General features: G+C 33.3%; 2 protein-coding genes and 1 long non-coding RNA gene across 4 annotated transcripts; 1 reads left to right on the top strand and 2 right to left on the bottom strand.

Annotated features, from left to right (window-relative positions):
• Positions 1-15,297: 15,297 nt before the first annotated feature.
• LOC126890254 (uncharacterized) lies at positions 15,298-25,313 on the bottom strand. Its single transcript, XM_050659111.1, has 2 exons — positions 25,241-25,313; positions 15,298-16,193 (listed from the first exon to the last, which is right to left on the bottom strand). Exons 1-2 carry the CDS (start codon positions 25,311-25,313, stop codon positions 15,298-15,300), a joined length of 969 nt encoding a protein of 322 aa, XP_050515068.1.
• LOC126889831 (inactive hydroxysteroid dehydrogenase-like protein 1) lies at positions 18,851-99,281 on the top strand. Of its 2 annotated transcripts, none has more exons than XM_050658519.1 (6): positions 18,851-18,939; positions 29,696-29,855; positions 37,996-38,118; positions 69,633-69,853; positions 80,325-80,552; positions 93,382-99,281. In XM_050658519.1, exons 2-6 carry the CDS (start codon positions 29,708-29,710, stop codon positions 93,436-93,438), a joined length of 777 nt encoding a protein of 258 aa, XP_050514476.1. In that variant the 5' UTR covers positions 18,851-18,939; positions 29,696-29,707; the 3' UTR covers positions 93,439-99,281. The 2 variants fall into 2 exon arrangements, with proteins under 2 accessions (XP_050514476.1, XP_050514475.1); XM_050658518.1 differs by having other exon boundaries at positions 93,311-99,281.
• A 10,331-nt stretch (positions 99,282-109,612) lies between these two features.
• LOC126889836 (uncharacterized) lies at positions 109,613-112,135 on the bottom strand. Its single transcript, XR_007700186.1, has 3 exons — positions 111,921-112,135; positions 111,038-111,195; positions 109,613-109,794 (listed from the first exon to the last, which is right to left on the bottom strand). It is a non-coding gene; the product is annotated as an uncharacterized LOC126889836 (long non-coding RNA).
• Positions 112,136-121,896: the final 9,761 nt, after the last annotated feature.

Below are 121,896 nucleotides of genomic sequence, written 5' to 3'. Positions count from 1 at the left end.
CTGTTATTGTTCATTTGTTTTTGACTGTCAAATGCTTTCGTTAGGTCTACGAAACAAATATATGCGGGTTTGTTATATTTTATCTACTTCTCTTTCACTTGTTTCATGACAAATATTGCATCTGTCGTCGACCTGTGTTTTATGTATCCTTCCTGTTCTTCTCTGATCTTTGTCTGTGAATCCAATTTATCCTTGAATATGCCTGTGAATAACTTCATTGTCGTATTTAAGAGAGTTATTCCTCTGTAGTTGTCCGGCTATGATCTTAACGACACAGTTAATTAAATTGTATAACAAATTCACACACTTAACGAAGAAAAATTGGGAAGCGCTATCGGAGAAACAAAGAGAAGCGTGCAACAAATATTTTGGAAGAATCAGAGACAAAGTTATACGGTCATTTCAAGCTGTAAACTTAAGAACAGTAGTTCCAAGTTCAATACATCAGCCGATCGACAAGGAAAACGAAGAACAAAGCGACGAAGAAGTAGAAGAGGAAAAAAGTGACGAAGAAATAGAGGAAAAAACTAACGAGGAAATAGAAGAGGAAAAAGGCGACGTAAAACAAGATATAAAAATATTAAACATGGTTCTGACAATTAACGAATTTTTGAATATTGCAAGCAAGGTATTGCCCAACGAGTTTGATGGAAGCGCAGGTAAACTACAACCATTTTTAGACGCATTAGAGCTACTTGGAAAAATAGCCGAAGGACATGAAGAAACAGCGATAACATTAATAAAGACAAGATTGACCAATAAGGCTAGAAACCTGATAACCACAGAGGATACGATACCACTTATAGCTGCGGCACTGAAGAAAGAATTAAGAGGCGACAATCCGAAAACGATAATAGACAAGTTAGCAAAGAAAAGGCAAGGAAACAAAGATGCAGCAGTGTACGCATCTGAAGTAGAGGAACTAGCGGAACAGTTGAAGGTAGCATACATAGCGGAAGGAATGCCATTGGAATTAGCGAAAAAATACACAACGGAAACAGTTGTAGCAACAATGAAACGAAATGTTAAACGGATAGAGCTAAGTTAATACTGGAGGCAGGTAATTTCACAACACCGCAGGAAGTAGTATCTAAATTTTTATCGATTGATACGACAGAGGAGAACACACAGGGAATGGTATTCAATTATAGGACGAATTATGAACATAGGAGAGGACAGCAGCAATACCGAAGAGGATACCATAACAAATACGATAGAGGAAGAAGAAATAACTTCGGACAACGGAACGAAGGAGAAGCAACAGAAAACCAACGGAATTATTCGAGCAGAGGATATAGACAATTTAACAACCAAACGTACAGAGGGAACCAGAGAGGAGGACGTAACAGAAACGTAAGGCTACTGGAGTTAGAGGACAGCCAAGAGGAACCAGAAAACCAGCAGTTGGGGTTTTGAATGAAAGAAACAAGGAAAGTACACAGGCAGAAGTGGAATATAATATTTACAACTTCGACTTAAACCTAACGAATTTTGTACGAATGAAAACAGGAATCCTAGAACATACAAATACATTTATCATAGACACAGGAGCTGATATTTCAATACTGAAATGTTCACAAGATTTTATGAAGGAACATGTGAATTCAAACACAAAGGCGAAAATAAAAGGAGTAACTAAAGGAGAATTACAAACAATGGGAGAAGTTGAAACAACACTAGAAGTAAAAGGATCTCGATTTGAGCATATCTTTCAATTAGTTGAACCTAGCTTTCCTATTCCAACCGACGGAATCATTTCGAGAGACTTTATTTCAAACTTTCAATGCATACTAGACTACGCTAACCTTAAAATGCACATTAAAGAGGACAACGATTGTTACATTAGTACAAACATTTTGGATAATATAGATAATGACACGATAATAATACCGCCTAGATGTGAAATTTACAGAGTCGTAAAAATTTTTCAAACGCTGAAGAACGACAGGATAGTGGAACAACAGGAAATACAACCAGGAATATTCATAGCGAGAGCAATTATTTCAAGTAATAATCCGTACATCAAAATTTTGACCACAACCTACGAAACAGTAAAAGTAGAAACAAACGCAATCAAAACATTAGACATTAAATTATTCAACATATATAGACTAATCAACGACAGCAAGGACAGGAAAAGGGAATTACGGGAATCATTGAAGTTAGACATTCCAGAATACATACGCGATAAGTTAGTATCTTTATGCGAAGATTATTCAGATATATTCGCCCTAAGGCATGACATGCTAACATGTAACAACTTCTACGAGCAGAAACTGAGAGTTAAAGACCAAACTTCGGTATATATATTAAAAACTATAGGACACCTCATGCACAAACAGAGGAATTAAACCGACAAGTACAAAAACTGAGAGACCAAGGAATAATAGAACCGTCCACATCAGAATACAACAGCCCAGTAGTGCTGATACCGAAAAAAGCGATAGATGGAAATAAAGCATGGAGATTATGCATAGATTTTAGACAACTGAACAAGAAAATAGTCACAGACAAATTTCCTTTACCAAGAATAGACTCGATATTAGATCAACTAGGAAGAGCAAAATGGTTTTCAGTTATAGACTTAATGTCAGGTTTTCACCAGATACCATTAGAAAAATCATCAAGAAAATACACATCGTTTAGCACGGAAAATGGAGCATTTCAATTTACCAGATTACCTTTTGGATTAAATGTAAGCCCAAATAGCTTTTCAAGGATGATGTCAATAGCATTTTCAGGATTAACACCGGACAAAGCATTTCTTTACATGGACGATATAGTAGTAATAGGAATATCTGAAAAACATCACCTAGACAACCTGAAAAAGACATTCGAGACATGTCGAAAATTCAATCTGAAACTTAACCCAGGAAAATGTCAATTTTTTAGAAGAGAAGTAACATATTTAGGTCATGATCTTTCTCAGGAAGGAGTATCACCAGAAAAAGCGAAATATGCAACGATTGAACAACACCCGACACCTAAGACAGCGGAAGAAACAAAAAGATTCGTAGCATTTTGTAACTATTATAGACGTTTTATTCAAAATTTTGCTGAAATATGCAGACCACTCAACAGATTATCAAGAAAAGGAGTAGAATTTTTTTGGTCAGAAGAATGTGAAAAAGCATTCAATAAGCTTAAATCATCTCTGATGAAGCCACCGATCCTAAAATATCCAGATTTCAATAAACAATTCATCCTAACAACAGACGCATCCAACGAGAGTTGTTCAGCAATTTTAAGTCAAGATTATAACGGAACATATCTACCAATAGTATACGCATCAAGAAGTTTCAATAAAGGAGAATGTAATAAACCTATAATCGTTAAGGAATTACTAGCGATTCATTGGGGAATTAATAATTTCAAATGTTATTTATATGGAGCACCAACATTTTTAGTCAAAACGGATCATAAACCCCTAACACATTTATTTGCAATGAAAGAACCAACTTCGAAACTTACAAGGATTAGATTAGATTTAGAGGAATACGATTTCAAAATAGAGTATATAACAGGGAAAAATAACTACGCAGACAGCCTTTCAAGAATAACATACATCAACTAAAGAACCTATACATAGATAATACCCATATATTAGCTATAACACGAGCTCAAGCAAGAGAAAAGAAGAAGGAAGCAAGGCAAACGAAGGCAGAAAGTGAACTCGCACTACAGCCAGAAGCCCCCAGACAGACAGTAAGAAAGGTACTAAATAATTTAGAGGCGCATAGACTACCAATTTTGTCTTTTGGAGCAGAACTAATCTCACCAAGGCTGAGCATTAGGGTCAAAAACAAAATAAAATGCAGCAAGAGCAGAGCTACAGGATTCAATCATTTCGATTTAAACCAAATCTTGGCACAGCTTGATAAGCTGGCGGTAGAGAATGCAATACGTAAAGTAAAGATATACGTAAACGATATTATTTTTAAATTGTGCACAATAGATGAATTTATTAAACAAGGAAACAAAATATTGAAGAATGTAGAAATATACATATGTGAAGTACTAGAAACAATAGAAGATGACAAGGAAAAACACAGGTTAATAGAAGAATATCATAATCACCCGATGTTTGGAGGACACTTAAAGAAAAATAGACTAATAAAGAAGCTAAAAGCAAGATTCAGATGGAAAAATTTAGAAAAAGACGTAAGAAAATACGTTAAACAATGCCATGAATGTCAAATTAACAAACCGAAAAGAACACATGTCAAAGAAGTCGTGATATCGGACACTTCTTCGAAACCAGAGGACACAGCGTACATAGATACGATAGGTCAATTCACTAGAAGTAATAAAAACAATGAAGACAAAAAAGAGCGGCAAGAAGAAAATAAGCCCAAAACAACATCACAACACTTTAAAATAGGAGACATAGTCCTGGTAAAAAGGGAAGAGAATGGTAAGTTTGATAGTCTTTATGTAGGCCCCTTTCGCAATAACTGAGGTAAACAACGTTAATTGTAAGATCAAAACAGAAAACAATAAAATCAAGGAAATACATAATAGATTATATGCTTAGAATCCGAGAACACAGTGAGTGACAAGTGAAACGGGAACAATGTTGATAACGAACATTTTTATTTTTTTTTGTATTTAATTATTAGTTATAGGAAATAAAAACTTAACTTGTATTTATTAAAACGCAGTAGGCAGTTGGTGGTATTATCAGAAAATTTTCTTCATTTTCCGTAGTCAGAAAATTTTTGGAGGGAAAGGGAAGATGTATTGGGATACACTGCATCTCAGTAATCATCTTATTAAAACTAATTCTTTTAATAATTAAATGTCTTTGGTAAAACAAATACGTTTGTTTATAATAAATACGATTGACCTATATTACCACATCAATGTGTCGATTTTCGATACAAGGTCAGTTTGAAATAACAATTAGTATTCGTTATTTATAATCTAGTCGATTCAGCACTTTTACTAAACACTCTCACTTTTATTTATACCAAATAGTAAACAGGGGAATCCACTTTGAGTTCTACTTTCATGGCGAAAAGATTAGTCATTGTTATTTGAGATCCCAACGAGTAAACATCACAGTTACTAGATAATATACCACCAGCTCTTTACCGTAGTTACTTCAACGTACCAATAAATGAATCTACAGTGAGTATTGTTACTTCATCAACCCTTATGGTAGGGGGTAACCACCCCTCAATTATCTGAGATGGTTCAGATAAACAGGAACCATCATACCCCCAACATATACTGGACCAATCACAAGATCCAAGAGACGCGCAGGTCAAGCAAATACATCAGGATCAACTATATAAGTTACGGTATCGTGAAAAAAATTCAGTCTACTTCAAGCAACAGCGAGAAGCCGAACTACCTGACTTGACAATGGCAAGTCAGATCTTGACAATGGCAAGCCGAAACGTCGTCAAAATAATGGTTTTTCTCAAAACCAAAATTATTCAACGCGGAGTCAAACCCGGAAAACAACAGAAAGCATATATATATATATATATATATATATATATATATATATATATATATATACAGACAAATGCTAAGAATTCCATGGGTACAAAAAGTTTCTAACAATGAGGTACTTCGGCGCATGAACATACATAAAGAACTACTAAGAATAATCAAAGAAAGAAAAATTCAATACTTTAGTCAGGTATTGAGAGGGGAAAGATATGAGCTACTTCAAATGATATGCAAAGATAATGTACAGGACAAGAAATTAGTAGGAAGACGCCAGAACTCGTGTCTGAAAGACGTGAGAAGATGGTTTGACCGTTCATCTGCAGAAATCTTTCGTGAAACAGTTTCCAAAGCTACAATTATAAAACCAGTCGATAAATCTGAACTGATTCAAACAATCAATAGTATCAAAAGCAAATCTTCCTGTAGTACTGATGGTCTATCGATAAAAAATTTTTCTAATCTTCCAGAAAATGTGTTAGAAGTCGTCATCTCACTAATTAATGATTTTTTTGAGAAAGATAAATTTCCAGAGTGCCTGAAGACAGCCATCATTATTCCTCTTCATAAGGGTGGTGAAATATCTAATACCTGCAATTATAGACCTATTGCACTACTACCGGTACTCTCCAAAATTATTGAGAGACTCATAAAAGCCCGACTTATGTCCTTTCTAGTTGAAAACAACATTTTATCACAAAATCAGTTCGGCTTTTTAAATAATAAATGCACCACTGATGCCATGTTTTCTGTACTACATGAGGTTTATCAAGCACTGAACAATAATCTTCACACTGCCACCGTTTTTTGTGACTACGCCAAAGCTTTTGATTGTGTAAATCACATTTTGATAAAAAAACTAAATTTCTACGGAATTCGAGGCATTTCTTTAGATTGGTTCCAATCTTACTTGGATGATAGGAAACAACTGGTTAGAGCAAATGCTACAGACTCTAGTCTCAAAAACATTGTATGTGGGGTACCTCAAGGTTCAGTATTGGGTTCTCTACTTTTCCTTATCTTTATTAATGACATCACTAATTTAAAAATCGATGGAAAAATCTTTCTTTTTGCTGATGATACCAGTATCACTTGGAGCAACTCAAATATTGCAACTTTTCATGCTACTATAACTTCCGATCTACTTACAATAAAAACCTGGTCTGACTCAAATTTATTCTCGTTTAACGTAGATAAAACAGTAGCATTGTCTTATAAAGGAGCTCTTCAACCCTTACCTCTTAATAACAGCCAGATCAGTACCGTTGATTCTGTAAAATTTCTTGGTATTTTTTTAGACAGCAACCTTAAATGGTCCCTCCATATCGATTTGTTACGGAAGAAACTCTCTTCAGCTTGCTATGCTATAAGATCTGTTTCGAATGAACTCAATTTAGCATCTCCCAAAATAACATATTTTTCTTTGTTCGAGTCACATCTTCGTTATGGTCTTCCTTTTTGGGGTTCTGGTACAGCTGCCCAATTCGATGTTATTTTCAAATTACAAAAAAGAGCAATAAGATATCTGTTTGGCCTCAGAAGAACAACACATTGCAGAAGTTACTTCAATGATCACGGAATGTTAACCCTTTCATCTTTGTATATTTTAGAAACTGTTTGCTTAATTCGTAAACATCTACATGTCTTTCCACCAAGACCTAATCATGACTACTTCACGAGAAATTCTACATTTGACGTCTATTTGCCGACCCCGTCCTTGGAGTTAGTAAAGAAATCGATATTATATTCCACAAAAAAAATGTACAATTATCTCCCCCTGCAACTAAAATCTGCACCATCTTTCCCCAAATTCCGTAAAGTGACAAAAGCCTACCTATCTGAAAGACCATATTATTCAGTAGAAGATTTTTTTAGTCAATAACTAAGAAATTACAGTACCCTTTGCACAAGTAGTATTATTATTATTTTTTTATCTATATTTGCAGATTTAGCCATACGGCTCACACTCCCTGTAAGGGGAAAATTGACTCATCCCAGATACCTACGGTATCAAAAGGATTGAGCTCTGGTGGGACTCTTTCCGTGTTATCGAGCCCTAGGTGACTTGGTATGCTGGAGTATCTCCCAGAAATTTTCGTACACATCTGGCCGTCGCGAGTAGTACAGCTTTCTGCATGGTCTTATAAAGGTGTTCATTTAGACCCAGCTTTTTTATGTTTTCGAGGAGGTTCTTCGGAATGACTCCAGTAGTAGACATAATAATAGGTATCGTCTGGGTAATTTGCATTCTCCATTGTCTTCGTATTTGAATTTCCAGATCTCTGTACTTGGCGATCTTTTCAGTAAATTTACTACGTAGATTATTGTTGTTAGGTATCGCCACATCAATCAATGTTGTTTGCCTTGTTAATTTATTAACTAGTACGAGATCTGGTCTATTATGTGCCACTGTTTGGTCTGTGAGCACAGTACGGTCCCAGTATAGCTTGTAGTTGCCATCCTCAAGCATACTCTCAGGGACGTATTGATAATATGGGACATGGTCCGTTTGGAGAAGTCCCAGCTTGATAGATATCTCTTGATGAAGGATTTTTCCCACTGCGTCATGCCGTTCCTTGTATTCAGTTGCAGCAAATGCCTGCAGCCCCCTGTAAGATGTTGGATGGTTTCTTGGGTTCGGCATCCTTATCGACATTTATCGTTCTGGATCTGAGGGTCTTTGACGATGTGTTTCAGGTAATTTTTAGTTGGTATAACCTGATCCTGAATGGCTAGTATTGAACCTTCTGTTTCAGGGAACATCTTACCCGATGTCAACCAATAGTTCGACGCTGTATTGTCGACATAGTCTTGGCTGACCTCATTGGGATGTCGCCCGTGCAGAGGTTTGCCCATCCAGGTGCGCAGTTTTTCGTCCTTAGTAAGGTGGTTTATGCGCATTTCTGGTTCCCTCAGCTTGATCGGTGTTGTGTCATCTACTGCGCAAATGGCGCGGTGTAGATTAGATGTCTCAGCCTGCATCTGAAAATAAGTTCTTAAATTAACAATCTGTTTATCTAATTGCTCACCTATATCCATAAGTCCTCTTCCTCCTAAATACCGGGGTAATGTCGTTCGTTCTACTGCACTTTTAGGGTGGTGTTTTTGTGCCTTTGTGAGGTGTGTTCGTACTTTTCGCTGAAGATGTTCTATATCCGTTTTTGTCCACTTACAATACCAAATGAATAGCTAAGCGCGGAACAAGCGTAGGTGTTTAGTGCCTTAAACAAATTTTTACTGTTAAGCTGTGAACGAAGCAGCTGTTTTACCCTTCGTATAAACTCAGTAGTTATCTCAGTTTTCATTTGCTTATGGTCAATTTTCCGCGCCTGCTTTACACCAAGATATTTGTACATATCGTTTTCGCCCATGGCCTCGATGTTCTGGCCATTTTGCATGTCGAATCCACCGGGCTGTACCTTTCCTCTGACTATATTCAAAACACGGCACTTGTCTAGTCCGAAGTGCATGCTAATATCATTAGAGAATGTTTCTACAGTTTTTAGCATCTGTTCTAGGTGTTCTCGAGTGGAAGCCATTAATTTCAAATCATCCATATACAACAGATGATTGAGCTTCGCTACTACAGTATTATTGTTTCTAATACTAAAACCTGAGTCAGTGGAGTTTAATAGCTGGGAAAGGGGGTTCAAAGCTAAGCAGAACCACAATGGACTCAACGAGTCTCCTTGAAACAGGCCCCGGTTGATTGCGATATTTTCGGTTTCGATATTGTTTTCACCGGGTATTTGGAGGTGAATTTTAGTCTTCCAATCTCTCATTATATGCCTTAAAAAGGTCACTATATTATCATCGACTTTGTATATTCTTAATATATCTATTAGCCATTCATGCGGTACTGAATCAAAGGCCTTCTTATAGTCAATAAAAGCAGTAAAAAGGTTCCTTTTTTTTTGTGAATGCCTGGTTAGAAATGACTGAGTCGATGACAAGTTGTTCTTTGCAACCCATGGAACCCTTAGCGCATCCTTTCTGTTGAGGTTCTATGATATTGTTTAGAGCACAGTGTTGGTAGATACGCCGGGTTACACAGGATGTGACCAATTTATACAAAGTTGGAAGACAAGTAATTGGGCGGTACTTGGATGGATCTTGGGTGTTATTTTGATCCTTTGCTATTAAATAAGTAGTTCCCTGAGTTAGAAATGATGGTATTTCCTGCGGATTAGAGATAACATGATTAATTAATGTTGATAAACAATCATGAATACACCAAAACTTTTTAAGCCAGAAGTTCTGAACTCCGTCTGGTCCAGGGGATTTCCAGTTATGAAGCTCTTTGATGACATTTGAGACCTCTTCAGTCGTGAATGGTTCGTAGTTAGCAGTAACGTAGTGGTGAAAGTTGTGCGTCGTATCTTCTATCCATCTAGCATTGTTGTTAAAAGCAGCTGGTGTGGAAAGTTGATTTCCCCAAAACTCATGATTTTCTTCTTGGCTTGGGTAAGACTTGTCGGCACTTTCTACGGTGGAATTGAGTTTTCGGTAGAACGCCTTCTCGGAATTTTCAAAAAGTGCATTGTCGCTTTTTCGGTTGTTACTAACTTTGTACCTCCTTAGTCGCCCTGAATAGACGGAGAGTTTTTGTTTTAATGTATCCAGACACTGTTGAGCTGTGTTATTGTCTGGATCGTATCTCGAGTGTCTTGCAGTGTTCCGCATTATTTCTTCAGCTCTCCTAATGACTTTTCTACTTGGTACTCCTCGTAAATATTCTGTGACTTGGCCAATATCCCTACGCAGTAATTCAATCTTCCCTTGCAGTCTTTTTTCCCAGGGTGCAATTCTGTTACCAGTTCTTCCGTTATTAGTACCCCGTCGTGTTCTGATCTTAATGCCCATTACATTAGCAATTGCTGTTGCTGCACAGTAGATGAGCATATGCAAATATTCTAATGTGTGAGCTTCTACGACGTAATTGGGTAGGACTTCAGTGTTCACAATTTGTAATAGCGCACCCAGTTTCTTACAAGAGTTAATTCTTGGTAGCGGTGGTCTGCTAAGTGGGTTTGTTCCATTAAACTCTTGTACGACGCGAGCCATTTCGTTTACTAGGCTATCACGTAACTCGTTGTTTTCCTGCGGTGTATTATCAGGTTGAGTTTCTGGTATGGGAAGCTCAGGAATCTGCTGATCAGAGATTTCATTAGGGACTTGATCTAAAATTAGCCCTTGATTGTTAATCTCCCGTTCGACTTCGCTTTTGATGGTATCGCGTCTAGCCTCTGGGATAAGATTATTTCTGATGATTACCCGGTATTGATCTGATACTCTTTGCTCCGATACTTGAATATCTGGGTACTCTCTGCAAAATTCGGCATACAGCTGTTGTCGGTAGCCGATCGTTTCTTGACCGAGGTTTGTCACCTTGTAGTAGAAGCGCAAAATGTTTTCATTAATGGACGCAGTCCATTTCATGCGCTGCCTCGGTCGTCCCGCTTGAGTGAGCGCCGGCTGAGGTTCCAGCGCAGCACCTTCGGCGGGTGGAGCTCTTGCTGTTGTTTGGCTCACTTGTGGTTGTTGTTGTTGTTGGGCTGTAGCTGTTTGTATGACAGGGGCCCGCCTCCTCAACACCCTGCCACCGACGTCCCGCATGCTGTCACGTCTAGCGCCGGCTTCAGACGTGCCCTGGCGATCCCCAGGCAGCGATCCTAAACATAAATCATAATTCTCCATATTAATGGGTTTGCATTTTATACCTACTGCCAGGTGTCAGTTTTTGTTCCACGGCAAGTATTCCTGCTACTCTCTGGGTACTGGCGCTACGAATACCCAGAAAGCATCCCCCATTCGCAGGGGGCCGCGCCTGATAGAAGAACTGACAAAAAACTCCCACAGGTCATTATTATTATTATTTAAATATATTGACGATTTATGCAATTTTAGTAAATTGGATTGTTACTGTTTTGTTTTTTTGACTATTCATAAGCTTTGTCGATAAAGTTGTAAAATTTTTCATGGCAATAAAGTATATTTATATTCTATTCTATAATTACCATTTGGATAGCCAACCTTTGAAAGGAGACGGCGCAATAAATACTCGTAGATACTTGGGCCGAACTAGTTCACAATTATTATCTAGCGATTTTAACAGTTTTACCGATAAGAACATTTTACGTTTGCTTAGTAGTTTAGTCGCAACATAGGGGGTCCCGTGGGAAGTTCTAGCTCGCCGTGATTTGATGGTGGTATTATAGGTTTTTTGAGTCGCTGAATCCAATAGAAGTGGTCTGGAAGTCCAAATATGGTGCGTTTAATTGTTATTAACAAATTATGGTAAAATTAGGTATTTTTTAGGTATTATTAGAAGCCCTGTAAAAAAAAATGGGGTCGCGGACGTTTCCCCAACTGTCATCAATACGACTAACTTCGCGCGTAACTTTGATACGAGAATTATAAAAAAAAATATGCATTGAAATCCAGATCCCGTTATTCGTTAAGCGTGATAAAGTGAGTACAAAGACATACCTATTTGTTTCTTTGTAATTACAGCTTCAATTTACCATACCCTTCTCGTAGACTCTGCCGATAAGGTAGAGTCGTGTTGGGGAAAAGTCGCGCGGCCAAGAAAATGATAGTATTAGAGGTTTTCTCTGGTGTGTTTTTAGTAGCTGAATCGAATGCAACTAGTCGCGATTACTCAAAATATGTTCTTATTTTGCTTAGTAACAAAATAATTGTTTATTCGCCGAAAAGCTCGAAATAATGCGCTATCTACAGCAAGTTTGTAGTCTTTTTCATTGTATTTTTATACGCTAAATCGATTGCCACTAGTCGTGATAGCTTACACCACGTTCTGACTTTGTTATTAATAAATTATTGCAAAAATACCGGTTTATAGCACGTTTACTCACAATTTTTAAACTCTAAACTCTAAATTTTCAAAAACCACTTGGATCGACATGACATTTGGCATACACGTCGCTAACATGTCAAACAAAACAAGTGATATTGTGCTGATGTGTGCTTTACCCTGGGGGTGAGTTTCACCCCTTCTCGGGAGTGAAAAAAGAAACCTTTATAATAAGTCCGGCAATGGAAAAACTGATTAATTCTAAGCAACTTTTGTACTATACAGTTTTTTCAATTAAGTCAATACTGTTCGCGTTGCGAATGAATATTTTCATTTTTTAACAAAAAACCACGTTTTTGGTGGTTGTATAAACACTTTCGAACTGACAAAAATACAACATAAGTAAACATAAAGCAACAATTAAAGCTTTCGATAAATACAACATAAGTAAAGCAACTTGTGAAGCGGTAATGATTAATTTCATTTGAGATGCTAATTAAGGGGTGATTTTCACGTTTTTTTTTTACCAAAAAAAGGAACCAATTTTATTTTTAGCGTAACCTGCTTATCCTTAATACTAGATATTTTTCAAAAAAAAAATAAAGTTTTTTTTAAAGCTTAAAAAAGTTGTAATGAGTTTTCCTCAAAAAGTGCTTCATGTTTTGGTTATATTGTGTTGAAATATTCGATTTGGAATTTGACGAATATGAACCATTAGCTACAATTCCGCTTCTACTGGGTCTACGGACCTCACACATACACCATTTTTTACACTCTTTTATAGTGTATTATATTTTTGTTAAGAAATTTTTTTTTTAAAAAATACTTACTTTTTGAATTATTTTCGAAAGAAAAAAAGTCGCTTAGAATTCATCAGTTTATCCACTTCCGGACTTATTTTAAAGGATTCTTTTTTCACCCACGAAAAGGGGTGAAATTCACCCCCAGCGTAAAAGCACACATCGGCACAATATCATTTGTTTTGTTTGACATGTTAATTTCATGTCAATTTCATGTCATCAATTTCATTTCAAATTTCATGTCAATCCAAGTGGTTTTTTAAAATTTATTGCAAAAACCGTGAGTAAACTTACAAGAAACCGTTATTTTTGCAATAATTTATTAATTCGGAACGTGGTTTAAGCTATCACGACTAGTGGCAATCGATTCAGCGTATAAAAATACTATGAAAAAGACTACAAACTTGCTGTAGATAACTCATTATTTCGAGCTTTTCGGCGAATAAACAATTATTTTGTTATTAACAAAATAAGAACATATTTTGAGCAATATCGACTAGTTGCATTCGATTCAGCGACCAAAAATATACCAGAGAAGACCTTACCACTATCAATTTATTTACAGGGCTTCTAATAATTCCTGAAAAATACCTAATTTTACCATAATTTGTTAATAACAATTAAAAGCACCATATTTGGGCTTCAAGACCACTTCCATTGGATTCAGCGACCCAAAAAACCTATTACTACCTATACTATAATACTACCATCAAATCACGGCGAGCTAGAATTTCCCACGCAACCCCCTATGTTGAGACTAGACTATCGACATTTAAAAAAAAAAACTCTGTCCGCAATTTCTTAAGAGCTCAGTACAGGCACGTACAAGTTTAACCCTCATTAGTGGGCTTAAATACAGAGAGGGTAGGCAAAATGATTTATAATAACGGAATCCAACCTAAACTGGCAGTTTAAGATGTTTTCGACTAACCCACCTTGTATCTGAAGGAATACAATAGACCTGTAAAAGTTAAATCGGATTATGTAGGTATATTTTGGGTGCAGATGATTGACCAGGGCCGTAGAGTATATAATTAAAACATTTTTTATTTAAACTAAATAAATATATTTTTTAAACGGTAACTACGTATATATATAGTAGGTAAATTGTATTTTTGTTTTAATAAAATTTCTATATTTTATTCAAAAATAAACAATTCAAAAATAAAAAGTTACTTGCAATTTGTAAAACATATGTACATTTATTTAATTAATACCTATTTTTAAATTATACAAATTAGTCCAATCATTTGGTAGTTTTACCTGGAAAGTTTTCCGGGAGTTTTGAAAATTGGTAATTTAATGGATTTCGGTACCTTATATGCTACCTTGTATCCTTGCTACCTTGTATCTCCGCCGCCATGTTTAAAAAATGGCGCCTAATAACAGTGTTTTGGGAATATCTTCTTTTTGACGCATTTTACGAAAAAACATTTATGTAAAAAATTAAACTAGAAAAAATTTCCCACAATTTACATAATTTTAATTTTTTCATAAAATTAATCGTATTTGGCGTACGAGCGCTGCAAAATATATTTCAATAGACGTTTTGAAAAAAAAACTCATTGGTAGAGTAAGCGGCGCGTTTTTTTTATTGTGGTTTCCCCTGTAGGCCTAATCCACATATGATGTATTTATTAATTTACAAATTTAGAGCAATCTCCTTCGTTTTGCAGTTCCTGATATACCAGGAACGACTTCGTCCTAAGCATCGATCGAGATATCGCAGACCGAAATTTAGTAGGACATTTTTTCTAGTTTCATTTTGTGCATATATGATTTTTTCGTAAAATGCGTCGGAAAGGATGTCTGTTATTTGGCGCCACATTTTCAATATGGCGACGCGAGCGGCGGAGATACGACGTAGCAAAGTTGAAATTCAAAAAGAGCATAAAATCCACAAAATAACCAATTTTTAAAACTCCCGGAAAACTTTCCAGGTAACTCACTTTTTTTTTCGACTATATGACTAAACTAAATTAGGATTACAAAACTATTCAAATTCAAAATAAACAGGATCATCTTCGGAATCCGAGTCGTCTTGCAGGTTAATAATTATCGGTTGTATCTCTACAGTCGCATCAATTATGTTGTCAAGATCCCACATTTTTTGTTCTTCTTCCATTACATGTCTTACTGCATCTCGCCAGTTTTGTTCTGTAATATGTCCTAAAGACTCATATAACAATTCACGCACAGCTTGTATTTTATATGATGTATTTTTTTCTAGCCACATAACCTTTCATTTTGGGCCCAAATGAGTTTAATTGGATTTATTTCACAGTGGTAGGGTGGAAGTCTAAGGACGGTGATGTTTCGCCTTTCCGCCATTTTGTCAACTACATATTTCTTGTACTTAGATTTGTGTTGCCGGGCAATTTTTAAAAGTTCCGCTTTAACCATTCCATCTTCGTAAGTCAGAGACTTATTCCTCAGGCAGTCAAGGACATCTTGTTTCTTCCACGCAGTCGTTGGAAGTCTTTCTACTAGTCTTGAATGATAAGGTGCATTGTCTAATACTATAATTGAATTTGGTGGTATATGTTCAATCATCTGCTCAAAATACTCTTCGAAAACATCAGCTGTCATCTCCTCGTGATAATCTTTTGTGCTTTTGGATTGAAATTCCAACAAATCGTCCCTAAGAAATCCTTTTTCACTGCCAAGGTGAGAAATTATTAATCTACTATCTTTACCAGAGGGTGGGGGAATACTAGTAGACCAACCTTCTATAAACGCTTGCCTGGAGCTTAATATATTTTTATCTGACCAAATTTTTGTTAGAGTATGACCTGCATTTACCCAAGTTTCGTCCTGATAGTAGATTGGCCTTCCTTCAGCCCGGAATTTTCGTATGGATCTTAGATAATGTCTTCTCCAACATATTATCTCTTCGCGGTCAATCAAAACTGATTTTCGGTCTGATTTCTCCCACCGGAAATTTAATTCTTTTAAAACTTCCCACAGTTTGGTTCGTCCGATATTAGACAAATCAGGATCGTCTTTAACTTCTTGTAAAATTTTGTTAAGGTTGGGTATTTCCTTTTTGAAAAAAAATGCGTGAATTTTCCTTCGAATAATATTTTTGGCAAATTCATTAATTTCAACAGGCTTTTTCCCCTCTTCAAGTGTTCATTTGTGTTTAGGTTAGTTATACCTTGTTTTTTTCTTTCTGATAGGAACCTATATATTGTTAACGCTGCTACGAGCGTCGTGTTGGCACAACTCTCGATTATGTTCCGAACAGTGTTTGTGGGATTCTGAAAAACCAGAGCATCGTGAACGTTCAGAACAATAGTCTTCTCTCTTGGTGAATAGACAGACTTACTGACTGTACGCAATAGCACCGGTGTAAAACTTGATGACGTTGATGATGATGAAGCCATCGCAAGCAATAACAAAAACAAGCACGAACGAAAGGTAAGTATATGTTTGTAGGAATATGGAAAAAAGAATGTGTGTGTACTTTGTACGTACGTATTATATAATTTCAACGAAATAAATAATATACTTAACAGGTTAGTTGTATTTTATTTAAGTATTAAACTAACTTTCTTACCTACCACTTTCAAAAATTTTTTATTAAAACAACCAAAAATTAAAAAAAAATATGAATCATCCGGGACCTCTCGATCTCTGGTTCAATGCTCTACTAACCAAGCTATCGAGCCCCTTGTAAGTAACCAGTAACGTCTCGGATATAATTACACAACACGGTGACAAATAGATCAAGTGAAGTATAAAAATGTTATACCTAGATATTTTATTATCTTACTACCGACGAAGACAAATCCAAAGACACAAAAATTATAATAAATAATACATTTACTAAAAACACTAATATATTCTTTTAATGACTTATAGTCCTGTCGCCAGGGGGGGTACAACGGCCTCGTTAATTCAGATGGACTTACCCAAGTTTTTTTTATGTATTTTGACCCGTAGAACACGAATTTTTTGGGTAACAGTTGATCCGGATGTCGATAAGATTGTTATAGACCAAGAACTTGAGGAATCAAATAACAGCGATTTTTGGCAAAACAAAACAATATTTTGTATTTTTTGGGTCATTTTAAGCAAAAAATATTTCTACAAGTTTTTTAGTAGGATGCACAGTTTTCGAGATAAACGCGGTTGAACTTTCAAAAAATCGAAAAACTGCAATTTTTAAACCCGAATAACTTTTGATTAAAAAATAAAATAGCAATTCTGCTTAGCGCCTTTGAAAGTTCAAGTCAAATTATGTCGGTTTTGATTATTTGCATTGCTAAAAATTTATTGTGTTATTGTTAAACAAAGCTACAAACAACTAGTGCGTGAGTGATGTTTCTATGATTTCTCATTTAAAATCGAACGAGTAGGTAGAATAGGTACTAGTGCAATCAAGACTATTTCTACGTTACATGCGGTAAAACGCATGTAAAAGCACGGGAAACCCTACGTGTTTATAGCTTTGTTAAACAATAAAAAAATAAATTTTTACCAATGCAAATAATCAAAACCGATATAATTTGACTTAAACTTTCAAATGCGGTAAGCAGACTTGCTATTTTATTTTTTAATCAAAAGTTATTCGGGTTCAGAAATTGCAATTTTTCGATTTTTTTAAAGTTCAACCGCGTTTATCTCGAAAACTGTGCATCCTACGAAAAAACTTGTAGAAATATTTTTTACTTAAAATGGCCCAAAAAATACAAAATATTGTTTTGTTTTGCCAAAAATCGCTGTTATTTGATTCCTCAAGTTCTTGGTCTATAACAATCTTATCGACATCCGGATCAACTGTTACCCAAAAAATTCGTGTTCTACGGGTCAAAATACATAAAAAAAACTTGAGTAAGTCCATCTGAATTAACGAGGCCGTTGTACCCCCCCTGGCGACAGGACTATTATTTGCGCTGATATATACATACCTATCTTGAAAGATTAGCAACGAACTACATACTGTCTGTATGCGCCTGCGCCAGGGAATTAAAAAATTTCACTCACGATCGTAAAGAAGTATAACTTCAAAAACACTACTCACGCACTGCACAAAATTCGCAAAAGAAATTAATATTCGATTAAATGCGGTCAAAAACGTACTAAACAAAAAAATTGTTTTCGTTCCTAATAACACCCTTTCAATTCAAGTTTCGAATATAAACTAAGAGGCGAGGCCAAAGCGCCAAAGACGGTATCTCTATACCTTTCTTCAGCTTCAGGTATGAATTCCAAAGGTATTGCATATTATTGTACTTGTACAGAAGTCAAAATTTTAAGTTTCTTCATAAGTCACGTCTTAATATTAAATAATGTACATTGAAGGTTTAGTATTGAAATATGCAAAGAGATCTCTAAAGATAATCTTATTTACAAAATTTGTAACGGTTAAATTATCAAACATTAGCGTTGAACGTTTTAATTTTTTTTTTGCTAAGTAAATAATTATTAAAAACGTTATTTTATTCAAAATAGAATATTGATAAACATTTTGATTTTAAACACATTAATAAATACCTCAGGAACCTCCGCCTATGATTTTACGACACTTACGGCCGTTTTATGGCATTGACCCTCATTTCGTGCTCTTAACAAATTGCGAACGGAATATAGGTAGGTACGTATTTACTTTAAACTCATTTTTTTACATTATTTGTTTTTTACTGTATTGTATAATTGTATATTTTTACTGATTTTATTCATTGTATTTTTTGTGCACCTGTTTTTATGATTCATTAATATTTATTATTATTATTTAATTCAACGTTAATTAATTGTTTTTGTACCGCTCTAACGTATATCATATTTATTTATGCCTTCATTTGACGAGTTCTTTTGGCGTGCATTGTCTTGTAATATCTATATTTCAGTACGATTCATCCGCAGGTAAGGTTTCTCGTACAGTACAGAAGTTAGGTTTGTGAAGCGGTAAAGATTAATTTTATATGGGATGTTAATTTATTAGGGGGTGGTCTTTACGATTTTTTTACCAAAAAAAAGACACCAACTTTATTTTGACCGTAACTTGCTTATTTTTGACTCGAGAAACATTTTTCTTCTTCTTGTCTTTTTTCCTTATGCCTATTACGGCGTAGGATTATGGTCCGTTGTTTCTTTCACCCATTTTTTCACGCTTTTCGGTTTTTGGATAGGCGTTTCATTTCTTCTTCCGTTTTCCCTCGTACATTTCCTATTTCCTCTATATGATCCCTCCAATTCTTTCGGAGACGCCCTCTCTTCTCCTTTTTGTCATGATTCCCATTTCCAGAATTTTCCATTCTAGTTGTTTATTCTCCTTATTTCTTTATTTCTTATTCTATCCCATTTTGATTTTCCTGCGATCTTTCTTGTTTGATCTCCATGGCTTCTATTTTTGACTCATGCTTCTTTCGTATTGTCCAATTTTCACTTGCATAAGTAATTACTGGTCTTGTTATTGTACTTATTATGAATCTTCCTTTTCACTTCCACTTGTATGTTTTTATGTCCTAGTATGGGTTTATTTTAATGCATAAAATATTCGTGTCGATTCGTTTCCTATGTTTGCTATTTCAGCGTCTATTTTCCCGTCGTCAGAAATACTTATTATACTCCCTAGGTATTCACAGGTTGATACTTTTTCTAATGTTATCTGGTTGTACTTTATCTCGTTGTTGTTTAGGTCCTCTTTGTTATTTATTATCACTGTTTTGGTTTTATCTATGTTTATTTTCATTCTCATCATTTAAATTTCTCCAGTCCATATATATAATCATTCAGTCCAGTTTTTCTGCATTTTATTTTTATTATTGGCTATAAGCACTTCATCATCTGCGTATAGTAAACTATTTATTTTTACTGGTTCCAAATTTCTGTAACCGATTATGGTGTAGATCCAATTTGTACTTTAGATTTCACTACGTCGCGTCGTATGTAATTTTGATAATCTTGATTAATTCTTCTTCTTCTTCTTCTTTTTGTATAGACATGACTCTGCCTGTTTTTTCAATGTGAGTCTAGTAAGTTGTCGTTCCATCGTTTTCGTGGTCTTCCCACTGATCGTCTTCCTATTGGGGAACCGTCTCTCGCTGTCCTGACTACCCTATTTGTTGTCATTCGGCTTATGTGGTCATTCCATTCTATTCTTCTGTTTCTTACCCAGTTGTTAATGTTATCCACCTTGCATCTCTGTCGTATATCTGTACTTCTAGCTCTGTCCCATAGAGTCTTACCATCGATTTTTCGAAGGGTTTTCATCTCCGCTGTTTCGAGCAATCTTTTTGTCCTCTCTGTGTCGGGTCGTGTTTCTGCCGCGTATGTCATTATTGTTCTGATGACTGTTTTGCAAATTCTGCCTTTCATTTCTTTTCCGATATTTTTATTTCTCCATATTGTGTCATTCAGGCAACCTGTTTGCTCTATTCACTTGATCTTCCACTTCTGTTTCAAGTCTTCCGTAGCTAGATAGTGTGATGCCTAGGTATTTAAACTCCATCACTTGTTCTATTATCTGACCTTCCAGCTCCAATTTACATCTTATTGGATCTGCTGTTATAACGATGCATTTTGTCTTTTTTGAGGAAATTAACATGTTAAATTTTCTGGCGATTATGTTGAATTGGTGCAGCATACGTTGTAAATCATCTTCACTTTGAGAGATTAGTATTGCATCGTCCGCATAGCAGATTATTTTAAGTTGTTTTTCTCCCATTCGGTATCCTTTTTTAGTTCTTACTTTTTTGATTATTTCGTCCATGATCAGGTTGAACTATAAAGGACTCAAGGAATCCCCCGGTCTTATCCCATTGCCGGCTTCAATTGGGTCAGTTAGTTCATCTTCCACTTTTAATTTCATTGTGTTTTTCTGGTAGATGTTTTCTATTGTTTTAATTGTTCCCAGAGGTACCTCTCTCGAGTATAACAAGTGGATAACGTCCTTTAATGTGACCCTGTCAAATGCTTTCTTAAGGTCCACTAAACATAAATATGCAGGTTTGTTGTATTCCAACGATTTCTCTTGAACTTGCCTCATTATAAATATTGCGTCAGTGCATGACCTTCCCGAACTAAAACCTTGTTGTTCTTCTGCTAATGTTAGAATTTCATTCAATTTGTTTGTTATCACTTTTGTTGTTAATTTTAATGTTGTGTTTAACAAGTTAATCCCTCTGTAATTCTCCGGCTCTGATTTGTCTCCTTTTTTGAAGAGACGTATTAGGATGCTTGATCTCCATTCTTGTGGTATTCTGTTTTGTTCTATTATTTTTTGTATTAGTTTTAATAGTTGTTTAGTTAGATCCTGTCCTCCGTACTTTAGGAGTTCCCTCGATATTCTGTCCTCTCCTGGAGATTTTCTATTTTTTAATTTTCTTAATGCTTCCCCTTCCTCCCCCTCCTCGATGTTTATTTCTTCGATTGTCGTAACTTCAGGTGTTGGTGGTTCATTATCGTCGCCTTTAGCAAATAGAGATCGGAAGTAGTCTGCCCATGTTTCCTTCTGAATGTGTTTCGCTTTTATTAATTCGTTCATCTCCTTTCTTTGCCCTCTGATCATTCTCCATACTTCTTTTTGTGTTCCGTAGAAGTCGTGTTCCATCTGTTTTGAGAAACTCTGCCAGTGCTCCCTTTTTATTTGTCTCACTAAAGTATTCGTTTCGTTTCTGATTCGTTTGTAATGGTTGTATGCCTGTTGTATTTGTTTCGTTGTGTACTGTAAAAAGGCTTTCTTCTTTTCTTCACATTTTATCTTAACTTCCTCTCTAAACCACGGGGTTTTCTTCTTTAATATCTGAGTATTCGTTACTTTTCTCTCTCCAAGTGATTCTGTTGCAGCGTTGATTATGTTATCTTTGAGTTTTTGCCAGCTTTCATCGACGTTATCGTTTTCTAATATTCCATTTTCAGCAATCTTCTCTGATATTCTTTTCCTGTATAAATATTCCGTGGATTCCGTATATAGTCCTTCGACTTTAATTTATGTTTGTGTTGGTGCTGCCCTCTTAGGTGTGAAATATTTCATAGTGATTCCTATTTTACATAATACTAGGCTATGATCGGTACCTACATCTGCTGAGTTGAGGCATCTTACGTCGATTATTTTTGATGGATGTATATCTCTGTTGGTTATAACATAATCTATCATAGATCTTTGTCCACGGGTGTTATTGAATGTATATTTGTGTTGGTCTTTGTGATCAAAAAATGTGTTGTTTATTCTAAGTTCGTTATTTGTGCAGAAGTTTATTATCAGTTCTCCATTTTCGTTTTTAACATTTTCATTGTGTTTTTGCTTAATTCCGGGTATTACTTGGTTACCTATTCGAGCGTTAAAATCCCCCAGTATTATTATCTTCCCTCTAACTTGATCTACTACTTGTTGTAATTCGTCATAAAAGATTTCCCTTGTTGTTTGAGGCTTGTTATTTTCTGGGCCGTATACTCCGATGATGTTCAGGTCTTCCTTTTCCATTCTAATTTTTGCTGTGACAATTCTTTTCCGATATATATTAACACTCTTTGATGTGATTTTGGTATTTTTGATGTATTAGTAATGCTACACCTTTTTTGGCCCTGTTTTCTTTTGCTACTCCACTGTAGATTAGTATATATTCGCCTAATCTTGATTGTCCTTTTCCTTTCTTTTTTGTTTCCTCTAGAGCGCATATATCCATTTGTTTCTCTTTTAATACTTGGGTGATTTCTTGAGCCCTAGTGTTGAGTGATCTGATGTTCCATGTGGTAATTCTCATCAATGTTTTTCTTTTGTCCTTATTTCTCGCCATGGTCGTCTTCATATGATCAGTCCGGTTCCAAGGCTTCACATTGTTTCTTTGAGCAGTATTCGTTTTTCCGATTGGTAGGTTGCTAACCTTGCCAATCAACCCTCCACATTTTATCCGGGCTTGGGACCGGCTGTGGTAACCGCAGAGCTACTCGATCCACCCTGCAATTACCCCAGGCAGTGTTATCTTGATTAATTGTGTAGGTAATTTCAAGTCCTTTAAGCACCTCCAGCTCTTCTCTCTATCTATTAAATCGAAGGCACCTTTCAAGTCTATGAATATTAAAAACAACTCTTCTCCATCTTCTATTTTTGTCTCTATCAGTCTTCTTAAATTGAATATGTTGTCATTAGTCTGTATTCCAGGTCTGAATGCTCCTTGTTCTTCTTCCAGATTTAGTTCTACATATTCTCTAAGTCTAAGTCTTTTTTGCAATATTTTTGTGTACTTATATTTTATAAGTTACTTGAGCTAGGCAAATTGCGCTATAGTTGTCACAAAGAGTTTCCTCGCCCTTCTTATATATTGGTAGTATTAAATTGTTTTCCCAATCTTTTGAGATCCTTTTCTCCTTCCATGTATCTCTGCATATTGTCCACAGCTAGTCTTCCCTTTCTCTCCTAAGTATTTGATAATTTCTGGTGCAATTTCATCCTCCCCTGGAGCTTTAACTATCTTCAATTTTCGTATAGCTTCTACCAGTTCTTCTCTTGAAATCTCTCTTAATTGTTTTTCCAGCCTTTCGTGCGGTGTACTTCCAAATTTTTCTTCATAGTGTTCCCTCCATGTCTCCAAAATTTCCAACGTATCTGTCCTTAATTTATTTCCTTTATCTTGTATTGCTCTGATTTATTTTTTCTTACTTGTTTTTAATTTTCCTAGTCCAAAACGATTTATTACGTGTTTTTAACGATTTATAACGTGTTTATTATTAACGATATTACGATTTATATCGTATATAGTTACTACGTGTTTTTCGTTTATATCTTCTACAAATTTTCTTCAACTTTCTTTTTCCGCTTCTTTCACCGCTGCTTTCGCTATATTTCTCTTTGCTATACAATTTTCTCTGTCGGATTGTATTTTTGTTTTATGATATTTTTTCCATGCTGTTTTCTTTTCTTTGACCTTTTCTTTTACATTAGAGTTTCACCATTCTGTCGTTCTGCCCTTTTCCCATGTTTATTTATTACTATTTTTGCACATGCCTCTTCCGCTGTCTTCAGAATAACAGTATAATTTCTTTGAAAGCGTTCCATTTTTCTTCCATTGTCATCCTCTGTTTTCCTCCGTTATTTTATCAAATTATGTATCTGTGTCTTTTCCATATTTTTCTTTGATTTCTTTTTTTTTTCATTTCGTGTATTGCTATTTTCTTATACTCTTATATTTCTTCTTCACTTATTATACTAACTATACAATCGGCTACTACCACCTTGTAGTTAGATCCTATTTCAGTTTTAGTTTTAGTTTCAATTTTTTGTATTGTTTTTATTAAATCTTGGGAGTTGGGAGTTGACTATATAATCTATCAGGCTTTTAGTATTTCATTCCTCTGCCACGAATGTATATTTGTTCTCCATTTTTTGGTTCCAGCATGTATTTCCCTATTTTAAAATTTTTCTATTTACAGAATTCAATCATTTTCTTTCCATTTCTGATTAATACTTCTTCTCCAGAGAAATATTTTTCTTCCCTTCTTCTTATACTAGATATAGATCTGTCGATCTGATAATTCCGACTTTGAAGTATCTCTTGAGAGGTAGACTGCCAGCTATCTCTTTATCTTTTTGGTGGTCTCCCCGGTGGACGCTTGCCAGCTGGTTTTCCCTCTAGCTCAATTCTTTTTACATGACTGAACCATTCTCTTTGTCTTTTCTACCCCATCTTACTACATCTTGCACGCCACATTGTTCCCTGATGATGTTGTTTCTTAGTTTATCCCTTCTTGTCTTCCCTGCAATTGCTCTTAGTATCTTCATTTCGGCTGTTCGTAGCATGATATTGGTTTTATTGGTGTCTTCTCTTGATTCCATACCATACGTCATAACAGGTCTGATGCAAGTTTTATAAATTCTAACTTTGATGTCCAGTCTCATATATATGGGTTATTCCAGACCACATCTCTCAAACATCCGGACACGACTGCGGCCTTGTTAATTTGTCCTCTTAGGTCTCTGGCTGGGTCATAATAACTTGATAAATCTACACCTAGATATTTAATCTGTTTTGCTGTTCTATGGGTTTCCCCTCTACCACGAGCTTGCATCTAATTGGATCTTTCGCAATGGTAATGCATTTTGTTTTCTGCGTGGATATGTTCATGTTGAGTCGTCGACATGCTTGGTAGAATCGATAAAGTTGTCTTTGTGGGTCATCTTCGTCCTCTACAATCAGGGCTGCATCATCCGCATAGCACACTATACTGATTCTACTGTGACCGAGTTTGTATCCTAATTGTAGCAATTCCACATCTTCTATTATTTCATCCATTAGCATGTTGAACAGAAATGGGCTGAGACTGTGTTCCTGCCTGATTTCCCCTGGTGTTGGTATGTCGGCTGTAGTGGTGTCGTTTGTTTTAATTTTTGTCGTGTTGTTATTTTTCATTTGTTTTGTGACTTCCACAATGTTTGCCGGTATCCTTTTTTGCTTCATTTTCTGTAATATATCGCTAAGTCTTACTCTGTCAAATGCTTTCGTTAGGTCTACGAAGCAAATATATGCGGGTTTGTTAGATTCTTTCGACTTCTTTTTCACTTATTTCATGACAAATATTGCTTCCGTCGTCGACCTGTCTTTTCTGAATCCTTGCTGTTCTTCTCTGTTCTTTATCTGTGATTGCAATTTATCCTTTAGTATGCCTGTGAACAACTTCATTGTCGTATTTAAGAGGGTTATTTCTCTATATTTGTCGGGACATGATCTTTGTCCTTTCTTAAAAATCGGTATTGTGATACTAGTGTGAAAATATTGTGATATCTCTGCTTTGTCTAAGATTTTGTTAAACAATGTTGTGGGACAATTAGTGAGTTTCTGACCGCCGTATTGCAGCAGTTCGTTCGGTGTTCCATCAGTACCTGGCGATCGTCTATTCTTTAAGATCTTCATTCTCGTTTTTACTTCAGTTTTTTTTAGTGATATACCTGTCTTATGTTTTGTTTTCTTGTTCGTCATTGGCTTCTTCACCTTTTATAGAGTTCTCTGAAATGTTTTTCCCATGTCTCAGTCGGTATCCCCTTTGTCTGTACAAATTCATTTACTTTTTTTTTCTGTTTTTCAAACTTTTTACCTTTTCCAAACTTATTACATTTTTTTTAAATAACAAAAATAAAGCGTTTTTTAAACATTTTAAAAAGTTGTGAACGATTTTTCCCAAAAGTGCTTCATTTTTTGATTATTTCCCGTTGAAATATTCGATTTAGAATTTGACGAATAATAACCTACTTTTCATTAGCTATAACTCTGCCTCTACTAGATACTGACGGGGAGTGCATATAGATTTTCACTTCGGAAAAAATCAAACAAGATAAAACTTTTTGTAATTTCATTAAGAAATGTTTAATAAACAACATATCAAAAAGTTCTACTCAAGATGTGGGTGTTTCATTTTTTATTAAATAAACGAACTACGAAATTACATGTTTTTTTTTTAAATAACTCCGAAAATATAAATTTTAGGAAAAAACTGACTTGACCATTAAAAAATTCAGAAAACTTTACAAAAAAAATCTTATATAAAGAATTTTCTAAAATTAAATCTGTATCTTCTATAATTTTTTATTTATAACGCTAAAGTCACCCTTCTCACAAACATTGGCGCACTGTAAACTAACATACGGCGAAGTGCACGGTTTAGTTATTTTAATGTAGTTCTTTAACTAATGGATCAAATGAAATTTTACAAATTGAACATGAAAGAAGAATAATTAAGCTATCTTATGGTTATAATAGAAAGAAATAAAATGTATGGGCATAAGTACGGTGTGGGCGGAAAATGAGCCTTACATGAATTTTGTTTAAAAACGATTTAAAAATGTGTAACTAATACAATTTTTTTATAAAACTCTCATTTTTGCACAACTTACCTCTCAAGCAACTTAGTAAATGATTTTTCATTAAAAAAATCTCAAAAATTTAATTCAAATGATATGTCGTCTCAAAAAATGTAATTTTTGAAATCTTAGTAGTTTTATAGAATTACCACCACTTTAAGACGGTATGACTTAAGTTTGAACAGATCTATTACAGTTTTATATAAGTGCTTTTTTAAAGCTTAGGCTATAATCTTTAAAATTCACTAAATTATTTTACTTTAGAAATGAAATAAACTAGTTCTTTTTTTTAAGAAAATTAAGAAAGATAACAAAAATGTAATACAAAAACCGAAAATTACCAGCCCTAAAAAAATGTTTATACAAAGTGATCAAAACTTTTTTCTGTAAAACTTACCTAAAATACATTTAATAATAAGCTTCAAGAATAATAAATGTCCAGCAATTTTTTTTATCTCTTATACAGTAGGTCTGCGTAACTTGAAACCTATTGAGAACTTTTTTATTATCAGTTTTACGAAAAAAAGTTATTCGTTATAAAATACTCTGCATCGTATATAATCTAAGATGCAATCATCAAATATCAAATTTAATTAATGTTATACGAGGTATGTCAAAAAATATGAATTTCACTCAAGAGTAAAATACCTTTACATTTCACAATATCGAAAATTGTTATTAAGAAAGTTATTTGGAAGTAAAAAATTTGTTTTAGTGTTCAATTACATCCTTCTAATTAAAATATTGTGAATAATAAAGGCACTTAACTTTTAAGAAAAATTCATATTTTTTACACACCTCGTATAAAATTAAAAATGTTTGATATCTGATGGTTGTATCTTAGATTTTAGACTAGGGAGAGCATTTTATAAAGAATAACTTTTTTTCGTAAAAGTGATAATAAAATAGTTATCATAATTATTATTGTAATAAAATGATGATGATTATCCGTAATTTGAGAAAAAATTGACTTTTTTCGATTAGAATGATGTAATTGTATATTTAGACATAGTTTCTAATTTCAAACAACTTTTCATAATAGCATTTTTTGATATTCCGGAATATAAAGGTACTATACTCTTTAACGAAATTCATATTTTTGACATAACTCGTATAAAATGAAAAAAATTTGATATCTGATGGTTGAGTTTTAGATTTTTGACTATCCAGAGCATTTTGTTAATAATAACTTTTTTTCGTAAAATTGATAATAAAAAAGTTTTCCATGTGGGTCCTAGCTACGCAGATACACTGTATAAGAGCTTCTGTATAAGAATTTTCAAATTGCAATTCCATATTCGGATTCAGCATAATCAAAAACAAAATAGAAACATATTTGATTAAAGTAAAATGATGAATATAACGATATTTTTAAAATTATTTATTCAAAACAATTGTTATTGTTTAAACAATTATTAAACAATTAGCAGCCAAATCTGCGAGTAGAACTTTTTACTTTAACATGTATACAGGGTGTCCCGGAAAATAGTGCGTTCCTTAAAGGTGTGGGTAGAATGCACCATTTAAAAGAAAACTTTCTTATAAATTTTTTTTTCTAAAGTCATCTGTTGCCCCAAAAAATTAAAATAATGTATTTTACTAAAATTTACATTTGGCAACACGGCAGTTTTATTTATTTTGACACAGCTTAGATAAAAATATACAAATTGTAAACACAAACAGTCATATCATAATCACCTGTAACCCCAGAATAGGTACATCCTATTGTTGTGATATTGTCATGATTTCGATAGCGAGTATCATGATATTATGTTAATTACGTTTAGTGCAAGATTTACAGCAAGGCTATTTACCTCCAAGTAAAATAAGATCTTCAGAGAACCCGAATTTCTGTGTAAAGTGTTATGTGCAGATAAAGTTTATTTTTACGAATGGTGTGTTTAACTTTCGTGGTTGACAAAAGTATGAATTTGTGGGCTGGGAATATTTTTTATAATCATCTAATTGAACCATTCGAACTTCCCAGAAGTTTGAATGGAGAAATGCAGGTACTCAAATGTTTGCAACATGTTCTATCGATGCTTCTTGAAGACGTAGCTTTATTGTAATAAAAAATTTTTATGTAAGTTAAAACACTATACAAATCTTATTTATTAGATATTTAATAAACACAAATATTATGCTGTTTTTCTATTACTCTTATCAGTATTTTATCAATGTATATTATGCCTATGATCGATGATTCATGATAGTTGAGTTACAGTAAAATTATTTTAGCACAGAAGGAACGCAGCGCTGCCGGCTGTATTTGCTTTTCTGTGGACATTAATCAAATGCATTAAAATTAATAAATTATTTTTTTGAAAACGGTTGACTTAACAAAAAAAATTTATTAGACTTTTTTGCTCTAAATGGTGCACTTAGCCCATACCTTGAAGGAACGCACTATTTTCCGGGACACCCTGTATAAACTAACAAAAAAAGTTTTAGAAAGATATAAGCTTGTTTGAATTTTTCCGAAACAATGCATGTTTTCGTTCTAATTGCACTCCCCGTGGTTTTGCTGTTGAAACCTGCACATATTTACTCGGAAATAACTCGAAAAGTAGTGACTTAATCCAAAATATTTCTACAACAAAAGTTGCTTGGAATTAGTCAGTTGATTCATTTCCGGACTTATATTAACGTATATTTTTTCACCCCCGAGAAGTGGTGACTCACCTCCAGGGCAAAAGCACACATCGGAACAATATCGCTTTTTTTCTTTGACATGTAAGTCTTTTAGCTACGTGTATGTCGAATTTCATGCCAACCCATGCGGTATGGACTATTTCTAACAACTAACGAACAGCTTTTTCATTTCAGTTTCAGGAAAATATGTGTTACTCCTTTGGATTAATAGTGCTCATATTTGTTATGCCAGACTCAATAAGGAATATTGTACAAATGTGTAGGGCTTTGTTAGCTGCGTCATTTATATCAAATGAAAAAACATCACTTGCAAAAAAGTTTGGACCATGGGCATGTATGTATATACTATAATATACTTATAATTTCCTTATCACAATAAACTATTTTTTATATTGTAAAGCACATGAAAAAATTTTAAGTGTTAAAAGCGTATGCGCAAATATTGTACGGCTATCCCTACTTTTTTTTTACACGGCAAATTACAATGACATTGCAATCATTAACTTAGAGATAGATGGCTTTTAAATGTTCTTGGATAACCGTTACTTGTATAATCGATCAAATTATTTAATTCAGTTAATTAATATGATTATTTTTTCACTTTACTATATACACTGAGGTGCAAAACAATCGATCCACTTAAAATTTGGTAATTTTTGATGTTTCGAATTTCCTAAACCTGTTGTCCGATTTAAGTGATTTTTTACCACGTTATAGCTTTATTCATTGTCAATATCGATGTAATAATATTGTTACTAGACAGTTAAACTGTCATTGTATACCGAGTGTACGAATCAAACTGTGTTTTTTTCTCAAAGTTTGCATTACCCTGTGGACAATTTTAGCATTTATAAAATAGTGAAATTAAAACACTACTATAGCCTCAGGTTTTCTTAACATTCTGTCTTTTGATTCATTCGCTTGTGTTGGATAATAAAAAAGTTAGGTACTTTAACAACTGTCCATGTTCGTCATCAGTACAGGGTGTTTCTAAATAAGTGCGACAAACTTTAATGGGTAATTTAACGTGAGAAAATAATGACAGTTTGCTTTATAGTCATATGTCTGCTATCGCGTCGTTCGGGTCAACAGCAGTCTCGTGCGTGAAAGTATCACATTCCGCACTAGTTAGGAAAATAACTATTTCGGAGGAATAAAGGAGATTTTTGAAAATGTGTGTGCGCCGCACCGCCAAAAAAACCGGATGGACACGCATAATTAACAATTAAAAAACTACGGTCTAAATTTAAGTTAGACCCGATCACTCTTCGGAATCTTGAAAAGGAATGTTTAAACTTTAAAACAAGTTATTGGCACTGGCACCCTTAAAAATGTCGGTCTTGACGGTCCAGTTAGCTGGGGCTCAGTCGATCGACAAGTTTAGTGGATTTGCGATTTGCGGTCGCTGGTTCGAGCCTCAGCTAGGTCATGAAATTTATAAAAGGCCAACGCCGTAGTATAAAACTCAATAGAGTCTACGGCTTGGTCTGGAATAAACTGGCGTCTGATCGACCTATGGAGGAGCGGTACGGGAAGGGATAAGGGCTTCCGGCTTGGTGATACTCCTCCATAGATCCCTACCGAAGGGCGTTGACGCCTAAGAACGGTGTATACATACATACCCTTAAAAATACTAATTTAAATATGAGTTTTTAAGCTTCGGAACTGCGTATTTTCGCATTTCTTAGATTTTATATCGCCTATAACTCGAAAACTGTCCATTTTTGAGAAAAATTACAAGATACCTTTCTTGTTTAGAATGATTCAAAAAAACCTAAAAATATATTTTTTGGGGCAATAAAAGGTGATTTATGCATTTCTTTAAAAAAAATTGTTTAAACAATTTCTGCCCAAAGATTCCGTCCGGCACCCTTCAGATTTGTTTAAAGGGGACATTTTTGAATATGAATCCGCAGAGAAACCGAATTAGAAATGTTTTTTTAGACGGGAGCGGTCTCACCACATCAACTATATTGAATGTAGTTTAAAGTACATAGTCTTATGGAATCCATTATCATTAAACGCAAATAACTTGGAAACTACTTACTTTATAGCAATGAGACAAATGGATGATATTTATGTAAAAACTAACAATGAATCAAAAAAACATGCTGAAATGATTATTACGACAGTGGCGAAGACTGTTAGGGGTTAAAAGGGGCGAAAATGAAGTATATATCCCTACGGCACGCCGCTGGTAACAGCGGAAAACTATCTTTTAACACTAATTAAAAGTATCCTCACATGTCTAAACTGTGTGTTAAGTTTGAACAAAAAATATTAAAAGGTGCTTGAACTATGGGCTAAAATCATTTTAGAATATTTGTAATAAAACACTCTGTACCTCGGTAATGAGGAATATTTAATTTAAATGTTTTGGGTTAAATCTTCGTACTTTGTGCTAAGGTTTGTCCAGTTACGATATGGACAATTGTTAATGAAACACCCTGTATAAAATTTTACTCGCGCTTATTATAATAGAGTAGATCATCCAGCAATTTTATAATAAATTAATAACAAAGGAACACTAAATAAAAACAAAAATGCATATAATTTAAATAAATTGACGAGACTAATTTAATACCTATTATTTAATAATTGAATTGACAAAAACTTGGTACTGGTTTTTCCTTCCCATCCACAGAGATTGTATACCATTCATTTACTTTAATTATAGTTTTATGCGTCAAATATTTCAATAAAATTTTAATATACAGAGTGTACAAAAAATCTGGAAACGCCTACTTATTTCTTAAATAAATGGTCCGAATTATACCGAAATAGGGATACACAGGGCCGGATTTCAGGGAGGGCAGGCTGGGCAGCTGCCCGGGACCCCCACGTTCCGGGGCCCCCACAAAATCCCAAACATAAAAAAGTCAGCACATTATTCACATAAAATAATTTTGGTTTTATGCAAACATAATTATTATGTATATCAAAAATAATTTCTTATTTATCGTTATCTTGACTTGGCACTACGCCACTGAGTATAATAACATTGATCAAAACATTGCTTACTCCACATTTACAAAGTTTGAACTTAAAGTCTTTTTTGTTGAATCATAATTTGATTACTAGTTTGACCTTAAATTATCCCATTGACAAAAATTGTGGCATAAGCAAATCTGAAAATCTGGCACTAAACGACTCATTTGTTTTGTGACTTTGTTGCTACTTGCAGAAAGAATAATAATTGTCAGCTGTAATACAATTTACGATAATCTAAATAGTAAAAGAGCAGCCCATCCAGTGCAGACGTCTGATCTTTGTGGATGTTATGACGTCGGGTTCGTTGTATGGTGCGTATAGTTCAAAATTAGATCTTCTGCGTCATTTGTCATTTTCTTTCACCCCCTTATATATAAGGTTTGTTCGTAGTACGATCCAATCGATCAGCAACCGTTGCCAACCATCAGACGCATGCGCAGTGAACAGTTAGCGTTGCGCAGTTAACAGTTAGCGTTCGTAGACTACGAACGCGCATGCGTCTGATGGTTGGCAACGGTTGCTGATCGTTCTACGAACAAACCTATTATGAGTCTAAGTCTAAGGATTTTTCGTTCAAACGTACCTAATAGGTTCTCATCGCTTTTCGGCAGTGTCCATGTCTCTGATCCATATAATATAAGGACCGGTTTCATCAGGGTTTTGTATATTTTGCATTTGGTTTTTCTTGTGATATTGTTAGACCTTAGATGTTTAATTAGTCCATTATATGTTTTATTAGTAATATGTTTTCTTCTCTTAACTTCTTCACTGACATTGTTATATGCGGTAACTAGCGAACCTAGATATGTAAAATTTTTAACGCTTTCGATATTATTGTCTCCTATTGTCAGATTCTGTAGGTTTCTTTGGCCTATCGATTTGCTGGCCTTTATGTATTTGGTTTTTATTTCATTAATGTTTCTGTTTTGTGCCGCTCTGTCTATCGCATTAAATGCTTCTATCATCCCTGTTTCGCTTCTAGCTAAGATATCAGCATCACTTGCAAATGCCAATATTTGTACACTTTTTGTTACTATTGTTCCTCTGGTGTTAACTTTTGACTCTCTAATTATTTTCTCTAATGTGATGTTGAATAGAATACAGGATATGGCCTATCGTAGGCCCGTTCTAACATGGATTGTATCTGTTAGTGCGTTTTGAATTCGAATTTGGATTTGTACTTTAAGTGTTTTTTTTACTATATCAATGAAGAGATGATGTGTGTCTATATTAAATTCACCATCCTTTTCCAAGATTTGCCTCAAGGCTCAATACGAAGATCTGATCTATTATGGACTTCTGCCTGCAGAAACCACATTGATATCTCTCAACTCTCAACTATTTGTTCCGCATATGGTGTCAATCGCTCATATACAATATTTGACAGTATTTTGACAGTATTTTTATTGTTCATATTGCGACAGTCAGTAGCGTTATTGCCCGGTAGTTTTACATTGAAGCTGATCTCCCTTTTTATGTAGTGGAATAGTTATTCCGGTATTCCAGTCTTGTGTCAGTGGTTTATTATTCCATATTTATGTTAACTATTAGTTTGTGTATCGCTTTCAATAGGGAGTATCCGCCTTCTTTTATTAATTCTGCGCTAATATTGTCTAATCCAGGTGATTTGTAGTTTTTCACTCTGGTAACTGCTTCTTGCATTTCAGCTTCAGCTATTGAAGGGGGTTGTTTCTCTGGTATCCGTTTGATGCAGTATAATTCCATCATATAGTGGATCTCCGTCTCCGTTTTTTTAAACTTTTCTTTGAAGAAGTCTGTTATTATTTCAGTTATTTCCAGTTAATTTGTGAGTAAATATGTTCATTTTTCAACAAAAAAAAACACGTTTTTAGACGGTTTTTTTCAAATGACTAAAACAGTAAGTATTTTATCGAAAAAACATTCTTATCAAAAATGTAAGTGTAGCTTATGAGTAAGTGAAAAAAATGGTGTATGTATGAATTCTAGAGAGCAAGTCCAGCCTTGCTGTCTCTAACTACAGTGGAAAGTGATCATTCTCAAAACTAAAGTTAATTAAAAATCGCCTTTGGTCTATGATGGGCCAAGGCCAAGAGCGTTTCATCTCTCTATAATGAGCATTAAACACGATGTCTTAAAGGAACTAAATAGATATGTCAGACATAATTAAGGAATCTTCAATTCAAAAATCTAAAAAATACCCAGACTTTAACCATACATTTTACAATATTTATTTTTAATATTTTACGGTAACAAGTTACACCTCTTGTATTTTTTATTATTTAAAAATATATTAAAATTTATAAATGTAGATCAACATTTTTTTTATTTTTTAAAAGGGAAAACTCTATACTTGGCTGTATACCATAGTTATAACAACAATTTTTAATGGTAGGAGGTACAGTTCACCAAATATAGCTGAAAGTGTGAAATTCCCATTGCCTGCGCTAACAATGAAGTGAGAACGCACATACAAACGGTATGGACCGTCAGTGCGAGTGCGAGGTCCGTCGTTTGACGAATGCGCATCATGATCGTCACGCGTTTTCAGACTTTCAGCTATATTTGGTGAACTGTAGGGTCCCACACCAATTCTGCCTAGGGGCCCCCACACCAATTCTGCCCAGGGGCCCCCACTGTCTTAAATTCGGCTCTGGGGATACACTTATTTTGTAATATGAGGGTTTGAAATTGGATATTTGTAACGTTGCCACACTTACTATGTTTCTGGTATCATTAGTCATTTTGGTTTTTTAAATCAAACACACTGAATATTGTAACTTTTATTAAAATATTCACTTCAATACCAGTTCAATACTTTAGATTTTTTTTATGTAGTCACTAACATCTTAAAAAGGTAAAACTAAAGCCTCGAAACGCCTAATCGTCTCAATAATTTTTGAAGTGATACTTCTTTAGGCACGAGGGTGAATTTTTATTTTCCCGGGCGCATGCGCACACCGACAGTATGGTATTGTTCGCGGGTGCCTGTCGGTGACTAGTCGGCGACAAATTAGCAGCAAAACGCATGCGCACTTTAAAATGATATAAATATTATCGTTAATAGATAAATATACGAGGTATATTTACCTCGTATAATTTAATAATTAGTTATTATTATTAATTAAAGGTAAATATACCTTGTATATTTATCTATTAACGGTATTATTTATATTCAGTGAGGTTAGAAATTGTCGCCGACAATTTGTCCACTGTGCCCGTGAACGCAACTATTAGTCGCTCAAACGTTATACGGGGTCTGATTGGGTGTTAAAATATTCTGTCAGTAATTTTTCAATATGGAGATTATGGATAAACAAATGTTAATTTTTATTGTTGTGATGGCAGAGAAAAAAGCAAGTTTATAATTGTAGTGACTTTTTAAATAGATTTTAAAAGCGACAGGTAGGTAATAATTGCAAATGTTTCAGTATCCTAATAAAAAATTACATAGGTACCTACCTATTTGGAAAATTTAAAATGAACCTACCAAAATAGTATGTAATGCTTTGATTTACATAATTTGATTACCATCAAAATTTCTACCAAAGTCACCTACTATATTGTTACTCCACAAAATATTTCTTTAATTTCACAAAAATCAAACTAATTTGATTAAATTCATATAAGTAATAAACAACTGTCAAAAGTTTATGGTGTAAACGTTCAGTTGGTGTATATTTTCACATGACAAATACGCGAAGGTGGCACAATGGGAAAGCACTTTGATTTTTGTTCGGCGGGATCGACGGGAAGCGCGTTCGATCCCCAATGCAAGTTACTATTTTTTTATACATTTTGTGATTGTAAGTATATTATTATATAATTTTTTTTAGAAAATACGTATTTAGATAAAATTTTTGGCAACAATTAATATTCAGAAATCATTTCTTTGTGGAATTTTTCAATGTGTTTGTGTGTGTTTTATTCTTTTATTTTTTTTTAATTTTTGGTATTGTTTTAATAAAAATTTTTGGAAAGTAGTAAGTACATATTAAAATAGTGTATATTTTAATTTAGTTAGGATTATTAGATGTTGTTCTGGATGTTCAAGAACTAATAGATGTAAGATTGGTTGTGCAATTTTCCTAAACCAGAATTGGTCAGTTATGTATTAGTTGTGGTGTGATTGTGAAAATGTTTTAATTTGATTTGTTGGAGATATTGAAATTAAATTGAACAATAGTAATTAGGTAAAAATTTGCTAAAATTTTTTAATATTAAAAGTGTCAAACAATAAAATCATTAAAAAATAATTCAGAATTAAAGTCAAGTGTAAAGGTACATGAAATTAAATTTATAGTAATATAAAGTTATGGTTATTTGTGCAGCAATGAGATTTTATGAGATATTACTAAAAAAGTTAGAAAAAGGTAGAAAAAGGCAAATATGAAAAAATTATAATAATAGATGAAAAAATCATTCATTTATGTTAATATCTGTTGAATGTAATAAATAGTTGAGTAGATTGAAAATTAATTTCAAAAGATCTTTGAAAAAGTTACCTGGTTGAGCTGAATTATATGGTTTCTTTGTAAAGTTTAAAAAAGTTTTTGAAATATTTTTTTTTTGTTTTAAAGTCGATAAATAACACATAACAGATTCTCGAACGCACACAAAGGAGATGGACATAACAGGAGTTTGGGAATTTTTGATGAGGAAAGCAATCTGTGTACTACTACATCTTATTTCTTTTCGATTTTTAAGAATTGTAAAAATTCACTGAGAGTGAGAGGTTAAGTCAAAGTCAAATTCTTCTTCTGGTATGATGTAGTAATAGTTGCAGGCCTTGTCAGTTTGCGATAAAATATATATATTTTTTTGACAATATTGTTAATGAATAATATTGGCTAGATATAATACAATTTTGTGCAATACTATGGTAGAAATCAATTTAAATTAACATATTTGGAAATTACTTGTGGTTACAAAAGATGAATTACAGATAATTAACAATACTGGGGGGGGGGGGGTTTGTATTCAAATGAGGAGCAAAGCCAGGGTGTAATGTTTTGGTTTTAATACTCATTAAAATCAGATGGATTTATTTGAAAAATAATTAAAAGTCTACTTCATTGCTAAATTGATGTGTACCTAATCAAGCGTCCAAAATGTCTGTCCTCCGTTCTTAATTTGACAGTGTTCTAAACGATGGTAAAATGCATCAATTACATTTCTCCATGTTCCCCTAGAAATTAATAATATTGATTTATCAATAATTATTATCTACCATAGCTCTACAACACTTGTTGGTTGGTTTAAGTACCTATCCCCAATAAAAATATTCTTTAGGATTCACATCGGATGAACGGGGAGGCCATTCAATACTATTTAAGCTACAAACCCATCATCCGGGAAATGTCTGATCTGATCTACTCCTTCTTGTTGAAACTATATCTCATTAAAATTGGCTCCAAACCTATTGTTCAGGGCTGGTAAAATTGTACCTATTGCTATTTTGCATAGTGTGTATCCAACATTTTGAACATTATATAATTTTTTAGTGATTACTGGTTGTACTGACGGCATTGGTAAAGCTTATGCATTTGAGTTGGCAAAAAGGGGTATTAATATCGTATTGGTCAGCAGAAATGAGGAAAAACTGAAGAAAACTGCTCAGGATATAGGTAAGAAAAATATGTTTTTTAAAACTAAATGATCATTTAAGAAAATAAGTACATATATTATTATTTTAATATTAGACCTGGATCCCGCGTGCCAAAAAAAGTTGATTAATAGCAAGCTGAAAATTTGTTAGAAGCTTTACGGTGTCTAGTCGGACAAACTTTGATGTATGGGAATACTGGAACAGGGGAAGTCTTAATTGTGGAACAGTTTAAAAATTTGGAACGTCAGATTAGGAAAACGTTCCATGTATTTTGTCGGACAGAACTTCCAATTGATTTGTTACCAATTTATTAAATTCTCATGCAAAAATCAGTCTGGTGTTTATAACTAACTGGGCATATTAATGAGTGGAACACGAAGAACATGTCAAATGAGAGGAATCATGTTGGTTAGTAATAGCAATCTGATTTTTGGATGAGAGTTTAATGAAAGGGTAACAAATCAATTGGATGTTCTGTCCGACAAAATACATGGGACGTTTTCGTAATCTGATGTTCCAAATCTTTAAACTGTTCCACAATTAAAACTGGGACGATTAGCTAAAAATTACTAATTTGTTTACAAGAATGATAAAAAAAGTAATTAGTTTTACAATTTAAGTTATCAATCGAAGCAGCGCAGAAAACGACAATAAATATCGCCTCCGTACCACCAGATTGACAACAGGTGGAATACTTTCTTTGGTTACACCTCCTGAGACTTTTACAATTTATAAGTCATACAGGTGCCGAGAAAATTAATATGAGGGAATTTTAAATAATTCACAACTCATCTACTCAGCATGGTAAAGCTCCAACAAGAAAGATTCCTTAATACTCAAAAGAGTAAATGAATTAAAAATGTATAAACATTCTCAATTTCTTTGCAAAACGAAAATGCAGCAGCTGCATAATACTCTGGTTAAATTATGTGAATTATTGTGAATTATTTAAAATTCTCTCATCTTAATTTTCTCGGCACCTGTATGACTTATAAATTGTAAAAGTCTCAGGAGGTGTAACCAAAGAAAGTATTCCACCTGTTGTCAATCTGGTGGTACGGAGGCGATATTTATTGTCGTTTTCTGCGCTGCTTCGATTGATAACTTAGTTTGTTTTCCGGTAGATGGCCCTAGTTCATCCGTGACATTTCTTTCTTTGCAATTCGGGAAGGCCCTAAGCTGTGGTAAATGGTTAAAGCGGAGAGAAGAGGATATGGGTTTACTGATGAGGGGAAAAAGATCTCCGAAACCGGTATAGACTCTTCCTGCACTCTAGGCTTTAACCAGAGTATTATGCAGCTGCTGCATTTTCGTTTTGCAAAGAAATTGAGAATGTTTATACATTTTTAATTCATTTACTCTTTTGAGTATTAAGGAATCTTTCTTGTTGGAGCTTTACCATGCTGAGTAGATGAGTTGTGAATTATTTAAAATTCTCTCGTCTTAATTTTCTCGGCACCTGTATGACTTATAAATTGTAAAAGTCTCAGGAGGTGTAACCAAAGAAAGTATTCCACCTGTTGTCAATCTGGTGGTACGGAGGCGATATTTATTGTCGTTTTCTGCGCTGCTTCGATGGATAACTTAGTTTGTTTTCCGGTAGATGGCCCTAGTTCATCCGTGACCTTTCTTTCTTTGCAATTCGGGAAGGCCCTAAGCTGTGGTAAATGGTTAAAGCGGAGAGAAGAGGATATGGGTTTACTGATGAGGGGAAAAAGATCTCCGAAACCGGTATAGACTCTTCCTGCACTCTCCGCTTTAACCAGAGTATTATGCAGCTGCTGCATTTTCGTTTTGCAAAGAAATTGAGAATGTTTATACATTTTTAATTAGTTTTATTTTAAGGGTAAAGAAATAAAATTTTATCATACATCAGGCAGACGATTAATTAAAATTGAATCAAAAATTAGAATTTTTTGGGAAAAATATTTGTCTAACAGTTTAAACAAATTACATAGTTTATTAATGAATAATATTATTAAAACATTGCATATTTGTAATGTACCTAGACAAAAAGTACATATCGCACCTCCGCTCAAAGAGTGTCGTAACTCAAAAACTTTTAAAATCGGTTTTACCGCAACAGTTTAATAAAACTATAAACTTCTATCTCACAAAGTGTCACGTCTATGGGTCAAGTATTTATCGTTAGATGACACCAGCGTCATTATACGATTATCCAAAATCAACGACGCACCCAACACAAACAGTGTCACATATCGACTTATGCAAAGCATTTGTTCATCTAAAATGTATATAAAGCGACGTTTATCGAGTTAAGACAGTATATGTGATTACTTTATTCAAAACAATCTGCGTATGTGATCAAGAAAAGTGACACATTTATCACTTATTTATCATTATTTTTGCAGTATTTTGTGTTTAATTAACCAGATAATAATGATGATATTATATTCTGTACTGCAAGTGTCACTTTTGATAGATAATATTTCGTATTTTATCTGTATAGTGTCACAACTAAATTTTTTTTAATATTTTTAATATACTTAATACTCTATTTTATAGAGCTTCAAAAACCATTGTAATTGACTAAAATAATATTTATTCTAATTTTAATAGTTTTTGAATTAAACCCGAAAATAGTGTAGGACTTTTTAGGAAATTTTAAACGTCGTTTTCTCGAAACTTTTTGACTTATGACACTCTTTGAGCGGAGGTGCAATATGAATCAAAAAAGATCAATATGACGGACGAAATAAGAATAATTTAACTGCAAAAATCCAAATTTCTCAGGAGAGCAAAAAAACTATTTTATCAAAAATATTTAAAATAAGAATTAAATAAAAAGTAATCATCCAGGAGCATGGGTATGGCGTTTATTCTTACAATGGCGGCTTTTCTTTTTATCCCTATTGGTTCGAACTTCATTATCTTAATTTAATCCCCCATTGACAACCCTTTTTAAAGTTGCGTCATTCTTCATCTAAAGTATTTAAATATTTAAAATAGTAATTAAATAAAAAGTAACCGCCCGGAGCATCGGTATGGCATTTATCCTTACAATGATAGCTTTTAGTTTCATCCCTATTGGTTCGAATTTAATCATCTTAATTTAATCCCCCCATTTTTAACCCTATCTACAGTTGCGTCATTCTTGATCTTAAAATTTTTCTGTAAAAAAACTATTTTTAAATATTTAGTATGCCGTTTATTCTTATAGCGATGGCTTTTATTTTCATTTCTATTGGTCCGAATTTCATTAGCTTAATTTAGTCCCCCCCATTTTCAACAATATTTACAGTTGCGTCATTATTCATCTGAAAGAAGATAAAATGGTGAGTATTTCAGTAACGACGCTACTACCCTGTAATGGCTTAGCACATAGTTACGAGTCTGTCTCTTTTGTATCATCTGTACACAGTATTTTAGAAGTTAAATACGTAATAAACAGGTATAGTCGGTTCGCTAAACAGTGATTTTAGTCTGAAATTTTTTTGTTTTTTGCCAATTTGGCCAATAACTTCAACTGTTTCTTTTGTTCTGTAGCAACTACTTCTTCAAAATCAGAATTGCTTGAACTGTTTGAGCTAGTGATACTTTGTTTATTATGATGAACATCACTTATTGTAAAATCAGGATCAATAATACTACCGTCACTAAATTTCGTTACGCTAACGGAATTTTCAGTCATCTCATCATCATTGCCCACTACATCTTCAGCGCTAGAAAAAAAGTTGTGTAAAAACTACAACCCTATTACTACTAAAAACACTTCAAATTTTATCTCTTTACTACAGACTCCCACTGTGGCTTTCTATAAAAAATGTTTAGTTTTGAATTAGCAAGTGTAAGGAACTACCTACATAACGGAGTGATAGCCACAGCCAAAAAATTGTCACAGGAGTAAACGAGGTTATTACTAAGAACACTTCTTCTTAATTTATTCAGTGCAAGAAAATATACTTAGGTTTTGTCTATACACATAGCCACTAATGCTTTTCCACTAGATGTGATACTAAATAGCGCAACATAAACAATAAACTTTCAAAAACACACCAAACGTATCTAGTTGCAAGCTACGAGATACTGAAAACTGAAATGAAACTCGTAGTCCTACCCCCACATTGTTGACACTATCATCGTGTGACTTCACTGCGCAGCTGCTGCTTTTGTAGATACTGTGTATTTGCATAAACCTAATGATTAACATTGCAGATGCCAAAACACAGCAACTGGTATTTACTGGGTTTTGAAACGAAATAAACCACTTACTGTGTTTTGACATGGGAAAATGGAACTAGCAGTGTAGATACTGTGTTTTGAGTAAGCCATATTTTCAAAACCAGTCAAGATAATACTGCATATGTCGACTCTAAAAATGCGCAATAACACAGTATGTACACACATGCAAAAAACGCAGTTTGGAATTTTATGTCAGTTACTGTGGTTTGGCATGAAGCAGCCGCGTTGTTTTTTAATTGGTAATAAATTAATGTTAATAATAATATACACATGAATTTTCAAGCTTCGAAAATGCTTATTTCTGCATTTTTCAGATTTTAAGTCGCTTAAAACTCGAAATTTATCAACTTTTGGGAAAATTGACAAAGGATCTTTTTTGTTAAAGATGGCTCCAAAAATGTTTAAAACATATTTTCGGGGACAAAAAAGGTGATGTGATGAATTTGTTAAAAAAAAATTGTTAAACATTTCTATCCAAAAATTTCGCCCGGTATAGACGGAGAGGCAGCGCTGAAAAATCTATTTGAATTTACTAAAGCTAGATTTTTCATAGTTGATTACTGTGAGTGTGTAGCATGATACAATGAGAACGAAGATATGGTCAACAGCGTGACCAAGTCTCGCCCGTTCTGCGCAGTGACGTCAGTGGAGAGTGGCGTTCTTAAAATACAAGGAAGGACTGCTTTAATTACGTCAGTTTAAATGTTTTTATTATTTTTTTACGATGAATGTGATATTAAACGCCGGATTAAGTATTTTTTGGGGCCGGGAACTAAATAGCAAGGGAGCCCATCGTTCATTCAGAACTGGTGATATTAAATCAAGGCTTTGGTATTTAAAACTAATTAATGTAAAAGTCTGCTGAGATTACTAAAAACTTCTTTTATTAGCGGATACAGCATGATTTTATTTCGATTATAATACAAATAAATAAAAGTAGTTTTATGTATCATGTACATATATTTACATTTTATTGACATTTAAAATTAGAAATTAAACATCGTAATATTTTTAAATGGTACCTACATACGTTATTAAAATAAGTCCATAAAATTCACAAAAATATGAGGGGTAAAAACACAGATTATAAAGATACATATAATCAGCCTATGTAACAAAAACCTTGTCACATAACAACATTTTTTTTAAGTCTTTGCAATAATTATATGGTCACTTGTTATAATAATATATGTTTTCGTGCTTCAAAACAAATGAGGTATTTAGTACTTTTGGCTGTTTTTTAAATGCAAAATTATTAATTGGAAAAATTGAATTTTCAAGAATATTTAAGCGAAGAAAACAAATGGGTCAAAAATCAAAATTCGCCGTTGAATATAAACTGCATCTGCATAAATCTATGATACAACTAATTTGGACCTATGGTGTTCTCTGGGGTTGTTCAAAGCCATCAAATATCAAGATAAAATAAAGAGTAAAGAGAGATAAATCTATGGAGCACTTGATTTTCATTTTTAAGACGTTCAATTTCTTGTTTTAGCTGAAATATGGTTTCATCCCTGATGTCAGGCTCTGTCATAATACTGAAAATAAAATAAAATCAATTACTATAGGACTTTTCATCGATTGTCATTTGTTTAGAATTTCTGTCATGTGTCACATAATATTAATATATTTATGTTATACGTCTTTGGTTTGTATCATTGGTATATACCAATAACATATGACGTAGATATATTAATATTATGTGACACATGACAGGAGCTCAAAACAAATGACTGTGAATGAAAAGCCCTAGGGCTTTTCATAAGCTACATCTTTGGTTTGTATCATTGGTATATACCAATAACATATGACGTAGCTATATTAATATTATGTGACACATGACTGAAGCTCCAAACAAATGACAATCGATGAAAAGCCCTATTAAAACAACACACAGACACTACACTAGGTATCTGATTGCAAAATCAACTATACCATGCCAATGGCCATTTGTTGTCGAGGCATTAAGCTAAATAAAAAAAGTTATGTCACAACTTTTGTAGCTATTTTTTGAGCTTCCTGTACATATTAAAAAATTAGTTTTTTCTCCATTTGTTTGAAACTGGAGTAGACACACTGGTACACTTAAATAATTTAAAATTTCTTACCTAACATCTTTTCGTTGAACTGATACCAAAGATAATTCTTGAGATAAGTTGTTTTCAGGGTCTTTTTCTACGATATCTCTTGATTCTCTCGAATGAATTTCGGATGCAATATCTACAAGAGTCCCTTTACCATGGCATTCACTACAATAAGTAAAACTTGTCAAATAAAACCTACCTATAAACTAAATCTGAATATGATATTTGTGAGAATCAACCAAAGTTAAGCTAAACATTTTCTTGGTTTTCTATCTAGTACTCACCTAGCTGTCAGATGCTGTAGCTAAATCAAGAAGATCCTGAACACATTTCTTCGATTCCCTTTTTCTCATACGTTCTTCTCTTTTTTTGTTGTTTTTCGCTGGTTTTGCAAAAGGTAAATGTAATGTAGGTCCTGCATCTTCTTTTAAAGAACGGCGATTTTTAGAAGACACTCCCATAAGTTCATATTACAAATCCCTCGTGAAACTATCTGCAGTAAAATGTTTTGAACAAATCCTTCCATTTTTAGTAAGAAACTGGTCCTTTCGTTTACATGCATCTACCCAAATTTTTGCCATCTTCGGATCGTTTGGAAACCGAAAAAACATAATGTTTTTGTGAACCATTTTACTTTGGTTGTCACTATTGCATAGAGCTATTGAACACCTCATCTTTAAATAACGAAAAGAGTATCTTTCGCTTACAAAAATTCAATGGTAAACCTACACTTCACTAATAAATACTAGTTCGATAATCGAAAGATTTATGAAAACTGAAAACACACAACTACACTATTTAAACCTCTTAAAACACAAGAAAACATTCAAAATAAAAGCAAATGACACCTTATATTACGGCAATAAGCGTGCTAAATTAAAGCCAGATTATGTGTTCACTCTCCACTTACGTCAAAACCTCACACCATATAAACACGCCCACTTCACCGTCATGCGCATGATTATATCTTCTGTATTCTTTGTATCATGAGTGTGTAGAGAAACATATCTACTGCGGTCGGTCAAGCGAAACGTAGAACAGGGGTTACTGAGAGGGTATCAAAGTTGCTTTCCTACGAAGGTAATTATTTCCATTTACTAAGGCTGAAAATCAGTACACACATTCTAAATTAAATATAAATAAAAGTTATTATAGTCGGTCAGCTGTATGACGGGACAGAGCCGGTCGGTCGGCCCCAATAGTCGATTGAGGAAATGAAGCATTTTGGCTCGCAATTTTTTCGTCCAGCATGGATTTACTTGAAATTTTCACAGAAGGTAGGGAATAGTCCAAGGATCATTTTCTATGTCATGCCGCTGTCATACGCTAAAACCTTGGGGGTGGTTGCCACCCCATCTCGGGGGTGGGAATTTTTATTACATTTTAACCATGCAGTTTGATTCAAAAAGTGATTCTAAGAAAAAATGTTTTTTACATTTTCTTCATAAACTAATATTTTTCGAGTTATTCGCGCTTGAAAATAACAGTTTTTCGACGAAAAAATCGACCTTTTTAGAGGGTTTTTTGAGGATACCTCGAAAAATATGCATCTAATCAAAAAAACTGTAGATATCAAAATTGTATCTTTAAGTAAGACAAACCAAATTCTTTTCCCATAATATCTTTAAGACCAATACAAACCGAGATACGGCATGTTAAAGCTTAGCTTTTTTCGTCAAATGCATAATTTGAAATATTCAAAGCTAAATAATGGGAAAATTTGCATTTTTCGAGAAAAACTTAAATAATATTTTTTCAAGTATACAATTAGACCTTTCAAAAAAAAATAATAAAAAGTTTCTAGCATGAAAATTAAGCGACTTAATAATAAAAAAAATGCCAGTACCTGCTTTTCCCTACGAAAAAATCAGTGAAAACAACCCCCTAACTACCTTCCTAATTCAAAATTGGTCTTCACCTTTCTGTAGTTTCTTTTATATTTATATTTTCGATACACTCAAGGAGTTTGACCTATTTAAAATGACTAATTTTGGAAAAATATTATATCTCACTGTGTACTGATTTTCAGCCTTAGTAAATGGATTTAATTACCTTCGTAGGAAAGCAACTTTGATACCCTCTCAGTAATGAGACCCCTCAAAAATGATTTTGTAGGATTTTTAAAGAGCTATGGGACTCTGTAAATTAAATTCCGTAAGATGCCTTAGGTTTTAAACAGCTATATTTGGCTAAACACCTTTGGTTAAACACCTTAAAATGCCTCCCCAAAAAGGATTTAACTTTGATTATGGGTGATCTAAATGCTAAGATTGGTAGGGGACAATCGGGAGAATTCATAGGGCAATTTGGACTTGGAGAAAGAAATGAGCGAGGAGACCGACTGGGTGAATTTGTGGCAGAAGAAGAGTTTGTGATTACTAACACTTACTTCAAACTCCCTTACAGAAGATTATATACATGGAAATCACCTCAAGACACTCCAGGCCGCATAGTGAGAAATCAAATAGATTACATCATGATTAATAAAAGATTCCGTAACAGCATAACATCAGTCAAGACATACCCAGGAGCTGATATCAAGTCAGACCATAACCCACTGATTGGCAAAATTAAGCTCAGGCTAAAGAAGGTTAGACGTAGTGTCAATCCAAAATTCGACATAAGGCTATTAAAAGACCAAAACACAGAACAGAGTGTAAAACGGTATATACAGAACAACTTGAATACCGTTATTCAATCGGATGTAATGGACCAGGAGATAGAAAAGTTGCATACAGTTTCACAAGACATACGTGAGAAATTCCTCAAACCACCAAAAATAAAGAAGAAATCGTGGATGACAAACGAGATTTTAGATATGATGGAAGAGAGGCGAAAGTCCAAAGATTAGGACATGTCATTATACAAAAGAATAGATAAAGATATCAAAAAAGCAATTAGAATAGCTAAGGATACACGACTAAGAGAACAGTGTGCGGAAATCCAGCAATTGCAACATAAACACGATTCATTCAATATGCACAAAAAAGTTAAAGAAGCTGCAGGCTTATACAAACCTAGAAGAGTTGGGTGTTTGGCAGATAACCAAGGCAAACCACTGTTAAGTGTGGAAGAAAAACTAGACACGTGGAAGAAATATGTGGAAGTAACTTTTGCAGATGAAAGGCAGAATACCATTGAAGACATTGAATGCCAAACAGGACCCCCGATTACCATTGAAGAAGTCACGTCAGCTATTAAAACAACTAAAGATGGTAAAGCTGTAGGGCCTGACCAGTTTTATGTAGAATTCCTAAAACTTATGGATGAACAAGGAATAAAATGGATAACAACCGTATTCAACAAAATATACGTAACTGGAAAAATACCCCAAAGCTGGTTAAAGTCGACCTTCGTAACTTTACCCAAAAAAGTAAATGCCAAAACATGTGAAGACTACAGAACAATTAGCCTAATGAGCCACTTACTCAAAACGTTTCTGAAGGTGATACATGGCAGAATATATAAAAAATGCGAACAACAGATATCATGGACGCAGTTTGGATTCCGCGATGCCTTAGGCACCCGAGAGGCTCTATTCGCTGTCCAAGTGCTTATGCAAAGATGCAGGGATGTTGACTGTGAAGTGTATATTTGTTTTATCGACTACAAAAAGGCGTTTGATAGAGTAAAACATGATAAACTCATAAACATCTTGAAAGAAGCGGGAGTAGATGATAGAGACTTGAGAATCATATATAATTTGTATTACAACCAAACTGCCAATATTAAAGTGGAAGACCAATTAACAGAGGCAGTCTCCATAGATAGAGGAGTGAGGCAAGGATGCATTCTGTCCCCGGTGCTGTTTAATATATACTCTGAATGTATCTTCGAGCAAGCGCTGGGAGAACTACAGGAAGGCGTATTAGTCAACGGAGTGCGTCTGAACAACATTAGATATGCCGACGACGCTGTAGTTTTTGCAGACAGTCTAGATGGTTTGCAAAGAATAATGTCGCGCATATCAGATATAAGTAGAGAATACGGACTTGATCTCAATACGAAAAAAACAAAGTATATGGTAGTCAGTAAGCGCGAAATATTAAATACACAGCTTTTGGTTAACCAACAACTAATTGACAGGGTCGACAGCTACGCATACCTTGGTACCAACATAAACAGCCAGTGGGACCACTCAAGTGAAATAAAACAACGCATAGGAAAAGCGAGATCAGCGTTCATAATGATGAAGTCTCTTTTCAGAAGCCACGATTTACCTCTTGCTACCAAAATCTCTATCATCAGATGCTATGTATTTTCTACGTTATTATACGGAGTAGAGGCCTGGACACTTTCCGAGGCTTCTTTGAGAAAACTCGAGGCATTTGAGATGTGGTGTTACAGGCGCATTTTGAGAATTTCGTGGGTGGATCGTGTGACTAATATTGAGGTTCTACGTAGAATAGGCAAGGAATGCGAGATTATTAACATAATCAAAGAGCGCAAACTAGAATATCTTGGCCATGTTATGAGGAATGAACAGAGATATGGCTTGTTGCAACTCATTCTTCAAGGCAAGGTATTTGGAAAGAGAGGACCAGGGAGAAGAAGAATATCTTGGCTTCAAAACCTGAGAAAGTGGTTTAATACATCGACAACCGGACTATTCAGAATAGCAGCAAACAAAGTTAGGATAGCCATGCTGGTCGCCAACATCCGGAACGGATAGGCACCTTAAGAAGAAGAAGAAGAATATTTGGCTAACTATTCACTGTAATGAAAATCTATGCACCGGGTAATTTTAGTCATTAAAAAAGCTACAATTTAGTAATTTAAAATTTTTTTCATATCTTCAGTATTTTCGGAGGTATTTTGAAGTGAAAGGTGAAAAATACCAAATTGCAAAAAATCAATTTTTCTTTAAACTCCAATTTTTCCAAAAATCAGCATTTTAAATCGGCGTTATCGAAATGCCTCCCACTTTTTCAGGTAAATATTTTCATACATGAAATGCCTCCCAGGTACAATCGAAATGCCTCCGTTTCGTTAATCATTTAGGCTGATATTTTGTCTATTTAATCTCCGTATAATGACACAATGTTGCCAACTCATAATTTAAATAGGTAGTATCTATCTATTTCGATTTTTCTAATTATTAATGCAGTGTACATAAAATTTGTTTCACATAAATATTTCACAGTACGACATATTTCTTTTTAGAAAAGAAAGTTGTTACCCGACAATCTAATATCCAGCTTTTCTGGGTAATTCCAAGTCCGATTCTAATCTCTCCCATATTTATAATTCATAAATAGGTACTTTTACCTTAATCTTTTTGTTTGTTTATATTCTCTGGGTAAATCCAATTCCGATTCTAATCTCTTCTTAACGATTCCATAAATAGGTACTTTTACCTTAAGAGGAAACAGTAGCGATCAACAGGTAGCAAAAACGCGTTCCAAGATTGCGGCTGTAATTTTGAATATTTTTTCGAGATATTTAGCACACGTATTCGTAATATAATAAAGAATGGCGCTACAGAGCCCAATTTGAAAAATATATTAATATGTGGAAATTACTCTGTAATTAAATACAATATTAAAAAAACGAGCCTGTACCGCCATTAAGAAGAACAAAAAAATACACTAGATTTTGTGTCATTTTCGAACTACTAAAATTTTTTATTTCATAAGTAGTTCCAAAATGACACAAAATTTAGGCATCGGATAAAAAAGCTTATTTGAAAAAAGTGTATTTTTTTGTTCTTCTTAATGGCGGTACATGCTCGTTTTTTTAATATTGTATTTAATTACAGAGTAATTTCCACATATTAATATATTTTTCAAATGTTGCTCTGTACCGCCATTCTTTATTATATTACGAATAAGTGTGCCAAATATCTCCACAAAATATTCAAAATTACAGCCGCAATCTTGGAACGCGTTTTCGCTACCTGTTGATCGCTACTGTTTCACCTTAATCTTTTTGTTTGTTTATATTCTCTTTTGTAAATTGAGCTAAAGGGCTAAATGTTGTATAAATACTTGAAAGTTGATTAGTTCCTGTATCAGTCAGTTTGTCTATTTCAAGCTTGTCAGTTCGTCGATTTCAAGATCAAATAGTGTTTAAGTCATAACATCCGAAATAATGGAATCAACGATAAATGTCAAAAGAGCAAACCTTTACTATCAATTGATGGTTTTACATTCGGTTTTCACCAGAGGCAGAAATTTTTCATTTATTATAAATTAATAAATGGAAAATAGTTTCTGTCCTTGTGGGATCGGTACTCACCGGAGGGACCGCAGACGTTCGGAAACAATTAGCGTCTCCAGTGGCGTAGCGTGAGTGTCGGCCGCCCGGGGCGGAATAGAATTTTGCCGCCCTCTTATTTAAGTATATTAATTTATTGTATATTATACATTACATACATTAATTATAGAGAACTTTTCGGCGAGAACAGTCATCATTATTTTGCAATATACAGGTTGTATTTTAAATAAAAAAGTTTATCTAAGTTTTACAATCACGTTTATTAATACAAAAATTCTTTAACTTTAACCAATTAGATACATTGATATAACTTAGGCACCTATCACTTAAGATTAGGTACACTTGGACGATCGACAAAATTAAATAAAATCAATTTTTAATTAGAACTAGAACGATACTATAATGTTATATTTTTATCTTTATTGAAAAGTAATATGAGTATTTGTTAGAATTAAAAACAAAACATCCGTCTTCAATTAAAAAATTATACGTCTGCTATTTTTGAGAGCAAAGTATTTTATTGCACCGTCAATTTCTATCGCATCTCACACCTCTGCTCAATAGACAATATTGCCAAATTAGTTAGTTTTAGAGTACTCATTGTCGATGTTAAATATTTTTTAATCAATTTCAATTTTGAAAAACTCCTCTCACAGCTGACATTGCTTATAGCAACTGTGAAAAATATTCGGAATATTATTAAAATATTCTGTATAGTATCTTCCAGCTTCGATTTAACAATAAATTTAAATAATTCAAGTGAGTCTGCATTAATCAATTTCGTTGCCTGTAGCAGCAACGAAAGTCCTCAGTCAAAGTTTTTATAGCTTGAAACCCTGCTCGTCAATTTCTTCAGATACGTAGTCTACATTTCTGCATTCAGTGTTGTCTGAATCTAATAATATAGCCGATCTCTAGATAAACAAACTTATCCGTTAAATTCTGTAACTGTTAAAAACGCTCACGAATTTCTACAATAACTCAATCTAACGAACAGCTTTCGTCTCAACTTCTTTTCACAAGACAAGTTAACATCTCTACTTCCGTCATCAAAAATATGCTTTCTTGTTATGTGCCTCCTAGGTTTTATGGAAATTCCAAGTTCTTCACACATATTTTCGTATAACCTACAGCGCCACTTGCCCATTCCTCTCTTTTCTCTGTCAATATCTTATGAGCGCACAATCTTATGTCCCTTGTTTGTAAATATTTTTGTGCATCATTCACTTCATGTAGCACCTGTTGCCACAGGCCCAAAAAGAAAGGAAAATGACTGCATCGAAACTAGTAAAGCATCTGCATCTGTCCTAGTGTTTAAGCTTTCACCTGCCTCTGTCAGTTTTTCCAAAATGACGAGAATGTCTTTGTAATGATGCCATGTCACATTTACGGCATCGCCTCTTGCACTCCACCGCGTGTCTTGAATCCTTCTTTTGCCTGTAGCTGCTATCAGAACTTCCCAACGATGTGTCGATGAGAAAAAAAAAACGCTGGACGGAAGGGCCGCCCGAGAACTTTATCGTACCGATCTATTATCGTTATGGTACTAGATACTGGCATTCTATAAAAATAACAAAGTTACTCGTTATTTTTAAATTTTAGAAACACCTACTGTACTTAAAAGTATTTTATGGTTCTACGCATCATTAATTCCTGCATTTGAGAAAATGTTCGATGCCATATTTCGGGGACACACTATAGATGTGTAGATTATTGCATAAATCAATAGAATATTATAGATTTCAAATTAGTTCATTTTTCTGAGAAATTAATAGTTTACAATATTTGCATTTCATTCTATTTCGATTACGCCAGTCAATGCGCGAGATTAAGAACAAGATATTATCTCCAAATTCTATCCTACTGCATGGATTTTAATGAAATTTTGGGAGTAGCCCAATCTCCTAATTCAAAGTCTATCCTATATACTATGGCGCTTTTATCATGGGGGAAGTTCCCACCACTTCTCAGGGGTGAAATATTTTTATTTTCGAATTACATGGAGAAAAAGGAAGATTTTAAGAAAATTTAAAAATTCATTCTATAATTTGATCACATTTTTTACAAAAACCATTCATTTTAAACCCGTTCAACTTTTTGAAAGTAGAAATAACACTATATTAAAAGGTATTGTAGAAGAAAAACAATGCATTTAAATTATGGTGGATGGGAGTTAAATGTATATACTTTTCATTTTTCCTTAAAGTACATTAGTCATATATTTTTTGCACCATATCTCGCTTAGTTTGTAAGTAACCGACATTTAACGGTGCTCGTTTTAAAGGCCTTTTCAAACACTACACAAAAGGTGTTGGTAGCATTATACACCTAAAACCTACCGTTCCTCTGTTATTTCAAGTTGAATACACCAATTTGAGCATGCACCAAAAAACAAACTATTTTCACCTACCATATCTCTTTTTGTATTATAAATAGAACATTTACGAAGGAACGAATCTCTTTATTATTTATAATCTAAAAAATGTTTTATATAGAGTTTTTAGTTCGATGCATAGTTTTTAACGTATTCACAAAAAATCCGTCCGAAAAGGTGTCATTTTTCAATGAAAATGGCCAATTTTCAACTACCCATAACTCAAAAAGTATTGAGTTCTCAAAAAAAAGTATAGACCAGTTTTTGCTAAGAAATAGGTTCTTTAGCCACTTCCGTGCCTATTTTGACCAACAAATTTTCCACCCCCTTGAAGAAGTGGGAACCGCCCCAAGATAAAAGCGCCATAGTATATAGGGTAGATTTTGTTTCTTGAGCTATTCCCTACTTACTGTGAAAATATCAAGTACATCAATGTAGTAGGATGGAATTCGGAGCCAAATACCCTCATTGACTGCCCTACAATAATGCTCTGCTATGAACGCGTGAGAGAGGACACACATAAGATTATAGCAAAATTTCTATTTACCATAACTTTTCGAGTTTTTGAGCTACAGCAATAAATTTTATGTCATTGGAAAGGTAATTTTGCATTCTTTCAAAATATGTTAAAATATACAGGGCGTATCTAAAAAAATTAAGACTTTTTATTCATTTCCGGTTCAACCGGAAGCCATGTTTTTGGTAAAATTTATTGTGATAATAGATAATAAAATACCATATATGTCTGCAAAATTTCAAATTTTAGTTTCTATTAAGAAGGAAGTTACGGACACTCGAATATTTTTTTATAAAAAATTCATAACTCCCCTCTTATGGGGAGATAAGATATATGACTAATATCATTCAATTTACTGACAGGATATTAAAAATATATCAAAAAATAAAAAAATTCCTTGGAGCCATTTTTGAGAAAATCTAGTTCAAATTTATGTCAAAATTTGACCCCTTAAATATAGGCAACCCGTAACTTTTTCTGAAAAACGATAACATCTTTCTTATAGCCCCATCTTTAGGCTATATAACGACTTTTTCAAATTAAACTTATCTTCAACAAGTTTTTAGATAGATAGGGAAATGCGTCGGGTGGGCGGTCGGCCATGTTGGCCGCCATTTTGAATTTGGAAACGTCAAATTCCGTATTTTTATTAACCTATCGATGAGCTTACTTTGAGTTGAATTTCATTCATTTCGGTCAAAATTTGCAAAAATGGGCCCTAAATAACCCCCCTATTTCGGCCCCCCTTTGAGAGGTTTTTTTAAAAGCTTAGTTTCTCGACAAAATTCTCTTAAACTTATACCGAATTCCATCAAAATCGGTCCAGTAGTTTTTGCTGGGCGGTGGCGACATACGTAGGTACGTACATACGTACGTACGTACGTACATACATACTTCCGACATGTTTTTTTATTTGCTTTTTAGACTCAGGGGGACTCAAAACGTCGAAAAAAAGTGAAATCTGAAAATTTTTTTTTGCACGATCCTATAACTTTATCTATTATACTATACTACGTATATAGTACGATAAAGTAATATTATACTATACTACGTATATAGTACGATAAAGTAAAAAAGAGAAGCAACGTTCTTAAGTGTCGAAAAAAGTTGTGCTAATTGTTAGTCATAAACGGCTAATCATTCAAAGAAAAGGAATTCCTTGAATTCGTCACAAAATAAGTAATGACAAATTCCGTGCTCCTTTCAATCGGTCCGAATTTGTAGTTGCGCTAATAATATAAAATGGTTCAAATATTTACAAAATATTTCTATTATTTATTGTTAAATTTTGCCGCCCTCTAAAAAGTGCCGCCCGGGGCGGAGCGCCCCTGCCGCCCCAACTACGCTACGCCACTGAGCGTCTCTTTGCAAAGACAATGACGTCGACTTTGCAAAGTAACAAGACACTTACTCAACACACACACTACACATTACTCCCCTGACTTAGTGATAAGTTATACAATTACGTGGCTAAAGGTTCTAGTTCTAAACCAAAGCCAAAATCAGAGAAAAAAAAAACATTCGGTTTTCAAAAAATGTTGGCCAAGGATACATTAAAACGGTGGACATGTACTAAAAAAAACCTGCAAATCATTTGTGAAAACACAGGGATGTGAAAATACGATAATTGAATCAATATTAGATCATAACCACGAGAAGTTGTCTGCCGAAGTTTACAAGCGAAAAGCCGTAAGCAATTCAATAAAAAGCGCAGCCGTGGAAGATCTCAGCGAAAAACCAATGAAGCTTATCTGTAAAGAACTTAAGAAGACACATATAGAGACATTTACTACCAATGATATCAACAAGGTGAGACAAAATTTATATTATGCTAGAACCACAAATTCTTTAATATTAAACTTCCTAAAAATATATCTGGATTTCATAAAGTTCTTGATTCATCTTCTATTATTACAAATAGAAATGAAAATTTTATAATTAAAAATGACAAAGATAATCATATTGGTATATTAACATGTTTTTCAAATCTTCGTTTACTTTCGCCTGTTTTCAATTGGTATGTTGTTGACGGAACTTTTGAATACTGTCCTCGTTTTTTCACTCAATTGTTTTTAGTATACATGGCTTGAAAAATGGACATTATATTCCTCTTTTCTTTTGTTTACTTCAAGATAAAAAGTCATCTTCATATTATCTCGCTTTTAAATATATCATAGAACAATGTTTTAAAATTAATTGTCCTGTATCCCCTAAAGTAATAACTTCAGACTTTGAAATTTCCATTCATAATGGTATTCGTATGGCATTTCCTGAAGCATATCTTCATGGATGTCGTTTTCATTTGGGTCAGGAGTTAGACATGTTATAGAAAGGTTCAAGCACTGGGATTAGCTCCAGAATATCAGAAAAAAGGTGTTGACTCAAACGAAGTTACGCATTTTCTTATTTATATTTTTGGTCTTTCATTCTTACATCCTGAAGATGTTAGCGATTTTTTCGCTATAGATTTGGCAGAAATTAAACCAGTCGATGAGAGAGTCACCCAGTTTTGTGATTATCTTGTTGATAATTACATATCTAAAAATTCGACATTTCCTCCACATATTTGGGCTAAACACTCTTCATTCTTACAAAGAACCACAAACCCTTGCGAAAGTTTTCATTCCAAGTATAATTCTTCTTTCTACTGCCCACATCCTAACATTAATAATTTTATTGATATGCATAATTTTACAATTTCAAATAAATACCTACATTAAATTGAATTCTGTTTCGACACCAAAAAAAATTGTTGCGGAAAGTACAGCAAAAATAAATTTTCTAAAAGAAAAAATTTTAGAATTAAGAGAATGTAAATAAAATAAATAGATTAGAATTTGTCAAAGTAGTATCATATAAATTTAGGAAAAATATTTTCTTATTTTTTTATTTCTATACACATTTTGTAATATTTTCCAAATAAGTTTTTGTGATGTTATTTTTAATAAATCTATAAAATACTTATTATGTTTTTGTATTTTTTGTTAAATTATTAATAACAAAAAATAATGGGTATTATAAAATATATTATAATGGTTATAAAACTAATTACATATGTATAAGTTAGTTGAAATTTATAAATACCGCCTAGTGTCAATAATGTTTAATACATAAAGGTTCAAAATAAAATAAATTAAATAACAAAATACCAATTTTGCCAAAAATTTACAAAGGGACGAAGATGTGGCAACGTCTCACCTTCACATAAAGATTAGAAGCATGTGATTTATTTAAAGCTTGGGAGGCAATTCGTATGTGGCCATTTTAGCGACAGGTAAGAAACCCTTTTTCGGGAGGCATTTCATATGCGGCCTTTTAAATAGGTCAAACTCCTTGATTGTATTGATAATATAAATATAAAAGGCACTACAGAAAGGTGAAGACCAATTTTAAATTAGGAAGGTAGTTAAGGGTTAAGATTCTCACTGATTTTTTCGTAGAGAAAAGCAGGTACCTACATTTTTTTTGTAAGTCGCTTAATTTTCATGCTAGAAACTTTTTATTATTTTTTTAAAGGCCTAATTGTATACTTGAAAAAAGATTATTTAAGTTTTCCTCGAAAAATGCAAATTTTTCCCATTATTTGGCTTTGAATATTTCAAATTATGCATTTGACGAGAAAAGCTAACCTGTAACATGCCGTATCTCGGTTTGTATTGGTCTTAAAGATATTATAGGAAAAGAATTTGGTTTGTGTTACTAAAAGATACAATTTTGACATCTACAGTTTTTTTGATTAAATGCATATTTTTCGAGGTATTTTCAAAAAACCCTCTAAAAAAGTCGACGTCGAAATACTGTTATTTTCAAGCGCGAATAACTCGAACAATGTTAGTTTTACGAAGAAAATGTAAAAAACATTTTTTTCTTAGAATCACTTTTTCTATCGAATTACATGGTTAAAATGTAATAAAAAATCCCCACCCCCCGAGATGGGGTGGCAACCACCCCCAAGATTTTAGCGTATGATAGCGGCATGATATATAAATGATCCTTGGACTATTCCCTACCTTCTGTGAAAATTTCAAGTAAATCCATGCTGGACGAAAAAATTGCAAGCCAAAATGCTTCATTTCCTCAATCGACTATTGGGGCCGACCGACCGGCTCTGTCCCGTCATACAGCTGACCGACTATAATAACTTTTATTTATATTTAATTTAGAATGTGTGTACTGATTAAATGTGTGCCTTAGTAAATGGATTTAATTACCTTCGTAGGAAAGCAACTTTGATACCCTCTCAGTAACCCCTGTTCTACGTTTCGCTTGACCGACCGCAGTATGTTTCTCTACACACTTACAGTAATCAACTGTGAAAAATCTAGCTTTAGTAAATTCAAATAGATTTTTCAGCGCTGCCACTTGGTCTAGTACTACACTCTGATTTATTTAAAGAGGATATTGTTTTACAAGAATCCGGAAAGAAACCGAATTAGAACAATCAGACACAGGTAGCATTCAATCCGGACCCCACAAGTGTCATAGGTTTGCAAAACGGACCCTCAGGGAACATAATTGGTGACTCCTGGTCTAGATCTAGATGGTTTGCAAAGAATGTTGTCGCGCATATCAGATAAAAGTAGCAAGCACGGACGTGACCCCAATAAAAATCAAAGCACTACGAAAAAAAAATAGTACGTGGTAGTTAGTAACCGCGAAATATTAATACAGAGCTTTTCGTTAACCAACACCCAATTGACAGGGTGGGCAGCTACATAATACGCATATACCTTGGTACCTACATACCACTCAACTGGAATAACACAACGCATAGGAAAAGTGAGATCAGTCAGTAAAGAAACAAATATCGATGAAATCTCTTTTCAAAAGTCACGATTTACCACTGGTACCAAAATCTCTATCTTAAGGTGCTATGTATTTTCTAGGTTATTATACGGAGTAGAGGCCTGGATACTTTCCAAAGCTTCTTTAAGAAAACTCGAAGGAATCGAGATTTGGTGTTATAGACGCATTTTAAGAATTTCGTGGGTGAATCGTGTGACTAACGTTGAGGTCCTACGTAGAATGGACAAGGACTGCGAGATTATTAACACCTTAAAAGAGCACAAACTAGAGTATCTTGGCCATATTATGAGGAATGGACACAGATATGGCTTGTTGAAATTCATTCTTCAGGGCAAGGTATTTGGAAAGAGACGACACGGGGGAAGAAAAATTTCTTGGCTTCAAACCTCAGAAAGTGGTTCAATACATCGAAAACAGGACTATTACGAATGGCAGCTCTGTTATGTTCTGAATATTAGGTATACGGGAAAATCTAATTTACTCATACACGGTACTTTAACAGTTACTTTTTATTTAATCAGTTTTATACATTTTAAATTATACGACATGACATGAGTTGTGACATAATTCAAACTGGGGACCTGGCTTTCAGCTGCGTTGCCAGACGTCTTTGATGACCTTGATATATGACACGCTTTAAAGTACGTCCACTTCTTGTACATCTTGCATTTTCTTTTCCTTTGGGGTCGTTTGGGTTTGATGTTAGTGCAGTTTGGTCCCTCACTTGAGAAGTGGGTTGGCTTGACGAATGAATAGTGCGAATAGAGGAATTTTCCACATGGATTTGAGGGGTGTTATTGTTTTGGCCTTCAAGGTCATTTCTGATGTTTAGTGGCTTTAGAAACAATCGGTTTCTTCGATATTGGCCATCACCTGCCTGCACTATATAATCTCCATGGCTTAATTGGTGTTTAACAACGGCTGGTGTCCAGTCTCTGGTTCCTTTTTGAAATAAAATTGGTTGATCAACTTCAAGGGTTGGGAGCCTTTTCGTTCCTTTGTTATAATATACCCTTTGTCTAGATTGTCTTTTTTCGAGTGCCTTCTTTACACCAACAGTTGGAAAGTTAGGTTTAAGGACATCAGTTTTGACTGGTATTATTGATCTGAGCATCCGACCCATTAGTAATTAGCATGGAGCAGGTAAATCAGACTTGGAGTTATGTTGTACTGTAGGATGGCTAGAAATGGGTCTACACCTTCCTGATAAGCCTTAGTTAACAAAGCTTTTATTGTTTGTATGGCTCGTTCGACCATACCATTTGAGCGGGGATATTTGGGACTGGAAGTATTTAGAATAATGTCATATTTCTTTGCAAATTGTTGAAACTAGTACGAATTGAATGGAGGACCGTTGTCGGAAAAGATTTCTTGAGGAATTCAATTGATTAAAAAAATATTTTTTAGGGTTGACAAGACAGTTGAACCCCTTTTATTTGCTAACTTGTTGACAATAGTGAATTTGCTGTAGTAATCTACAAGCACAATGAAATCCTCCTGGCCTAAAGATTTGAAATCCATGCCTACTTTTTGCCAAGGTAATATTGGAATTTCATGAGGGGTCAGGGGTTCCCTAGGATTTGAGACTGCATACTTCTGACAAGTTAAACAATTTGACACAATGTTTTTAACATCTACTGATAGACCGGGCCAGTATACACAGTCGTTTGCTAATTTTTTGGTGGAAACAATGCCCTGATGAGTGCGGTGTAATAAATTTAAGAACTCTTCCCTCAGAACAGATGGAATAATTAGTCTGTTTTGATAAAAAAGCATGTCTTTATGAACATATATATCATCTCGAATTGTCCAGTATGATTTAATAGGACTTCAAACATTAGCTTTATGGGTTGGCCAGCCATTTAGGGCATAAAACTTAACTTTATGTAGAATAACATCCTCATTAATAGCTTTAATAAGCCTGGCTTTATTGTTTGGAGTGGTGGATAGTACAGAATACACTTTCAGGTTGTTCTCCAGATAATCAGTGTTGATAATATCGTTGATTGGTTCACGGCTGAGTACATCAGGGACATGCATCAGCTTGCCTGGAACATAGGATAATTCAAAATCGTATCGTAATAGTCGAAAAACTAGTCGTTGGATTCGGGGAGAGAGTTCATCTAATGATTTTTTAAGTAATCCTACTAGCGGGCGGTGATCAGTTTCTACCTTGAACCTACGACCAAACAAATTATAATAAAATCGCTCATATCCATGTACTACAGCCAATAAGTCTTTCTCGATATGATTATATCTTTGTTAACAGCTGGTTAGTGATACAGAGGCACATTCAATAATATGGTCTTCTTGGCTTATCATGGCGCCTAGGCCGTAAGGACTTGCATCAACAGAAAGTGTGACGGCTTGATTTGGATTGAAAAACGACAGGACTGGGGTTGACGTTATAAGTTTTTTAAGTCGTTCAAAACATCTTGTTTCATTAGCAGTCCACTGCCATACATTCTTTTTACCCAGAAGTTTTTTCAGCACTGCTGTTTCAGATGAGAGGTTAGGAATAAATTTTGCAAGGTATGTGATCATTCCCAGAAACCTTTGGAGTTCTTTACAATTTTTTTCATCTTTTTCTGAAGAAATCTTTTTTTCATCTGCTTCCACACCTTTTTCACTAAGCACATGTCCCAGGAAATTGAGGCGATTAGCACAGAATTTTGATTTCTCTAAATTTAAGGTCAAGCCAGATTTTGAAATTTTATTTAAGACAGCGTTTAAGTTTTTGTTATGTTCCTCTAGAGATCTTCCAAAAATTAAGATGTCATCACAATATGCAATTACACCTGGAAGCCCATCCAAGGTTTCTTGAATAAATTTTTGGAATATTTCGAGTGCTGAAGAAATGCCATAGGGTAACCTCAAAAAACGATATCTACCAAATGGGCCTGCTATTGTGCGAAGAAATGAGCTATCATCACTAAGCGGTATTTGCAAAAATGCAGAAGAAGCATCAAGTAATGAGAAATATTTGGCACCAGAGAGTTTGCTAAACAGAACATCTTGAGTGGGGATTGGAAGATTTTCCCGTCTAATATAAACATTTAAGGACCAAGGGTCCATGCACACCCTCATATCGTCGTTGGCCTTGGCTGCTATTACTATGGGATGTACCCAATCCGTTGGCTCACTTACAGGTACGATAATTTTTTCAGCCACCATTTCATCAAGTTTTTCCTTCACTTTGGAATCAAGAGCAGTAGGTATTTTTCTAGCACCAGAAATTCGGGGAATAGCATCATCCCTTAAGGCTATTTTGTAGCACCTATCAACAAGTCCTATACCTGAAAAAACTTTTGTATGTTTGCACAGAATGTTATTTACACTAGTTGGAATGGGAATGTGTTTGTCGGAGTCTATAATAGTTTCACAATTATTGCCATTCAGGTTTAATATTTTTAAATCATTAGCAGCACTAAGTCCCAGAATAGAACTAGGGTAGGGGTCCCTTAGAACATAAAATAAAAGTTTTTTCTGGATATTATTATATTCACAATTTATATAAATCTGTCCGATAGTGTCTATTTTGTGACCAGAATATGATGAAAGTTTTACACGTGTTAATGAAAGTTTATTAGATGGGATATTTAAGTTTTTAAAATCACTAAAATTTAAAATGTTTACATGACTGCCCGTATCAATTTTGAAATTAGTTTTAGTACCTATGAGAGATATTCTATCAAACCACTCAATAGCATCAACTGAGTCTATTGTCCACACGACATTTTCGGAACAGTCAATAGAGTCTATACGCACTTCTAATTCCTCAGTACTGTCTTTAAGGTTTTCGGAAATTTCGTGTTCTCTATTCATGCTGCGGCAATATTTACGGTAGTGACCCTTACGGTTACAGTGCCCACAAGTTCTATAAAAAGCAGGACACTTACCTCGAACATGTTGAAGACCGCAGTTCATACAGTTACCTCCAGCTGTTCTGCCACTCCTGATGCCAGCACTTTTACCGTTGCCACTGTGCTCTGCTTTAGACCGAAACTGTTCATTTTTCTGAAAGTTGCTACTTGTTGCACTACACGCACTATCACTATTTGACATGTATTGGTTATTAATTGCACTCACGGATGCACTGTCTGCCGCTATCTGTCTCTGGGTTAAAACACTTGATTCCATATTCCATTGACCTGGATATGTTTATAGCTTCAGCTAAACTGAGATCTGGCTTTTGTAATAATTTCTCCTGTATTCTTTCATCTATAACTCCAAGGGCGATCCTATCCCCGTATCAATACATCTTTTTCTTTAAAATCACATGAATTTGCTAACTCTTTCAATGCCATGACAAATTGTTCTATTGTTTCACCCTGTAACTGGTTTCGTTTGAAAAATTTGAAGTGCTCAAATACCTGATTTTTAAGTGGCTCACAGTATTAATCAAACTTTTCCAATACTACTGACAATTTGTTTTTGTCTTCCCCTTCTTCATACTCAAAGGTATTATCGATACGGATGCCCTCATCTCCTAAATAGTTTAATAGTACTGCTATTTTTATGCTATCCGTTTTAGTTGACTTCCCACTAGCCAATTTGTAAATATGATATTTTTGTTCCCACAACTTCCAATTGGCTGGGAGATTGTTACCCTTGAATTCGAATTGTTCGGGGGCTCTACACTGTTCAAATGACTCGGCCATTTTAATAAAGTAAATTCTACAGCTAGGTATTATACCACCTTAATTGTATGTGTTTTTATCAGAAAAAAAAAACGAAAATTTTTTTACTATTACCGCTAAATCACACCGTTGACATAACCTTTTCACACAAAGTTATTTTAAACATTATTTTTCCGTTTACCGCTGCCACCATGTTATGTTCTGAATATTAGGTATACGGGAAAATCTAATTTACTCATACACTGTACTTTAATAATTACTTTTTCCGCAAATCGCCAGGAAATTTTGACATTCCTGTCAAAATTTCTTGAAGAAAAAGTCAGGACTTCCTTACTGTAAGGAAATGTCATTTCCTTACTGTAAGGAAATGATATTTCCGTACAGTTGTTGAATAATTGATATATTATTAATATATCTTCAGCATTGAATAATTGGCCCATAATGTTGAAGATTTCATCTTTAAACAAAGGTCTAGGAAGTATGCCATTACAACATTTTCTGAGAAAGAACTCGTATTTTTACTCATGCGATAATCCATAAAACGTCTGTATGCATTTTCGTACTTTTCTCTTGATTTCTTTGGCAATAATTCTAATGAAGCAGTATTCACTGCCTCAACCAGCTCTGGAGGAGTCCCAGGAATGGAGATTTCATCATCACTTATCATTTTACTTTCGAGAACACCAGCAATTAAATTTATAAGCGTCAAGTTTGACAATTCAACCTCAATACGTTTCCATAGTAACCCAAGTAATTTTATTAGGAATTTCAAAGCACCATTTATTTGGGGAATAAAATTATCGCGTTTTTTTTTAAATCAATCAATATCTGTCGAATTTTAAACGATTTGCGGAAAAATAGTATGTTTACCTCGTAGGAAAAGCCACATTCCTGGACTCTGTGTTGCTAAGTCTCGGCTTGCGCCTCGACTTAGCAATCTTCACAGTCGTCCAGGAATGTTAAGCTTTTCCTACCCGGTAAACAATGTACTATTTTTCTTCAAACGTCAAATAATGATGACATTACTTATCTAACTTGATCCTGTCAAAGTTTGATGTCTCCGCCGGCAGCAGTTTTTTTTTCCATTTCTTTACGGCGGAGGGAAAAATGTTCTCATGGCAACAATATGAAACATGTCACAAAGCAACAATACAAATGTCATTAACAACAATTAAACATCATTTTTATTTATAGTAATATTAAAAGTACAATTAGTTAATGAGGCATTTTCAAAATTGAAACCGTGCAAAAATGTTCCCGACTCTTGATACGCATTGGTAATTGTTGATGATACTGATGGTCGAGCACAACTTTCAGCAATCATTCCCGATGTTGGCGAATCATGAGGGTTTAAAATTTTTTGAGCATTATCGTTCTTATTTCTTATTGAATCCTCTATATATCCTTCGGCAACCGTGCTTGATTTCCAGCCCCCATGTCGTTTGAGGCATTCTAGATTTCCGCCTCCATCAATTAAAAGTGTTGCTGAAGTTCGTCGTAAAGAGTGACCCGTGTATGCGCTTGCATCGTTTAAATTTAAATAACTAGCTACTTTTTAGGCTACTGCGCTGATCGAATGTATTCCCATGACGCTTCGGTAACACTTTCCATTTTGGTACTTGATAAAAAATCGGTTTTCTGTGAAATTTTCAGGCCGCAGTGATGCATACTTTTTATACAGTTTAATGTAGTTTTGACCAATTATCGTAAAAGTTCTAATTTGTCGTGTTTTACTGTCTGGGATTTTGATAATTATTACATTTTCTTTATCCTCAATGTCCACAGTCTTCATTTTTACCATTTCGTCGCATCGACAGGCGCCGGTAACCCCAATTAACAAAACAATCTGAAATATTTTTATAATTTAGTAGAGTATACTACATGCTTTGCAATATAATTTTTTTTACCTTTAATCCTAAATACAACTTATCTGGCGCTTCAAACAAAAATTTATCAAACTCGTCTTTAGTGAAAACTTTAGACTTCTTTGCAGTATATCATTCGCTTGTCTTTTTCAGAAAGGCACGCAACTTTAAAAATTTGCTTATATCCACATTTTTTGTAATAACTAACTCGGATTTTATCATAGAGTATCGTGACCACATTGTAGAAGACTTCCATTTATTTTCATTTTCCATTATATTAAAATATGCCAGTAAAACGTCTTCGGTAACTTGCCGTACTCCTCTTGTATCGCACCACTCTTGGAAGTGCTTGTACGCTAACCGATACTTTATTCCGGACTTGGAGGGCCCCAAACGTGCTACTGCATCATTAGCCGCGGACTCAATTTCGTTTAGGTTTTCCTCCGCAGAATATTGAACAACTAATTCCTATCTTCCTACAACCGCAGTTTTTTGCACATCCTTTGGTACATTTACATGCTATTTTTTCAAGCAAAGCTTTGACAGTAAATATTGGAATTAATCCATATTTTGAAGTTCGCCCGGCCGAGTCAAGTGGATCCAAAGTATTACCTATAAAAAATAAGATTCAATCATACTACACAATCACATAAAAAAGTTATAATGAGAAATTTAAAAAATAATCCTAAAATCAAAAATCGTTGCAAGTACTTATTACATTTTGAAAAAGCATATCTTATTCAAAACTAATCCTAGAATTTTTTATAATACACAATTTTAAAGTAAACAGAATAAGCTTTCTTTTTTATTATATAATATATACCTAAATGTAGAAAAAAAATTATAATGGGAAATTTAAAAAGTAATCGTAAAAAATATAAAAACTCGTTAAAAGTATAAAATCTTGAAAAAGATAACCTCTTTAAAAGAAATCGTACAACATTATACAGTAGACCATTTTAAAGGTATTTGATTTCTATTCCTCTTACATGTACCATTGCATATGCCTAAAGTTACGCAGAAAAAAGTTACAGAACAATATTTGCCAAATAACAAGGAAAATTGCCCAAAATTGCTGTGAGTGGCGAACTTTGTAAAATCATATTTCGAAAACTGTAAATCCTAATGACCTCTACCAAACATAATTTTAAAGAAAAAATATGTTAGTTTTTTTTCTGTGAAGCAATATCTATACCTATATCCCCGTGGACAAAAGTTATGGGACAAAAAACAAAATTTCTTTCTTTTGGGGTTCTTTGTGCTTTTTCTTTTGAATATATTTTTGTAAAAAAAAGTATCTTTTACTTTAAAAAGTTATATTTAGATAGGAAATTTAACCAGGAACAATATTTATGTAGACGTGTTTGTACCAAAAGTGCATAGAACTAACCATAATGTAACCTGTGCCCAGGGACTAATTCACCCATTTCTCAAAAACGCACCCCTCTAAATGGTAGCACTCCGCGGTTTTTTCATATATAGAGATTCATTGACCATAATATGAAATAATAAAACCCCGTTAACGTTGTAGTTCCTTTCTATAGTACATAATCAATAGCCTATTAATTAGTTTAAAAGTTATTCTATTTGTTTATACCGCAGAGACCTTTATTTTGCAATAATATAAGACAGAAAATAACGAAGATAGGGCAATTCTGCGTATGCCAAATGAAAGTAGAAAAGTGGTGGTATCAAAATGTATTAAAGAAAGATAAAAAAATTAATTAATATAGCCAAAAATACTAATGCCAAATTTTTGAAATTTTGTAGTTTATAAACATTTAGAATCACTTTAAAAGTATTATATGTAGAAACAATCTTTTTATATATTCGAAAAGCTAGTAATTTAACACGACTTTTCAAATAAAGAAATTTAGCCTGGGTTCATTTGGGATAAAGTTAGCACGTGTTTTTTTTTATTTACAGCTAATTTGTTTATAAAAATTAAAGAATCTCATTGATGTCATTTTAAAGAATGGGATTTGTATTTTTGTTAAAAAATTTGCACAAACATTGTACCTTCACAGCACCTTTTACGATTTTTCAAAACTGTAGTTCAAACGGTTACTTAGGGGGACCTACAAATCCACCGAATTAAAATACCGAAATAACAGTTTCAAGATAATACAATTTTCTGTATCTCCGAATCAACTCAATCGATTTTGATCTTACTTTTTGATATTGTATGTAATTTCTACGTACACTACAAATATGCAATTTGTTTATAAATTTATTAATTAATAAAGAGTCTCATTTGTTTAAACAATGCCTGAAAAAATATTTTTTTAATCATAGTATCATCATTACTCATAGAAAAAGTTAAGGTACGCTTGAATAAATAAATTATTTTTATTAGATAATACTTATTAGATACGCATACGTATACGTAATTTCATTTGGCATACGCAGAATGGCCCTATCTTCATTATTTTCTGTCTTATGTTATTGCAAAATAAAGGTCTCTGGGATAAACAAATAGAATACCTTTTAAAGTAATCAATGGATCCGTCTCAAATTTTGAGCGTTTGTTAAGTACCCAAATACCCAACTTTAGGTGAAACACAACAGTTCTTAGGTAGTTTTAGTAAAATTTATTAACAAATAACGATTTTTACTTATTTTGCAGTTTGCGAAGCAACAAATTAACTTTTTATCTTTCAAAAATCGGCATTTTGAAGGTTTTTCAATGTTCTACAAAATTAAATTTTGTAATTTTATGTCAATTATTTAGCGTTTGAATGGGGTGCAAAAAATCGAAAAAATCGCGATTTTTGCACTAAATTCATAATAATTAAAAAACGGACGCGAACTCTAGGCAGTAAACAGGTAGGTTTTCTTCCTATAGGTCCACAATAACTAAAAAAGTAGTCAGCTACCTGGATCTTTGAGTGTCCTGAACATGGTCTATTTCTAGCTTATTTCCCTGGATTAATTGACAATTCAGAAATTATTATATATTTTAAAAGACGACTTTAAAATGATAATGTCAATATTTATGAGTTGCATTCAACAACATTTAAAACAACAAACACATTGAGATCTATTTGATATAAAACTAAATCTAATAATTAACAAGAAAGGACAAAGAATTGTATTTATAAAATATCTTGTGAATGCGAACATTTTTATTTAGATGAAACATAAAGACAATTAAACGTTAGAATAAGTGAACATCAGTCTTATATTAAAAATAGAGAATTTTATAGATCTCAAATAAGTCAACACGAATGGGACTATGAGCATAGAGTTCAGTGGAAAGATTCAAGTATATTCCTGAAAGAAACAGACATTAATAAGGGAAAATGAAAGAAGCGGCTTTAATTATGTTAAACGACACCAACTGTGTCACAAATTCCTCGGCAGAATGCAGTAGGATGTGGTTACCCATATTACAAGAGGAAGTCAATAGTAAGAAAATATTGCTAAGTAAATAAAATATTAGTAAGTCAATAACATATCGAGATTACATCGCTTAAATTTAAAATAACATACCTATAATATCAGAGTGTTGTATTAATTCAGATAATAAAATCAGAGAATAAACTGAATATAAGACCAAATTCTTACAATGTTTGGATATTATCATGAGGTTTTTCCTGGTTTTTCCTCGTGATTTACTATGGACTCATTAACACGAGAATTTTATTGTCATCATTGCATGTGGTTGTCTTTTTAAAGACAAATCACATGCTATGATTTTTCTGACGGATGTTTTTGAGTTAAAATTTATTTTATCAAATCGAATGATTATCCCAATAAAGTCGTCCCAGTAACGCAACTCGTAAAAATTGACAAGATCGCTTTAAAGTCGAATGATTCAAATTAATTTAAATTATTAAACGATTTTTTTACCAAGCAACATAACAAAATTTGTTTAATTTACTTATATTTTGTATCTCGATAACGACATCCGAACTGAAATCCGAAACGTCAACAAAATCATTTTTCAACTTAAATTGTGGCTTATTTCCGAATTAGAATAGTAAATTACATAAATGCCACACATTCTTGTCTGTTTAAACTAATAAAGTAATTTCCCTTTCTAACTTTCAATTAACTTACAACTGAGTTTATTTTTCCCTTATTTTTCTTTTTACTCGACTCTACAACTGAATCTATTGGTTTCCTTTCTTTTGTTTTCAGGTGTGGTTTTCAGTTTCAGGTACCTATATTTATGTTAGCTAACTCACATTCTATAGTCATATTAGTGTTGATACAATCATTTAGTTGTTTTTCTAATTAGTTTCTTCCTGTTTACGACCACTGTCCTTACCTTAAGGACATTTAGGAGCAATGACCTTATATATTAAAATTTTGGTTGCAATTGCATAACCAGACTTAACATCAACTTCAGTTATTATTAACTCTTTTGATCCAAACGTTGTCAGTCTTACAATTATTAACAAATAAATAAATAAAAATATTTTAATAAATATAAATAAAACAGTAAAATCGTTACATATTAAAAATTAAATAGATGGCATCACGTTTTATTCCATTTTACAAACAAAATATCAAACACAAATTTTTTGCCTGTTTTCGCCACTTTCTCTCTACCCTCAAGAACTTGCCCATATATTTGTTAACCTATACAGCGTCTATCCAGTCAAATTCCTATTAGCATAATTTGAGCAAGAAGTCATGTTATTGGAGACTTTACAAATCACTCCTTGTAACGGCATCATTTAGTTTACTTAACCGTTGACCTGATGATGCTCTGCATATTCTAGAGAGCGAGAGCAGTCGTCGGAAGTTAAGCAACAAATGATTACGAATACGTCTGTTTCTTACTTCATTTAATAATTTATTTCATTGTTCTTTTTAGTCAATAATGTTGGAAAACTGTATGACTATCCTATGTACCTGTCAGAAGTACCCGAAAAAGATTTATTTGATATGATCAACATCAATGTGGTACCAGTCACTTTACTATGTGGAGCCTTCATTGGAGACATGAAAAAAAGAGGCCGAGGTGCAATAGTAAACGTCTCTTCAGGATCGGAAATGTTTCCATTGCCCCTAATGACTGTATACTCAGCTACGAAGGTTGGTATTTCAATTATATTAAACTATAATACAATCACAATAAAGATGCACTAGAAATAAACAAACCAAGATATGAATATTTTGAGGAGCACTCCCAAATCATAATTTGAAAGGTACATATATACATTGTAAATCCCAATTCACGATTTCCGAATTTTATACATTGTAAATCATGATTCGGTAGTGCTCCTCGTAATGTTCGACGTGTCTTGGTTTGTTTATTTCTAGTGCATTTTTATTGTGAATTTAGTGTAGTGATTGTTCGCTATGCGACGGGGAATAAAATCAATTGCCCTCTACACTCTACAGTCGCTACACTATTTTTTTTTACTTCCTCCTATTTTATCGTATCTCCCTCCAATTTTTTCTGAATTCCTCCATTTTTCTCCTATTATTGAACTCTTACTATTTGTTCTGACTCATTCCTATTTTCTGCCATCCTCCAGTTTATTCTGACATCCTCTAATTCTCTCTGACTCCCTCAAAATGTTTCTGACTTCCTATAATTTATATAGGTATTGATTAAAAAAAAAAAAGAAAAAAATCAATAACGACACTTGACACTTGCGACGGAAGTGAGTACTTTTTATAGTGCGTTATACAGGGTGTTTCACTGGGAAAGTAACATACGTTAACTACAGAAAGAGGACACTTAGGCGGTCTCAAAAATACCATACTTAATGGGTCTTACTCTATTAATAACAAAGATACTGAGTGTTTTATCTATTTTGGCATTTTCTTAATTGGTCCATAACTTTTTGACCACACTGTATATTTATTTTATATTTGGCACGCAAATATCCTTTAAGATGTACAATAAATTAATTTATTTACAAATGTAAAAAATCTAGGCCCGGATTAAAAAATATTAGAAAAATATTCAGACCCAAAACCAACACCATGTACATTAAATTTTTTAAAATGGATTTTTCAGTTGAAAAGAGGATGAAAAACTAAATTTAGTGGTACACTTTGAATTTTTCGCAAAATGATTTTTCTGGTCAAATTTTGAATTTAAATTCTCAAATTATGTGAATTTCGAGAGCTCTAAGTAGAAAAAAATTGAAATACAGATTACAACTTGTCAACCGCACTGTATATTCATTTTATATTTAACACGCGAATATTCTTTTAGGTGTCCAATCAATTAATTTATTTACAAATAAAAAAATCCAGGTCCGGATTAAAAAATATTGTATAAATGTTCCCACCCAAAGAAACACCCTGTGTATTAAATTTTTTTAAAATGGATTTTGCATTTGAAAAGAGGATGAAAAACTTAATTTAATGGTATACTTTGAATTTTCGGCAAAATAATTTTTCTGGTAAAATTTTGAATTTGAATTCTGAAATTATGTGAATTGCGAAGCTCAAAGTAAAAAAAATTAAAATATGATTTAATTTTAATTAATACCATTATTTAATCTAAATTGGTAAAATATTAACATTCTGACACATAACAGTAATTTTTGATGGTGGTAATTTTGAATAAGTACTTTAGTTTTGAATAGTTATGCTGCACATTTTCTCTGTTTTGTTATAATTTTTAGATACTTTGTTGATTAGAGTGATGTATTCTTTATCGACTCTTTATTATTTATTCATTATTTAAAGATGAATATTCGCCATAAACTATTTGTCACAGATAATAAAAAAACACTGAAATATTTTTACATTTTACCAATTTAGATTAATAGCCAGGGAGGTAGTGTCATATTTGACCGGAGCATTTTAGCATGGCTGTTTTCTTTTTATTTAGGTAGGTGTTCCAAAGCTTATTAACAAATGATGTGTCAGCTGGCCCAAAAACGGGGATTTTAGACAAGAAAAGGTAAAATATGAAAGTTGATGGACAAACGCTACAACTTAAATGTCAAATATTTATATACGTTACTCAGAACATTTGATAGACTTGCTTACCTGGCTCCTACCTTTCACTCAGGAGATCCGGGTTTAAATCCTGACGCGGAAAATTCTTTTTTGTTTTTTAAATTAACATTTTATTTTGAAAAATAGTTATTTTTATAATACCACGGCATGTCCACTTGGCCAGCTAACATTTTTTGCAACGTACATGATGCAGCTGACGCTTTTTTATTACAATCTAAAATTCATAAATTATTGATTTATACTTTTTAATCTTTGCCACACTAGTCCAAGAATATTTTTTTATTATTAACTAGCTGACCCGGCAAACTTCGTACCGCCTTAAAACTAAATAATGTTTGAAAGTTTAATACCTAAAAATTACCAGAAAGCCAAAAAAATACTAAATAATATTGCGTACCTATACTTTTTTCTACCAAATGTATAGTTTACGATTCTATAAGGTATATAAGGTACAGACAAACATTCATTTTTATGTATTATAGAGAATAGGAAAATATTTAGATTGCTATTAAAAAAATTGGGGTTGGTGAGAAAAAAGTGAAAATTTAGGTTGTATCTTTCGGTTCTACAATATATAAAATTAAGAAAAAACAGTTAGTCCAAAAAAATAACAAATAATGTCTCCCTTTCCACTTAGATTGTTGGTCTTACCAACTCAGGAACCTTCAGAGGTTCATGTACAACAAATTTGCTTACCTATTAAGATAAATCATAATATTATGACCAAAAATGCATAGTTTGCGATTATATAAAAGACAAACAGATTTTATTATATTGTCTCGTACAAATAATAAAAACGCGGTATTATAAAAATAATTATTTTTCAAAATAAAATGTCAATTTAAAAAACAAAAAGAATTTTCCGCGCCAGGATTTGAACCTGGATCTCCTAAGTGAAAGGTAGGAGCCAAGTAAGCAAGGCTATCAAATGTTCTGAATAACGTGTATAAATATTTGACATTTAAGTTGTAGCGTTTGTCCATCAACTTTCATATTTTACCTTTTCTTGTCTAAAATCCCCGGTTTTGGCCCAGCTGACACATAATTTGTTAATAAGCTTTGGAACACCTACCTAAATAAAAAGAAACCAGCCATGCTAAAATGCTCCGGTCAAATTTGACACTACCTCCCGGGCTATAAATAATGGTATTGATTAAAATTAAGTCGCATTTTAATTTTTTCTACTTAGAGCTCTCGCAATTGACATAAATTCAGAATTCAAATTCAAAATTTTATCAGAAAAATCATTTTGCCGAAAATTCAAAGTATACCACTAAATTTAGTTTCTCATCTTCTCTTCAAATGCAAAATCCATTTTAAAAAAATTTAATATACAGGGTGTTTTTTGGGGTCGGAACACTTTTACAATATTTTTTAATCCAGACCTGGATTTTTTTATTTGTAAATAAATTAATTGATTGGACACCTAAAAGAATATTCGCGTGTTAAACATAAAATAAATATACAGTGCGGTTAACAAGTTGTAAGTTGTATATAATTTTTTTTTCTACTTAAAGCTCTCGCAATTCACATAATTTCAGAATTCAAATTCAAAATTTGACCAGAAAAATCATTTTGCCGAAAATTCAAAGTATACCACTAAATTTAGTTTTTCATCCTCTTTTCAACTAAAAAATCCATTTTAAAAAAAATTAATGTACAGGGTGTTGTTTTTGGGTCTGAACATTTTTCTAATATTTTTTAATCCGGACCTGGATTTTTTACATTTGTAAATAAATTAATTTATTGTACATCTTAAAGGATATTTGCGTGCCAAATATAAAATAAATATACGGTGTGGTTAAAAAGTTATGAACCAAATAAGAAAATGGCAAAATACATAAAACAGCCAGTATCTCTGTTATTAATGGAGTAAGACCCATTAAGTATGGTATTTTTGAGACCGCCTAAGTGTCCTCTTTCTACAGTCAACGTATGTTACTTTCCCAATGAAACACCCTGTATACTATTGAAATATTATATCTGCTTATCACTAAAGTATCGTCGTGATATCATGCTATATTCAGCAAAACCAGCTTCGTATGACCTTTCATTAGATATCGCAAATCAGTTTGGCTGATTTTGTCTGTAGATATATTATGTTTGAGGAATTCCTTTTGTGGTACTCAATATGTGACATTTCCCAAGCATTCAATCATATTCATAGTAAATGCGACTTTATATCCACTGATAGTTGGAGCTTGGGCAGCTATAAGCAAGCGACTTATTGTAGGACTGTATATTTTTCGAAGGGATTCTAAATGCTGAAAGATACCGTCAAGAAATTTTAACTCCATTTATAAATCAATTGATTGATGATAAATCAATAGAAGAATATTTTCAGCAAGTTGGGGCTGGAATTCATACATCGCTGCAAAATTTAATTTTTATTATGGAATTTTTCGACAACAGAGTTAGGCCTGGATCCCGCGTACTAAAAAAAGTTGATTAATAGCAAGCTGAAAATTTGTTAACAGTTTAACGGTGTTTAGTCGGACAAACTTTGATGTATAGGAAAACTGGAACAGGGGAAGTTTTAATTGTGGCACAGGTTAAAAATTTGAAACGTCATTCTATGAAACCGTCTCATGTACTTTGTCGGACAGAACTTGTAATTGATTTGTTACCCTTTCATTAAACACTCGTGCAAAAATCAGATGGGTATTTATCATGCATGTGCATTTACTGTGCATTTTAATAAGTCCGACACGTAGAACATGTCAAATGACAGGAATTATGACCGGTGATAAATAGGAGTCTGATTTTTTGCATGAGAGTTTAATGAAAGGGTAACAAATCAATTGGAAGTTTTGTCCGACAAAATACATGGGACGTTTTCGTAGTCTGACGTTCCAAATTTTTAACCTGTTCCACAATTAAAACTTCCTTTGTTCCAGTGTTCCCGTACTTCAAAGTGTGTCCCACTAGACAACGTTAAGCTATTAACAAATTTTCAGCTTGCTATTAATCAACTTCGGAGGTAAAAGTTTTGGCTGATTTTTTTATGTTTCCTACAATGTTAATCAAAACTAATTTATTTATAAACCTTCTTCTTCTTCTTCTTCTTCTTCTTCTTCTTCTTCTTCTTCTTCTTCTTCTTTTTCTTTTTCTTTTTCTTTTTCTTTTTCTTTTTCTTCTTCTTCTTCTTCTTCTTTTTATATAGACATTACTCTGTCTGTTTTTCAATGTGCCTCCAGTAAGTTGTCATTCCATCTTTTTCGTGGTCTTCCCACTGATCGTCTTCCTATTGGGGAACCGTCTCTCACCGTCCTTACTAGTCTATTTGTTGTCATTCGGCTTATGTGGTCGTTACATTCTACTCTTCTGCTTTTCACCCAGTTATTAATGTTGTCCACCTTGCATCTCCTTCGTATATCTGCACTTCTAGCTCTATCCCACAGCGCCTTACCATTGATTTTTCGCAATGTTTTCATCTCTGCTGTTTCTAGCATTCTTTTTGTCCTTTCTGTATCAGGTCGTGTTTCTGCCGCGTATGTCATTATTGATCTGATGACTGTTTTGTAAATTCTGCCTTTCACTTCCTTTCAATTATAACTTCCTATTTATAAACCAATGATATAAATTCAGATTAAATCAAGACAATGGTACGTAATTTTTTGCTCGGATAGCTTTGATGAAACTAATTGTAGATCGCTCATGCATACAGCATAAAACAACTACTAGGGCAGTAAATGAGGGTATTTGGCTCCGAATTCCATCCTACTACATCGATTTACTTGATATTTTCATAGTAAGTAGGGAATAGATCGAGAAACAAAGTCTACCCTATGCCGATGTGAGCTTTTATCGTGGGGGTGGAAAATTTTTTGGTTAAAATAGCCACGGAAATGGCTAGAGAACCTAATTGTAACCTAAAACTGTTCTGTAATTTTTTTTTGAAAACTCAATAATTTTTGAGTTATGCGTGGTTGAAAATTGACCATTTTCATTGAAAAATGACACCTTTGCGGACGGTTTTTTGCGAATACCCTAAAAACTATGCATGTTAAGAAAAAATTATGTAAAATATTTTTGTAGCTTATAAAAAAGCAAAGAGATTAGTTCTTTCGTCAATCTTCTAGTTTTAATACAAAAAGAGGTATGGTAGGTGCGAAGAGTTTTTTTTTGGTTCATTCTCAAATCGGTGTATTTAACCTGAAATAACAGAGAAACGGTAGATTTTAAGTGTATAATGGTATACTGAATTCGCTCTACTGAGATTCACTTTGACACATTCGGAATAGGAAACATCATCTTCATCATCCAACCAATTTACGTCCACTGCTGGACATAGGTCTCCCCCAATTGTTTCCACACTTCACGGTTTTGTGCTGATTTTTGCCAGTTTTTACTAATCCGCCTGATATCATCTGTCCATCGTGTAGGCGGCCTTCCTCTACTTCGTTTATCTTCTCTTGGTCTCCACTCCATCAGCCTTCGTGCCCATCTTGAATCTTTCAGCCTGGCGACGTGTCCTGCCCAGTTCCATTTGAGCCTGGTGATACGTTCTACAACATCTGCGATACCGGTTGTTTGTCTGAGATCTTCATTTCTTATTTTATCCCGTAGAGTTACGCCCAGCATGGATCTTTCCATGCGCCTTTGAGCAACCCGCATTTTCGACGCTGTTGCCTTGGTTAGAGTCAGTGTCTCTGCTCCATATGTCATTACCGGTAGCACACATTGGCCAAACACTTGTCTTTTTAAACCGATCGGTATACTGCTCCTAAATATGTCTCTCAGAGCTCCGTAGGCTGCCCAAGCAAGAGTTAATCTTCTTTTTATTTCGCATGTTTGGTTATCTCTGCCAATTCTAATTTCATGACCCAAGTAAATGTACTTTTCCACTAGTTCTACTTCTTGTTCGCGTATAATCAGCTGTCCGCTAGGAATCAGATTAGTCATAAATTTAGTTTTAGAAAAGTTCATTTTCAGGCCTATTTTCCAGCACAGAGCGTCTAACTCATTTAGCATTTTCTTTACTTCTCCTAGGTCATCAGTTATAAGGACTATGTCATCTGCAAAACGAAGATGATTTAACTTTTCTCCATCTATTTTGATCCCTTTATTGTCCCAGTTGAGCATCTTAAAGGCATATTCCAGAACAGTTATGAATAGTTTTGGCGAGAGTGTGTCGCCTTTTCTTACGCCGCGTTCTATGCTTATTTGTTTGGTTTTATCATGTAACTTAACACTCATTGTTGCCTCTTTATAAATATTATAGATGAGTGTACTGTAACGGTAGTCAATGCGGCATTCATTTAGAGCTTCTAAAATGCTATCCAGCTCTATCGTGTCAAAGGCTTTATGAAAATCCACGAATGCTAGGACAAGGGGTTTATTATATTCTATTGACTTCTCAATTAGTAACTTGACTGCCTGCAGATGGTCGTTTGTCCCAAAGTTTGATCGAAATCCAGCTTGTTCTTTTGGCTGGTAAAAATCTAGCTTCTTTTCTACTCTTGATGTCACTACTTTTGTAAAGAGTTTGTATAAGTGGTTTAGCAGGCTAATGGGTCTATAATGTTATAAGTCTGTCTTATCTCCCTTCTTATGCAAAAGTATTGTTACTGCGTTTTTCCATTTTTCAGGTATCGACTTTTGAAGAAGGCATAAGTTGAAGAGATTTTTTATTTTACCTATAAGAATGTGGCCTCCGTTTTTAATGGCCTCTATTACGACTCCATCTTCACCCGATGCTTTTCCATTTTTCATTTTTCTCAGTGCTTGATGGATTTCGCTAGTGGTTATCTCTGGTAGTATTTCGGAGCCTTGGTTTATTATTTTCTTTGAAACCGCTTCCCTCAGATTATTTTGATTCAGCCTTTGGCTCCTATATAGTTCCAAATAAAATTCTTCTACGATATTTAGTAAATCTTCTCTGTTTGATGTTATTTCGCTGTTTTTATTTTTTAATTTATGTATTTCGTATTTTCCGTTGGTCAATTTCCTTCGTAAAACTTTCAAACTTTTATTTTCTTCTATGGTTTTCTGGATGCTTTGAGTTTTATACTTCCTTAGATCTTTTCTGATTTCCTTTGACACTTTCTTGTTGATGTCTCTTAACGCACTTTTTTCAGTATTTTCGCTTCCTCTCATTTTACTTCGCGTTTCTCTAGTTTCTGGGCTTATTTTTTCATTTCTCTTCTTTTTTGGGCAGTTTTTTCGTTGACTTTCTTCAATGGCTCTAATTATGTTTTCATTTAAGTTATTTATACTTTCATCTGAATTTGTATTTCTTTCCAAAACAGCGTTTATATGGTGTTGGTATTTATCAATATCTAATGGGGGAGTCCAGGCTTGCAAGGTTTTCTTTTTTATCAAACGATTTCGTTCTTTTTTGAGGTCTATTTTTATTGTGGCTCTTACCATTCGATGGTCACTTCCTGTAGTAAATTTATTTAGGACGCTCACGTCTGTGATAATCTGTTTTTTGTCGCTGATAATGTAATCTATTTCATTTCTTGTTTTACCATCAGGACTTTCCCACGTCCACCTTCTATGTAGTTTTTTAACGAAAAAACTGTTCATTTGGAACAAGTTATTCTGTAGCAAAAAGCCTAAGAGTGTTTCTCCCCGCTCATTTCTACCTAGAGTTCCAAAATTTCCTAGTGATGTCTCTGCTTCGTCTTCTTTAAGGCCTAATTTTGCATTAAAATCCCCACACAGGATTGTAAAGTGGGTGGGTGTGTCTTTTAGAGCTACAGATATATCATCATAAAAGTCTTCAACTTCTTCGTCTGGATGTTGTGTTGTTGGAGCGTATACCTGGATAATTTTCAGTTTATACCTGTTGTTGTAACCTGTTGTAACAACACAAATATTCCTACCTCACACTGTTAACTGCTAAAATCAACTTAATCTTTCATTAAAAAAATACGAATTATTAGAAATAGTGGGGGTGTCTACTAATCTCATAAAATTTTCTAGAGTTTATTTCTACAAAATATTTTTATTTTGTACAATAAATAATTTTCTCATTTGTTATCAATACATTATAATGGTGTAAATAAATAATTATTGATTGGCGTAAGGTTTATGTTTGTTTACTATTAATAATATTGGCTATGAGCAGGTGCGTTGGTTGTGTAGTAATTTCCAGTCAGTTCTGACAACTGAACTTCTCAATAAAGAAATTACTAACGTCACTGTCAAAGTGAATCTCGATAGAGCGAATTCAGTATACTAATACCTAATACCTTTTGTAGTGCTTGAAAACACTTTTAAAATGAGCAACATTAAATGTCAATTGATGACTAACGTATTTTAAGAAAAAATGAGAAGTATATTTAACCCCTCATCCGTCAGAATTTTTCCTTCTACAATACTTTTTATTGTAGTGTTATTTCTATGTTCAAAAAGTTGGACGGGTTTTAAATAAATGGTTTTTGAAAAAAAATAAAATCAAATTATAGAGCGCATTTTTAAATTTTCTTAAAAATCTTCTTTTTCTGCACGTAACTCGAAAATGATAAGAGATGCGAAAAAAAGATACTGCACAAAAATGTAGGGTCTTTTTAGATAAATATTTTGTTTTTATTTTTCATTACTGCATCTTTAACATGCGCTCTATAATTTGATCTTTTTTTTTTCAAAAACGATTCATTTTAAACCTGTTCAACTTTTTGAACATAGAAGCAACACTATAATAAAAAGTACTGTAGAAGTAAAACGATGCATTTAAATTCTGACGGATGAGAGGTTAGATATACTTCTCATTTTTTCTTAAAATACATTAGCCATCAACTTTTTTGCAGCATATCTCGCTTGGTTTGAATGTGATCGACATTTAATATTGCTCTTTTTAAAGGTATTTTCAAGCACTACAAAAGGTATTAGAATCATTATACACGTAAAATCGACCGTTTTTCTGTTATTTCAAGATATTTTTTAAATACACCGATTTGAGCATGCACAAAAAAAAACAAACTCTTCTCGCCTACCATATCTCTTTTCGTATTACGAGTAGAAGATTTATAAAGGAACGAATCACTTTGTTTTTTTATAAGCTACAAAAATATTTTATATAGTTTTTTCGTTAGATGTATAGTTTTAAGGGTATTCGCAAAAAACCGTCCGCAAAGGTGTCATTTTTCAATGAAAATGGCCAATTTTAACTGCGAATAACTCAAAAAGTATTGAGTTAAAAAAATATTATAGAACAGTTTTTGCTTAGAATTAGGTTATCTAGCGACTTCTGTGGTTATTTTACCAAAAAATTGTCCACCCCTGTGAAGGGGTGGGAACCACCCCCAAGATAAAGGCACACATCTGCATAGGGTAGATTTTGAATAAAGAGATAAGTAGAGGCTATTCCCAAAATTTCATTAAAATCCATGTAGTAGGATAGAATTCGGAGGTAATATCCTATTCTTGCTCCCATTGACTGGCGTATACATATTTAAGGGAATTACTAATTAATAATTTAAAAGGTATAAAACACTTAAAAGTGGCGTTAAATACGTGTTACGCCCTAAGACACATAAAGGTTACTATATTATTTTTTTATGTGGAAGTTACATTGTATATTTTTCTAATTTTCATTGATTAACTTTTTATTAAACAAATTCTTATTTTACAGTCTTATATTAGATGTTTTACAATGGCTCTTAGATACGAATACAGAAACTCTGGAATTACAATTCAACATTTGGCTCCATTGTATGTCAACACAAAAATGAACGCATACAGCAATAAGCTACAGAAAAATTCCTTCTTAATTCCAGACGCTGAACAATACGCCCGATATGCTATTATGACCTTAGGGAAACTTGACGAAACTTCTGGATATTGGACGCATGGTATTCAGGTGTGTACTATTTCTAAATCTTAAAGGGCCTAGCCGGGTAAGATGATGAAAAGTGCCCCCAACTCGATTCGAATTCCATATAGGTCACCGTTTAGCATTTATAGTGAAACTAACTTTCTGAAATTTTTAGCCCCCTAGGTGGTCATGTGACCCACCTAGAACCTAATTAGGGTTTTTATATTTTTATTTTTTTATCTCAGCCGCATCGAGAACTAGCGAAAAACTTTAAATAAAGAAGTTGTAAGCTTTAAAAAGTTCTGTCCGAAAAAAAATTTATTTTTAATTTTTGGCGGGAAATTTAAATTTTAGAACAATTTCAAAATTTTTGAATGAGTATAAAAAAATAACTAAGACATTTCTTTTCACGAAAAAAATATATAACGTGTATTTTTGCATATTGTTTCATCCTGAATTTTTTCAAATTTTTAAAATTGGTGAAACGCACCTTTAAAAATAAAAAACCGCATTTTTTCGGTTTTTTTTTCGTTTTTTGATACAATTTTATACATATTTTTCAAAAAAGGTACCACCGTTACTGGAGTAGGTAAAAAACTGAAAAATAATTGGGGTTTGCTTAATAAAATTTTTTGTAACGCCATCCATTTTCAAGATACAGGGCGTTGAAGAAAACAAAATTTTATTCATTTTTCACGATTTTGTCGAAACTACTGGCAACATTGTAATAAAATTTGGGTGAGTTTTAAGAGGTAGCTGTTGTGCATTTTTTGAAATACAATTAAGAATTTTATATTTATCATTGGCGCGCATAGGGGCAATGGTCTGAATTTTTTAAAGAGAAAGATAGTACGCCACTGACATATTTCAAATTAACAATCGTTTTTGAATTCCTCGTTCAATTTGTGACAAAAAATCTATCTTCCTATTTTTTTATACGAGGCGCCGTTTTGCTGCAAAAAATAAAATATCTTAACGCTTCCAAAGTATTCGAATTAGTTTTTATAATTTTTTTTTTTTGGCTTGGACTATGGTCATTCAGCCAGTCTCAATCAAAAGTAAATGTATTAAAGATATTGCCAATTAGTGAAACTTGGTTATTATAATATTATTACAATTTTTTACTTCTTATTTACCTACTCATTACAGCTAATGTACATACTATATTAATAAATATAAATATACTTAATGTTTATCAAGAACACATGGCCCGGACTGGGCCGCCGGCCCACCGGCCCGCGGGCCGGTGCGCCTTTTGCTTTTGTTCATATTCCATTAAAAAATTAAATGCTGAAATTTTTTTAAAAACTTTACACAAAGATTCGTTGAAGCAAAGATCATATGAACATAGTGTGGTTGCAAAATACAACTTGTATCAGGTATCAGATAATCAATATCTATCTAGCACACATAGGTCGAAAATGGCATCCCGTGTTTTGTGTTAATAGCTTAGATGCGACGCGCGGCGCCCTCGAAGACCTTGGGGCGCCTTTTGTCTTACTACATTATACATACAGGATTGTTGCGCTTAAGAATAATACATAACGAAGCTAGTGGATACAATAAAATACAACTCGTATCAGTTATCAGATAATCAAAGGCCAGCACACATAGCTTGAAAATGATATCCTGGATATTAAGTTAATAGCTTAGATTCGACGCGCGGCGCCCTCGAAGACTTTCGGGCGCCTTTTGTGGGTATCAATAGCCGCCGTTTCTGTTATAATAATATAAGAGTGTTACATCCCACAATTAGCTTAAGATATACTGGTACAGTTTTCAGCAAACATAGCTCGAAAATACCATCCAGGGTTTTGTATTAATAGCTTAGATGTGACACGCGGCGCCTTCGAAGACCTTCGGGCGCCTTTCGCCTGACTATATTATACATACAGGATTGTTGCGCCCCAAAATACAACAACATACAACTCGTATCAGGTATCAAATAATCAAAGACCAGCATACATAGCCCGCAAATGGCACCCAGAGTTTTATGTTAATAGTTTAGAAACGATGCGCGGCGCCCTAGAAGATCTTCGGGCGCATTTTGTAGGTATCAATATCCGCTGTTTATATTATAATATGAGGCCATGAGAGCCAGAGTGGCCTAACAACTCTGGAACAAGCACTCAAGCTGTGGAAAAATGGCATGGGAATTCCTCTCAATGACGAGACCACATTATACACTTTATGTTTCGCTGACGACCAAATTATGATTGCTTAGGATCATGACGACTTGCGTTACATGACGTGGAAGCTAATAGAAGAATATAACAAATGGGGCCTCGCAGTCAACATTAAGAAAACTGACGCCATGTGTATTGGAGGGACAAAGCAGTCCATTACATTAGACGATGGGGTAGAAATTAAACACTGTGATGAATACAAGTAACTGGGCATGAAGATAACTCAAGATGAGATACTCGATGCTGCTATAAGTGACAGAAATATACAGAGTCGAAAAGCCATATCCATAATGAACGGTGTTCTGTGGGACCAAACAATATCTAAAGCGAACAAACAGCTCATATACAATACCATACTTAAAAGTGTAAACGTATGACAGTTATTAGTTTAGCCACTGAAACAAAAAAACAGAGAAAATGTTACTAGTAACAGAAATGGACTTCTGGAGAAGAGCAGCAGGCAAATCAAAACGAGAACGGATACTAATTGAGAGAATACGAGAAATTATTGGAGTCACACATGCAATAGTTGATGACATAAAAACAAAACAACTAATATGGTACAGCCTTCTTCTTCTGCTTCTTAGCCTTCTCTCGTCCACGTTTGGACATAGGCCTCTGTAAACTCATTCCATCGGTCTCGATCCTGAGCAACATATTTATAATTTGTTCCGGCTACTCTTTTAATATCATCAACCCACCTTATCTGTGGTCTTCCTCTCGGTCATTTGTTTTCGTAAGGTCTCTACAAGATGGAGACATTACGAAAATGGTACGGCCATATACAGAAAATGCCAGGTGACAGGATCCATAAACATATTTTGGTGTGGACACTACAACGGACAAGGGAAAGAGGAAGGCCGAGAAGAACTGAGGGGAGAGAATTGAAAAAGAACTAGGGAAAGAGAAATCCCTCCAGGTCTATGGTTAAACAGAGAAAATGGCGATTAGGAGTCGGAAGGCGTCGGAGAACGCTGTAAACCGATAGTAGTAGTAGTAGTAGTATATTATCCTGTAGCAGTAGTTGAAAAATTACCCACACTTTTCAAAAATTGTTTGGAGTCTCCAGAGAGTACCAAAGAGTGTAACGGATTAAAAGGGATAGGTACCTACTGGGAAACTGAAGCTATATTTTTGTGGCATCTTAATAAGTTTATTCCAAAGTAAACTTAATATAACAAGCAAAATGAACTAAAGCACAGGATATCAAAAATTAACCGAAAGGTCGACAGGTTAAAAAAATTATTAAAGTCAAAGTACCTTTCGAGAAAGACGAAAACCAGAATATACAAAACCGTAATAAGAGCAACAGTCACCTACGGATGTGACACATGAGTGCTGAACAAAACAAGAAGAAATGATAGAGAGGTAGGAACAGAAGGTACGGAGAGCTATTTTCGGGGGAAAAATACAGAAGACGGTTGACAAAGAAGAACCAATCAAGAATTAAGGATGCTTTACAACGAACCAAGTATAAAAAGATACACAGAGGCACAAAGAATCAGGTGGGCAGGTCATGTCGAGAGAATTGATAGAGCAAGAATGCCAAAGAAGGTACTGCTAAGTAGATCAGTTGGGACAAGGAGACGAGGTAGCCCAAGAAAAAGATGACAAGAAAAGTTTCAGGACGATATAGGATCGATGGAAATTACAGACTGGAAAGAGAAGGCGAAAAATAGGATACAATAGAGAACCATAGTGCAGCAATTTTTTACATAGAAATTAAATATAAGACATTAGTATATACTATCATGTGTATTATGTAAAATTGTGTCATTATTGTAAAATTGTAAAGCCCTATTCCTACAAGGCCTGTAGTGCATATTAAATAAATAAATGAAACGAGTAATGAATAAAAATTCACAAGGAAAAGTTTTCCTGTGGTTGGCTGTATACCATGTAATACAAAAAAACAGTAAAATCCTGTATAAAAGGTACCTATATTTAAAAACGCTCAAAAGGGCCACATCAAAATCACATAATTAGTTTTCGACTGGTTTACCAGTCATCATCAGTGCTTACCTAAAATGAATATTGATAAAATAATACAAAGATATTGAAATTTTGACTACGGTTAAAAATATTATCAGTTATACTCACGTGCAATGTACATGCTAACCACCAAGATAGTATTTAACAAAAATATGTGGGTCAAAGCCCAGTAAAAGAAGTCCTTCAAGGAACAAGGTCAGTTTTTTAAATATACCTTTTATACAGGATTTTACTGTTTTTTGAGTAATGAATAAGTAATATTGATTTACTGTTCATGCATTAGGATTTCAAAAAAGTTTAGGAGGGGGAGGAGTGGTCGGGCGCCTTAGTTCAGAGATTAGGTTGGCGCCTTTTTTAGAATTTGGGTTGGCGCTTTTTTGATGAGCCTGTCCGGCCCTGAGTGTATACATTTTACAAATAAAAATAATAATCTTAATATTAAAATAAATGCATTCTTTTTTGTATTTTATTTTAGTTTTTTTTTTTGTTTTGTTTTTTGTTTTGTTTTTATAATGGATGTACGAGTTTATGAAGATGTAGAAACTACTATATTATAGTCCGTTCTTTAACGGTAAAATATTGCAAAACCTCTAAATTTTAAAAAACCGCTTGGATTGACATGAAATTTGGCACACACATAGCTAACAAGTCAAAGAAAAAAAGTGATATTGTGCCGATATGTGCTTTTGCCCTGGGGGTGGTTTTCACCCCCTTTTGGGGGTGAAAAAATATTCGTCAAAAGAAAGTCAGGAAATGGATAAACTGGCTAATTTTAAGTAACTTTTGCTCTATGGAGTTTTTTCACTAAGTCAATACTTTTCGAGTATTTGGCAGTGAATATGTTCATATTTTCAACAAAATAACCACGCTTTTAGAAGGTTGTTCGGAAATAACTCAAATAGTAAGTATTTTGTCGGACAAACATTATTAGCAAAAATATAGCCTGTAAAAAATTTAAAAAAATGGTGTATACATCACGTCTCTACACCTAGTAGAAGCAGAGTTATAGCTAATGAAAAATAGGTTAATATTCGTCAAATTCCAAATGGAATACTTTAACGTGAAATAACCAAAAATGAAGCACATTTCGGGGAAAACTCATTACAACTTATTTAAAGTGTTTAAAAATAGCTTCATTTTTGTTTTATAAAAAAAATTCTAGCATCAAAATTAAACAAGTTTTGGTAAACACCCTTTTGGTTTTGGTAAAAAAATCGAGAAAATCATCCCCTAATTAGCATCTTAAATGAACTTAATCGTTACGACTTCACAAGTTGCTTGACTCGTGTATATATTGTTTATATGATCTGTAAGTTTCATCGGTTCAAAGTCCTTATTATTGAAAGGGCTGTAGTTAAAAGGGGTGGAACGAGTCACTGATCACGAATATATGCAAATTTAGAAACACCAAATCTTGATCAATTTTTGTCTAACAGAAAAACAAAAAAATACGTGATATTCAGAAAAGCAAATCTGACTACTTTTGTTTTTCCAGATTTTTGGTATCTCTAACAATTTTTAAGTAATTTTGAAACAAAGCATATTTTTCAAAATTTAAATTTTTAAAAATTTTACTTTGAAACCAATTTTTTTTTAAAATAAGCACTTGGAATCGATGAAACTTACAGATCATATAAACACAACATAAGTAAAATAATTTGTGGAGCGGTGACGATTAATTTCATTTAAGTTGCTAATTAGGGGGTGGTCTTCCCGATTTTTTTTGCAAAAACAAAAGGGACCAACTTTATTTTGAGCGTAACTTGCTTAAATTTAATGTTAGAAACTTTTTGTAAAAACAAAAATAAACCTTTTTTTAAACACTTTAAAAAAGTTATAATCGGTTTTCCCCAAAAAGTGCTTAATTTTTTGGATATTTCTCGTCGAAATATTCTATTTGAAATTTGGTGAATGTGAATCTATTTTTCATTGGCTATAACTCTGGTTCTACGAGATCCAGAGACCTAACGCCTACAACATTATTTTTACTTTTTTACAGGCTATATTTTTGCTAAGAACGTTTTTTTCGACAATATTACTTTTTGAGTTATTTGCGAAAAACCGTCTAAAAATGTGGTTATTTTGTTGAAAAATGAACATATTCACTCGCAAATAACTCGAAAAGTGTTGACTTGGCGAAAAAGGTCTATAGAACAAAAGTTACTTAAAATTAGTCAGTTTATCCATTTCCGGACTTATTTTGGACATATATTTTTTTCACCCAAAAGAGGGGGTGAAAGTCACCCCCAGGGCAAAAGCACACATCGGCACAATATCACTTTTTCTCTTTGACATATAAGCTATACGTATGCCAAATTTCATGTCAATCCAAGCGGTTCTTTAAAATTTAGAGCAAAAACCGTGAAAGAATGGACTATTAGTAGTATTTTATTTCTAGAAGTTCGAATACTTTGTAACGGTTAAGATGTTTTATTCTTTGAATAAAAATGGCGCGTCTTATGAAAAAATAGAAAGATAGATTTTTTGTCACAAATTGAACGGGGAATACAAAAACGATTGTTAATTTGAAATATGTCAGTGGCGTACTATCTTTTTTCTTTAAAAAGTTCAGACCATTACCCCAATGCGCGCCAATGATAAATATAAAATTCTTAATTGTATGTCAAAAAATGCACAACAACTACCTCTTAAAACTCGCCAAATTTAATTACAATGTTGCCAGTAGTTTCGGCAAAATCGTAAAAAATGTGTAAAATTTTGTTTTTTTCAACGCGCTGTATTTGGAAAATGGATGGCGTTACAAAAAATTTTTATTAAGCAAACACCAATTATTTTTTAGTTTTTTACCTACTCCTGTGACAGTGTTAACTTTTTTGAAAAATATGTATAAAATTGTATCAAAAAACGAAAAAAAAAAAACCGAAAAAATGCGGTTTTTTATTTTTAAAGGTGCGTTTCACCAATTTTAAAAATTTTAAAAAATTTAGGGTGAAACATTATGCAAAAATACACGTTATATATTTTTTTCGTGAAAACAAATGTCTTAGCTATTTTTTTATACTCATTTAAAATTTTGAAATCGTTCTAAAATTTAAATTTCCCGCCAAAAATTAAAAACAAAATTTTTTTCGGACATAAAGGTTTTTAAGGCTTACAACTTTTTTATTTAAAGTTTTTCGCTAGTTCTCGATGCCGCTGAGATAAAAAATAAAAACATAAAAACCCTAATTAGGCTCTAGGTGGGTCACATGACCACCTAGGGGGCTAAAAATTGCAGAAAGTTAGTTTCACTATATATGCTCAACGGTGACCTATATGGAATTTGAATCGAGTTGGGGGCACTTTTCATCATCTTACCCGGCTAGGCCCTTTTTGTTTTAAGTGATAAACCATAGAATCGCAACCGTGATATACAGGGCGTTTCATTGGGAAACGGAAATACTTGAATGATCAATAGAGGTCACTGAGAGGCGGTTCTAGAATATACTACATTTATTGCCCCACTGGTTTTTATAACCGAGTTACAAGGTGTTTTATCGATTTTGCCGATTTCTTTCTGGATCCATAACTTTAGAACCACTGTATATTTTTTTAATATTTGGTGCAATATGTCTTGTTTAGAACCCAAACCACCTAACTATTCTTTTTCTCATAGGCATCTTTCAGTGCGTCACAGTTTTTCGATTTCTTTCTAACGCATTAAATTGTACGTGACAGAAAAAAAGGCACGTTTGTGATTACAGACACTTATAACATTTATTCTAGTTGTCGATAGATGGCGCTATAAATATTTACGAATTATATAATATATCTACGAATATAATCTGTACAATTTATAAGACTATGGTTCTATGACATCTCGTAACGCGACAGTTCGTAACCGGACAATTGGTAAAGGACAATTCGTAACAGCGACAGTTCGTAACGGCGACAGTTGGTAACTATACAAGATCGTAACGGACAATTCATAACGTCCAAATTGAATTATGCTCTTTATTTTTGTTAACGTGGAAAATACTGTGATTACAGTTATCAAATGAAATTATGTTTTATCAATTTAACGAATCAGTATCAGGATAAACATTTTAAGCCATTTCATATTTTGTGTTTCAGAATATAATAAAAGTTTTTAAACACGCAAATAAAAATTATTTAAATAAAATACTTTATTTAGAAAAATGTTTACTTAGAAAGTTAGGAATGTCTAAAGACGGTGGTCGGCTTAAAGATTTCACGAACTACTTCATTATTCAACAATAAGAGGGATAAACTTTTAAAAATATTGTTAAAAGTTTGAATGTATTTAAATATTTAAAGTTTGTATGTGTTTAAAGACTTTTAATATATTCTGTAACCAGAAATATAAAATGTGTTAAACATGTTAATCCAGGTACCTACTATTTCGTTAAATTGATAAACATAATTTCAATTGTAAATGTAATAACAGTTAGTTTCGACGTTAACAAAAATAAACAGAATAATTCAATTTGTATAGTTACGAACTGTCGCCGTTACGAAATGTCGCCGTTACGGACTGTCGCTATTACGAGTTGTCCGTTACCAATTGTCCGGTTACGAACTGTCGCGTTACGAGATGTCTGGTCACGAAGACTATACAAATCAAAGAAAATACCATTTTATAAATTCAATAAACACAACTGATTTGTTTTTATTCCAAATTGCAAATAAAATTAGACAACTGTCAGATTTAACTAAAATGTCATGTTAGAATAAATGTTATAAATGTGTATTATCACGGATATACCTTTTTTTCTATCATTTGTGACGCACTGAAAAATGCCTATGAAAAGGACCACTCTTTCTCATAGGCACTTTTCAGTGCGTCACAGTTTTTGATTTCTTTCTAACGCAGTAATTTGGAAGTGACAGAAAAAAACGTACTTCCTTGATTACAGTCATTTATAACATTTATTCTAGCCGTCGATAGATGGCGCTATAATCTAACAAAAAATGATTTACGAATTATATACACGACTATAATCTGTACAATTTATAAGACTATACGAATAAAAGAAAAGACCATTTTATAAATGCAATAAACACAATTGATTTGTTTTTATACCAAATTGCAAATAAAAGAGTTTTATGTACTGCAATACCCCTTTCATATTTGGCTGATTGCGATTTTGACAACTGTCACTGTCAGATTTAACTAAAATGTCATGTTATAAATGTGTATTATCACGGACTTACCTTTTTTTCTCTCACTTGTGACGCACTGAAAAATGCCTGTGAAAAGGACCTTACTATTATTTTAGAGTTTGAAGGATATTATGTATAGTATAATAGGGGACTTGCACATTTTTTTTATTAGATAATAATGTTCAGTTTTGTTTAAAAATGAGATTTCCAAAATTTCACGCTTCAGAAACTCATAATAACTTAGAAGTACAAATTTAAAATCTTCTGTGATTTAGAATAGTTCAAACGACCCGTGACGTCTGACGTCATATAGTTCTACTATATGGTTATGTTTATGGTTTTATTTAGGTATAGTATTCTCCTTCTTCTTCTTTAGTTTATTGGCCTCCACCTACTTGGGTATTTGGCCAGCTCATCGTCGCGGAATAAGGAAAAAATATTTATATTCTAATGACACTTACCTTATGTCATTGTAATAATATATACCAGATTGTTAAGATTGGAGTTTGATATAGTTTTTGAAGGAAAAGAAAGAAGGTTCACCATGGAAAATAATAGAAAACACTATAAGTGTTGGTTAGTGCCATTTTGTAAAAGTACAAGTTTTCTATGGAATTAAAATAGTTCAAACGATCAAAAACACTTGTGACGTCATCATCATCATCATCATCATAAGTGACTCGACAATCCGTTGGGGATCTTGGCCTGGTCACAAAGAAGTCGCCACTCCTGTCGATTCCTGGCAACTTCCCTCCATCTTCTGACCCCTAGAATCTTTAGGTCTTGTTCCACATCATCAATCCATCTGCTTCGTGGTCGTCCTCTACTTCTTGTGCCCTCTGGTTTTGAAAATGTTTATCTCTTAGTGTATTCGTGATCTGACATCCTAGCAATGTGTCCAGCCCATCTAAGTCTCTGCACTTTAACGAATTTCACAATATCTGGATCGGTGTATAACTGATACAGTTCAAAGTTGTATCTTCGACGCCATAGCTATTTTCATTTACTGCACCAAAAATCTTTCTAAGAATTTTTCTCTCAAAAATACCAAGAAGTCTTTCATCACTTTGAGATAGGGTCCAAGTTTCAGCTCCATGTATCAAAACCGTCTTATTAAGGTATTGTATATATTGAGCTTTACTGCACGTTTTATATTTTTATTTTTTAAATATTTATGGAGACCGTGGACAGTTCTGTTTGCTATTACTATGCGTCTTTTTATTTCATCGCTTGTCGTGTTTATTGAGTTTACTAGCGATCCAAGATATGTGAATTCCTTGACTTGCTCAAAGGTGTAAGGTGTGATTGTTAATTTGAATTCTCTGTTGGATATTTCGGGAGGTTTTAGAAACCAACATATATTTGGTTTTTTCCTCGTTTACCACAAGTCCTAATTCACTTGCCGCGTCCGCAAGCCTTGTAAAACACTGCACCATGTCTCTCATACTTCTGCCCACTATAACTATATCGTCAGCGAATGCGAGAATTTGCGTCGATCTATTAAAAATAGTTCCATTCATTCTAATATTTAATTGTCTGACTGCCTTTTCCAAAGCCAATATTAAAGAGGAGACACGCCAGCGCGTCTCCCTCTCTTAGACCATTATTAACGTCAAAGAACGTAGAGTGTTCTCTTTGAATTCTAACGCACGAGCTTAGGTTTTGCATTTTTAGTTGGGTCAACTTAACTAACTTAGGTGGGATCCCAAGGTCTATCACTGCATTATATAATGCACTTCTTTTAACACTGTCATAGGCTGCTTTGAAGTCGACGAAGAGATGGTGGGTATCTATGTTATATTCTAGTGACTTTTCTAGAATCTGCCTATGTGCTTGAATTTGATGTATAGTTGACTTTCCAGCAGTAAATCCGCATTGGTATTGACCTACAATGTCCTTTGTAAAATGTTTAAGTCTTTCAAACAATACATTGCCGAAGATTTTATATGCAGATACTAACAAAGTAATGCCTCTCTAGTTCTTACAATCCAGTTGATCACCTTTTTAATGCAACGGACATATTACTCCCTTTAGCCACTCTTCTGGTACCAATTCATTCTGCCATATAAGAACTATCAGTTTATGGATTGCTGCAAAAAGTTGATCACCACCTTTTTTTAAACATTTCCGAACAGATTTCGTCGATTCCTGGGGCTTTATTGTCTCTGAGTTTTAGGATGGCATTTGACACTTCTCTTGTTGGGTCTTCACTGTGAAGTTGATGATGTAGATTTTGTTGATTTTCTATGTTATAACCTCCTTCTATATCGTTTATATTTAGATGTTCGCTGAAATGTTGTCCCATCTGTTAAGAACTGAGTTTTTGTCGTGTAGAATTTCACCGTTAGTGTCTCTACAAATTTTTATTCGTGGTTTAAATTCTCGACGGCTATTATTTAAGGATTTGTAGTATTTTCTTGTTTCATTTTTATCAAATAAACTTTGTATCTGATTGAGAGTGTTCTGTTCGTATTCCCTCTTCTTACGTCGATGCATACGTTTTTCCTCTCTTCTAAGACGTCTATATTCTTTTTTTCTCCGTGTACAATCTGCGTCGATGGTTTTTTGATATGCTACATTCTTTCTATTTGTGGCCATTTCACACTCATGATCAAACCAATGATTTCGTTTTTCTGACCTGGTTTTGTCCAAAATTTCAAGCGATTTCTGTAACACAATATCTCTTATATTTGCCCATAGTTGGTTAATGTCTTCTTCTTCTAAGTCTTCTGTCCTTATTTGATCTTCTATTTGCTGTCTGTATACATTTGCTATGTCGGGATCTTTTAGTTTATTAATGTCGATTTTTTCTTTCCTTTTCCCGATCTCCTTTTTTAAATTGGTAATTCTTTCTTTAAATCGTGCTTTAACCAAATAGTGATCACTATCTATGTTTGCTCCTCTAATAGACCTAACATCTAATAAGTTAGAGCAGTGTCTTGTATCAATGATTATATGATCTATTTGGTTAATTGTTTCATTATCAGGAGATTTCCAAGTTCCATTATGTATATCTTTATGGGGAAATCGTGTCCCAGCTATTACCATATTCTTTGACATCGCAAAGTTTATGATTCTGAGACCGTTATCATTAGAGTCTACGTGTAGGCTCTCTTTTCCGATGGTGGGCGAAAATAGATTTTCTCCACTTGTGACGTCACATAACTGTATTTTCTACTGACGTTTATAATGTCTACATAATTTAAAATTATATACAATTTGGTTTACTTTGTTGGTGCAGAATGTAAACACACAACCATATGACGTCACGACGCGTTTTGCGCTAGCTGCAATAATTTGAATTTAGCATCGTATTTAATGGCCAAACGGAACACAAAACAACTTTTTTATCTTTGATACATGTTTTAAATTATGATCTGTTGTGACTTATAACATTTTTTTCTAATTTAAAATTTTATGCAAGTTCCCTATTATACAGCACTATAAAAACTGAACCATCTTAATTGTTTATCTAATACCTAATATTTTTTTTTATTTTAGACATTTTTAATAAAACTTTTTCCCACCTGGGTACAGATGTATCTTTCTGACCGCTTAAATCGTATTTTTAGGGAAGATTACTTTCGTCAGCAAAAAGAAGGATAATACTGGACGCAACAAGACCTTAGACATAATTATTGTTAAATAGAAATAGACCTTGGACATAATTATTGTAAAGTGGAAATATTTTAACTGCAGATTCCTGCGGGCTCAAAACAATATGGTTTAACCCAAATCACTTACTACTATGTAGACTACAGTGATTAGCGCACAAATAACAGTCGAAATAACGCATAAGATGGAAAACATATTAAGTTGTAAGATAAAAAGAATTAAAACTTGTAGAGGTTGGAAATTTAGCGAATAAAACCTATAATTCATTCTATAAACCCATATTCTATATATTATATTCTATTTACTGTTTCCCACCTTTAGACATTATCAGAGGAGTGTGTAATCTAAAACTGTCACTGTAACCAGTTGCCAAACTCGTCCAATACGTTTAAGAGGATCGGTACGTATTTTCGGCTGCAATGCTATTCAAATGGGGATTCATTTTTTTCGAATCCTGAGAAAACTAATAAGTATTTTTGAAAAATTTAAACGTAGAATGAAAGATCACGTTATTAGCGAGGGCCGAAAGTCCCTGAGAACTTCTATAATGTTTATTTTAATAAGTTACAGGGGTGAAAAACTAAGAGAAAATTTAGTGTGATTTTTAATTTCAAATATATCATTCAAAATAAACTTTTTATTTATTCTAAGGGACTTTCGGCCCTCGGTAATAATTTAGTCTTTCATTCTGCGTTTAAATTTTTCAAAAATTATTATTGGTTTTTTCAGGATTTGAAAAAAATAAACACAATGCCGTGGTAATATTATCCAAATCTATCTTTGTCTTACAACGCACTCAGCCGAATATAATATTGTCAGAATATATTGTCAGTCAGACACTGACAATCAGTGACAATTTTAAATATTTGACATTGCATCGGGAATATGTTGTTATTGACTAAATATTATTGAAATATAGTGTATTTGATAAATAATTGATTTAGGACGTGAATTTAATAAAAAGTTATTTATTGTGTATTATTTGTGGAAGATACAAGCAGAGAATACATCAGGATAATATATTCTGTGATCCAAGTATTTTGTTGTTAAAGATGTTCAAAATTGTAAGCGTTCCATAACAATATATTATTAAAAAATCACTTTAACACTTTTCCTCTTTTCTCGATTGAGTATTAGTCTTTGTTGTACAAATAAATTATTACAATCACTGAATACATAGTTAGTGAAAAAATTATCACATTTATTAACTGAAATAATAATTTCCAATTATAAAAATAACAGTTATCCAAGAACATTCAAAACCCATCTCTTTAAATTAATGATGACATTTTCAAGTAGAATGACATTCTAGTAATGTTTACATATCCATACCAGTGTGAATTTTACTACACGTAATTTGCCGTGTAAAGACAGAAAAAGTAGGGATACACGTAAAATATTTGCGAATTATGTACCCATAGCCTTAAAGGTGAAAACAATAAATACATTGTAAACTTATAGGTTTTTATCGCTAAATTCCCCAACTCTTTCTACTAGTTTCATAATATCTTTTTCCACCTACCTCTATCGAAAGTATACATTTCCTGACCTGATTGTAAGGAGAAAAATCGTACCATTTCTCTCTAGGGAGACAAATACTTTTACTCCCTAGGAAGTAAAAGTAAAAGTGACGTCATGGTATGTCATTAATAAAATAACTTATTGACACCCTATACAATATTCTATTTTCTATTACGTAAATATCTATACATTTTAACCTTTATTTATAGAACACCCTCTATTTTACAGAATGGTAAAAAACAGCAAGTTGCTATATTGATTTAAGAGGATCGGTATGTATTTTCGGCTGCAATGCTATTTAAATGGGGATTCATTTTTTTCGAATCCTGAGAAAACTAATAAGTATTTTTTAAAAATTTAAACGCAGAATGAAAGATAACGTTATTAGCGAGGGCCGAAAGTCCCTGTGAACTTCTATAATGTTTATTTTAATAAGTTACAGGGGTGAAAAACTAAGATAAAATTTAGTGTGATTTTAAATTCAAATATATCATTCAAAATAAACTTTTTATGTATTCTAAGGGACTTTCGGCCCTCGGTAATAATTTAGTCTTTCATTCTGCGTTTAAATTTTTCAAAAATATTTATTGGTTTTTTTCAGGATTCGAAAAAAATAAACACAATGCCGTGGTAATATTTTCCAAATCTATCTTTGTCTTACAACGCACTCAGCCGAATATAATATTGTCAGCATATATTGTCAGTCAGACACTGACAATCAGTGACAATTTTAAATATTTGACATTGCATCGGGAATATGTTGAGTTATTGATTAAATATTATTGAAATATAGTGTATTTGATAAATAATTGATTTAAGACATGAACGTAATAAAAAGTTATTTATTGTGTATTATTTGTGGAAGATCCAAGCAGAGAATACATCAGGATAATATATTCTGTGATCCAAGTATTTTGTTGTTAAAGATGTTCAAAATTGTAAGCGTTCCATAACAATATATTATTAAAAAATCACTTTAACACTTTTCTTCTTTTCTCGATTGAGTATTAGTCTTTGTTGTACAGATAAATTATTACAATCACTGAGTACATAGTTAGTGAAAAAATTATCACTTTTATTAACTGAATTAATAATTTTCAATTATAAAAATAACAGTTATCCAAGAACATTCAAAACCCATCTCTTTAAATTAATGATGACATTTTCAAGTAGAATGACATTCTAGTAATGTTTACATATCCATACCAGTGTGAATTTTACCACATGAAATTTGCCGTGTAAAGACAGAAAAAGTAGGGATACACGTAAAATATTTGCGAATTATGTACCCATAGCCTTAACAATGTTTACATTAATAATTTGACTTATATTTGACAGTTGACGGTTATACTTGTTAGTTTTAGTTCTCTAATAAATTTTGTTAGTTACATAAATAAATTATTTAAAAATGAAAAAATGACTTGTTATTTGAGGGAGGTGGAAACATCATATGTATAACATGGGAGTAAAGCCTTTTACTCCCTTGAATGATTACTGCCCTACGCTACGCGTCGATAAACTTCATTCTCGGGAGGAAAAGTAGCACTTTGCTCCCTTGTTATAAAAATAGCTATTTATCTCACAACTTAATATGTTTTCCATCTTTTGCGTTATTTTTCCGGTTATTAGCGCGCTCATCATTGTATATTAAATAAACATTTCTGGCTACTACCAGAGGCGCACTATCGGGGAAAATGAATGGTCCCTTCCCAAATTTTTCGCCACTAGCGGAATTGCCGGTTTAGCGCAATTATTCGATTCTCCAATACCTTCTATGTAAATAACGTACTGTTACGACAGTTCCGTAAATTGATCCTACATAAAAGTCCCTTGACGCAAAATAAGAAGTAGTCACGTACAAGAATGTTCTAGATATCATGGAATAACCCGCAGAAATGACTGGTGACTTCAAGAACGTCAGAAAATGTACCTATATAAACCAACAAACTGTCAATACGGATGGAATGGCCCCGTCCCATTCAAACAGTGCAGCAAGATTGGGGCCAACATACAAGTGAGAGATCCTAGAGAGAGACAGAGCATGCCAGGGAAAATTTGTTACAACTACCTACCACCAGAGTTGCCAGATGTGATTTTATAAATCCCCCACTTAGAAACTGAAATTCCCTCAAATTGAAGCTGAAATCCCTTCAATTTAAATTTTTGTCGCATTTTAATAAATTAGTAGTCAAATGTAGAGAACAGTAAACCAAATTTATACTACTTATCAACAAAAGGCCCTGGAAATAATTCATAGGTCCTATCGTCTTCGATTATATGAGAGTATAATATACAGTTCTATGTATATACGCAAATTAAATTTTTCTGCCTAGAAAAATTCCTCTAGACGCTTTCAAATTACTCCAAAATTATGGGAAAATACCCCAAGCTGGCAACCCTGACTGCCAACCTTTCTTACCATATTACATCAAGATACAAGCCTGAAGTACCTTTTCAAGTGGACATTTGCCCACGAGACGAATGGGACAGAGGAAACTGACGACTCAGACTGCAGGGTTACACCTGGTATACGGACGGGTCTAAAACTGTAGACGGTTGGGGCGCAGGAATATTCTGTAGTGGTGAAAATTTCAACATTTCTATTCCACTGGGAGAATATACCTCCGTATTTCAGGCAGAGACTTTTGCAATCTTGCAACGTGCAAGAGAAAACAGCCTGAGGGCATTCGAACTGCAGCGGGTTAACATATGCACAGATAGCCAAGCAGCCATTGGGGCTCTTATAAACCCTAAGGTGAACTCTAGGCTGGTGTGGGAATGTCGACAAGAACTTGACAGACTGGCACAACATAACAGTGTTATACTGGTATGGGTTCCAGGTCATCGGGGCATATACGGCAATGAAAGAGCTGATGCACTTGCCAAGAGAGCATAAGCTACAAAATACCTGGGTCCAGAACCGGCCGTGGGAGTGCCAAAAAGCACCGTCCGCGAACGAAAAAAAACCTGGATCCGAAGCCAACACAACTCACACTGGGAGAGTGTACCCGGTCAAACACATGGCAAGATGTAAAGTGATGAGCGCGCTGATAACCGGAAAAATAGGCGGTTATCTTCTATCCTTCCCTGACTATGACTATACTCTCTCATCCTGGCCGCATTAAATTCACTTCTTGCCCATTCCATCCGTATTGAAAGTTCGTTGATATAAACATAAGGTGAAACAGTAGCGATCAACAGGTAGCGAAAACGCGTTCCAAGATTGCGGCTGTAATTTTAAATATTTTTTCGAGATATTTGGCACACGTATTCGTAATATAATAAAGAATGGCGGTACAGAGCCCAATTTGAAAAATATATTAATATGTGGAAATTACTCTGTAATTAAATACAATATTTAAAAAACGAGCCTGTACCGCCATTAAGAAGAACAAAAAAATACACTTTCTTCAAATAAACTTTTTTATTCGATGCCTAGATTTTGTGTCATTTTGGAACTACTAATGAAATAAAAAATTTTAGTATTTGCATTTGAGTTTTTCAAGTGTATTGTTGTCATTGAGTGAAAAAAAGTATTGTAACGAGTTCCTGTTAAATAAATTGATTTTAAAGCTGAGTAACAATACTCTTTATTTCTAACGATAAAGTTTTTATTTTTCGAGATATTTGAAGTTAAAAATTTAAAGGTACAGTTATTTTGATTACACTTAAAATGCGAGATATGCTCTGTGTTTATGTACAAGAAAATTATTCCTGTCTTGCTGCTCCACAAAGATATCTAGAAATGTTACTGTGGGCTAATTAGCAAAATTCACGGAAAAGTTATTTACCAGTAATTTTATTGCTGGAATCGAATTATAAGATACAATATATTAATAATATAGATATGCAAAGTCCTCAGATAGTGTGCTACTTTTTTTATAAACAAAATGGTGCCGACAAATCGTATTTTTTTCAATTATTGCTCTATAACTCCGAAGATTTTACCTTTACAACAAAAACACTCAAATAAAAATTCACCGCAATTAAATTCTGCATAGAGATATGTTTTTAATGATTTGCTCCGACAAAAATTTTCCTCGGAAAATGCGGGTTTTCCTAACAAAAACTCTAATTTTCAAATAAAGTTTTAGGTAAGTAATTATTAATCAATAAATAAATAACTTAGTGACATCAAAGCTTTCTTAGTATAGATTGTAATTCCAGAAGTCGGTGAAAATTAAACGAATATTTTAGCAACAATTCAATTGTTAATAAACAATTTACGATCGCAATAATAACCAAAATAATCATGATACATTGATCAAATTTATAAAGATTATAAAGATGAGATGCTTATGTAATATTTTATCGACAAAATATAAATTTTTCTTTTTTTTTGCATAATCTTTGAATTTTGACAAAAAAATAGTTATAATACGCTGGTCTAATTAGTAAAGTACAAAGAAAGGTTATTTACCAGCAATTTTATTGCTGGAATCGAATTATAAGATCATATATTATTAACATAGGTATGCAAAGTCCGCAGATAGTGTGCTACTTTTTTTATAAACAAAATGGCGCCGACAAATCGTATTTTTTTCAATTATCGCTTTATAACTCCGAAGATTTTAACTTTACACCAAAAACACTCAAATAAAAATTCACCCCAATTTAATTCTACATACAGACATGTTTTTCCCGATTTGCTCCGACGAAAATTTTCCTCGGAAAATGTGGGTTTTCCCAACAGAATCTCGAATTTTCAAATAAATTTTTTCGGCCAGTAATTATTTATCAATAATTATATAGCTTGGTGAAATAAAAGCTTTCTTGGTAAAGATTATAAATTCAGAAGCCGGTGAAAATGAAACGAATATTTTAGCAACAATTTAATTGTTAATTAACAATTGACAGTCGCAATAACAACCAAAATAATTATGAGACATTGATCAAACTTAGAAAGCTTATAAAGGTGTGATGCCTATTTAATATTTTGTCGACAAAATATAAATTTTTAATTTTTTTGCATAATCTTTAAATGTTTAAAAAAATTGTTATAAACAAATTAACATTTCTCAGAAATTGTTCATTATATTCTAATTTTAAAAAATACTTAAAATGCGTATTTCATAGGTCTTGAAAATGAATGCTTTAAAAAAAATTTCCAACCATTTGCAAAAAAGTTATGAAACAGCAAAATAAATATACGATTTTTCCGTTGTTTATAATTTGTTTTAATTGTTTCAAAGCTTAAAAGTGAGTCTATGGTACAATCTAATTACTCGCAAAGAATGTCAAAAATTAGTGCAATGGTTATATTTTAATCAAAGATTAAAAATACTTTTTTTTTGTAATTTTTAGCGCAAAAGTAGGCCTGATACAGAGTCGGAGCTAAAATGTTCACTCGAAGCGACTGACACGCAGCATACATTATTTATTAAAAGTGTCGTCGCGCGGCCGGTAGTCGCTCTGAGTAAAAATTTTAGCTACAGTACTGTATTAGTCTAGTTTCGCGCGTGTAAATTACAAAAAAATATATTTATAATCTTTAATTAAAATATAACCATTAAACTGATAATCGATATTATTTTGTAAATAATTAGCTTGTACTTTAAACTCACTTCTACGCTTTGAAAGAATTAAAAAAAAATATTAAAACGTAGTAATCGTATGTTAACTTTGCTGTTTCATAACTTTTTTGGAAATGGTTGCAAAAAAGTTTTAAAGCATTCATTTTCAAGATATTTGAAATGCGCATTTTAGCTATTTTTTAAAATTATAATATAATAAAAACTTTCTGAGAAACATTAATTTGTTTATAACTATTTTTTTTTAACATTTAAAGATTATGTAAAAAAAAATTATATTTTGTCGACCAACTGTTAAATAGGCATCTGATCTTTATAAGATTTCAAAGTTTGATCAGTGTATCGTAATTATTTTGGTTATTATTGCGACTGTAAATTATTAATTTACAATTTAATTTCTAAACCAAGAAGGCTTTTAAGTCACCAAATTATTTAATTATCGGTAGATAATTACTTATCTAAAACTTTATTTGAAAATTAAAAATTTTGTTGGGAAAACCCGCATTTTCCGAGGAAAATTTTTGTCGGAGCAGATCGGGAAAAACACGTCTCTATGTAGAATTTAATCACGGTGAATTTTTATTTGGGTATTTTTGTTGTAAAGTTAAAATCTTCGGAATTATAGAGCAATAATTAAAAAAACACGATTTTCGGGCGCCATTTTGTTTATTAAAAAAGTAGCACACTATCTGAGGACTTTGCATACCTATATTAATAATATATAGGATCTTATAATTCTATTTCAGCAATAAAATTGCTGGTAAATAACTTTTCCCAAAAATGGCCTATTCTCCGATAATCAGCCCAGACTATGTATCTATAGTATTTTTACTACAAAAACGTTATTACGTAGGTCAAAATTTTTGACGTAAGAGAACTGTCAAAACATTAGAATGTGACTTTTCATTATTGCCGTGTTTATAATAAACATAGCAATAATGAAAAGTCACATTCTAATGTTTTGACAGTTCTCTTACGTCAAAAATTTTGACCTACGTAATAACGTTTTTGTAGTAAAAATACTATAGACATGTTTTTAACCCGCGAGTAGTCGCGCCGTTAGATAGAATCTCACATTTTGCAATTTAAAATTTTGCAATTTAAAAAAAATTTCGTAGGTGCCTCGAGGAAGAGTGTAGTAATGCGTAGGTATTTTTTTCTTCTTCTTCTTTTTGTGGAATTTATGGCTTTGGGAGAGCCAGTTAGCTTTAATGATTGTTAGAAAAAATATTTCTAACATAGCAAGTAAATAAAAATACTATGAAATAAAAATTTGTTGTAAATTCGTATTGTGAGATGAAATCTAACACGCGACTGTTCACGTTACAGAAGTGAGCAAGACTACTCCCGGGTTAATATCATATATTCGAATGACCTGATACTTGTTCTAAAAATAAAAAACTCAGTTTTTATTACTGATAAATTGAAACTGATTCCAATGACAAAACTAAAAAAAAACTCTTAGTGAAATGGACTACAATATTACTTCGCCGTTTCAACCGATGCAACCACAACAGAATTTATACGGAGTTCCGACACCAGTTATGATTCAGCCAGGTCAATTTACAACTCAGCCAGTGGCGTACGCTGCGCAAATACAGATAAACAACGAACAACTATTACAAGGTAACGTTCCATTTCCTCGGGTTTTACCCACCACATATTATTAAACAACGCAACAACACAACAATACCTGAGCAATATCCCACCCTTGCCAAATATCAACAACCAAGAAATTAGTAAAGACGAAGAATGGAAAACTGTAGAAGGCACTAGGAAAAGAAAGAGTCAGAAATTGCCCTGAACAAACTAAGCAGACCAAAATTAATGACTACTAGTTAAATTCGCCTGTTCATACATTAAATCGATTTGAGGAGTTGCCTGACGACGCAGATAACTAAGCAAAAAGTGAAGATAAAGATATCCAAACTGAAAAAACCTCAAAGCCACCTCCCATATTTGTAAATGGAGTAAAAAATGTGACCCCACTCATCTCACTATTAAATAATATAGCTAAAAACAGATACGAAATAAAAGTTCTATATACGATCAAGTTAAAATACAGCCTAAAGAAAAAGAAAATTACAGTACAACAACTAAAGCTTTAACTGAGAAAAATACAGAATTCCATACATTTAGGACTCGTGACCAACGCAACTTCAGAGTCGTATTAAAAAACATGCACTACTCAGCCAATCTGAGAGAATTAAAAGAAGAAATCGAAAATCAGGGGCATTCAGTACTAAATATGTGAAACATTAAAAATCACAAAACTAAGCAACCTTTATCAATGTTCTTCATTGACTTAAAATGGAGCGGCCGTGGAGTAACGGCATATTCGCTGGCCTCATACGCCAGTGCACGTGGGTTCGAGCCCTGCCAAAGACAAACCATTTTCATTTCCAATAATAACACGAGCCGTCTCACCGTGCCTCGGAGAGCACGTAAAGCCGTCGGTCCCCCTGAGCTAGTGTACATCGGCACTAGTTACTTGAAACAGGGTTAAAGATGTAAATGGCGCCGGAACTGCCCGAAAGGATCTCCTCGGCAAAAATGCCATACGATATTATTATTATTATTATTGACTTAAAATCAGCAGAAAATAATAAAATAATCTACGACGTTGAACACTTGCTAAACAACAAAATAAAATTTGAACCGCCATACACAAGAAGGGAAATCCCACAGTGCAGTAGATGTCAGAGATATGTGCATACAAAAAAATATTGCCAACATAGACCCAGATGTGTAAAATGCACCAGTGATCATGCTACTGAAACTGTACAAGAAAAGAATGATCTGATGATGTTAAGTGAATTCTTTGCAAAGGAAACCACCCGCCAAATTATAAAGGAACTGCAGAAAAAACATATCCAAGCCTACGACAAAACCAAACTACAACCCCACTAACAAGTAATATTGGAAGAACCATAAATACAGGCATTAGCTACACACAAGCGGTAACAAACCAACTGCCGCAAGCAAGCACATCTCAGAATACTCTACCATATTTAACACACACTGCTCCTGCTAACGACCTGTTTATCGATGTTTAAAGGATTTGCGGAACAACTCTTCACACTGTTAAACCTCCAAACGATAGTCGTCAATAATTTAACAAAATTAATAAGTTGCTAAAAATTGCACTTAGGAACGCTAACGGGCTTGCCAAACATTGTCTAGAGGTAAAAACGTTCATCATCAGTTATGAGATTGATATAATGTTAATATCAGAAACTCACTTCACAAGTAGAAGCAACTTTAAAATACCTAACTACACAACTTACAATACTAGATACGCAGATGGTACCGCCCATGGTGGAACCGCTATTATAGTCAAAAACAATATTAAACTCAACCAGACTAATGACTTTAAAAAAGACTACTTGCAGGCTACTAATATAGTTATTGAAGACTGGCATGGCCCACTTACAAGGTCTGCAGTCTATTGTCCACCAATACACAATATAAAAAAAGAACAATTTGAAGAATTTTTGAAAGAATTGGGTAAGAGATTCCTGACCGGAGGAGATCACAACTCTAAACATACGCACTGAGGATTGGGATTGGTCAAGGATTGGGATTAATCACCCCAAAAGGACGATAGCTTCTAGCCGCTATGAATAGTAACAACTACTGATGTATCTCCAGAGGTGAACCTAATTATTGGCCAACTAACACGAACAAAATACCAGATATACTTGACTTTCGCATAACAAAAGGAGTTTCAAAAAGATCGCAAAGAATTGAATTTTGCTTTGACCTTTCCTCAGATCACTCGCCTATATTGATCACGATAAGTACTGAACGTGTCCAGATACAGCTACCACCAAAACTCGACAACAAATATACGGATTGGGAAAGATTTCGACGGGTGATTGAGGACAGCCTAAACCTAAACTTACCTTTAAAAACAAACTATGAGATAGATGAATCCGTATAGTAAAATTATAACGTAATAATATAGGAAGCAATCTGGCAAACAACACCACTAAAATACGACGCGGCGCTCATGAAGCAAGAGCTACCAAGTATAATCAGACAAAAAGTTATGGAAAAACGAGATTTAAGAAAAATATGACAAAGAGCGCATGTCTAATCTTCGGGCTCAGTGGAGGTTGATCTTCAGTAATAGACACACCAATAGCACTTAGATTGTTTATTGATAGCGGTAGACACCAGGGTAGTTACCCCGAGAGAACGTTGAGTACTGATATATGGCTTGTACGCGAATTAGTTGAAGACTCTTTTTCTAGTTGAGATATCATAGTTTTATAGAAGCTAAATTTGGGTCATCGTTGACACGAGAACCGCGTGTTTCGTGTTTCTAACAAAGGTAAATAGTTTTACTTTCGTCAGCACTTTTGTACCATTTCCAAATTAATTGTTTACAATTGACAAATTATTATCGAAATTAGTAGTCCACATGCATAAAGCAGTCCAAATTTCGGCTATCAATTCTGAATATTTGGTATTGGACAACGCACGCGCCCCAGGACAAAACTAGACTTAACAAACTCAACTCAAAACTCTCCTAAACAACGACAAAAACGATGAGATTAAAGAATATCTTAGAAATCTATCAGCAACAGAAAGTACAGACGGAAGGACTCTTTGGAAGGCTACGAAAAAGTTTAAATGACCTCAATCAACCAACCCTCCTATTCGCGCATTGTAACTTGTTTTGCAGATTGTAAATAAATTGAGAGGTTAAATAAAAAAAAATGTTTTACTTTATATAAAGAAAAAATATTTAACAGGTGACGACAATAGATTTATTTCCTTGGTTCCTTCAAAACAATCCTAATAAATTTAGTGATCCCTTTGATGTACATTTCGAAATTTAAATAAACTGAAACCGTGAAACTAGGTATTAACCTATAAACTTGACCTGAATCAGTCACGTGCCACTCGACTCGACTTCCAAACCAAGAGTGATCCAAAATTTCTCCTTTCATCAGAAGGAAGATCTCAGAACACGAAGTAATATTCCCCACCAGAGGGCCGATATCAACCCAACAAACTTAAAAGGTATAGCCAACTTACGTTTAGGTGTGACGTCATTAAGAGAAATAAATTTTAAAATATTAAATATTATTTTGATTTGAACTGTAATTTAATAACGAAACGTTATTAAAATTAAAAGAAAATTAATTATAAAAACTATTGCAGGTTTTATTACTAGTAAATACTGTGACGAATTACCGACCGCAAATAACAGGTTCCGTCTCGACAGCCAGTCAAGTACGGAGACATCTGGGAGAATGACAGAGCGAACATGCGAGGAAACGATTTCTTGTGAATGTTCGCTGGTCAAGGTTACCGAATACTAGGGATGGCCGGTTCCGTTTTTCTGAAACGTTCAAGAACATGGCTGGTATTTTTGGATTCAATATATAAGGATGTGAATTTTTAGGAGTAGTTAGTTATAAGATAAATTCCGTTTGTACAGTTATATAAATAAAGTCGTATATAAATACGAACCGCTCGTTTTATTGTTACAGTTGGTGTCCGGTGTTCGGTGAACTTAATGCGGTAAACTTAGTGCGATATAAATAAAAGTGAATTAAAAAGAAACTTAAAAGACTTTAAAATACTTTTGAACTTTATTCGTCGAGAAGAATTATAGTGCGTTAATTGTTCGGTTGTCGGAAAGACTTTTAAAACAACATTTGAAAAGTACGTGTGTGCCGACCATGTTGCTAGTAGAACTTTCCGTAAAGCAGCTCCGTGAGCAGCTAGAAGAACAGGAGTTAGATGCCAGTAGGTCTAAAAAAAGTCCTGCAAGCACGACTCAAGAAGGTCCTCAAGAAGAATGGAGAAGAATGACCCAGAGACGTTCCACTTCCAGTCAGCGGAAGAAGCAGTCTTATCGAAAATAATCGTCAAAAGTGTTTCTCAAAACACTTCGAAACACTTTCGAAATTCGAAAGTGTTTCTCAAAAGATCGATGAAACTTCTAGAAAAAGGGACGAGAAATTCGAAAACGTTGCTAAAAAATTTGACGAGACTTCTCAAGTTATTAAAGAAGTTTGTAGACAGAACTACGAGAAATTTGAAGAAGTTTCTAGAACATTCGATAAGATACAGAAAAGTGTAAACGACAATATAGAAACGCTATAAGAGAAGATCAAACAATTAGAGACTATGGTAACCAATACGAAAGTTCTACCATCAATTAATGCAGTACTTTTAGCCGTAGAAGAGAAGATCAAAGAATTAGAAAACATGATAACCGATACAAAAGTGCAACTATGAGTTAATGGAGCAGCTTTAGATCCTGTAGTGAAAGATGAAACACCGAGAGATGAAACGTCGCATCATATGAGATTTAAATTACCACCGTTTGATGAGCGCGCTGATAACCGGAAAAATAGGCGGTTATCTTCTATCCTTCCCTGACTATGACTATACTCTCTCATCCTGGCCGCATTAAATTCACTTCTTGCCCATTCCATCCGTATTGACAGTTCGTTGATATAAACATAAGGTGAAACAGTAGCGATCAACAGGTAGCGAAAACGCGTTCCAAGATTGCGGCTGTAATTTTAAATATTTTTTCGAGATATTTGGCACACGTATTCGTAATATAATAAAGAATGGCGGTACAGAGCCCAATTTGATGGAAAGTCTTCTTGGTCCATATACCTTAGACAATTTGAAGCTATTGAAATTGAAGCTAATGAAAAAAGACCGTTTCCTTGACTGGTGCTCTACGAGGTGATGCTGCAGATATATTAAGGTCAATTCCTAAGGGCCAAGAAAATTGTTACCAGACCTTGTTCGCTCGTCTAGAAAAACTCTATGGAGATACCCATCTACAACAAGTATACAAAGCACAACTGCGAAGTAGAAGTCAACGAGCAAGTGAGAATCTGCAAGAATTTGAAGCAGATGTGGCTCGTGTGGTGCGGTTGGCTTATCCGGAGGTGCCAGACAGCGTGTTAGAAGAAATTGAGGTATATACCTTCGTCAATGGGTTGAAAGAGTGTGAACTACAGAAATCTTTACGACTAGCAAGACCAAAAGTTTTAGATGAAGCACTTATATGATTAAGCATTGGAACACGAAACGGCTAAGTCAAACTTCGCGAAACCATCTAGTAAGAATCATTGAAGAAAGTGACGAACACAACGATGAACCCTTGGAGGAAATGATACGGAGAGTAGTTCGTAACGATATGCCTAAGAGATGCGAGCCTAGATGTTGGAATTGCGACGACGTAGGCCACATTCGTCGTAATTGTAAGAAGATCGTACAGCAGTCGGGAAACTAGAGTGGGTCGACACCAAAAGGCAATTGCCGACCTCGAGAACTAGAGCCCCCATAGTAACTGTCAACCTTACGTACTCCGGTGGAATTCACAACTTATACATCGAATGTCATAACAATTATAGATGTAGATCGTTCTTGGTGGATACAAGTGTAACATCTTAAATTATCACCTGCAACAGTAAGGCTTAGAACAGCGACTGGTGAGCTAACTAATACATATGGCGAGGCTAATATGTTAGTATCTATTGACCAGACCACAGTTAAACACCAAGTATTAATTGCCAAGATCTCCGACGAGTTCATATTGGGGATGGACGTACTAAGAAAAGTTGGGGCAATATTGGATGTTCAAAATGGAGTTCTCAGGATTAATGGTGAAGAGTTGCCCTTTCACGACGACAAAGAAGATGTCATCCGCTTACCAGCTACATGCGACGTAACCATACCCGGTAATAGTGAGAAAATTCTGATGACCAGACTTGATGAACACTGCCGAGAGGGAAGTTTAAGGATGGTCGAAGATGTGGACAATGTCGGGTTGAGTAGAGGAGCTTTGATCGGACAGTGTGTTCCCGTGGCTTCAATTTACTCTACGAATACCAATGAGAAATCATCGAAGTCGAAGTATCCAAAGGAGCTTGTTGAGATGGTCATTGAACGATGCCAAGATCTTGATCATGAACGAACGAAAAAGGTGAGGTTAATGCTGATAGAGTATCAAGATGTTTTTGCTATCGATAAGAAGGATAAGGGCAAAACAAGCATAGTAACGCATAAAATAAATACCGGAGACGCTCAACCAAGCCGAAGAGATTATCAAGAATATGGACAAACAAGGTGTAATTGAACCATAAAACAGTCCATGGACATCACCAGTAGTTCTGGTAAAGAAGAAAGATGGTTCAACGCGTTTTTGTATTGATTACCGCCAGCTCAATGCGGTAACAAAAAAAGATAGTTATCCTTTGCCCAGAATAGATGATACATTGTATACTCTATCTGGTTCTCGTTGGTTCTCCATACTCGATTTAAAAAGTGGATATTGGCAAGTAGACATGGAGCCAGCCGATCGGGAGAAAACCGCATTTTCGATAGGATCAGGGCTTTGGCAGTTTACGGCTATGCCGTTTGGTTTATGTAATGCTCCTGCCACATTTGAAAGATTATTGGATGCAGTTTTAAGAGGTCTAACATGGAAAACATGCATGGCTGATGTAATTCCCTAATAACACAAAACATTCCATGAATGTTCCTAGAATGTACACACAGGACATTGAAAACATTCCTGGAATGTCCCCAAATGCACACGAATGTCCCTGGAAAGTCCCAGGAAAGTGCTGTGTCAGCATTTTAAATATTCTTAGAATGTTCTGTTGGAACATTCCATGAATGTCTACGAATGTTCTTTGGACATTCACAGTCTATTTTTTAGACTGAATGTCTTGTTGGAACATTCCATGAATGTTCTTTGGACATTCACAGTATATTTTTAGACTGAATGTCTTGTTAGAACATTCCATGAATGTCTACGAACGTTCTTTGAACATTCACAGTATATTTTTTAGACATTCACTGAAATATATCGTCAGTAATGTGACAATACCTCCTATATGTTTTTTCATGAGGTTTGCAGGAGACGAAAAACATTTTTTAAGGTCACTTTCTGTTTTCGTACGTATTCTGACTTTTTTGTAGTAAATAGATAGTTGAATTTACTGCAAAACAAGTCAAAAAATATATGAAAACAGGAGGTGGCCCAAACAAGTTTTTAGTCTATCTTACAAATCTCTTGAAAAAAACAGATAGGAGGTATTGTCACATCACTGACGATATGTGGCCATACCAAATAATACATCCTTGATAAATATAAACATTTTTATTGCAAAAAATCTTTACATACATTTTTTAATGTAATTTACTGACATTCCTAAATATTATAAAAAAAATGTGTCACATTTGCTTTGTAAACCTTTCTTTTGCTTTTCGTAGCCACATATTCCGTTTCCTTTCTGGTTTTTTGTAGACCACTTCTCTCAGCTGATTCTAAAAGAAAATAAAATAAAAGGTAATTTTTCTATCCTTTACAATTAACAATCAGAAGAAATATTATTTACAGGTAATAATACGCATAAATAATAATAATAAAAAAATAAATATTAAATAATATTTAAATAAATAATAAATAATATTTAATAAATAAAATAATAATAATGAACATTTTGTATTTTGACAACGACATCCGACGTGGAAGTAGAAACCTTAATAAAATTATTTTTTCAAGTAAATTGTGGCTTATTTCCTCATTAGAATAGTTAATTACAAAAAAGCCACAAAGAAATAGATTTTTCACAAACAAATAAGTATTTAGTATTCATTATATTTATTGTTTTTATTATTTACTTTAATGTCCTACTGGTACATTATTTGACAAATAATGACATTTCGAAGTCTGTTAAGTATGATATAACGCCCTCGGGCATTAAATTTAAATAACGACTTAGATACTGTCAAGTTGACAAATATCAACCTAAGTAAAACTATGGTTACCACAATTATGTTACTACTGTTACTGGTAAATGTACTTATTTAAAAACTAATCAATTCAAAATTCATTCAAATTTTTCGCATATAAAGAATAATTTAGTCAGACATTAAACGTTGAAGGCACCACAGGTATTATAATAATAACGCTTTCGGTCAACGTATATCCCTCAGGCCCTTGTTAAAAACACCATTGACCTCAAGCGTTATTATCCTTATAATACCCTTGGTACCTTAATAACTGTAACATAAGATTATACCTTAATTCTTGTTTTCTATTTCTGATGTTTTTATTTATTTACATTGAATATTAATCTGTTTTGTTGTATAATCTACTTCGCAATAATTATGTGATATATTTGACTTAAAATGAATTCAAAAATTTTTTGCAGTTGGGCAACAATGTCAACTTAGATCTCCGATGTAGATAATGAATTACAACAGTATCTATATTGTACAGACTGTATTATTAATTAGGTTATTTATTTATTTATTTATTGAAATATACATCCACCAGGTATAAACCCATAAAGGTGTACATAAGAAAACTACATACATTGACTGAACACTTGATGACAAAATATAAAATAAAATAAAGAATAACCAAAAATGTTTCTGTTGTTAATACACATACACAATAATAAACAAAGACCTTAATAAAGAAAAATAACATGGCATCAATTCGATAAGCTATTGCGTATTTCGCGTTTAAAGATGTTAAAACCAAGAAAAAAAATGCATATACCTGTGTGACATAAGCTATTGGAACAGCACAGTCTCTTAAACGAACAGATGAAAGTGAAGTTCTGTCAATATCTTTTTCTAAAAAGTGTTTTGAACATACTCCTCTATTAACAAATCTGATCTATACTTCATGTCTTCTTCGCAGGATCTTCTGGAAAGCTAAAAATACAAAATATATGCATTACTAAGCATTATTAACAAATTTTAGTTTTAAATAAAAAATATGATTAATGGACTCACAAAATATTATAAAACAGCTTAGAAATTGTTTATTAGTATAGTCGGTTCCCCAAACTCTGACACAACTGGCTAGTGATTTTAGTAGGTAATTTTTTTTGTTTTTGGCCAATTTTGCCAAAATTACAGTAATTATTAACTATTTAGTTATTATTTTTTTTTTGCCAATTTTACCAAATTGGCAAAATTATTTACTAAAATCACTAGCCAGTTGTGTCTGAGACTCGGTAGTACTGAGACTGAGTTTAGCAAATCGACTATAATATTCTGTGTATTCATTAGTTGGTACTGCATATTATAGTGTGTGGTCTACCATCCTATTTATAAAGGCATACATTAGCAAAAACGCAAAAAGAATTACTTTAGTTTTACAAATCCTATTGTTATTATCTCTATTTACTATTTTAGTTAGGAATAAGCGAAGTTTGTGGCTTATTCACAATTATTATTAAAATAATAAATGGATATGACCAATTATTAACTTATAAAATAAAATAATAATTCTTCTGATTTATGCCTTTTATTCACTTTGTTATATCTAGGTTACTTAAAAGATTTTTTATGAATAGTATTATTAGGGTATTAATAGTATTAATTTATTTTCTGAAATACAGGGCATGCCTTCGTTTACATATTTGCATACTAACCTTTTAATAGGGCTTTTCATTCACAGTCATTTGTTTGGAGCTTCTGTCATAATTGAAACGTTATTCCTGCAGATTTTTTTATCTACATTTGTTTCTGCTACTCCAACTGCGTTAAAAACAGGACACCATTTTATTCACTATGTTAATAATACTATTAAAGCTATTATAAAAGTATCCGAATTAAAAAAATATTCTTAAAAAGCACAAATAATACAAACAACGATCCACCCACGGCAAAGCAAGGTGGCCAAGGTGAAGATGCCAAGATGGCCGAAGCGAGGTCGTTGGTTGGTCGTTTTTAGTCACGTGATGCCCTCTCAAGCGCCATGCACAAAAATATATGCACGGCGAATTTGAAAATGAACGCAAAAGAAATAAATATAAATGCCTCTCTTGGGTTTTGCATAAGTTATAAGTATTTTTTTATTAACAAAATCGCATTCCAAATTGAATATTCGCGAACAATAATTTTTATTACATTTGTATGTTTATAATATTGTATTAATTGAACTTGGGAAACTCTTTAAATTTGACATATTATTGCACTGTAGGCCTAAAGTGTCACTTAGTTTGTCTGGTATGTTATAAGTAATGTTGTATCTGTTACACGTATGTATTATTTCGCAACTTAAAATATAGGAACATTGGTAGTATGTTCACAGAATGTCTTATGGTAACATTCCAGGAATAATTTAAACAGATGTTCACCGAATGTTCCCTAAATGTCCAGGACATTCAAATATTGATAGAACTTTGGTAGTACATTCCTGGAATGTTGTGTGTTGTTAGGGTTGTGGTTGGAGGGTCTTTTGATGAACATGCCAAGAATCTAATAGAAGTCTTTCAACGATTGAGGGCAGCGAACTTAAAGTTAAGTCCGAAAAAATGTCACTCTTAATTTTCTCATCTTTTAAGTCGAGGTCATCTGCAATATATTGTCCTCCTATGCAAACATATTGTGTGTTTGCTACATTTACCTCGAGTCCCCATTTCTTGTACTTTTCTATTCGTTTTCTAGCCATATACTCCAGGTCTTCCTTGTCTTGGACAATGACTACCTGGTCATCTGTATAGCTCAACGCATAAAATGTTTCATCCCCAATAAACAGTCCCGATTTACACTCCTTTCTCCAGTGCCAGAGTGCTTCACCGATATATGTAAATGTTGAACAGTATGGGAGATAAACAACAACCTCAGTCCTTTTGTTGCCTGAAAACAATTAGAAACCTTATTTCCGATTTTAACTTGTGATTTTGTGTTCTTATACAGATCTTTAATAGCGTCGCTTAGTATAGCGCAGATACTGGTTTTCTCCAGGTTATATTCTAACATCGGCGTTAAGCCTTCTTAATTTCAACACACTAGAATGTAGATTGAATTATAATTACAACCATTGTTTGGTTCTGGAGCTAGTTAGCAAGTATATATAAATTCACTGATGATGGACTGATAGGTCGGAAAACGTTTGTTCTGATCACATTTTATACAATCCATTGGAATTTTTTAGGATTTTTTATATTATACCTATTACATAGAAATTATTTTACTTCGATGTTAGATTTTTTTAACTATATGGTATACAGCTAACCCAGGGAACTATCCCTTTTAGTTTAATTGAAATAAGTTTCTATAGTTCTTCCACTCAAACTTTTCCCATGGTCACCATTCATTTTCAAACAAGTTAAATAAAAAATCAAGAAAAACGAACGACGATGTTTAGATCATTAATACGTACCTACTGTCAGAGTGTCAGTGGTAATAATTAGGAAATAGCTATAATCCCGTGAACGTATTTTATAAAGTTATTTTATTGAAGTGTTTGATCTTTTTTCGCTATTGAGGAGATTGATAGACTCGGCCGGCTAGACCGGCAAAATAATGCAAAAGATGGAAAACATAATACATTGCGAAACAAAAAGAGATGAAACTAGTGGAGGTGGAAATTATCGTTATAAAGGTATAAATAATAGGGCTTTTCATTCACAGTCATTTGTTTCGAGCTTCTGTCATATGTCGTATAATCCGTGTATATTAATATTACACACAGATTATACAACATATGACAGAAGCTCGAAACAAATGACAATCGATGAAAAGCCCTATTACCATACTACATTACATAGTTTTCCACCTCTAGACATCTGTGACAGAAGTATTTTATAAAATTCTACTGTCACATTGACAGTTGTCATACTCCTCTGACACGTTTAAAGGTGGGAAACTATGTTGTAATGCAATGTTAATTTATACGTTTATAACCACAATTTCCAACTCCACTAGTTTCATCTCTTTTTGTTTCGCAATGTATTATGTTTTCAATCTTTTGCGTTATTTTGCCGGTTATTAGCGCGCTGATCACTCTAGAATGGTAATAAATAAATTTTTCTACAACCGTGTTAAAAATGCAATTTTTAGCACTCCATAGGAGCGTTAAAAATGCTACTTTAAAGCACTAGTGCTTTAAAAATTTTAAGGCACTGCAGTTAAAAGTGAATTGTCAAATTGTGAAACGTCAAAATATTTATATTTCATTTATTAACATTAATATTAATAGTACAACTTGCCGCAATTTGAAAAAGGTGGTATAAAAGGTTTTTTAAAATTTAATTTAAACTGTATTATTGCATTTTTAACACGTTTGTAGAAAAAATAAGTTTATGTAACGGCTTAGAGTATGGAAAATTTTTTACCCTCTCCGGAGATCTAACACGCAATCTGTTTTTCGAACGAAAGCGAATCCTTATTTTAATACGGTTGGTTCTCATTGAGATTTGACATCACTTGTTTTATTAGTGATTTTTGTGCGATTTCTGAGTGAAAACTAGCAATTTTTTTAACTCTTTATAGTGGTGATGTGTTCGGCTTACGGTTGTAAAAGCGACAGCAGCAGGAAATAAGTGGGAATTACATTTTACAGGTAAATAAATATTTCTGTTATGTGTGCGTAGATGAAAATTCAATAAATACTCCTATATTCTTAGATATTGCCTCTTAAATGGTTAATAATTTGAAAATTAACACTTCAATGTACCTTATTACATAATTAAAATTACATGGTTAAGTTATAAAATGAGAAAAATTTACATGTAAAATTAAAAGTAACATAAAAAATCACCATTTTACCAGTGGTGTAGGTACGAAACGGTACGAAATAAATGAAATTATAAAATATATTGTGGCAACTTCGAAAATGGAATTAATAGCGTATATTGTTATTACATATTATTGACTTTTTTTGTGGTTAAATATTTTATTGCTTGATTTTATTTTGTTTATATTTAAAAAAATTATTTAAGAGCACAGGCGCAAATATTTTACGGCTATCTCTACTTTTTCTTTTTTTACACGGCAAATTATATATGTATAGTATTTTTACTACAAAAGCGATATTACGTAGGTCAAAATTTTTGACGTAAAAGAACTGTCAAAACATTAGAATGTGACTTTTCATTATTGCCATGTTTATAATTAACATGGCAATAATGAAAAGTCACAATCTAATGTTTTGACAGTTCTCTTACGTCAAAAATTTTGACCTACGTAATATAGCTTTTGTAGTAAAAATACTATAGTAAAGTTTTCACTGGTATGGATACGTACATAAACATTACTTGACAATGACATTGTCACCATTAACTTGAGATGACTTTTGAATGTTCTTGGATAACTGTTACTTGTATCATCGCTTAAATTATTAATTAAATTAATTAATATGATAATTTTTCACTAACTATGTATTCAGTGATTATAATAATTTATATACTATGCCATAAAAGATAATACTTAATCGAGAAAAGAGGAAAAGTGATTTTTTTAATAATATATTGTTACTATGGAACGCTTAGATAAATTTTGAATATCTTTAACAACAAAATGCTTATATCACAATATATATCCTGGTGTAGTCTCTGCTTGGGATCCTCCATAAATAATAAACAATAAATAACTTTTTATTAATTTCACGTCTTAAATTATTTAGCCAATACACTATCAATATTATTTAACAAACAACTCAAGATAACGAGCGATACACAATTATTGGATCAAAGCTAGCCGTGCAAAAAATTACGTATGTCTTGTTTTAATCTGAATTTTTATCAATTAATTTTGATTAACGTTATAAAACATAAAAAATCAGTCAAAACCTTTAACACAGAACTTTAATCTAAAATAAAAAGAATTAACACAATTATAAGTAACAATAATAAATAAAATCAAACAGGATGGTGTATATGTCCACCACCAACATCTCTACATAACCTAACTTTTTTTGTTAAGTTGACGTGCACTGCAAAGTTGACGTAAACTGGAAAGTAGTATATCTGAATTAAGAACAGACATGCACTGTATATCTATCTCTGTCGTTGAGAGCCACCTATGGTGACAATAATTTTGGATCAAACGTTATTATTATTCCTAAAGCCGTGTCAAATATCTAAAATTGCCGCTGTCTTGTCAGCACATTCTGTTCGACTGAGTGCGTTGTACGACAAAGATAGCGAATATTCAATTTGGAAAATATTACCACTGACATGGTGTTCATTTTTTTCCAATAGGGCTTTTCATTTGTTTCGAGCTTCTGTCATGTGTCACATAATATTAATATATCTACGTCATACGTCTTTGGTTTGTATTATTGTTATATACCAATAAAGTATGTCGTAGATATATTAATATTATGTGACACATGACAGAAGCTCGAAACAAATGACTGTGAATGAAAAGCCCTATAGGGCTTTTGATCGATTGCCATTTGATTCGAGCTTCTGTCATGTGTCACATAATATTAATATATCTACGTCATACGTCTCTAGTTTGTATCATTGTTATATACCAATAACGTATGACGTAGATATATTAATATTATGTGACACATGACAGAAGCTCGAAACAAATGACTGTGAATGTCATCGATTGCCATTTGTTTCGAGCTTCTGTCATGTGTCACATAATATTAATATATCTACGTCATACGTCTCTAGTTTGTATCATTGTTATATACCAATAACGTATGACGTAGATATATTAATATTATGTGACACATGACAGAAGCTCGAAACAAATGAATGTGAATGAAAAGCAATATAGGGCTTTTCATCGATTGCCATTTGTTTCGAGCTTCTGTCATGTGTCACATAATATTAATATATCTACGTCATACGTCTCTAGTTTGTATCATTGTTATATACCAATAACGTATGACGTAGATATATTAATATTATGTGACACATGACAGAAGCTCGAAACAAATGACTGTGAATGAAAAGCCCTATAGGGCTTTTCATCGATTGCCATTTGTTTCGAGCTTCTGTCATGTGTCACATAATATTAATATATCTACGTCATACGTCTCTAGTTTGTATCAGAGTGCGTCCAGGGCCCTGATTCTAATTCATTTCGACAGTCGCAATTTCATTTCGACACCGCCATGACAGCCGCAGAATATAGCGATTCTTAAGTTGGATTTATAGTTTGACGTAGCGTAGACGTAGACGCAACGGAGACGCACTGGAAAAGATCAACACCGAATTTTGTGTACTCGTGTTTATAGATGAACGCAAGCGCCTGACGGAACGTAAGAGAAACGTAACGTAACATAAGAGATGACCAACTTTCATCTTTTACAGTGCGTTTCTTCCGTCTGGCCAATCATAAGGCAGAATTTTGTTCTGTCACTCAAAGTGGACCCGCCCCGCCCCCTCATTCCTTGTGTTGTGTAAAAAGTTGATTGTCAACATATTCGAATTTTGTTAATTATTTGTTAATACAATGGATGTTAAGTTATTAATTTAATAAAAATATATCATAGAGTCATTTCAATATTTCAGATAAATATGAGTTGTTTATTAGCCTAATTCGTGGTTATCCACACATATTATAGGATAGGTAAATCCAATAAACATTTAAAGACCAAGAAATGAAACAAAATAGTTGGAAATCCCACGGCATGCGGCACCAAAGAGCATACTTTCGTTTATTTCCTAATCCATGTAACACACAAAACAGATAAATATTATAATAAATAATAGTATAAAGGCCCCGTCTCACCATCAAATAATTGACAGTTAGTTTGATCAAACTTGACAGTTAGTGACACAAAGTGACAGTTAGTATGTATAGTTTGTGTCACTAGTCAAGTTTGACTGTCAAGTTTGATCAAATTAACTGTCAATTATTTGATGGTGAGACGGGGCCTTAAGTATAAATAAATAAACACAAAGTTTGTTTACTGTTCGTATAATTTATAGGCTATGTTGTTGAATTAGAATTAAGTCATTGTTTACTCTTTCTACTCATGCGCAAAAATTCCGCTACGTCGATCTATAAATTGACATAATATTTTCTTCCGTCTCCAGTCCGTTTCTTACGTCTACGTTGCGTCTACGTCTACGCTACGTCAAACTATAAATCCAACTTTATTCATTTCGATATTAGTTACAACTGGGGATATTAATCTTATCATGTTGAGACTGCTCAGAATTTGGGTTGGCGCTCCCGTTTATTGGAACTTGTTGATAGTCTGGGAAAATTATCCAAAAAATGCCATTGTTGGGAAAAATTATTTACCAGCTATTTTATTGCTAAAATCGAATCTTAAGATTGCATATACAGTGCGTCCATAAAGTAACGCATAAATTCATTATTTCGTAAACCAGCGACATTAATGAAAAATCCTGAAACGGGTCGATTTTTATTTTTAGATTCAGATTTTTTGGCATATATATCATACTAGTGACGTCATCCATCTGGGCGCGATGACGTAATCGATGATTTTTTTAAATGAGAATGGTCATGTGATAGCTCATTTGAAAGGGTATTCAATTCTCTATTCACTAATATAAACATTTACCTAATTATTTATACAAGGTGTTCAAAAAACATTTTTTTAATTAAAATAATTGAAACAAAAAGAAGAATGTACGTAATTTATTTAATTCAAAATACGTTTTACTGTTGTCAGAAAACAGGAAAAAAATGTTTATTTGAGAAATAAATATTGTTTTTTGCTTAAATTCAATGTTAAAGCTGCCACCCACCTGTCGCTTGGCAGTTTGAACATTTCGTTTAAGCGAAAATCAATGTTTATTTGTCAAATAAAATTTTTTTCTGTTTACTGACAGTAGTAAAATGTATTTTGAATTAAATAATTACATTATATTCTTCTTTTTGTCTCACTTATTTTAATTAAAAAATGTTTTTTGAACACACTGTATAAATAATTATGTTAATGTTTATATTCTTGGATAGAGAATTGGATACCCTTTTAAATGAGTTATCATATGACCCCTATTCTCATTTAAAAAAATCATCGATTAAGTCATCACGCCCAGATGGATGACTTCACTAGTATGATATATATGCCAAAAAACCGTAATTTAAAAATAAAAATCGACGTGTTTCGGGAATTTTCCTTAAAGTAACCACTTTACGAAATAACGAATTTATGCGTTACTTTATTAGTAATATGGGGTATGACAAGTCCGCAGAAAGTGTGTTATTTTATTTATAAACAAATTAGCACTTCTAAATCTTCTTTATTTTTCAATTAGTGGTCTGTAACTCCTAAAATTTTTCCTTTGAGCCAAAAACACTCAAATAAAAATTCACCGTAATTTAGTTCTGCACAAAGTTATTTTTTTTCCGATTTCCTTCAACAAAAATTTTACTCAGAAAATCCGAGTTTTCCCAAAAAATCTGCAATTTTCAATTAAAATTTTAGGGAAGTACCTAATTATTTATCAATAATTAAATAATTGATGACATGAAAGATTTATTATAGTAGATTATACAGAGGGGCTAAATTATGGAATAAATTCATTTCTTTAAAACGGACGATTTTGGAGCAAAATCCCGAAAGAGGTCGATTTTTATTTTTAAATTACAATTTTTTGGCATATATTTCTTACTAGTGACGTCATCCATCTGAGCGTGATGACGTAATCGATAATTTTGTTAATGGGAATAGGGGTCGTGTGGTAGGTCATTTGAAAGGGCGTTCAATTCTCTATTCAGTAATATAAACATTATTATCATTAGGTATTTATACAGGGTTGCCAAAAAAAATTTTTGAATTAAATTAATTGGCGCAAAAAGAATGTATGTAATTTATTTAACTCAAAATACATTGTACTGCTGTCAGAAAATAGAAGAAAAGGTTTATTTCACAAATAAGCATTTCTTTTCGCTTAAATTAAATCACAAACAGCCTCCCTCCTACCTATTGGCAGTTTGAACATTTAATTTAAGCTAAAAGCAATGTTTATTTGCAAAATAAACATTTTTTTCTATTTTCTGACAGCAATAGAATGTATTTTGAGTTAAATAAATTACATGCATTCTTCTTCTTGCGTCAATTAATTTAATTCAAAAATTTTTTTGGCCTCCCTGTATGAATAATGATATTAATGTTTATAATACTGAATAGATAATTGAACGCCTTTGTAAATGAGCTACAACACGAACCCCTATTCCTATTTAAAAAAAATAATCGATTACGTCATCACGCTCGGATGGATGACGTCACTAGTTTGAAATATATGCCAAGAAATTTAATTTAAAAATAAAAATCGACCTGTTTCGGGATTTTTCTCTAAAATCGTCCATTTTAGAGAAAATGAATTTATTCCATAATTTAGCCCCTCTCTGTATATCAGGAGACCGGCGACAATCTAACCAATAGTTTAGCAATAATTAAAATGTTAATTAAAAAATTTCGGTCGAAATAATAACCAGAAAGATTATGATACACCAGAATAACTATGATTTTCGTATAAAAAAGCACTATACCTATTCAACGTTCCTTACAGGATTGAAATTGGACCATTTGAGCGGTCTCAGGAATGTTATAAAGAAACAATTTTTTGGCTTATAAACAAATAGAACCCCTCAGAAAATATTAGATTTAATTAAATTAAGTTAACGCTGTTGAAAAGGGCACGGCTTCTGTGTCCTTTACGAAGAAAAACAAATTGAATTGCGAGGAGTGATTCCAGGTATAACCGGTCAAATTTGACCGGCATTTGCGACAGAGTTATAAACAACAGGATTTTAATCTTTGAACCATTAGATACCTTTTAATTCCGGTCCTCTTTGTACATACAAATTTTCATATCTTCAAGACACTTATAACAAAAAAGATTTATGACACTGTCACCAAATTATTTAATTATTGATAAATAATTACTTCCCTCAAATTTTAGTTGAAAATTAAAGATTTTGTTTGGAAAACCCGAATTTTCCGAGGAAAATTTCCGTCGAAGGAAATTGGAATAAATTATCAATGTGCAGAATTACTGTCAATTTTTATGTGAGTGTTTTGGTTTAAAGTTAAAATTTTCGGAGTTATAGAGCAATAATAAAAAAAGATTTCGGAGCACTAATTTGTTTATAAACAAAATAGCACACTTTCTGTGGACTTTGCACAGCTATATTACTAATATAGGAAGTCTTAAGATTTGATTTCAGCATGTCCAGCAATAAAATAGCTGGTAATTAATTTTTCTTGTTTTTTACTAATTTTCCCAGATTATTACCTTACATCTTTCATTGAGTTGATGATTCATGTTGTGGACATTCTCAATTATTATATTTCTAATTTAATACTATTCTATCTAATTCCTCAAAACAAGCAAATTTCAATTAAACCCAGCTATATTATAATACCTTTTGCTTTAGTTTTCCTTGCAAGAAATAAACAAAACACATCTAAACTAAACCTAACCTCGCTTTTGGCCAATCATTCATCTCCGTGTCAAATAATTTCGACAGTCGAAATTATAATATCAACACCCTTTCGCAATTAATTTTCGCTATTAATCGCTAATTTAAGTCGCTATTAATTTCGATAGTCGCTATTTCATGACGTCACTTCGTTAGTTCAACTAAAATCCACAAGGCTCGCACAATCGCATTTCAACCGTCGCCATATTGAAAGCGACTTGTTTAGTGTCGAAATTTGATTTAGACAGGCCCCAG

This window comes from Diabrotica virgifera, chromosome 8 (assembly GCF_917563875.1).
Source record: "Diabrotica virgifera virgifera chromosome 8, PGI_DIABVI_V3a".
Classification (NCBI taxonomy): Eukaryota; Metazoa; Arthropoda; class Insecta; order Coleoptera; family Chrysomelidae; genus Diabrotica; species Diabrotica virgifera.
This window is presented reverse-complemented; position numbering and strand designations above follow the sequence as displayed.

Bases quoted from the DNA above. Each gene is read 5' to 3' on its own strand.
- LOC126890254 (XM_050659111.1), bottom strand. From the start codon at position 25,313: ATGCTAATGGATGAAATAATAGAAGATGTGGAATTGCTACAATTAGGA. The intron at 16,194-25,240 runs GTATAGTGTGCT...GAACACTTGAAG, and splicing joins ACTCGGTCACAGTAGAATCA to AGGGGAAAAAGCCTGTTGAA.
- LOC126889831 (XM_050658518.1), top strand. From the start codon at position 29,708: ATGTGTTACTCCTTTGGATTAATAGTGCTCATATTTGTTATGCCAGAC. The intron at 29,856-37,995 runs GTATGTATATAC...ATAATTTTTTAG, and splicing joins AAAGTTTGGACCATGGGCAT to TGATTACTGGTTGTACTGAC. The intron at 38,119-69,632 runs GTAAGAAAAATA...TGTTCTTTTTAG, and splicing joins GAAAACTGCTCAGGATATAG to TCAATAATGTTGGAAAACTG.